The sequence below is a fragment of the Podarcis gaigeae genome, assembly GCF_964106915.1.
Source record: "Podarcis gaigeae genome assembly, chromosome: 6".
Taxonomy (NCBI): domain Eukaryota; kingdom Metazoa; phylum Chordata; class Lepidosauria; order Squamata; family Lacertidae; genus Podarcis; species Podarcis gaigeae.
In genome coordinates this window covers 47892704-48010525 of record NC_139682.1, presented here as the reverse complement: position 1 = coordinate 48010525, position 117822 = coordinate 47892704, and the positions used below count along the sequence as shown (strand labels likewise).

The 117822-nt window shown below is 42.3% G+C and overlaps 5 protein-coding genes across 7 annotated transcripts in view; 4 read left to right on the top strand and 1 right to left on the bottom strand.

Moving 5' to 3' along the window:
• The first annotated feature begins 9910 nt into the window (after nt 1-9910).
• PSMA5 (proteasome 20S subunit alpha 5) lies at nt 9911-26046 on the top strand. Its single transcript, XM_083745243.1, has 9 exons — nt 9911-10114; nt 11893-11959; nt 15219-15345; nt 16987-17054; nt 18302-18409; nt 18517-18575; nt 21200-21302; nt 21831-21917; nt 25768-26046. The coding sequence occupies exons 1-9, from the start codon at nt 10086-10088 to the stop codon at nt 25843-25845; spliced, it is 726 nt and encodes a 241-aa protein (XP_083601369.1). The 5' UTR covers nt 9911-10085; the 3' UTR covers nt 25846-26046.
• A 5581-nt stretch (nt 26047-31627) lies between these two features.
• Nucleotides 31628-81063, top strand: SORT1 (sortilin 1). Of its 2 annotated transcripts, none has more exons than XM_083745184.1 (20): nt 31628-31990; nt 56450-56509; nt 58085-58158; nt 60732-60834; nt 61743-61907; nt 63257-63330; nt 63837-63886; nt 64718-64845; nt 65568-65712; nt 66267-66422; nt 67653-67759; nt 68452-68554; nt 68780-68948; nt 70125-70315; nt 70786-70975; nt 74306-74422; nt 75060-75168; nt 75889-75995; nt 77271-77382; nt 77625-81063. In XM_083745184.1, exons 1-20 carry the CDS (start codon nt 31808-31810, stop codon nt 77637-77639), a joined length of 2358 nt encoding a protein of 785 aa, XP_083601310.1. In that variant the 5' UTR covers nt 31628-31807; the 3' UTR covers nt 77640-81063. The 2 variants fall into 2 exon arrangements, with proteins under 2 accessions (XP_083601310.1, XP_083601309.1); XM_083745183.1 differs by having other exon boundaries at nt 31720-31990; nt 64715-64845.
• Nucleotides 81064-87151: 6088 nt separating this feature from the next.
• Nucleotides 87152-88285, top strand: LOC310847477 (galanin receptor type 3-like; the record flags this gene model as incomplete). Its single annotated transcript, XM_083745288.1, has 1 exon — nt 87152-88285. One exon carries the CDS (start codon nt 87152-87154, stop codon nt 88157-88159), a length of 1008 nt encoding a protein of 335 aa, XP_083601414.1. The 3' UTR covers nt 88160-88285.
• A 5064-nt stretch (nt 88286-93349) lies between these two features.
• Nucleotides 93350-94174, top strand: LOC310847723 (allatostatin-A receptor-like; the record flags this gene model as incomplete). Its single annotated transcript, XM_083745784.1, has 1 exon — nt 93350-94174. The coding sequence occupies one exon, from the start codon at nt 93350-93352 to the stop codon at nt 94172-94174; it is 825 nt and encodes a 274-aa protein (XP_083601910.1).
• Nucleotides 94175-106062: 11888 nt separating this feature from the next.
• LOC310847411 (copine-5) overlaps nt 106063-117822 on the bottom strand; it is a 124012-nt gene continuing 112252 nt past the window's right edge. For both annotated transcript variants that reach the window (XM_083745216.1, XM_083745215.1), the window contains 7 exons: nt 115798-115844; nt 115187-115368; nt 114149-114276; nt 113656-113758; nt 110745-110802; nt 108636-108709; nt 106063-106979 (listed from right to left, as the gene is read on the bottom strand). In XM_083745216.1, coding sequence (XP_083601342.1) covers nt 106791-106979; nt 108636-108709; nt 110745-110802; nt 113656-113758; nt 114149-114276; nt 115187-115368; nt 115798-115844 — 781 coding nt within the window. In that variant the 3' untranslated portion in view covers nt 106063-106790. The remainder of the gene's footprint in view (nt 106980-108635; nt 108710-110744; nt 110803-113655; nt 113759-114148; nt 114277-115186; nt 115369-115797; nt 115845-117822) is intronic.

Below are 117822 nucleotides of genomic sequence, written 5' to 3'. Positions count from 1 at the left end.
GAGGTACTAAGCTGGTGCTGGTAGGAGCTATGGTTTGTACTCCTGTAAAAATGAAACCTTAGTTTTCCAATTGCGCTCTGAAAAGATGGGGCATCCAGCCTGGCATTGCATAAAGCCACTATTTGGCATTCAGAATACCCAGGGTGCATTTGCTGATGGATACTTATTAGATTCAGAAAACCGTGACATTTAATCTTGTTAAAGCAAGTGAGAAACAGAGGCTGCTCACAGTTGCGGGCAAAGGACATCATAAAATATCATGGTTAGTGGGATCTAGTTCTTTCTATAGCTGGCTGTACATAAATGCATGAAACAGGAAGTTGCTCTTAATCTCCTCATGGAACTTTGAAAATAGAGGACAGTTACCACTAATGAACGCGGCAGGCTTTTATACATAATTCTCATTTTGGCCTTGTTCCCACTGAAACCCCTCCATTCCCTATCATATCTGAAGGAGCAGCAGATGTGGTCAAGCTGAGACCATATTACTGTTTCAATCAAGCGCTCTCGAATCCACACATTCCCTGATCTAAAGAGGATCTATTTAGGGTAGTCACATTAGCAAGATCACTCCTGGTAAAAACACTGTTCCCTGACCAATGCACTCAGGTTTGTCTTGCTGTATGTGCTACTTACTATGGATTTCCCTGAGATACATCATTAGCATCCAACAGAAACTTAGATTGCATGTCACATTAAACCATGGCTAAAATAAACTAAAGTTTAATGTGAATGTGCTAGGTCATGCTGCTATCACAGATGTTTCAGTCTTCGACTGCTCCTCTTGACTACTTATTTTCATTATCTTGGTTTTTCCTACCATGTGCTCTCCATGCCATAGGGAAATTGCAAGACTGAGTCAGTGTGGTGTGAAGTGCATAAGACTTGGGTCAGGAAGACTTACCTTTAAATCCTTACTCATGAAACTCGCTAAGTGACATTTGGATAGTCACCACTCCCAACTTAACCTACTTCATAGGGTTGTTGTGAGGATGAAACTGGGGTGAATGTGTGTGTGTGCCATGTGTGCTGCCCTGTGCTCCTTGGAGGGAGGACAATATAGAAATCTTATATAAAGAGGGACAATCAATCATCATTCCACTCCTGCCACCATTTCGTGCCAGGAGGACAATTGATTTCATGCCCTAGTACAGAGGATTTGCACAGGTAATTTGCATATTGGACTGGTTCATATTTACCACAGTCAAGTGCTAATGCTACTGATGCCTGTCATGTAAAACACTAGCTCAGTATACATACAGTTGGGCCATGGAAGAGAACAATGATAAAGTGATTGAGGCAGATTTGAGAATTACAGCACTTTCAGAATTCAGCTCAGTAGCCCAGCTAGCAGCTTAGTACGATCACAGATATTATTCCCATTCCTACCCTAGCACCTGGACAGCAGACACAGGTACACAAAAGCCACCTAGTCAGTCTTACCCACTATGGTGAGTTGCACTGCATTTCTATTTAAATTAGAGCAATCATTTCTAAACTTCCATCTACACATAATGCTATGAGTTTGGGAGTGCCAGACCACTATAATCCCCAGATCTAGCTAGTGTTAGCATTTAATTAAGGCTTGGGGCTCTAAATTGTGTGCATTTTTAATCCCTGGATTCAGCAACTGTTAAAAGCTAGTTAAGCCAGGTTAGTTTCCCATGAAGTGATAGCCTGGGAGATGGGCCACTTAGAGAACAAAGCAGCAAAAGGACTGTGTGCCAGACAGCCAAAGGATGAGGCCCCTCTCTCAAGAGATAAAGCCAGAGCTTAAGAGTACAGAGGTAGAAGCAAAGTGAACTAGAAGCTTAAGAGTAGAGAGTTAGGCGTTGTATGACCAAGAAGCCAAGCAGCTGGCAGAGAATGATGTATGATTTCCATTTGAATCCAAAGCTGTTGTTATGGCAGAAGCGAGACCTTCTTGGAGTGTTGATGCTGTGAACCCTTCCATCATAGGCTCACATTGTATATATGTGTAAATAAACCATATATCACAGTCTCCGCTGTGCCTCATTCTTATAAGGAAACACAGACCTGGGTGAATGCCCTGGAATCTTGCACCGCTCGGAGACTGGCAGTGGTGTGCAACAGTATAAATCGGCGTTGTGCACATGTTATGCAAATTTGTGTCCTATTGTGCCCACCCTGCTTTATTCCCAATTGTTGCACTTGCCAACAATTATGCACTCACATCTTGTCCTCTCTGTCCTAAGCTGCTCATTCTGAGAGGTTACAGCGGCAGCCTCTGGTTCTGGCACTATCAAGGCACAACTGTCTCCTTGGGCTCTCACTGCTCTCCCGATTCCAGAAGGATACTCCATATTCACAGCTAGGTGTGGTGCTTCTACCACAATTCCTTCAGCATCAGAGAAGATGCAGTCAAATTATTATGACAGTGATTATTAACAATAAGCAACCATGAGCATCCTCCTCAGCCCAGCCAGACACAGAGATGCCTGACCTTTCCACACCTGAACAGCAGCTTTATTCACACAAGAATGCATGGCCAGTTTGGATTGGCACTTTTTCTCTGGATGGGACTCTGTTAGCAAACTTCACTTTGTGCAGAAATCAACATGTTCTAGTTACTTTCATGTCCGTGCTGGGAAAGGTTGCTTGTGTTTAAGTGGTCCCTGCCAATGTCAACAGATTTTCAATCAGAAGAAGCAGTTTTGTGTTAGGTCTTGCCTGTCTCCATAGCAGATGCTGGTGAAAAAATATTTTTCTCTGCTGCAGAACTGCTTTCGCCTCCAGAAATACAACAATCAAAACTATATTTAACTGTGAAAGAGTTGCTAGTTTACAGTTCTTCTGCATTACAATATCGTCTACACACACTGGAAAATTTACCAATGCCTGTTTACCTGAAGGATCAGCAACATACATAGCTAAACTTGCTTCAAAAATTCTAAAGCTTTTTACCAGTAACTAGGAATAAAAAGCAAATATGTACACCATATTATTATTGCCAGTAATAATATTTTATATGTCACAACTGCCATCCTTGGCTCCTTCAGGAGGAAGGGCAGGATATTGATTGATTGATTGGTTGATTGATTGAATGAATGTATATATGAATAAAAAGAATAAATAGCTGTTATGTGACCCTCTTTGGTAAACTTTTATCCCTTCCTTTCAGAGAAGTTGAAGATGCCTGGAAGATGTGTCTTCAAAAACTCATGACAGACGGGGCTCTAGCAAGTCTCCTTCAGACTGGTGTTTTATTGCTGGTATATTTGGCCTCATGGTCCTGACACAATCTTCTCTGGAGATCACTAATAGCCGAGTAAGATTGTCTTGCATGAAAACAGTCTTAACAGTGAGTCCATAAGTGACTGTGGAGGCCAGTTCTGGATCCACATGTCCTTCCACAGTGGGGACATAGGTTTCTGAGTGGGAGTTGATCACAGTGAGGGTTTGCCAAACGTGCCTTCCTCTTAGCTTGTTTCTCCTTTTCGATCTGAGTTTGAGCACCTTCAAAGTCCATGACACCTTTGGTAAAGGCTGTTCTCTAATTGGAGCACTCGTAGGCCAGTGTTTCCCAGTTATCAGTGCTTACACTACATTTTTTTATATTTGCCTTGAGAGTGTCCACCGGTATTTCTCTTTCTATTCTTAAGTTGGGAATAGAGTAGCTGCTTTGGAAGACGATAATAATAGTGTATTAGTGGTGGATTTCGTCTCAGTCAGTTTGTTCTGCAATGCTTTCTCAATGTTGAAGGGGCTACAGACAGACACTTTTGGCTACAAAAGTGTGGCCAAAAATAAAAACATTAGTGATATAAAAAGTTTGGGGATTTCAGCAAGAAGTTACAGGATATGTACTGAATGGAAATGAAGCACAATGATCACTCCAAAACTGTTGCGAGAGCAAACTATATTAAAAGCAGGATTGCATATGATTGGCCTGATAGCAGCACGAGCACAAATAATCATGAATGCAAAATAAAAAATGAAATCTGGAAGGGAACTCACTCCATGTGTACCCACTAGTTAGTGTGGGGTTGAGACTAGTTTTCAGGTTTGTATATGTGAGGTAGAGAGAAAACGTTTTGGGGGCGATACAGCATAGTTATCGAGAGAAAAACAGATTTGGGCAATGCGGCTGAATGGAAGAAGGATCCTTAGAGAGGCGCCAAGTGGACTGATTCTGCTGGACTACAGTAGATGCTGGTTTACAGACTATATCTGATTTTGCTTCTTTGAAAGCCACTTAGGTCCATCTTTGATGGAGAATAGTGGGGTGTAAGTTGTTAAAATAAAAATAAAATTGTATGCTGGGCTGCCAGGCCATTATTTCCCTCACTGTTTGTATTGTTATGAATTTACAGCAGTGGTGGAGGTGGGGACCAGCTCCCCATAATCTCTTCACTGAGTGAAAGATCAGAATTTGAGTGAACTCATACATTCCTGAACTTAGCAAGGACTGAGAATAACAAGAGCTAGCTTCCTCATGAGGCCAGCCTGGGATGGTGAGTTGAAACCATGGTGCTGATGGCCGGTCATTAGCTCCTCAATGGAAGTCATCAACCAGGCAGAAGCTCTACCAAGCACAGAGGGAGGTTGTCCAGATAACAAGGTTTGATGTCACCACTGGAAGAGTGGGTGTCCTTTTACAACAGAGGTTTGGAGAGCAGGGTTTTCTGAGCAGCAGGAACTGAGCAGAACTCCATGCGGGGACTGAAGGGAAATAGACATATTGGTTGGCAGGAGCAGGCTGTTGCAGGAAAACACAGGGGTGGTGCTTAGTATGCCTCTGAATCCAGTGCTGCACTGCAGGGAAGGACAAGCCTCTCTTGGGATGTAAATGCTGTGAACTCTCCCTCTGTAAAACTCAGGTGTATATACCGTATGTGTGAATACACCATATTTCTAAGACACTGTAGACTCAATTAAGTCTTGATTTGCCCATGGAAATACAACCCTGGTTAAACGAGGGCCAAGACTCCTGGAATCTTGTTCAGCCACTCAGCCCTCAGTGGATCCACCTTTTCCCTTGCCATGGTCACCACTGCTCTCTTCCTTTGGATCCAGTCTACACTGCTGTCTGGATGGAGAGGGCAAGACTGCAGTTCCTTTCTTTTACACTTATCACTGCTTACATGCTTGGAGAGGAGGAAGACATCAAAGAGGAAAATGAACAAGGCCAGAGAGCTGGCAGCGGGCTCTCTGCTGATGTATGAGCCTCAGCAGGTGCCCATTCAAGCTGACCACTTATGCCAGCCCTGAACAAAATATCATAAAAAATATAGTAACACCTAGAGTGTTCTCTCATTCAAAAGAAACTAAAACCTGTAAATGTTCTGAAATTTCTCACAGCTTAGGAAAGTGTTGTGTGTAACATAGTAAAACCGTTTCATTGCAGAACATCTTAATAAATAGGCAATTGTGAGATTGAAACAACAGTGATTACATCCCTGTCACAACCACACTCCTAGGATAGCTGTGAACCACAAACCCTTTAAACTGAACAATTTGAATTTGTGAGCCTTAGATGATATGCTGAAGATCACAGGATCTAGATTGTGCACAGGCATTAAGATTGGTATAGATTCTCAACATAGGAGCCAACTCTTAGGGGCCGAGGTTTCTCCCCCCCCCCCAATAAAATATATGAGGAGCTACCCCTTCCCCCCCAGTTGATGAGCATTGCCATTCAAATGGTGTGCATGTGCTGTGTCTTGTGTTGGATTAGTGGGATGGGTCTTACCTGTCCCCTCCAATATTTTATTCAAGTTGGCGCCCCTGATTCTCAAATATTATTTAAAGGTCAGAAAAAGTGAATCCACATACATCAGTGAGAGTCTCTTTCACTTGAGTAAATATTCTAGAGTACAGAATGTTAAGGAATCGTCCTGAAAAATAAATGTTTGAGGTTAGGTTGTGTAAAAAGGTTTCATTTTTAAAAGTACATTTGAGAATTGAGAAAGGTTTGCAGAACAGTAGCTGTGTTAAATTCATAGCAGCAAAACCTTAGGAGTCCTGCATTACTTTTATTTACTGTGGAATGAGAACAGGATAGCCATAGCATCAATTATAATGCCACCATTTTATTATTTCAATTTGCTCAATGGTGAGGACTGAACGCTTACTTCTTTATTCCCACCCCCCCCCCCAATGAGGCACAATGACAATTGCTTGCTTAATTGAACAGCAGCAACCCAAGAAGGAAATGAAAGTTGTTGCTGCTTTAATTTAGCAAGTTAAAGCAGGTGCTTGCCAGCATATTTAGCAGAATATGCTGGTTCTGTTCCCCACTGGGCTATTCCTGCTCTCTTATTTGTAAGACAAGGAAACCGTAACTTGAAAAATAATGAGGTGTGATTTATAGGGCAATCCTATCATGTCTCTATCCTGAAGCTCAATGAGACTTACGCTCAGGTACACATGTCAAGAATCACAGCCTCAAACTCACATCTTTCTAGTTACAGATAGGTAGCCGTGTTGATCTGCCATAGTCAAAACAAAATAAAAAAATAAAAAAAATCCTTCCAGTAAGGTGCTACTGGAAGGAATTTTTTAATTTTGTTTTCACATCTTTCTGCGCTCAAACATTCTGTGTAGAGAGAGAGTACAGTATATAGCTATTTCTGGGTCACTTGCTGCACTGTCTCAGAACTTGGTAGTAGGCTTAGATTGTTATTAATTTCCAGGAAATGTGGCAACCCTACCCTGACTTTACTCTAGGACTTAGTATAGGACACAGAAAGTCAGTGACATCTATCACTCCCTTTCCTAGATCTTAAGCTCTTTTTGCAAATGCAGCTAGTGTTCTAGGCATCTTCTTCATACAGTAAATTTAATGTTTGGCAGACACCCTGGACAGCACAGGGTTTTATTATAGGCTTGTATGTAATGCAACCTGAAACCCACATGTGAGCCTCCTTCTCTTGAATCGCTATTTAAGCCTTGGACTTTACACCTCCAGCATATTTCCTTATGTGATAGAACAGAGCCCTCCTTCTCTGCTCTACTTATGGCTGGCTCAGCATTCCTCCTATATTTAGGGAACATGGGCCATGAAATTAATGCTTGGCTTTAAAAATAGGATATTTTAACATTTTTTAAATGGTGGCTTGTCATTTTGAAATGTTCTTTGCAAAGACGAGCCAATTTTACTCAACAGAAGTGGTATAATATGCCTTGTTCTGGAAGGTATGCCTATCTTACCAGGGGGTCCTGTACTACAAGGAAGATTTGGATTCATTATCTGGATTCAGCTATGCGCTTGAAGATGTTGGTTTGATTTCAAGACAGTGTTATTAGCAGAAAGGGGGGTGGGTTTCAGAAAAGGTCTTGCTGTGTAACTTCAGGAAGAGAAAGGAAGGGAGTCTTTGACTGCAAACCTATACACACTTTTCAGGAGCAAGTCACATTGAGCTACCAGGTTACCATGCACCACATCAGCCTACAAAGCAGTAATTTTCAAATGGTCACTTGGGATCCCATTATGGATCAGTGGCAGATTGCCAGCTGGGCAGGTTGCCAGCAGCAGGAGTTAGAACACGATGGCACAAGAAACTCCGGGAGGAGTTCACCTTATGAGACTGAATAGATGGGTTCCACACAGAGGTAACATGCCATTTGTGAGTTCTCATGCATAGGTCACCACATACACATGGTGAAGTGTGTACACATTGGCAGCACGCTGGACTGGATGGACCTTTGGTCTGATTCAGCAGGGCTCTTCTTCCGTTCTTAACATGTAAGTCCTACTGTATTCAGCAGAGCTTATTTTTGCATGTATGTGTGCATTAAAAGAAAGTGGGTGGTGCATGAGGTACAGTACTAACAGAATAGGTATAGGAGAACTGGTATCAGGCACCGTGGGTTTTATAACCTGGACCACTAGCACCAGTTCCCTAATCCCAGCACCATTATTGTAAAAGGAAAGTGCAGGTACCAGTACCTTAGTCTTGCAAGAAGCTTCATCTGGGGATTTTTTTTTTAATGTTGAATCAGGTGACCCACAGGCTCCAATGACATCCCTTTCACCCATATTTAACTTGATGGACCTCTCCTTTTTGAGCAAGCTGTTGTGAATATTTTATCTAGAATCTCTTAGCTTAGTTCTAGAGCACTGCTGCAAAATGTAAGGCCATTGGGGGTCCATAGTGGGGGATCCCACAGCATCCTCCTTATACTAGGGGCTGACATAACCATGGCTGTGTTACCACATGCCTCAACAACACCAGCCCGCCCGCCAAGGTATCTGAAATTGGTAGGTGAAGGTAAAGGACCCTTGGATGGTTAAGTCCAGTCAAATGTGACTACAGGGTTGCAACACCCATCTCCCTTTCAGGCCAAAGAAGCCGGTGTTTGTCCACAGACAACTTTCCGGGTCATGTGGCCAGCATGACTAAACCACTTTGGGCACAATGGAACACCATGAAGGAAACCAGAACGCATGGAAACAGTGTTTACCTTCCTGCCACAGCTGTACCTTTTTATCTACTTGCACTGGCGTGCTTTCGACCTGTTAGGTTGGCAGGAGCTGAGACAGAGCAACGGGAGCTCACTCAGTCGAAGGGATTTGAACCGCCGACCTCCTAACCGGCAAGCCCAAGAGGCTCAGTGGTTTAGACTACAGTGCCACCCGCCAAGGTATGTGGTATTGACCATTTGCCATTATCAGTGGAGAAGGGGACCTGAATCAATTGAACTTTAGGTGCTGCTGTTGTAGGAGCTGTTTTGGCATGTGTGGAGATTTTGTAAGGCAAAGAGTAAGGGACTTACTTGCTGGAGAGCAGCCAGAGCATCCTCAGGTTGGGTCAAAGGATGGATGCTGATGATTGAGTGAGTGCAGTTGTCTTGCAGATACAGGATTTAACAGTCATGGTAAGGGGCATTTTAAAGTATCCGTCTACTGCTACCTTTTGCATTCTCTACCATACTCTTCAAACTCTGAGTTCTTTCAGTGAACTATGCCTGTGGCCCTGCTTCCCAACTGTAGATCCTTCAGCTTTCCCTGCTTCCCAACTGTAGATCCTTCCCAACTGTAGATCCTTCCCAACTGTAGATCCTTCAGCTTTCCCTGCTTCCCAACTGTAGATCCTTCAGCCTCACAGAGTCCTTGAATCAAGATGAATTTGAGTATGCTATTACAGCTGAGTAGATATGGGAGGGGGGGATATCCAGGGCTGGCAGACTATCATAGCTCAGTGTGACACAGTAGAGTACTGTATCTGAATAAGTAGAGCACATGGATAAAGTCCCAGTTTCACTCCTTGGCATCTTTAGCTTAAAATACATTAGGCAGCAAGGCTGGGAAACACCTCTGGCTGGGAATCTAGAGTTTTGTTTTAACGCGATTTGTATGCTATCTTTGTTTTTTGTTTTTGTTTTACTTAATTATTATTATTATTATTATTATTATTATTATTAATTTTATTTATATCCCGCCCTCCCCAGCCGAAGCCGGGCTCAGGGCGGCTAACAACAATCAAATAATCGAACAGTCAAATAATCACACATTCTAAAAATATTTCATTATAAAAATTAATTAATTTGCAAGTCGCTTTGTCACTTTTCACTGTGAAAAGCGGTGAATAAATTTAAATCAAAATCATAATAAGACTGCCTTTGTCAGTCGGATGGATGAGTTTACTTTGCCAGTTCTGGGATAGATGAGTTTATCGATGTCCCTCAGAATAAGCTTGTGCCTTATAAGCGTTGAGTAAAAACAGCATTTTCCTCGTGCACTACAGTTGCACCTTCGATCCACCGCTGCTTCTCCTTGTTCTTCGGAGATTTCCTGTGGCTGATACTGTAGAAGGAAGGGCGGGCCTGAGGTCCCTCCACAGACCATGGCAACCATTAGCCAACCAGGGCTCGGTACGAGTGTTTCTGAGACCAATAGCACGACGGCACCGCGAGAAGTTGATTGGCCGGCGAGCCGCAGCGCGTACGGCGTGACGTTCAACGCATGCGCGGGGCGACAGTGGTTTGTGAAACCGGGTGCTGTGCTGACAGGGCCGCAGCCATCCCCGGCCTAGCGTGGGGGCTCGAACTCGGACCTGCAACTTCCGTGCCCCGCGTGCGCTCAGTTCTTTTCCGGTGCAGCCGCCGCCGCCGCCGCCAACATGTTTCTCACTCGCTCGGAGTACGACAGGTGAGTGCGGGTAGGATGTGAGGGAGCGCGGCCTGCGCCTAGTCAGGGGCTGAGTCACTGCGGGGCGGCCTGTCTGCTTCAGCCTTCGGGTGCCGGCTAGAGGCGCCTTCCCTCAGGCTCCCCCCTCCCCCTGCGAGGGTCCATGGAGGGTGGGGATGCGGGTGGCCTTCGGGAGTCTCTGCTCCCCTCGAGAGACTGAAGCGCCTCGGGCCTGACTTCCAACCGAAGGGCTTGAGAACAGTCGCCTAACCCACCTCCTGCCAGAGAGGAGATCGCGGGAAGCGCCATCATCACGCTCGCTTGAAGGCAAGTCGCCTTGGAAGCGGCGTGGTCTTAAGATGATGCCGATAAACTTGGGATGCCCGCCCTTGTGCTGCTCAGTTGCAGTAGCAAGTCGCAAGTTGAGGGAAGCAACCCCGCTCTCCTCTTCTGGGCTTCCTTTTTCTGCAGCCAGGTGGGAGTGGAGGACAGACACTTATAAAGGCTAAATTGGAAAATTCTGTCCTGCAGAAGTAATGCACCGGCTACATCAGTAAGAGAATGAGTGTTACTGACTCTGCGCAGGTTTCCAATTATTTTTACTAGTAATGTAGGCTGATCACAACAAACCTCCTCTTCCTGTTGCTCCCCATCCCCTCTGCCTCCAGGTCCAGTTTGTCTTAAATATGCATTCTCAGTGATAGGCAAGCATGAGTTGTGAAGGGGCTTGTGTCCCTTAAGTTGTATGCTGTTTAGAAAAACATAAACAAAGTTAACCTTGTACTTCAATGCTGGCAAAATTCTTGATAGTTCCAATCTATAACTGACGGAACTTGTGTTGTGCAATGGTAGCCTTGTATTATCTGAACTGTTGCAGAGGCAAGGCCTCAGCAAGTTTCCTTAGTCATAGTGATGGAGTCTTCAAGCTTTTGCTTTCAGTTGCACCGATTTGACAAAGGTTATGAATGATTCATCATGCTCAATAAACTGAAACTAAACAACACTTCTGTACTTATAAGACAGTGGGCAAATTAACTTATGCAGAACGTCTCAAATTAATTTGTTGAATCTTAGGTAACATCCCACGAACAGCTAGCAAATGAACACTGCTCAGTTCCCTGTGATACTTGAGAATTACAGTATCAGAATTTTCCTTGGGTGCACACTTTACAAAATAAATTTAGTTTTAGTTCGTATTTATTTCTGACTTCAGATTCTCAAGTGCCAAATTCTGGCTTAAATCTCCCCCCCCCCCCCCGGAAAATTGGTTGCAGCTTGACAAACCTGCAAGATGAAGTTGAAAGGTACTTGTTTTTCCCTTTGGTTTTCCCCAGGTGAGGTTGGTGGCCTCTCATTTATGCAAGGTAACACAGAACATTTGTGGTTATAGAAATCACAACTCACTTTAAATGATTTATTCTGCCTTTAAAACCCACACTGGCCCTTGGTAGATTTTGCTATAGATGCACAAGCATCGTAGATTATTATTATTTGTTGGAAAACTGGAACGCTCACTTCCGGGTTTCAGTTGTTCAGGAGCTGATTTGTTTGGGAGCCAAGGCGTTCGGCTTCCAATGTACGACTGTATTTAAACACTTACACACCTGCCCACTCACTGAAAGAAGCATACCTAGTTATTGCTTCTTACAGGATATAGCACCATTTACTTCTGTTTGTAAACTTCCTGACACTTCCAAGAGTCTGACTCATTTTTTCAGTTTGTGATAGTAGGAACACTTACTTTTGAGTTACCATGCATAGGATTATGTTCTGAGTTTACTTTTTTCTTTCAATTTCAGGGGTGTGAACACTTTTTCTCCAGAAGGTAGATTATTCCAGGTGGAATATGCCATTGAAGCTATAAAGGTACAATAAGCATTTGAGTCTCTTCTGTAAATACCACCTCTCAAGTCTGTTGGTGTGATGTGAACAATGGGTTAAATTATACAGTGCATGGTCTCATGTCTTGAGCATACCCCCCTGGATGTTTTGAGATAAGAGTGCCAGGTGCACTGGGTTACCATAGCAACACCAGCAAGCTTAAATGTATGACTTGCTGATTCATTCACTCTCCCATTGGTTCAGGAAATATGCCTACATGTAGAGATGGGTATAATAGTCTCTAACATTTCTTTTATTACGGCCTTCTCCATGTTGATGTCCTGTCCTGTTAAATGATTTGTTTCTATCACTGTCTGACTCAGAATCAGTGAGAGTCAGGGAAAGAGGCTGTGGGTTTTACACAGCAGTTTTAGCTAGCATGGTGATAGTGTTAATGGATCTCTCTGTGCGCATGTATTTTGACTGCAAAGACCAGAAGAACGGTATATAGTAGATAATAGTGTTTAGCTTTGTCTTATGTCTGGTGACAATAAACACTTCGTTACTTTGAATCAATGTTAGGAATTCAGATATATAAGCTAATCATCAAATGGCACCTTAAACCTAGGTTATGGACACCATCATTTCTATACCACTTCATATTTTAAAGAAAAAATCTCAAAGCGGTTTACAACACATTAAAGCATCAAGTAAAACTATCCAGAATAAAACAAATTCAAGCTTCAAGGAAAATATTTCAGATCCTTCTCTAAGAGACATTTTGCTTTCCCCATATTTATTTATCTACTTACTTTTTATAACTGCCCCATAGCAGAAGTACTCTAGGAAGCCCGTGTGGTGTAGTGGTTTAGAGTGTTGGACTAGGACTTGGGAAATCAGGGTTCATATCCCCACTCGGTCATGAAGCTCACTGGGTTACCTTGGGCCAGGCACAGCCTCTTAACCTACCTCACAGGGTTATTGTAGGGATTAACTGCGGGGTGTGTGTAAATCATGTAGTCCTTGGGATATAAATGTAATAAATAAGCTCTTCTGCTTACCTGCTTAAGAAAGCTGGAGAGGCTAGCCAGCTGAAGATGTCAGTTGCCAACCTGGCATCCAGAGAGCTCCACATGGTTGCACTTGGACCCGCACCAGTTGCAAAATATGCCTGGCATCTGGCCAACTTCTAACACTGCTTTGAACTGTGTGAGAGGGGAGTTTTTCCATAATCAGGGACTCTGGAGGAAGCTGTTCTGCTGAAGACTCTGCTGGGGCTCCCACATACTCTGCTGATAAATCATACTGATTGAAGTGTGGTGAACTACCAACTACCAGATGGGCAGGATATAAATAATAAAGTATCATCATCATCATTATGACTTCCGCAAGTCATCAACAAAGTCTGGGTGGGTTGAATGGGGAATCTCAAAGCCGTAGCTTCGGAGTGAGGTGCAACTTTATTTGAGCAACTTTATCCAAAGCTTGTGCTGCTTGTTCAGATCATAGAAGTTTAGATGTTGCAGACTGTGAGCAGCTGTGCTTGCTTTGGGTTTGTTGTTGTGCCTAACCTGGTGTTCTTTAATTGTATTAATCTGCATTAAATTTGAATTTTTGTAAAATGTTAAACTCATTAAGACTACAATCCTATACATACTTACCTAGAAGGGAGCAGGTCTCATTTAACTGAGTGGAACTTACTTCCAAGGAGACCTGAATAGGATTGCACTATTAAGTCAAGCAATAAAGTTGATGTCTGTCTGTATACCTTAGATGACGACTTCTGTGTACAGTACACTTAAATTAAATGGGTACTTCTTTCTATCATCCTCTGCATGCAACTAAATTTTAAGAAACCAGTAATTATTGTCCCTTCTAAGAACAAACACAATCAGACTTACTTAATGTAACTAGCTATTCTGGATCCACTAGTCCTTGCAGTGATGGGCTGTATTGGGCATTGGAACCAGTACAATATATTTGTGCAGGCCTATTAGAATCAGGACACAACAGTTGTGCATTCATCATTAAGTATCCCACATTTACTCTTAAATATGCTTCCATCATTAAGAAGAGAAGCATTAAAAGATTATGGTAATGACAATTAGTGGCTTTAAGAGTCCAGCAGGGACTCCCTGTGGCCAGAGCAAGTCTTAGCTTTTGCAATCCACATGTCTTCAAACACTGTTCCCAGTTCATTTCTGCTCACTGCATTATCAGTAATCCTTGAGTGCTTCTAAGTGTGCTATTTTGCAGTTCAGACAGAGAAAATTTAACATGTAACATCAGTAGAGAGCTTATCTTAGATAAGCCACTGTTTTCTAATTAAAATGTATTTGTATAAAATATTTGCATTGCTTTGCGTCATTATAATTTTTTGCAGTAAGCTAAAGACCAGTTCACAACAATGCCCATGTTCTTTCTTTGTGTTAAGAGACATTTTTTCATACTTTGGTTTCGTAATTTAACCCATGTGCATCTGTACTTACTTTTGTGTCTATTATTGAGTTGTTATGATTGTTCCCTGTTTTATTTATTTGTTTTGTATAAATGAAATAAAAAAAATCTTTATCAAAGGGGGAAAAGCACCTCTAGATGATTTAGGCCCCAAATACCTGAAAGACCGCCTCCTTCCCCACAGATTGTCTTAGGTGTGGTTATCCATGGATAAGCTCTTGTTTGTTCCACCATTTTCAGAAGTTAGAGGGAGGGATCTGGGAGAGGACATTCTTTGCTTCAGTCTCTAAGTTGTGGAATTCCCTCTTCATAGAGGTGCACCAGGCACCTTAACCATTTATTTTCAATTGTGTGCTGAAGAAATACCCTTTTACCCTGGCCTTTGATACTTGAGATACAGTGGTACCTCAGGTTAAGAACTTAATTCATTCCAGAGGTCCGTTCTTAACCTGAAACTGTTCTTAACCTGAGACACCACTTTAGCTAATGAGGCCTCCCGCTGCCGCAGCGTGATTTCTGTTCTCATCCTGAAGCAAAGTTCTTAACCCGAGGTACTATTTCTAGGTTAGCAGAGTCTGTAACCTGAAGCGTCTGTAACCCAAGGTACCACTGTATATGTTTTAGGACCCCCTCTAGTTGTGCTTGTAATTTGTTTTAAGTATTTTTAATGCTTCATTTTATATTGTTGTAACCTGCCCTGGAACCTTTTGGTGAAGGGCAGATAATAAATTGAATAATAATACATATGTAGGTAAAACTTGTTTAAGTATATAGATCAGATACACTAAATATAAAAGGTGGTTGGTAGTACTAATCTTTTCCTCTTCCTTTCAATTTTTTTAAAAAGCTTGGTTCCACAGCGATTGGAATTCAGACAGCAGAAGGGGTTTGCTTGGCTGTGGAGAAGAGGATCACCTCTCCACTTATGGAACCCAGCAGTATTGAGAAAATTGTAGAAATAGATGCTCATATAGGTAAGGGTCACAAAATCTCACTTATTTCTACAGTAAATCATGTAGTGTGTGATGCAGCATGTACGTGAATAAAACTCTTCCTCTGCAAGTCTCTTAGTGAGAAATTATCCTGTAATGCACACTACAAAGTTATGTGCAGACTTTATTTGGTGGGGAATTAATATTTAATGGTGGCAGTCACTGGTTTTCCAGGCTCCAGGCCAGCAGGACATAGTTGCAGAAGTAGGAAGCAGCAGCTGTAACTTGCTTCTGGTTGACCTCACTAGTGAAAGTGTGTCCCCAAAATTAGAACTTGGAGGGCAGGGAATTGCAATGTAAACGCTTGATCCTGAGCCAGCTTCTGTGCTGGAAGCTCACTGATTGGATCACTAATGTTAGCCTGTCCTCTACTCAAGACAGTTTCATGCATAGGCACGCACACACCACAGTAGAAAACTAGGGTGTATTATTAAATACATTACATTTTTATACCTTCCTTTCCCTGTGTTTAATAGTAATATCTCTTCAGTATGGATTTTTCCCTAATACACCATTAACTTTTTACTCTTCACAGACAATTGCTTGTGTTTTTAATCAACTCTGAAGATGTAACACTGGTATTTTCATATTTCTAGTAGCACATGAAGGCAGTGTTAGAAACTGAGGTATGAAAGCTAGGCGCTAAATGTGCCCGTAGTTATGGGCAGAACTATGGAATGTCTAGGCACGCTTCTTAAATAGCGAGAATACAAAGCTGAAAATGAATGAACTGAAGCTAAAATATTATGTTCATTTAGTCCTTCCCCTGCCCATCCCCCCTAGCATTCTTAAGAACAGTGCTTTTTTCTGGGGGTATGCAGGGGTATGCATACCCCTAAACATTTTGTGAATCTTTGTACTTTTGTCCATGTATTGTATTTATTTCCCCCGATTTGAACCATAAAATGGTGATTATCTTGAGTCAAAATGAGAGTACTCCTAAACATGTTTTTAGAAAAATCACTGCTTAAGAGGGTCTCTTCTCTAGTCTTCAGAGAGTAGCTGGAAGTGGGGAGGCAGAAAAAGGTTCTTTCCTTCCACTCTGCATTTTTAATCTGAAATCTTAGGCACAGTATTGCGCCCAGAACTCAGAAACTGCTCACACGTATGCAATTCCCTATTGCAAAATGCTCCTAGAACAATAGGAGTTTCAAACACTGCATTAAAGTGACTAACACACTGCTCTGTACTATCTATATTTGTGAGCATTCAACTTCTCATGGACATGGGTCTGCTTTGTGTATCTGAGAAGCTAATGAGGTTTTGAAATAAAAATAAATACCACTTTGTCAGAAAGCCGAAGGATTCCACATATAGTTTGGCTTGCCATCTTAAATCTTTGCATTTGCCAGTTAAACCAGAAAAAGATGCAGTACCTATCCAGGGGCTTTGACCTTTTGGTTAGATTTCAAAGCATGAAAAAAACCAAAAATTTTTGATTGAAAATGGGAGTTGACAAAGCGTCTTTATTCAGGACAGACAAAAGAAAGTACTTCTTCACATGGTGTATAGTTAAACTACGGACTTCATAGGGATTTTAAGTTTTTTGGGAAATTGAAACTTTTTTTTTTCTTCTTGCAAATTGGATCCAAAGCTGACTAAAGTTTGTGTATCTCTTTACAGGTTGTGCAATGAGTGGTTTAATAGCTGATGCAAAGACATTAATTGACAAAGCAAGAGTTGAGACACAGGTAACATTTAAATGTTGATCCATGTTGCATCTCTCCCCTCCTCCTTTTGTTAATGTCAGTCATTTATTAGCAGAATATGGTGATAGAGTTGAATATAGAGCAACTTTAATCTCTGTCTTTATCTAAGGAATAAACAAAATTGAAGGTTAACTTTGAAAGGTTAGCATAGGGTTTTCTTGTTCTTCCTTTATCAATATATTATTTCCTGTTTACCCTGAATATTAAAAGAGTCTAAGATGTAACAGGGTAACCTATCATTGTGTTTTTGGAAGAACCTTATTTAATATGTAGAAAATACATACACTCTGAAACAATCCAACACTATTAATGCCCTCTTTGTTCTAGCCAATGAGCTCCATCATTTTGCTCAGGTGGTGGTATAAATCCTTTCTATGTAGTTAAGAAAGATTGAGGGGCCTTAATTCCCCTAACTGCATAGGAGTCACCACTCTATGAGTGACTTCTCTGTGGCTGGGATGATGTTTAAATGGTCCAACCAGAGGATGCTGTGGTTGGATCTTTATAATCTCCCAACCTGTATAGGAACTGTTTATGAAAAACAGCTCCCAGTGGCTAAAGAGATGTTTAAAAGCATCCTAAGAAAGTATGTGTTGTAAATCTTAGAATCATAGAATTTGTAGAGTTGGTGTACAGTATCTCGCCTTCGTCAGATAGTTGGGCTATATTATATATAGGTGTTCTAAGAGGAGTAACCAGTAACCAGATAGTTGGGCTATATTATACATAGGTGTTCTAAGAGGAGTGGCCCATGAATCACATTAATTCTTTCCCCAATTTCTTGTGACTCCCTAATGGCACCACAATGAAATTGGCATGTGAAACTTCTGTGTAATTCTTCCCTGGCAAGCACACTCTCACTTTGTTCTGTTTGGAGATACACATTATTGTTACTTGGGGAACAGTGCTGCCTAGAACAAAAGCCAGTATTTTAGGACTCTAGTGCATAATGAGAGAAGATGCCCCAGCATCCTGAAGTGTCTTCTCAGGATTGGGGTTAGGGACCATTTTAGGATTTTAGTTTCTGGGGGACAGCATGCTGAGCCCTTCTTAGCCAAGCTGCTTCCATAGAGTGGAGCCAATGACTTGCTAGCTCTCCAAGCAGAAGAAATTGACCATTGCTCATTGTAACAGTAAGACCCTTTATTTGATTTGTTGTAAATTTGCTCTGTGTGTGTGTGTGAAGGAAAAACTCTCATGTTACAGTTCAACCTGCTCTTTTGTCTTAGAATCACTGGTTTACATACAATGAAATCATGACTGTAGAGAGTGTGACACAGGCCGTGTCCAACTTAGCATTACAGTTTGGAGAAGAAGATGCTGATCCAGGTGCTATGGTGAGTAGGTGCTTGTGCCAGTTATATTCTGCATGTACATCTTTGGCAATTGGCTTACCCAGTTACTCAGCCATTAAAGTCTTGATCCTTCTGTGATTATGTTCCAGTCAAGGCCATTTGGCGTGGCACTACTCTTTGGAGGAGTTGATGAAAAGGGACCACAGCTGTAAGTTGCCCGTTACTTCTTTCACTCTGTTTTCTTTGTATGTTCAAGTGCAGCATGTCTACCTGTTGTGCAATTGGTAGGAAATGGGGTACCCTTCTGAAAAAGGGGGGTATCTGCCACCTTGTGAGATACCGTGTCAGTAAGTGGCAATACATTGGATTGATAATGCAAGATTATTCTGAATATTGCAGCAGCATCCTAGCCATATTATGATAGCACCTGTCATAATCACTAAAGTTTGAATAGCGGTGAAAAGCTATTAGGCAGAATAGAAACGATAAATGGCAATATTATTGATGCAGGGTTGGAGACTATTAGCCTGTAAGCTGCTTTAAATATATTTTTTCCGTCGGTGCAAACCAGCTACAATAGTGCAACCTAAATACGTCTGATGCAGTTCAGTAACTCCTTATGGTGCAATTGTGATGGACAGGCAGGATAACATGATGAATTTTGTCACAGTCAAATGTTGGCTTGGGCTACCATATGCCATTGTAGTTATGCCTTATCTATAAGGGGAAGTCTACTCCGTTCCTGTTCTCAGAGTTGCCTACGTGGCATATTGTTACACAGAATGTGACACTTGCATAAATCCTGAATGTTTGAACATGTAAACATTCAAAGTGAATAGGGGAGTATGCAAATAATCTTTTCTAAAGGACTAGCAGAGCTATTGGTAATATAATATCTGTAGTCTGCTATGACATTCCTTAGGTGGGGTTGGGAGAACATTTGTAACCAGAAACTGTATACTTCAAAGCTGCAAGCTCTTTTTAAAGCAGCAAGCCTTCCTCAGTTTTGTAGGAGAGAGAGCAGTATGAACAAGGGTTGAGAGTGTGATTAAAACAAAGGATTACGTGCACTAAAAGATAAGAGAGTTGCAATCTAAAATTGCAAAAAAATGTTTATTGAAACATTTTTCTTAATTAAATATATGGAACATGTATTCAAGATCATTTGCATATGCAAAACATTCGCAAATACTGCTAGCATTAACCTGAAATCAGAATAAATCTGCAAAATAATAATGGTCTGATTATCTTTCAGTAGTCATCTCAAGCAGACACCCCAATACCTTCTGTACTGTATTTTACTGTATCAGTCAGTTTGTCTCTTGATAATCTATTAGAATTGCAAGTAATACCTTAAATACATTCTCAGAATGGTTGCACATTTGATTCTGACTAAGACGTGAGTTTTTTGTACTCTTCTCTTCTCTTTCCCACCCATTGCCTCATTCCCCATTGTTAACATTATTTTTATGCCACTTCTTTGCCATTTGTTTTGTTTTTTTTAAAAAACAACTATTTAAAGACCATGAGTGGTTTAAAGTGCAGTCTGTTCTGTCTAATGCTATAACAGATTGAATTATTGCAAGAATATAAGTACAGTTGTCTGGAGTTTGAAGTCACCTCCATGGAATATCCATCTTCTTTCTCCCATTGAGGTGTATAACGTGAGAGACTCCATAGCCTCTTTGAAAATTTTGGTCCGCATAACTGCTCTATCAGTTCTTGTTCTGCCATTTCATGTTCTGTCCATCATTTAATTTAACTTATTTGGGAACATACATAGAGATCCTTCAGGCAATTCCTTAAACAGGCAATGACCTTTTAACATCTAATGAATCAAACTCCAGTCCTGTGAAAGCTCATACTCTTAATTTAGTTTGTGGTTTATTAGTTAAGTAAATAGTTGGTCTTTGTAGCTCCTTAAAGAATAACATGGCCCTGAACCAAAATATGCCATTTGCACGGTACCTCAGGTTGCATACGCTTCAGGTTACAGACTCTGCTAACCCAAAAATATTACCTCGGGTTAAGAACTTTGCTTCAGGATGAGAACAGAAATCGTGCAGCCGCAGCAGGAGGCCCCATTAGCTAAAGTGGCGCCTCAGGTTAAGAACAGTTTCAGGTTAAGAACGGACCTCCAGAACGAATAAAGTTCTTAACCCGAGGTACCACTGTATATGCTCTTTTGGAGGGTTCTGGGACTAGCTATTTGGAGCAGGATCAATTGCTGGAGGAGAGCCAGGAAAGGCCAGTTTCTGTGCAGAACACCACACAATGCTCCATAGATCAAAATAATCCAACTATTTTAACACTTTGGCTGCCATGCATACCCATGACTGGTTTGCATGTAACTCTAAACTATGTGCTTCTGTAAGTCTGAGCAAAACCTTGGGCTTGAGGATTCCCCTCTCCTCCTCCTGTATGGCCGAGAGGAGAAAAAACACAGAATTAAATACCATTTTTCCTAATAGCTTTTTATGTTCAAATTAGGAAGCTTGTTTTAAAATAAATCCTGTAGTTTATTAAGCAAGCCTGCTTCATAAACCATGGTTTGACTATGGTTTGTGTTGCAGTTGACTACTTTTTTTCAAGCCACAATTCCTACTTCATGCATAACAAGCCAGAAATGGGTAAATTAAATCCATTTTTCACCCCTCCTCCTTGGCCATGTCGGAGGATAGAATGCTCAAGTCTCTAGGTGCTGCCGAATCACAATAGGTCAAGTTTATAGACACCTCTTAATCCTAGAAGTATCATGGTTTACTGTGTCTCTTCTAGAAAAGTTCCTTGTCCCATTAATTTTCTACTCATCCCCCATTGCCTCTTGTGTAGGTTTCACATGGACCCTTCTGGGACGTTTGTACAGTGTGATGCAAGAGCAATTGGATCAGCTTCAGAAGGTGCACAAAGCTCTCTGCAAGAAGTTTACCACAAGGTAATAGGATGAGATCTGAAAAAAGCAGATCTTGGTTTTTTTGTCCTATAAAACACTCTTTACTGCAGTTCCCTGGTGGAAGAACAGAGGTAAAAGAGACAAGAATGACAGTTCTGCAATTGACACGTGGTCCCTAATCTTTCTGTTATGAAGGTGTAGTAAAGCAGCTGGTGCCTCCTAATGTAAATGGAACACTACATTTCTCAGTTATAAAGTTATTCTTATAGTAGTAAGTTGTGGGCAAGTATGGACAAAGATTTCTATTAATACTTCTCTAACAAAGGATTAATAGCTAATTCCATACCAGCTCTTCATTCTAAAACACTCTGTAGAGCAGTTATTCTATCCAGGCATTCATATACAATGTCATACCAAAAAGAACAGGAAAATTCTTGTGTGCCATTACAAACCTCTTTTAGCTTTTGCTAAAACAAGCAGATTGTTTGCTATATGGAGACAATCTTGGTATAGAGATTTAAAGTAGTTATGTGTGCACCAGTGCTTAACTTTCATGACTTCTCTTTACAGTCAATGACACTGAAAGAAGCAATCAAGTCATCCCTTGTCATTTTAAAACAAGTTATGGAGGAGAAACTGAATGCAACTAACATTGAGGTATGTATTTTGCTCTTTTGATAAAGGCAAGCATTTTCCACCTGTATCTACAGTATGGAAACTACAAGGCTAATAGCTGCTTCTTCATAGGGGATTCATGTCTTTGCATAAGAACATAAGAAGAGCCTGCTGGATCAGGCCAGTGGCTTGTCTAGTCCAGCATCCTGTTCTCACAGTACCCAAACAGATGCCTTTGAGATGCATCTTTAAAGATCTCATACTTATAACTGCAGCTTTGATAGTTCTGACACTCTTTAGCCTTGAAGTGAGAGTTCTTGCATCCTCTTGCCCAAATAATAGCAGCCCAAACTTCTTATCATCTTGGTGCCTTTTGAGAGGCTCTTTAGAATTGGTCACTACCTTGGTGCTTCTCTCAATTTCTATAACTGAATTTTATAGAAGCTAGAGACCATTGCTGTGGGAATGAATGCCCTGATTAAACTGTTGTGGGATTCTGGAAATTAATTTCCTGGCAGGTTTTTTGAAAGTGAAAACAGAACTCAGAGTGTTGTTGTTATATATTTTAATACCCTGCTTTTTCCCTTGAAAGGGACCTAAGGCAGCTAGTTAAAATCTTCTGTGGTGAGGACTTCTAGAAAATGTTTTATACTATCTAGGGAACATGCCTGTTTGCCATCATGCACTTTCTTTAAGAAGGAAGTTTCCTTTGCTCAGCAGTGCTTTCTTGGCACTCAAGTTTTAGATGAAATGAAAATTGTGTGACTTCCATGGTCCTTCTATAATAAGATCTGAAGCAATGTTAAATCTTTAGTGTGAGTTTTCAATAAAAGTTCAGGGAGCAAGTTTTGTGTGCACTGAGGGAAACTCGGGCTCAGAAGCAATGTACATTATTACGAGTTGCAAGATTCAGGGAAGCCTCTATGCATAGAGAGCTATGTGTGAGTGCTTCCCTTTTAGATGCCCATGCTAAGGTGTGGATGGTGGAAGCAGGGCTGTGGCAGGGAGGGGGGAAGCTATGCAACAACAGGGCGTGGGCTCAAAGGTACAGTACCTTTTTACACACTTTGCCCCTTTATGTGAGTAATGCGTGATCTGGGTCCTAAATGTCTAGTATCATGAGAGGGGGAGAAAAAGTTGTTTAGCTACACTTTGCACTTCTCTTTAAATCTCTGGTGTCCCCCTTTCGTAGTCTGCCCCTGCAATTAAAAAGCACGAAATGCTTTAAAGAATGTGCTTCTGATCACATCTAACATGGAGTGGAGGCGGGGAGACTTCTGTATTTTTAAAAGTAGTTCTGTGGACTAGAAGGAGAATAGCTCAGTGGTAGAGCATCTGCTTTGTATGCAGAAAATCCCCAGCTTGATCCTGAAATTGCCAGGTAGGGCTGGAAATGTTTCCTAGCTGAAACCCTGGAGGGCTGCTGCCAGTCAGCAGAGACGATACTGAGTTAGATGGACCAATGTTCTGAGTAGGTAATAAGGCAGCTTTTTACATTCACATTCTAATCTGCCTTCACTGAAGAAGAGAAATAGAGTTGAGTGTCGCCTTACTCTAAACTCCTGGACATCACCCAGCAGTTTTCTTTAAAAAATTAAGTGCTCGTGAACAGAATTGGGCCCTGAAGGACCCTATATCATGATTAAGAGGCTATCACTACCATATTCTGGAATATTCTGACCAACTAGGAGCAAAACCACCACAAAATCATTCTTTCAACTCACAGCTTGTTCAAGTGACTGAGAGAAGGATATCACAGTTGATAGTGTTGAAAGTTGCTGATTGTCTAGGAGTTTCAGCAGGGTCACACTCACAGTCTCTGTTTTTCAGCATAGGTCATGTACCAGAGTGATCAAGGCAGTTTCTGTTCCAAAGCTGGGCTTCAAGCCAGTTAATAATATTGGTTTCGTCCAGATGTTTTTGGAGTTGCACCACTATCACCTGCCCTCAAGAAGGGTTGTTAGAGGGTTATTTCTGTAGTATGTAAACAATGTACTGTACTGTAAAAAGTAAAGAAAGTCACACCTTTCTGCAGTCATACAATTTTATAATTCATTCTAAAAATGAGCCTAACATGTTTCTTCATAGAGTTACTGAGATAATGTGCTTCGAAGTGCTTCACATACAGTATTCATATTAGGCAGTGGTGGCATTGTTGAAAAGCTGAGAGATGCAACAGACTTAAGCTTGTGCAATGGGACTTCCTCCTCCTCTTTCCTGTAGCCCCCTATGCACCACCAATATGTTGCAGAGGGTTGGGGGACCCTCTGGAGAAGATTTGAGGGACATGAAGTAGAGGTCCCATTCAGAACACAACTCGATGCAGACAGCATTGAATACAAACCTTTTGACAACATGGAAAACCATACTAAGAGCCTACCTGATTTGTTTGCATGTATATATATATTTAAAAAGAGCCAAGCTCCTTGAGCCATCTCTTGACTATGCTTCAGTTCATACATTTTGAAGAGTCTGCACTGCCTTTGTGTGCTGGAGATTACTGCCATCTCCTTTACAATGGGGATGATGGTTAGTGCAAACCAGGCCCTGGAAATGCCCAGTAGCATGGAAATTCAGTTCATATGACTCTTCCCACCCCCTTTTTAAGGGGTGGAATTACAAACACTGGATTCAAGTGCTTTGGAGAAATGGGTTGCACAATAAAAGCCAGTACTATTTTTCTAGAGGTGCCAGAACTATTTTTCTAGAGGTGCCAGAACTCACCATGAACACCTCCCATACTCTCTTAGAATGGCACCTGAGAGGTGCTGGAACTCAGTTCTGGCAAGTTCCAGCTAAAAAAAAAGCCCTGATAAGAGCTATCATGCTCATTTTGATAAAGGAGCAGCTGAATCCAAGCATGTTCAGTAGAGGCTTCTTGGTTTTGCCTCTACTACAGAGAAATAAAGTACATTAGAAGTTTCACATACCCTGTCTCCCTGAAAATAAGGTAGTATCTTATAATAATAACAATAATAATAATTTATTATTTGTACCCCGCCCATCTGGTTGGGTTTCCCCAGCCACTCTGGGCGGCTTCCAATAAAGATAAAAGATACACTGAAATGTCACATATTAAAAACTTCCCTGAACAGGGCTGCCTTCAGATGTCTTCTGAATGTCAGGTAGATGTTTATCGCTTTGACATCTGATGGGAGGGCATTCCACAGGGCGGGCGCCACTACCGAGAAGGCCCTCTGCCTGGTTCCCTGTAACTTGGCCTCTCGCAGTGAGGGAACCGCCAGAAGGCCCTCGGAGCTGGACCTCAGTGTCTGGGCAGAACGATGGGGGAGGAGACGCTCCTTCAGATATACTGGACCGTGGCCGTTTAGGGCTTTAAAGGTCAGCACCAACACTTTGAATTGTGCTTAACTTATATTAAGTTTTGCTCCCAAAGATGCGCTAGGTCTTATTTTCAGGGGATGTACTATTTTTCCATGAAGAAGAATACAGTACACATTTATTGTCTAATTGTGAGTCAGCCAGACTCCGTCAGGGCAGAGCGAGCAGTAGGTGGCGGCACAGGCTCTCTGATTTAAAGAGACCTTGCACTGCCTGAACAGCTTCAGCTGCGCTGCGGCCAATCAGGGAGCTGTGCGGCAGAGCCCTCCGCTACGGTCCAGAGGAGTCAGATGCCTTACGGTAGCTTCGGGGGCGGCCTTATGTTCGGGGGATGCCTTATATTACAGCGAGAGGCAAAACTGGAAGGAGGTCTTATTTTGGGGGGGATGTCTTACTTTCGGGGAAACAGGGTAGCTGTTCAGGAATCTGGTACGTGTTCGATTGGAACAGTCCATGAGCCAAAAGAGTTCAGTGATCTGTCTGCTGTGTCTTGTGCTATGTCTTCTTAATGTACATAAGCATATGTAACCTTTCCCCCTTGTCCTTGCAGCTTGCAACAGTGCAGCCTGGGAAGAAGTTCCACATGTACACAAAAGAAGAACTTGAAGATGTCATCAAAGATATTTGATGAGGGAGAGAACCTCTCCAAATGCCTCATTCCCTGATCACAGCAAACTGATTCTTCAGTTTTTTTCCAGTGCCCGTAACTTTATTTCAGCAGCAAGTATGCCTGCTCTTAAACAAAGGCTCAAAATATTTTTTACAGTTTCTGTACATATAAAAGATCTTCAGTAAGAGGAAACTAGAATAAATCATTTTGTTACTCTTATGTCAATTCTTCTATAATAAAAGTTCTGGGGTTGGAGGAATGGTTCAAACTGGAAACGTTGCGACAACAAGAGAGTGGAAGTACAACATCCCAATGAAAATTCAGGGCTGCCTTCTCTGGTGCCTGTTACTACAGTAGTATTTCAGAATGTGACTCTTAACTTCAGTTGACTGCTTATTCAGTTCATTAAAAAAAAAACCTAAATCCCCTCCCCTCCTGACAACAGTGACAAACATCACTGATACAGTATGCTGTGGGGAAACATTTTAGACCCCCAAATCCCTTTTTCATATTGCAAGATTGCACCTGAGTAAGTAGCACAGTTAAAATACTAACTTTCTGGGCATTTATACTGTTCACTACAGTTAAGATTACTGTATAGTACTTCACTTACGTTGGGCAATTTTCTGTTACCTTTCTAATCTAACATTACTGTGCTGAGCTGTCTTCCTTTTCTGGGCAGCATTTATCAAACTCCCAGACATGTAGCCTTCAAAATCCACTTCTGGAGCTCCATTTCTAGACATTCAAATGGCATAGCTCCCTCGTGTGGGAACACATGTTCTTAATGAGTCAACAGAATTTAGCCGCTAGTGAATTGATCTAGTCTTGCACCTTGTATCTTCCTATGGGAGAGGATATGCTTCTATCCTAGATAAGAACTGAATTGTCAGACAAATAGGCCTGCCGATTTCATTTTTTAAAGTTTTCGTTTAATAAACTATCTGGTCTGACTTGCTTTTTAGATATTTGATATTGTGGCCAACTGGCTTTATTTTCACTTTAGAACAGGAGTGCGTGGTAACTTTGTGCCATGCCCTTGTTCATTTCTTTTTGTTGTTCTAATGCATATCAGCAAGGCTAGAGTAATCTAAGCTGCTGTGATAACAAACAATGCAATATCAAACAGGTTGGGTAAAATGGGAAATTGTAGGATTACTCATTCAGGAAAGTTAAGAATTGTCTGTCTCATTTAACAGCTTGGCAGACAATATTTGCCTAGCAGTCATCGGTACTTACAAAAATATTTTGGCAGTAATGAGACCTGTAATTGCATCCTAAACACAGTATTGCAAAGATTAACACAGAAATGATTGTGTGTGCCTTTAGTGGCTATACTTTGGCTGAGCAGAAGTTAATGGTCTTAATGAGCAATGAGCAGAAAAAGGACAGGCCTATGCTGGGCTAGGTAATGACCTGCATAGCAGGTGGCTAGTCTGTTTGTGCCTTCTGCTTATCTATAAGAATGGATACATCACAGGATAAGCTTGAATGGGTGCATTTTAAAGCCTGTTTGGAATATAGAACTATTGTTTTTCATCTAGCGTTTGCTCTGTGCAAAAAGGAAAACCTTCCCTGGCACTAAAGACAAAGGCTTTTTATATTCTGCTTTAGGCGCTGTTGCTGGTACCAGAGACCATGTGATCATACCATGATTTCTCTCTAACCAAAAAGCAAGACTTTGTTCTCATCGGTCTTTCTATGACCGGAAGTGATTCAATTTTTGCCTACTACAGTCAGATCTTGAAAAGTGTGTCTCCTTAGCCCATGAGAGACTCTGAAAATAAATAATCTGTAATGTAGCTGTAGGTATGCCTGCCTGCACATTTCAAATGCAAACTAACATGGGCAAATAAGGTATGAGGAGGCTCACTAATTTTTGAAACAATTATTTTGTCCTTGGTCCAAGGTCAAATACTGGACTCTTTAACTGATCTAAATCACATTTTTTATGTGTACAAGATGCTGAACTTTTCCATGGTGCTTTATTTCCTCATTTTCCTGGGTCAGCTATTGGTTGCCTACAGGACAACATGTACTACTTCCATATCTGCAGGATCTGTTTCACTATATGCTCCAATACACATGGAACATGCTATTTTCTTGAGGGTTTATTGTACCTGCTTTCTATTTTGACAATTTTTAGATACATCATATTAGGTGTCCATAGCTGATGCTGACCAAACCAAAACACCTGTGCCAAATTGTGCTTTCTATAGTGTATAGTTTAATTTGGTTGCTTGTACAGATGCATTTATTCTGTCGCCATAGGTTAAAGCAAATACATCTGTTCAGTTAGCGACATTATTTGATCATCAGCTGATTTTTGCATCAGCTGTTGTCGAGAGGTACCAAAATACTTTGGATGTATTGAATTTTATTAGAATATATATATATCTATCCAATTTTGTGCCCTTGTGCATCCACCATAAGTATTACAAGGTAACGTTGCCAAAATTGCACACTTTTAGTCCTTATGATCTTAGATACTGTACTAAGGATCTGTATTTCAAAGTGACTATCCTACAAAATATAAAGTATGAAAAGTGGCCATTCTAAATAGTGATCTGTGGATACAACCAGTCAACCCCAACTTGGTCCATTAAACTCTGTGGCTCACAATATATAGTAACTGGGATGCTCCATGTCTGGGTGCAACCAAGCAGTCTCTGAACTGTAATTTCATGCATTGTCATCTTTAGAAGGTTGACAGGTATTTTCAAAGAGAATTGTAATCTTTATTCTTCATTCTTTTTCAGTCTTGTTTTTCTGGTGATACTGTTACAGGAACATTTTAAAAGCCTTATTTTAAAACCCTCATTTTAAAAAATCCATTTCCTGATTTCCTAAGAGTTCTGGAATATTATTACTACTGCTGCTGCTACATAGGTGGTATCTAGCTAAACAGTTCTGCTAGAGCAAGCACTTTTGGCTTCCTTCTCCCTCAGTAGCCCCTAAATCTGTTCTAGGAGGTTGGGGGGGGTGAACCCACAAGAGAAGTGCTACTGGAACTGTTTAGTAGGATATTGCCCTATGTAATTAATATTTCCTTTGCAACTCAAGGTTCTCCAAGGTGACTTTACTTAATGCAATATAGTACAGTGGCATTGCAACTGTAGTTTTTCCTAACTTTTCCTCCCCCTCCCCCCCCCCCGCCAGACTGCCTCCAGTGAGCTGTTGAGTAAAGGCAGTTTGTTCCTGGTTGTGTGCTTCTTTCTCCATCCACCTCCCCACCCTAGGACTCCAGATGCAGCAGCTGTACTATCTGGTACATTATATAATTGTGTATTTCTTTTCTGGGGCAAGTGATCAAAATCCTCAGAAGATTACCATCCTATAGCGTGGCCACTCGCAACCCTGATAGGTTTGGAGATTTGGTGGCAAAGTTCTGAATTGTCCAAATTATTTGTCTCTATTGTTGACATTCAGAATATACAACTGTTTTCTTTGGTTAATTTCCACTCTTTTTTGTCCATAATGCTATGTAATACTTTATGTGAAATAACTATACACTATTTCAGCAACTTGTGGTTCTTGCATGTAGGTTTCAACTCTTCCCCCTCTCCCATGAATTCATGTTGCAATGCTTCTGTTATGTGATGGTTTCCTGTTCATACTCTGAAGCCTTTACTTTCTAGCTATAACACTTGTTAACCCATTGCTTGCTAGGAGGGCTGCAGTGTTCCTGGGTCTTCAGTTGTGTAAAAGAAAGGAGGGTCAAAGTAAAGTCTGTAGATGCTCCATCTGGCTATCCAACTACTTAGCAGCACTCTACTTCCATTCCTGCAAACAAGAGTAGACCTAGTAGATGAAGGTTCAATGAAGGCATCTCATGAAGTCTGTGCCTTGGTTTCCTCTGTGACTTGGATTAAGGATACCTTACTGTCCAGCCCATTAAAAATAGTATTTGGGAATGCAAGGATTTATCATTTCTGATAACTATCATTAAGTGCTCAGTTTCTAACATCTTCGTTTGTATGTAACCTTAAAACTTCATTTTGCCTTTAGTTTGAATTATATATGGTGATACATGATCCAGCCAAAATAAGCTTTGTTCAGTTTGAAGGAAGATTTAATTAAGTACGTACTTTTCCATTGTTATTAATGGAGTTGGAATGTACTTAACTGTGTTTACCTGAGTGAGGTGTGTTGGCAGTTTACCAATACCATTGTCCTAAAGATCAGGCTTTAATTATGTGGAGTCACTACTTATACATTTTGAACTTGGTTGCAGAAAATACATATATACTGCATCATCTGTGAAGGGCATCTGTGTCATGAACCATTGCTTTTCTTTAAAGTACTCATAACTAGGTGTCTGCCTGCCCTGATACTTTTGTGATGGCTATTTTGATGTATCTGCATTTTTGTTAGTAGGACACATTATACCTTCCTCTTCATAAGAAAAAAGCCTTCAGTACTGTGAGAGCAGTATAAGGAACATCATGTGCATGTTTGTGTTGCTCGTTAGCAAAATGCCATAATTGCCGGCTCTATGGCAATGAGGAGTGAAGAGAGAATAAATATTTAATGTATCCTTTGCTCTGTTCCAATACTAGGGCTTCACGCATTTAGTCAAGCCATTTCTATCATTGAAAAAAGGAAAATGAGGGAGAAAGGGTGTTCAAAATGTTCTGTCTGTGCTTTTTTGACTCTGGGATTATGCTTTAACCATACTGCTGAGACAATGAAGTAAAACAAGCATCATGGAGGAATAAAGAACTTGGATCCTGGATGCACCAAGATAGAATATACTAACTCTCAGAGCAGCAACCCATGTTAACCTACTGTGGAAAAAAATATACTAAAATGCTTGTGGCACTCTAAAAACTCTAAAGACACACTCTAAAAGCACAATCTATCCACTTCAGTCAATGGGATTTACTCCTCAGTAAATGGGTGTAGGTTTTAAGCCCATGTCTTGCAGTACTGTACATTTTAGGCATATTGGGAAGGATCTAAATACCATTTCTCTTGGTATGCTTTTGTTTTTCTTTGGAATATCCTTTAACACTCAAAAGGGTGGAAGAGAAAGTCATTCAAAAATGACAAAATCTAAGTGACAGACCTGACCTTTTCTTTTTCTGTAATTTGACCCTTGCTTTTTCGCTTGCTGTTTTCACTTGAGTCTTCAACAGAAACCAAACGAAAGAGAATGGCCATAAAAATTGCCTGACTCAGAGATCCAAACTGATAAGGCAGTAGGACTTTGTGCATATCTTTTAGGAAGGCCAGCAGGTGTCCAGAAGGCGAGGTGATTTAACTGCAGAAGAGGATTTCAAATCCAGAATGGCTCACAGCCTTGCCCCCCAATGAATCCTTCCCCAAAGGACTAGTTGCTTGCCCATATAAGTGGGCAAATGTAACAAATACCAGTATGTGAAAATTAGAAAAAAAAAGTCTCCCTATCTTGGTCTTAATCTCCATCCCAAACGCTCCGAGCCACTCCAAGAATCTCTAGGACGAAAGCAGCATCGAATTTCCGCCAATTAAAAAAAAAGCCTTAGTGCCACCCTCTTCTAACCAATCGGAGCACAGCAGCGAGGAGGCTAAGATTACTCCTAGGAGCTGTAAGGGGAAACGCTGGTAGGCAGCTAGCCAATGGGCAAGGTGCTCTCCAAAGTGGGGTGATGCTGCCCAGCTAGAGAATTAGGAGGAGGAGCCTGGTGTTAGGAGGTAGCCAATGGCCACAGGGGGGTGGGGGCAGGGTTGGCTGCTGCGCCGCAATTGGCAGCCCTGTAAACCACTTAGAAAATAGAGGCTGGGGTCGCTGCACGAATGGCAGAGGAGCTGTCAGAAGAGGCTGTCTGCTGTCTGAAAGGGAGATAAGAGTGCCACCTCCCGCAGCCAATGGCTTCGGCATACCTGAGCGGCGCAGCCCAATCGAGGCTTTGGTGGGCGGGGCGGCGGGGGTGAGCCGCCTCCGTGCTCTGAGGAGAGACTTCTGTGTTGGAGGTTGTTGTCGGCGGCGGCGGCAGAGATGGAGCCGTCGGGGTGGATGCGCGCCGGGATCCTCCTGCTGTTGGCGGCCCCGCTCTACGGCCGCGAGCTCCGCTTCGGAGCGGGAGCGCCGCCGCGGGTTCGGCGGGCCGAATCCGAGGGAGTGTGCGGCCCGCGAGACGGCGGCTTTGATTTGGAGGTGCTGGGCAACAGCACCCACCAGGTGAGGAGAGAGGGAGCGGCGAAGGTGGCGAAGGCGGACGCGGGTGCGGGGGGGGGGGTTCGCTCTGGCCGATGAGGGGGGAGGCAGGTGAGGGACGCGGGCTGAAGCTTGACGCAGGTGCAGGGAGGGAGACGCACCTGAGGCAGCGTCAGCCTTGGCCTCGCCTCGGCGCCCCAGAACTCTCACAGTCGGCGCCTCTGAACATGTGCAGAGTGCGTTTCGCTGACAGCCACGTAAGATACGGCAGCAGCAGGCAGCAGTTTTTCAGCGTGGGTCAACAACGTTGCTCAAAAGGACGGTTGAGCCCAGCCACCTCTCTCTGAGGAAGCAGGCAGCATTAAGAAGCTGGAGTGTGTCTGTTTGTGTTGGTGTGGTGTGATGCAGCTCATATGTGGAGAGGAGGAGAGAGAGAGCCACACCTGTAGAAGTGAGAGTGTAGAATGGCCAGGTAGTTGTGTAAGGACGAGAGGGACTGGTGCATAGGTATAGTGAAGCAGGACAGATGGAGAAAGGATACAAAAGGAATGGGTGGACTCTACACTTTCCCCAAATCAAATGAGGAACCTCAGGACTGCTTTGAGGCTTTAAAATGTAGCAGAAGCTGATCAATGGCCTCCTCTGCCTCATTTGGTTTGGTCCTGAGAGCATTTCCCCCCACATTTGTGGGACCTTCATAGCTGAGAATCATTGACATTCACAGACTAAAGGCTAGTTTACAACACTGCACACAGCCACTGCGTTTTGTGTTAAAAGCTGATGTGTGCTGTGTTCAGTATATGGGGCTGACATTCATGTGACCACCTGCAGTTGCATGGCAGGAAGTTTCTAGAGTTTGACACCAACTCATTCCCCCAAAGCTCGCTGCTATACACGTGAACAAGCCCTAAATTGGTGTGTTTAGATGGTGGAACTTTTTCTGAAGGGGGTTCAACTTCAGTTGGCTCTGCAGCAAATATTCATTGGCCGCCCTGCAAAAATCTGCCTCTGATAGTTTTGTAGTCTGTTGCACAAGGATTCCCTTCAGAATAAACAAGTTCTGCTTGATAGTCTGCATTTAGTGACTACATAAATCAGGGCATACTGGTGCATAAACAGTTCACCTGAATCTACCAGGTATAGACTTAGCGTACAATTTTACCAGTATTTACTGTGCTAACTTAAAAGCTGCTGAAAGTGGATTTAGGGTTGACATGGCAAAATCCCTTTGAATTGTTAGTTGAGCTTATGCTGAAACACTCATACAACTGCTTCACTGAGTGATGAGTATTACATAACTCTTGTTGTAGCAATTGGCTTGTGAATTGCCCCTGACTAGGAGGAAGAATGATGTAGGAGATGGATGTTAACCAAATAATACGGCTTTGTTGCCTGACTCCTAAGTATGAGTAATATGGCTGGGGTTGTTCCCTGTTATATCAACCTGCCCAAATTGGCCTCTGTAATAGCTGGATGGAACAGAAATGTGTGCTCCCTTGTCATGTGTCTCAAAAAGGGAGTATTACTGTACTTTACTAATCCCTACCAGCCAGCTGCTCTCAGAGAAAGTTTATTGATGGTATGAGTGGCAATTAACTCAAACCAATTTCCTCATTTTTAGCCAATCATTTCTTACTGCAACATCCTTAGAATCTTCAAGTTAACTTTACAGCCTTTTTGTTAAGAAAGAAAGAAGTTACTGGTTATTCCTCCCCCTTGATCTCATTACTTTCTTAACTATGCATCACCATTTATTTTCCTTGCCTGACTAGGCATTTCTTAAAACTGAATTCTGAAAAAAAAAGTTTCTGCTTCCTTTCTCTTTTTCCTGCTTTACATTTTCTTCTGCTTGGTAGGTCTACTATTTCTTATATCCCTCAAGCTTGTTATTTTGGTGTTGCATTGGAGTCTTAATTTCTCTCCCAGTACTCACTCAGCTGCTAAATTTCATGGTGTTTATCTTGGTTATATTTATAACATTCACAATTATCTCTGTCTTGTTGCAACCAATAATTTTGTGTTCACTCTTGTTATCTCTTTAATAAGTTGCAACACCTATTGCTTAGGCCTCTTCTCTCAAATCTTTCTTTTGTTAAACTCACAATAATTTTATTGTTGTTGTGACCATGTTACTCATTTTATCTCCATTAATTTTGCTTTTTCTCCCTACTGCCGTGTTTTTTTCCGCTTTTCTCTTGACCTCTGTTAAACCAAAATTATATTCTGTTAAACCAAAATTATATCCTCCCAGTTCCATGCATTCTCATTTGCTGCTCCCTACCATTGGAACTTTTTTTAAAAAAAACTGGATGTTTGCCTAGCTCCTTCTGTTGGTGTGTTTAAAAACAAAATAAGTTGAGTATTTGCTGTGTCATTTAACTAATCATGCACATCTTTCTTTCCTCTCCATTCCCCTTGCCTTACTTAAATGGTAAGCCTCTTGTATAAACACTAAGTGATAAATAGTAGCACAATACAGTAGTAGATTACATGCCTTATAGCCTCTTGTTTTTGTGCCCCATAATGTGTTTTGGAGCCAATAAATTCATTGCTTTAACAGGGTTCTCAAAGGGGGTAGGATAAACTTTTTATAAAATGTTGAACCTAAATATTATCCTCCTAGGGTTGGACCTAAATATTATCCTCCTGTAAATTAAACCAATTAGATCTAGTCCTGCCGTCTGGGGAAGTAACAAACTCTTCCATGCCCTCTTCCATGTGACAGCCCTTCAGTGAGTCTGAAGGGTGCTGTCATGTCTTCTTTGTCTTCTCTTCTCTAAACTAAACATGCCTAGTTCCTTCGACTAGGGTTGCCATATTTAAAAAAGTAAAAACCAGGACACTCCCAAATTGTTGAGCTTGTTTTTAGGAAACCACCAAAATTGTGGTGTTTTTAGACAAACTTTTTTTAGACAAATGCCAAATTGTGATCTGGGACATTTCGGAAATCCCCCCTGGACGTCATTTCCAACTTTGAAATCTCAGAAATGTCTGGGAAAATCCGGTTGTAGGGCAGCCCTACTTCAACCTTAACTAACAGGACTTGTTTTCTTTATTCTGCTCACTGTCTTTGTTTCCCTGTTCTGAGTCCATTTTAGTTTGTTTACATTCTTCCTGAGGGGTGTTGCCCACGTTGTGGTCTCAAATTTCAGCAGCACCCTGTGCAACACCAAAAATTGGTGCTCCCCCCACCCTTTGCACTCCATTCTAAATCATAGTTGCAGCTTCCCCTGTGGCACCCCTGAAGCTCTATGCTCAGTGTGACTGAATTGGTCGTGCTCCCGTAAATCCGCCTCTGGTGTCCAGAACCATACACTGTGTTCAGAAGGAGGTCTGACTACCGCAGAATAAGGTGGAAGAGTACAAAGTGCCAAACCCTCCCTCCCTTTCCACCCCACAATCTCCAGCAAACTTTTTTACTTCTCATGAAGCAAGTTTTAAGTCATTACATATGCCTTGAGTGTTCATCCCTCTTTCTTCAATTAACCTGCTTGGCTATAAACTGATGATTATGCTGATGATTGTGGTGAATTGTAATTCCTTCAGAGACTTTAATCTGGGTGGATCAGGAAGAACACTCCAATCACAGAAAATAGGGAGAGTTTCATAAGCTCATCAGACAAGCAGGAGTTTTGTTGTAGTAATCTGCTGGGGGAGCTGGATAAGTTTTACCCCTCTTCTCATGTTCTGTTCCTGATCACAATGACAATGCACATTTCTTTCTCAGTGGATTTCTCATAGCTTAGCTTTTCAACTGAAATGTATTGCTCCTAAGAGGGGAAAGGGCCATATTTCCTTTCCCTGAGACATAGATAACAGCTGCTATGCTGTTTATATACTGTAGTTCTAAATAATATTGCATGAATGAGCTAAAACTCTGGTAGAAGCAGTAAACTACTATATCACAGGGCGAATGTAATGATACCATGAAATAAAGATTAAGAGGATGCTGCTGGATTTGGTGAACCTGAAAATCTTATCTGCCCTGATCATTTCCTGTTAGCAATGTTTAAATCCCTGTTATAGTCTTCCCCACGTAGCAGTTTATGCTGTATTTCCCCTCAACATTTGATACTGTTTGTAAAATGAAGATAAAAAATGTGTCAATTTGAGAAGAGTGCCCAACACCAACTGTTCTCTGCTTTTCTAATATAATTGGGTGTTGTCATTTTGCTACTCCACCCTGCATCCCACCCCCCACCTACCACACAGGACTGTCTTGCTTATGGTTTGTTATATTGCCATATTTGCATAAGTACATGTACAATTATCTTAACTCACCACAGGTCTAGTGCTACAGTTTGTCAGCATGAGAATCCTATAAGCAGGAAGACACTGATTAATTGAATGAATAAACAATTTAAACAACGCATAAAACCTAAAAGTACTGTTGATTATTTAAAACATAAAAGAAAATCTGATTATTCCAACTCAGCACCCATTTACCAAGTGGGATGAGAGGAATGCCAATATATAGTTATTTTATAGATTTTTATGGTTACTTGCTTGCATTTTTATTTATTTTGCATTCATCATCTGGCCATTTTACAGAGCAAAATGTTTCTAAAGTATTTGAAAATCATACTAATGCACATTATCAGAGCATTAAGGTCTATCTAAAACAGCTGGTCTATATATAATCCAAAATTGTAGAAATAATGTTCAGTTTTTCTCCAAGACACTTTCTGAGAGACACTATAGGTTCTCATTCTATGCATTCACAGCTGATTTGAAATAGGAAGAATTCAAAACAAACAAAACTTCTGTTTCATACTTCTTCATGGCCAAGGCACCAAGAAGCCCTCACTGTTTATTTCTCTTTTTAAATAGAATGGAGAAGACAAGGAAGTGGGAATGGTACAAGCAGATGCTTATTTGTGCTGCATTAGATCTTGTCTGCTGAGAATGCATTCAAAATGCATTTTTTACAATGAGCTGGCTGTTTGTTTCCTGAACCTGCCATGTACACAGAAAGATCCCAGGATTTATTTATTTAAATACACTTCTTGCCCTCTTGGGTACTTAGGTTTAGGATAGTTTACATTTTAAAAATGTTTCTCAGTTGATACAAATTCTCCTGAAACCTCATGGTGCAATGTGAAATTCAGTAGCCAATAGTAGCTTTCACCTACTTCTGTTCCTTTCAGCCACTCTCCCCCAGGATTAAACCTCCATTCTCCAGTTATGTCTTCCCTAGCTCTCATATCTCTTGTGCCAAAATGTAACAAACAGGAATGAATTGAGTGTTCAATGTTAACTTAATATCTTCTGTCTTCAGTAGAACTTTGCAAGGTGGAGACTAGTACCGGTATTTGTTATCTAATGTACATCAACTTGAAATTCTTGAATGTTGATTAAACCAATCTTTTTGAGAATCTTAGCTGAAGAAATAAGTTATTCACTTCTAGTCCACAAAGCTTTTTTCCCTTTTAGTACAAAGCTTCTGTGAGGCTTGGTTCTATAATAAACAAGTGTCATAAGAATTTGGTGTCTCAGCACAAGAAATAATGTGTACTGTAATTGTTTTCTTTTGGTGTCTGTTTTGTCATCACTGTGATAGAATAGATGGTGCCTGTTGGAGACTAGAGAGCCATTCTTTGCTCTGATACTTTCCTTTTGGGCTTTTGCACATTTTGCACATGCAAAAGCTGATTTCATCTTCAGCCCTCTGGCTCCAGTTTTGGATCAAGTGTATTCTTCATATCTCTGGGGACCTTCACTCATACAGGTGCATACAGTTGAAACTCTCATTACCATAAGAACTTTTACGTACAGGAGAGATTTCATTATACTCCTCCTTTAGTGGCTTTAGCGCATATATGTGGAGTTTTGGTTTTTTGATCCCCCCACCCCCAAAAGCCTCTATTGATTGGGATCCGATTTAGTGTTTTACGTCACTTACATTCATTCACCAAAATTCAAAAACAATCTTATGAACTAGATAAATGGCTTTTCCAGTAGCCAAATATATTTGGACGGAAATATTTGACTAGGGGAAACATGCAAAAAAGTGCACTTAAAGTGGCTTAAATGTTAAATGTAAAGGGACCCCTGACCATTAGGTCCAGTCGTGACCAACTCTGGGGTTGTGGCACTCATCTCGCTTTATTGGCCAAGGGAGCCGGCGTACAGCTTCCGGGTCATGTGGCCAGCATGACTAAGCCGCTTCTGGCGAACCAGAGCAGTGCACGGAAACGCCGTTTACCTTCCCGCTGGAGCAGTACCTATTTATCTACTTGCACTTTGATGTGCTTTTGAACTGCTAGGTTGGCAGGAGCAGGGACCGAGCAATGGGAGCTCACCCCGTCGCGGGGATTCGAACCGCCGACCTTCTGATTGGCAAGTCCTAGGATCTGTGGTTTAACCCACAGTGCCACCCGTTATGTTCCATAAATTCAACATTTAGCTAGGAAATTACTTTTACAGCCATACCTCGGCATACAAACGTTGCGGGTTGCGCGTTTTCGGGTTGGGGACCGCGCCGAACCCAGAAGTACTGGAACAGGTTACTTCTGGGTTTCAATGCTCATGCATGCGCAGAAGCACAAAATGATGTCACACGCATGCGCAGAAGCGCCAAATCGCATCACACGCGTGTGCAGATGTAGCACTGCAGGCTGTGAACGTGCCTCCTGCACAGATCACGTTTGCAACCCGAGGTATGACTGTATTTGAAATACTTGTAAGATAAGACAAAGCAATTCAATAACATACTTTTACCTTGTTTAAATTTTGTTTTTCATATCAGTTTTGACTGCTTTCATTGAACGTGCTATTATATTTATTTCCTTGGTATAAATAATCCAATTACATCTGTAAAAATCTATCTAGTTTGACTGGTATTGTATTAATTAGTTTATGAAGCAGTTGCATTTTTAAATAAAAAAATTATATTGGAAAAATGTAGCAGAGGACTTTATATAGCGTAGTGTCTGTCCAAGAAGAGTGTTGAGTGTGCCAAATGCTGCTGTTCCTTCAAAGATATCCTTTCCCAGGTCAACGTTGTGATTATTCTTAAATCCTGTATTTCTACTTGGGTACAAAACATGCCTCTTTCTCAATAAAACTTCCTAGGTACTGACCTCCCCCGCCCCACTGCAACATGTATACATGCACAGTAAAAAAAAAAAAGTCCAACTAAAGGTTAGGCCACTCTAATACCTAATCCTGCAAACCTTTGATGGTTGGTCTTATACAATAGCTCTTACAATGTTCTGCTTTCTGAAAGTTAACTTAAGAAAAGTTGCTTATCACATATATAGAAGGTCCTGTGATGTTTAGAGCACATGTTTGGCGCAATAACTTAAGTCTAATTCTCACTGATATAATCTAGAATGAACCTTCTGGTATGCTTATAAGGAGAATCCCTGTTAATTCCCTTGTTGCAAGCAGCTCATTTTATTTTGCAATGTGGCGTGATTATTCAAATATGATTACAAGTCTCTACTAATAATAATTTCACTTTGTTGTGAATGCTATATGTAAAGATTGCTTATAACCTCAGATGCTGACAGTGGGTGATATCCAAATAAAATGTACTCAGAGGAGCCCCATTAAAATCAAGAGTTGGGGCTTATCCACACTTACCTTTTGCCCTGTTCTTTCCAGGAAGAGGTCTGTGCTTAAATGCTCTTATGTCTAAGCATCCCCATCCCCTGGCAAGCTTTCAGTGCAAAAACCCGCTCTTTAAAGCTCAATCGGTGCAAGAATCAATTCAGGTTTTCCGTGGATTAACATTTGCTCCAGTTGATCTTTAAAGAGTGAGTTTTCATGGGGAAAGCTCTAGAGTAAAAAAAGGATGCTTGGACACAGAGCTTTAAATTGTGGACTGTGCCTGGAAAGAGCAGAGGGAAAGTAAGTGAGGATAAGCTGGCTTTCACCCAGTGTATTGTATGGGGACATACAAAAGAATCAGCTTTGATCTGTGGTAGGGAGCCAATTCCTTCAACATAAAATGTTTCCATTGGCTATTTTGCTGTGTGTTAGTAAAACCAACTACAATTTCCTTTTTTACATAAGTGTTTTTCTGAATGATGTGAAGGATGCTTCAAGTGCATGTACTAAACTATTGTTAAGTCTTGTTGACAATAGTGGAGAAGGAATCAATTTTTCATGCTCATTCTTTGCTGGATTGGGATGTAGACATAATAGGACGGTTCTATAGAAATACACCATTTTGTTACATAGTATGTGACCCTAAAGCTATTTTTAATAAAAGCCATAGTCAAACTTGAACAACTTACCTGTATTTTTAGATCCCTGATTAGTCATACCATACTATGAAGCTGAAGTTGGTTTAATAACTGAACAGGAAAGTAGAGTATAGATTCTAGTGTAAGTTATACCAAAAGTTGTGCATTAATGTTTCCTATTTGTGTGACTTCACAGTGAACTAACCTCATGTTGCCACTTCAGTTGCCATTTTCAGTCATGTTGGGTTGCTGTTGTGCCCCATCTTGACTTTCTCTATATTACCTGTGCTTTTGTTTTTTTCATAATCCAGAAAGATGGTGGTATCTGGTCAGCATGTTCTCCACATAATTTTCTGTGGCTTTTTGTGTTAAAAAAGAGTATTCTTTTTGTGGGGAAGGTATGAGTTTTGTTCCACTGCCACATATTGTTGTAAACGTGAAAAGATCAGAAGCAAAATTGGGATTGTAATGCATAACTAATGGCTCTTCCAATGGAGTGGAATGGAAAAAGATATTGACAAAAGCCAGTTGACATCCCTTTTAACCTCTGAGAGCCCATCTATTATAGACAGGGTTGGCATGTCACAGTAAGTTGTACTGTGGCTTCTTGAAATTACATGGACTCCTGGAGAGGAGCTCACAGCTGATTTGATTGTCCCTGCTCCTTTTTACTGCAGCTCTGCACTTAGCTAAAACTCAGTACATAACGCTAGGGTTTTGTTTTGTTTAGTCTTGGCATGTTGCTAAAACTCTCTAGGTAACCATGAACTCTCACCAAGGTTTGTTCTTTGCTTACTGTTTCACATGAAGCAGCCCATAACAAAGGAGCAGTAGTTGATCAACCTGCTTTTGCACACAGTCTCAACAAAATACTGCTTGATTTTTGCTATTTGCCTAGTATATCTTCACCAGATTCTGTAGAGAGAGGTACTCCACTTGCTTTTTTTAAAAAAAATGAAGTGAGATGCAAAGCTGTTGGTGATTTGTGTAGACCTGTCCTGAAATATTCCCTGCTTCGTCAGTGGCAAATGACATTTCACAAATGCAACTAGCAACACTTGCTGTATCATAGTATAGTGAACATCTGGTGCAGAGGCAACTAATAAGAATTGAGTCCTAGTGTTGAAGCTTCCAGTTTTGGGAAATACCTACTTCAGTATAGAAAATGTTTTAGAACCTTGTAAGAACTACCGTTTATGGTCACTGATACAAAAGCTGCTTAGGACAGTGCTATGTGCCATGACTCCTGTGAAAAGTGCCAGTATTTCATGCAGCAAATGTAACCAGTGTGAAAGCAATACAGTGGACGCTCGGGTTGCGAACGTGATCCATGTGGGAAGCACGTTTGCAACCCCCTCAGCATTCACAACCCGTCATTTATGCGCATGCACGGGTCGCGATTCGGCACTTCTGCGCATGTGCAAAGCGTGATTTAGTGCTTCTGCACATGCGCAAAGCATGATTTAGTGCTTCTGCGCATGCGCAAGCGCCGAAACCCAGAACTAACCCATTCCGGTACTTCCGGGTTTGGCGTGGTTCGCAACCTGAAATCGCACAACCCAAAGCACCTGTAGCCCAAGGTATGACTGTGCATCCATAATGTACTCAGTGCAAGACATGCACTCTGTCAGTCACACATGTGCACATGCCTTGAAAGTCGGATTAAAACAGCCTTCCCAGGTGCATTTTGATCCCCATACTTAACAGCATGGGACATTTATACTGTCAGCTCACATAACATTTGTGTTGATGCTGCTGGCAAAAGTGTTTGGTTTTAAAACTGCATTATGTACGAGTATCTAAAAGGAAATAACATTTCCCCTCCTATCCAACGGGTTGCATATATATATGCAGGGGCTTTCATTTTTTCCTGTAAAATGGAATTGCACACATCATACTATGGACACTACTCTTGTTCATAGAAGAGAATAAGAAAATCATGTAGTTCATGCCATTCTGTGCATTACTGCATTAGATTCTAATGATTAGAGCAACATCCTTGTCCCATATTTGAAAAGCAAAACAATACATGGAAAACACAAGAAAATGAGAAGTAGTCCATATGGCAATGCGACATACCGGTATATCTAAGAGAGAGATACTTGGGAATGCTGTGTGCTTAAATATGTAAAGCAACCTTGGTTTTCCTAGAAATCGTTTTGCAATCATATCCAATCTAACCTTGGTTTCAAAACAATTGTAAGTCATGATGGCTTCACCTTTAATAAGATGGGCAGTGTCCATGGATTCTGGCTCAGTTTGTTGGACAGACCGGTTTTTCAGGGTTTGAACAAGTTTCTGGGAGTGCTGAACTTCCTTGCAATTAAATAGCTATCCAATGTGCTGTAGAAGAAACAGGGCAGCAGTGTATGTTACCAAACACTTGGAGAAACACATATTTGCCAAGATCATTATGGTAATATTGGGGGGTTCTCCCCACTCCACCCCCACCTCAGCCACCACGCTGAACTTACTTCTGGCCCTGGACTTGGCTGTAGCACAGAAACCAAGAAGAAGCATTGGGTGAGGAAGGTTTAACCATTTTCCTTGTTTCCATGTTAACATTAGAAGGCAAATGCAGGGTTGGGGATTCCATTATTGCCTCTCAAGGTGTAGTTATGCTCGCAGTTGACTAAATGAAAAGATAGACTAGCTTTGTCTAAAATAATTTCATTTTCTTCTGCTGGTCTGGGGAAGAAACTATAGCTGAACATATCTTGGTCACTAAATATTTGCAGTAGAAGGAGAGAAGATTGTTCTTTGTGGTCTCTGTGGAGTCCCATGTATGGGTTCTGTGCTTATACCCAGCCAAAGTCTAGGACTTTCTAGAGCAGGGCTGGGAACTTGTGGCCGTTCAGATGTTGTTGGACTGCAACTCGTTCCTGACTGTTGGCTAGGTTGGCTGGGGCTAATGGGAGTTGGAGTCCAACATCATCTGGAGGGCTACAGGTTCCTTATCCTTGCTCTACGGCTAGATGATTAATATTTTTGGTGGGAGGCCTGCACTCTGGGCATATTCTCAGGAGGACCATGACCCTTGCATTCCCATTCAGTTCCTCCATGGCTGCAGCAGATTAAACTTTCTTTTTCCCCCCCAGGAGGAAAGTTAAAATCTAGATTCCTTTCTCTTTTCTCTTGTTCAGTCTACAATGAGTTTCATTTTGTTTCTTTTGGTGATTCCCTGTGCTTGTTCGTGTTTCCGTTAGTGTTGACAGGAGTCTTATGATACAGTGATCTCTCTCTCTCAATGAATATTTTATTGATAGAATGCTCTATTTGTAGCAGTAGTTCCTTCATTTGGACACTACTGCTGCCACCTTTGCATTAATGAGTGGCACGTTGTGACACCTTCCCTCTTTGTCAAAAGTTCACAAGGCAGACACACAGACAGGTCCGTCTTGGCTTTCTATGACCTTCTGGTAGCCGATTCTTGTAATGAATTCTGAGGCTCAAGTTATCAGGGCTCCACTGTGACATAACTCTGCTGCATCTCAATCCTTTCACTCTTGCCACTGCCAGCGGGTGGTGCGACTGGACCTAATGGTCAGGGGGTACCTTTACCTTTACTGACATCTGAATCTGCCTTGGTGGACTGTTGCAAGTGCTGTGGTGGTTTCCTCTAGTGAAATTAAGACACTGTCCAGTGTGGCAGTTGGCATACACTCTACAACAAGTGTGCCTCTGGTCTTACTTAGTGCTGACTGGTTTGGTATCAACATTTCTCCCAAACCTTGTTGTGGAGACAGTTGCTCCGATGCTTTGACTTGACTCATCAGGTGTGGAAGTCCAAGTGCATACCTTGGTAAAGATATTGGCCTAGGAATTCACCTTGAAGGAACTTTCCCCATTGCTGGACAAGTACATTGACACAAGTACATTGGAATGAATGGCCAATGATAAGTTGTCATATTTGTCACTGAAAGCATGACTGAAAAATAAAAGAAGAAGAAGGGCAAGGGAAGTAGGGGATTATCTCAGAACCAGCATCTCTAGAGATGGTTTCTACTCAGTCTTCTGCTGTGTTCAGGCTATTACTATCTCAGATCTTAAAGAAGCTCCAGTACATGTCTCCACTGAGGGTGAAGTTCAGGATCAAACCCTTCCTGAATGGAGGATTCACTCACTTTGACAGTTCCACCATCATTCCTGGTTCTGTGATTACTACTCTCTGCAGCATAGCTGTTCCTACAGGGTTTTTGTCCTTCCCCCGACTGAGGAAGTCCTCACATGCTTCCTGGTCTTGCTTCTAGTACAGATTGCTGCCACTTTGATCCCTGGTTGTCCCTGGGATCCTATAGTCAGGAAACATTCTCATTATTCGTCCTGTGATCTCTGTTGTCCTTCAGTACCATAGAAAATTTTTGGAGTCATAGTGTATACTATGGATTATGAACTATGCCATTACGTGTCCACCTTTAACTGGGGACTACTTTCCACATTGATCACATGACCTTCAAAGTTACTCTCACCTCATTTGAGGCATTGGAAGTGATGCTGGCAAACATTTGATATGAAGGGTTTGGGCGAAAGAATCTGGTCAAGGATATCTTGCTGATCTATTCTAACACTATTGGCCTTTTAGATGAAGGTTCTTTCCTATAGGAATAGGAACTTTACTAGTGCTTTTAGCACTTTACTAGTGCTATCTGTATTACCAAACAATGTTCTTGCCTTCCTCCATGTTATGGATGGGAGTGGGACTAACTGTTGGGAGGTTGCAGGGCTGAAAATTTAATTGTAGGAGTTCTGGCTATGAGCACTGGGGAACGTGGACTCATCTAAAGAAGGGAAAAGGAATAAAAGTAAAACAGTTTAAATAACTGACCGGATAATAAAAATGTTCTGAGTAGATAAATATATTAGAAGCTGGTTTGTAGTGATGTTATAGGCACCATTTACTCCATCACTTTGCATTAGCATCTTTACCGCAACTCCAGCAACCCTAATCTCTCCCCGCTGCATGCAAGCAGTATAGGGTACTTTGTTTCAGTAGAGCTGAAGAGGAATTCCTCCACTAGTCCTTGCTAGACGAGTATTATCTTTGTTGGGTCTAAAACAGGCTCCATGATTTTACAATATGCTCTAGTGTCCCTGAAACATTGTGAAGCTGAGCTGCTAATGGCCCTGCTTTGTGAATGTTGTGGTGATTGGCAAAATAAAGTGCTAAGTTGTGATTTTCCTTTCTCACTGAATGTTAACTGAGTTATCCGCAGTATGTGTAAAGAATCCATGACAACAATATTCTTTAAATGTTTGTTTTGTTGTAGATCTTCCATTCTGTAGCTACTCTTCTAAAGACATTACTACTGTATTTTATTTTGGACATATTTCACAACATTTATATACTGTTTGATTGTAAACCTCAAAATGGTTTACATAAAAACTTGCTGGGCTCTCTTGTATAGGTAATCCTTCACTGTGGTTGCAGTGATCTGGAGGCAGTATTTATGTCTCTCAGCACCTATAATGTACCTTTTACTGCAGTATCTGATTTGAATTAGTATTCGAACTTGTAAATAATGCAAGACTTCTGTTCTAATTTTTGGTTCCGTTGTTTTCGCTTGTGAATTACCACTTGATCACTGATCTTCATGTGGAAATGTGAGGAACTGAGACATTAGTCCTGCCTATAGTGGGAGAGAAATGAATCTTTCATAATTATGGAGCACAGTAGCATTACTGCTGTCACTTGACTGTTCAGCACACTATCTGCTCTTGTAAGTACCACAATGGGTGATGTGATTAAAATACAGCTTAATTCCCAGAGTATATAACCTCATAAATTAGTGTTGCTAAGGAGGGGCAATAATATTATAAAACCAGATGAGAGTATTGGCTTTATGCAATGGAATTAAAACAATTTCCCCACTGTATTCGTAATTGCTGTTGTTATTTATTGAGTTTATATACTGCCCGATACCTGGAGGTCTCAGGGTGGTTTATTATTGAGAAGTAGCAGGCAGAATTAGCATAAGAGCAACAAAGCAAAGTTTTACTTAAATTCAATTTAATTTGAGATGTTCTAGTTCTGTCTTTTTTTTAAACTTAAAAATGTTAAATTTCGTAATAAGACCATTTCCCCCACACGTCCACAACCTGGGCAAATTAGCACTGAGCAAGTCATTAATAGCTATTAGATAAGGATTAGACAAGATCATGGCCAACCAGATACCTGTGAGGAAACCCACAAGCAGGAAACCCCCAAGGCCTGCAGAAAACTCTCCTACTAGATGCAGAGGTTTAGCATGCTCCATTGCTGATAAAGATTCAGATCCTGGATATGTGACTATTAGGTGCAAACATGGGGTTGTTAATAAATAGTTATCCTTTATTAGGCATAGCAAACCACACATTATCAAACAGACACCGTATACAAATTGTGCAAAATACGAGCTCAACATAACAAGGTTTGTCCCGGTCAGATCTTTAACTCCAGAGAAAATCAATTTGCATAAATAATACAGTACAGCACTACCTCCCCTACTTTAAAGACATCTCCACTCCTTAGGAATGTTGAGCAAAGAGCAATGATAAACACAACCCCAATTAACTCCATAGTAGAGGAAACTAAAGAAATAACAAACAGCATTCAAGATTTGATGCGTGACCTGAACAAGCCTAGGGCAATCCCCCATGAACCTGCTAACGTGGGCAACAGGAATACAAACAATGATAGGTCTGGGAAAGAGGAGATACTGGCCTTTCTACAGGAGGAATCCCCGGTAAGAGACTCACCCAACCAAGAAAGGTGTTTGCAGACCAAGGGACTGGATCCAACTATATGCCGAATCAACATGATACTATAGATAATCCACCCACACCTCTATCCATAGAACAGACTTTGCCCACAGTTATGGAGGAGGAGCAAGCATGATCAGAAACTACACAGATGTCTGGGGGACTGTTTGAACTCAATCAGAAGATGCACATTGGAAAGCTGGTCACCCCAGCGCTGAGCTGCGTTTGCCCCCAGCCGAGGACCAACCAGAAACCTTCCCAATAGATAACATGGGGTTGTTTCAATACCTCATTTTCAAGTGATGGCATCCAGCATAGTTCCCCTGATCTAATCACTCTTTTGTTTATATTCCTCCAAGAAAATATGTTGATAGAACTTCATTGGAAAACCAGATAGTGTAGTTGCCCTCACTCAGTGGTGTAGTGTGGGTTGTCAGCACCCAGGGCAAGGCAAGTAATTTGTGCCCCCAACCCGTGGATTTGCGCCCCCTAACCCTAACCCCCAGATGTTGCGCCCGGTGTGACCTACCCCCCCTGCACCCCCCACGCTACGCCACTGCCCTCACTGTTTGTTTGTCCTTCTTGGCTTCTTCAGTGGAGCAGCCAACATTGTTGAGCTTTTGTTAGGAGATCGCCCCCTAAAGTTTTTGGGGCAGGCTTTGGTTTGGAGGGCAATGGAAGTACTTTCAATGCTTTTCTATAATTTTTGCCCCCCTTGGCTACGTCCATGATCACACATCATTTAATTACAATAATAGGATACATATAATGGAAGACACTTTTTTATAGACATTGTTTTCAGTATTTGAATATTGGGATGTTTACTATGTCCTTTCTTCTTACTGTACACCCACAGAAATGCATATTTCCATAGTCTCTCCTTGCCTGTCTCTTGGTTGTGTGATGGAGAGCAGATTACTCTCAAAGTGGTAGTGATTATTTACCTTGACAGCAAAGTAATATGTTGGAAGCTAGTTGGTGGTGGACTGGACAAAGTATTAAAACTGCCAGTACTGTTAGGAACCATCTTTGAGGGAAAATTAGTTCCTGTGTGGAATGTCTTTTAACCTTTTAATAAAAATTTTGGTGCATTTTTGCACATCAATGTACTCCACATTGTTATTTATCAGTAACTGAAAAACAAATAGTTAAAAATAAAATTCAGTATGATTAATAATAAATTATTAACAATATATTCTATTATATATATGCTTTATAGGGGTCATTAAAGACATCTTCTAATCCAAATTAAATATATTAAGTAATAAAAAGTATGTGGGCTTGATAATAAATAGAATAACTACTTTCCTATATCATGAATAAATGCAACCTATTCTCTTCTGTGGGATTTCTAATTCTTTCTTTAACATAGAGTTACCAAGTTCCAGCAGTATAACATCTGCAAACCTTTCACTAGCTTTAGTGCTTAAAGTTAATTTTATTATGCTTAATTGTTTCCCAAGTTTCATTAACAGACCCATCTTACTAGGTCTCCAAGTGCTTTACATGACTTTGCCTCTATGTGGAGTGTTTTCATGAGTGTGGTGAGGCAACAGCACAATCTATACCGTGGATATTCTCCAAGTCTTGATTGAAAATAGCCTTTGAGGCAGACAGTGAGATGTAAATTGTGCTTAATGTATTTTCCCACTTGCTGGCTTTCGGAAAAACATGGTCAGAAGCCTGCTGAATCGGTTACTAGAACTGGAGACTCCTGGATCACTTAAGTGTCTGGAATTGCCAATACCACTAAACTGAAAGCTCTTTGGGATACAAATTGTAAAAAAATAAATAAAGGTGCTGTGATTTCAGCTGACATCCATCTTGTTTGGGAACATATGGATTTGACAGCTCTTGAAAATATAATTGGGGAGACCTCACATGTCCTTAACTGCCCAGTTGATTTCTTGCGTATCAAACTTAGGTCAGAAGCTTCCCTAATTTGTTTTTGAATGTTGCCAACAGGACTGACAGAACCATCTGCCTTCCATTTAATTAATTAATTAAATTTGTATACCGCCCTATATCTTTAGATCTCAGGGCGGCTCACAACACGAAATTGTTCATGGCACAACACTCCTGATAACATACCTGTAGGGTCAGATAATATCTGTTAGGAAAGTCAGCGAGTGCTCTGAGATGTGATTGATCCACTGTTGCCCCTCTGTAATTACGTCTGGCAGGAGCTAGTTTTTCCAGATTTGTGGGGATAATTTGCCACTGGTCGCCTCCAGACTGTATTTTGTGGGTGATTCAGTCACATACCAGATTTGCTCAGTTAAAGTAGACTAAAGTGCATTAACACAACAAACCCACTTTAAAGAAAACTGAACTTTTTGTGATAAGGAGAGTGACAGAAAAAGGATAATGATCAATTAATGAGAAGTCATATTACCGCTGCACAAACAAATCAGGGTGAAGTCTCATCATATACTGAATTCCATATAGCCTCCACACAAACAAATCAGAATGAATATTCAATAAGGTACAGACACTATATAAAAGGTATAGGCAAACTCCGGCCCTCCAGATGTTTGGGACTACAATTCCCATCATCCCTAGCTAACAGAACCAGTGGTCAGGGATGATGGGAATTGTAGTCCTAAACATCTGGAAGGCTGGAGTTTGCCTATGCCTGCTATATAACTTCTCTGTGCAAGTTTTGTGCAAGCAAATCAGGATAAATTTTCAATAAACAGGTCATATGGAAATGACCATTGTTACCTATAAGTAATAGATTAGCATCCTAATTTATTATTGGAAATTTTTGATTGAAGCATAGTGCAGAAATATTTTGAGTAACTGATACAAGAACTCAGTTTTCCTGTACTGACATGTTTAATTTTTGAATTTTTGAAGGGTAGATTAGTAAAAATATGGGAGGAAAAGAAACAGCCCTTTTAAATTGAAGTATTACATTCCAAGTGTTTAACTTGAATGTTTTGATTGACAAGCAATTCTCAGTTTGTCTGAAGGCAACTAGCCATTATAGCAAAGGCTAAGATCCCAGATTATTTGGACTGTAAACTGGTGATGGACATTAAGTGTGAAAATATTGTTGAGTGATACGGAAAGGGGGGGGGCATGTCTTCTTTACCTTCTTCTTCGCTACAATATATCCATTTATTCCAATTGTCAATGTCAAAAGGGACTAAAATCTATAAAATTCATAGAAAATCAGCGTGCCAGTTTGCTCAATTACTCTAGGACTCCATCACACCTCCCCTGTCCAGCATAATCCCTCAAGCAAGGTGTCAAGACCCTAATCCTTTCAAATTGCTCTGATCAGCCTTTCCTCCAGACAATGTCAGGTGGCAGACTATGCATATTTGGGACTATTGTTTTCTCATCCCCAGGAAGTGTTTATCTGTGCATATCTCCAGCTCTGCATATTCCCCCCTCCCTCCTCCTTATGTTAATCCGGTGTAGCTCTGCATATTCCCCCCTCCCTCCTCCATATGTTAATCTGTGTAACCCAACCTCCCTTTAATATATTCATGATGTAATCTGTGTAACCAAACCTCTCTTTAATGTATTCATGACGTGTTTTGCACTGTATTCTGGGACATGGAGGGAGTTTCAAAAACTCATGTCACCCCTTTCTCACTGTTCAATCTCGCCTTGAACCTGTTGCGCAATAAACTTGGATCTTCTGCAGTTTGCTCCTGTCTCCGGCTGAGCTCATTTTCCTCCGCAGGGACCCACGGACTTAGTCCGATGAGCTGGGTGGCAGAGCAGCCTCGCACCCAGATTTTTGCCGTAACATTGAGTAACATTGGTATTGTTTCTGACATCAAAGGAGACACACACTGCAAATGCTGCTTATGAACGTGTCTAATTTATTGTGCAATTAATAAACATCCATTTTATCTTTATTCTTCTTTCTTGTTCCATTTCTTTCACCGAAAGCGCTTTCCTAGTTTTCCTGTGCTGCTGATTCTTAATTTTAACTCGGTCAGTAGTTTGACACTTCTCAGCATCGCTAAACATATCTCTGAACCAGATATGGTTTCGAATCATTAAAGTGCATTGACATTGCCCCTTCTGTGTCTTTACTGAAGGAGCAGTTTGTACACAAATAGTTCTTAGCAACCTCTCCCTTCTTCAGACTAGTTACTAATTACAGCCATGTTTCCATAGCTAAGAAGGGTAATTTAACCCCCTAGCATCTAATGATCAGTTTCTCAGTCAGTTCTGCTTTCATAGCTGATACAGTTTCTTTGCTTACCTCTTTCTTTTATTGCTGTTTGTGCGTAGCATATTACAGGATGCAGTTTTTGGTAACCTTGCTCTGTACCTTGAAAGTAAAATAATTTCAGCAAGGAAGTCTGGCACATATCTGGCCTTGGCCATACAAAGCTGACTCTGATTCACATGCTTTGTTTTGGGAAGTTTCCAGCCTTGCTGAAACTTGTTTGTGCCTCTTCTACCTCACTGTGTGGAGAAAGTGATGGCTGAATTGCTGTCCGACGTAGAGATATGAAGACTTGGTGAAAAACAAGGGAGGAATGGTTTTCTCTGCTCCTCCACCATCAGGCCAAAAATAGGACTAATGTTGCAAACAACATTCTGAAAGAGATGCTGGTTGAAATAATTTGGAAATAAGTGGTTTGGAATTATGGGTTGTTTCCAAAGGTTTCTTTCCTTCAGAGAGAGAATAAACTGCAAATCTCCTTTGGGAGAAAGGGTAGGAAAGAAATTAAGGGTTGAACCCAACTTAAGTCATGCTCATAGTAGATCCATTGAAATCATTAAGGTAAAGGTAAAGGTACCCCTGCCCGTACAGGCCAGTCTTGACAGACTCTGGGGTTGTGCGCCCATCTCACTCAAGAGGCCAGGGGCCAGCGCTGTCCGGAGACACTTCCGGGTCACGTGGCCAGCGTGACAAAGCTGCATCTGGCGAGCCAGAGCCGCACACGGAAACGCCGTTTACCTTCCCGCTGGTAAGCGGTCCCTTTTTATCTACTTGCACCCGGAGGTGCTTTCGAACTGCTAGGTTGGCAGGCGCTGGGACCGAGCAGCGGGAGCGCACCCCGCCGCAGGGATTCGAACCGCCGACCTTTCGATCGGCAAGTCCTAGGCGCTGAGGCTTTAACCCACAGCGCCACCTGCGTCCCTATTGAAATCATTACAAACTGCTAACTTAGGTCCATTGATTTTAATGGGTCTACTCTGAATTTGACATAGTTGGTTTCCACCACAAATAAATATAATATATATTTGGACCCAAAATTCAAAGATAGCAAATAACATTGCTACTGTGTGACCAAAGTAGAAAACATATGCTTTGTTCAATTAGTAAACTGATACTTGCATATTGCGGTAAGCCATAGTCTGAAACAAACTAGGATTTACTATGAATGAGCAATGTGCTAGTACACGTTGCTTAAGTCACACACCCTCTTCCCTCCTCCTTTCTTTACCAACCCAGAAAGAAAGAAACTGTGTTGCATGTGGATCATGTGATCTGCTTAGTGCTACATGTGAATCAGGACTGTTGGTTTGTTTCCACACAAACCACAAGAGAAATTCAAGGCTTGTTTGTTTATTCTATGGCTTTCCATTATGGTTGAAAATGATCATTATCTCTCCAGCATCCCAGTTTGTCTGCAGAAAAATGGGGGTTAATATTGGATCTCCAGGGACATGCATCCAAGTGAAGTTGTTCCTTTGTCCTTGTCATAAAGGGAAAGTGTATGGTTAAACCTCCTACTCAGTTGTCACTTCTCTTTGAAATAAAACACCACAACAACTCTATGAGCTGAGGTACTGCATCACGTTGTACTTCTCCAACATGCATATTAATATCTAAGTTGTAAAATACCATTTAGAAAATATTCTAGTATCTCCCTACTGACCTTTGATTTGGTACAGAAAAGAATAAACAGCACAAGCCTTGTAGATGCCAATTCTTATATTAAAATAATTGCTTGTGAAAGTAATGGTGCAGGTTTTTTTGAAGTCTCAGTGTTGCTTGCTATCACACAGACAATATATTCCACCAGTTTATCCATTGCCACTGTTCCAAGGCTTTAAACAGAATTCTCTCAATACTGAAGGATTAGGATCTTTCCAGTTCATAGTGATGGATAACTTAGCAGCTGCTATTAAATTCAAAACTAATGCTGTCCCTGAAGTTCAGAATATTTCAGATATCTCAATATTTAACAGGTTGCAATGCAAGCTATTACTTGACTCCCAGTTTTATTTGTGTAAAACTTGAGGATGTGACCCTAGGGAAAGCATTTTTGAAAACACACTGTGGTCTGCAGTAGTTATTGTCCTTTCTCTTTTCCCCTGAGAACCAACAATTGCAACTGGATTCTTGAACACAATAGCTCATCTTGTTTGCTTTCTAATCAATGTGACCTGGAAAAGCAGCATTTCTAGCACACATATTTTTTCATGATATGTTTTTGGCTGCTTTCACAGATCTGCACTGATATTGGAAGATTTTTAAGGTTAGCTCTAGTATATAATCCTAGTAATGCAGTTGGTAAGGCAGGGCTTGGTTGGCCAGCCTTCTATTTTCTAGTTTACAGCAGTGTCTGCAGCCTGGCTAGCTTTGCAGACACCTTTTAACTGAATAACTGTCTAAAGAAATGCCTGAAGCAGCTGATATTATAGTGATATTCTGTTATATTTTACTCCAAGAAGACCCATTCATCTTAAATAGAACCCAATAAGGCAGACATGTATGTACAAAATATTTTTTTAATGTGATCCCACTGATATCCCAAGATGAAATTGTGCAGGTAGCTCTTAGAAATATTAAATAATCAATACAAATTATTGAAAAATTGTAATCATATTCATATTTAATCCTTTGGAAAAAAAATGTAACTTAATATTAAAATTTAGAGTAAGTCCATCATGTGACATATTGTATTAAAGTCCATGAAGTTCTGAAGAAATTAGTGTTTTTAGTTTTGACACCTCTCAGTCGTGGGCTGAGCTGTTAAGTTTTTTGTGTAGTCCAGCAAGGCCAAAATTGTCACATTTTTGAAATTTCAAACCCTCATAAATAAAAAAAAAACAGTATGAGATAAAAATGTAAAATTTTAGATTTAAACTTACGGTAATTTTAATCATTCAACAAGTGTACAAAATATTAAGAAAATTGGATGACATGAGGTAAAAAGGTTGGATCACTGGAAATGGAAAGACCCTCAACATTTTGGGTTCCAGGTGCTTGCTGAGCTGTGAACAAAGCACTGTGGCATTCACAGTACTGCAGGAAACTTTGAGCTTAATTTGAGGTGGCCTTTAAAATTCTAAGGTGAGGCCATTTATGAAGATCTATTTTGCACTGTATTGCTTTCTGTGTTAACATTTGACACACATTGTGGTTGGTGTATCTCTTTGCAACCATAAACGTCTCCTGTGCTATTGTAATAACCTTACAGTGCAAGATTAATTCTGATTGAGACCCTATTAAGCAGGTGTTGGTACAGGTTTCAATGGAGGTCAATGGTATAGGAACTTGGGCTTGAAGTACATGTTACATTATTATTATTAATTAAATTTGTATACTGCTTTATACCTGCAGGTCTCAGGGTGGTTCACAAAATAAAATTACAATATAAAAACACAAAATACACAATCAAAATATAAACAGAAACAACCAAATAATCCACCAACACATAAAAATAGTTTTATTATTTTATTAAAAAGCACAATTAAAAAGCAGTTTTTAAAATGTAAACGCAGTTCTGTGATTTCTTTCATCTGTGTTTAGTGACATTTTATATATACATATATAAGGCTGTATCTGAGTAGAAAAGTGAGATGCCTAACTACTGTTCACTTCAAAATTGCCCACTCCAAGCTGCTTTCCCCCCCAGAGGAGTGGGGAAGGGAAACTATGGGACTATTTCCCTTTTTGTCCTCTGCCTGAAAAAAGTAGTTTGGGAGAGGTGATTTCAAACTAAGAAAGGACAAGTGTTAAGCAGCACACCTTTCATGTGCTCAGACTGGCAGGCTCCTTTAGTTTTAAAAGCAAACAAACCATGGAGGAAAGAATCTGAACTTGGCATACCATGATGCTTGAGCCTTGGCTACATCATGACAGAATAATGCTGTTTGCTTTTGTACATGTGTCAAAGGTGCTTCATTAGTAAGTTCTGTTGAATCTTTCATCTATTCTCCATTGTTGTTGTTATTTTAAACTGGAGTAATTTTTTAATTGCTGTGAAGGAAGCCTTAATTTAAATGTGTCATTCACCTACATTTAAGCAAAATCAAAATTTTGCAAAGTCAAAGAATAATACATGTGTGAAAAGAAATGACATTCTATTTTAGGGTAACTTATGCCTAATTAATGCCCTTCCACTGCATGGATATTTATGATTTGCTGGAGGCTCTAGGTGTCCAACAGAACTATAAGATGGAAGAAGGGTGTTCAAGCTTTTAAATGGCCCCAGGGTCTTGTCCAGGAGCTGTCAAGACTCTTTGGTGTGGTGTGACTCTGAACTCAGTCTTCTGGTCTAGCAGTGGCATACAGATAGCATAGAATAAATAATCATGCTAGGCACCTTGAGTAGGACAATGAGCCATTATGTGTTTTATATATGTAAACCACCATGTGATCTTTGGATGAAGGGCAGTACAGAAATTTAATAAATAAAATAATATTAATAATACAGTGGTAACTCGGGTTACATACGCTTCAGGTTACAGACTCCGCTAATCCAGAAATAGTACCTCGGGTTAAGAACTTTGCTTCAGGATGAGAACAGAAATTGTGCTCCGGTAGCACAGCGGCGGCGGGAGGTCCCATTAGCTAAAGTGGTGCTTCAGGTTAAGAATGGACCTCCGGAATGAATTAAGTACTTAACCCAAGGTACCACTGTAATAGAAGAGTAACCAAAGTGATCAAAAGCTCCTGGTGGTAACATACTCAGGGATTTCCAAGAATTACATGGACTGGTTTGAGGAAGTCTCTACAAAACCATGAGGCTAGTGCTGCTTCCAGTTTCTCTCCTACGCTGATAGCTACACCTTCATGGGTTACAGAGACCAAAACTATATACAGTACTATATTCTGCACCTCTTTCTTATTGCTTGACATGTCAGCTTGAGGGATTTTATTATGAACAGGATTTTGGGAAGAGTCCCTGCATGAACTCTCTTCCCCAGTTCTATGGAGTCAGCAAAAATCCAGTGATATCCTGAGTAAAAGGACTGAAGATCCATATGGCAATATATTAAATGCCAGCAAGACATATCTAGGAGAGCTTATTTTGGGTCATTTCCTTATGAGAATTTCATCCACTCAAACCCTTGCATAGGAAATTAAATCTAAACCATAGTAGTACAGAGATGCTGTTGGATCAGCTTCTGGGTTGTATGCTGTGTTCCCGGAAGCTCTGTAAGCTATTATTTTTCACATAGGGCACATATGAGGCAATGTGATTATAAAGATCCTAAATTTGTGTCCAGGAACTGCTTGTTACCATGATTAGAGTGAAGGGGAAATTGGGAGAGACTGTTTCCTTTCTGGCACTGGATGGAAGACTACAAGACTGAATTATATTTCTAATTGCTTTTACAGCGTGTCTTCAATGATCTCAGTGGCTCAGTGACTCTATCCTGGATTGGTGACAGCACTGGGGTAAGTAATACAGATAGGTTGAATGGATTTTTAAATATTAATTTCCAAAGGAACAAAAGCACAACACGTGAAATAATAATTCCTCCAAGTGCATGACTCAGGACTCTCAATAATGGGAGTTTTACTTTAATCTTGCCACTTGGAAAAGTAGGGTCGTTCCTGTTTGAGGGGTCATGAATAATGATCCTCTTCAGATGTAGGTGTTGCAAGCCATTTGGGTTCTTCTTTTAGCTATTACCTTCCTACTCATGGCCAAGGAAGAAGGGACACAGTGTAGGTGTTGTGTATATTGGATGACTCACTCTGGATTTGGTAAGAAGTGTCTAACTGCCCATCCAGACTTGAGGTGAGAATTGCTTCAATACTGAAGTCTTCCTGAGGAGGAGGAGGAGGAAGTACTCACCACCTCTTTCTTCACATCCGGCACAGAGAAATGCATCTCTCTTTGAAAGTGTAAGCAACAACCAATGTTCCAGGCACACTGAAGAATTGCACTATATAGATATTGTTGGGTTCTGCTTCCCATTTCTCCCTCTGCTGCATCCTGTTGCATGGCTGATACCAGGTGTCAGTTGAGGGAGAAGGAAGCCTAATAGAACTAATATCTCAGCTGAACTGCCGGAGTGGTCCAGCTGTCCATCTCTTAAAACTCACCCCTGCCTCCATTTTTTTAAAAAAGTAAACTATTTATCAGCAAACTTCCTCTTCTGGTTAGAGTTTAGCTGTTTCTGCTTCTTGCCTAATGGCTAACCGTGCAATGCCAGTCATGGCTACTCAGAAGTATTTCCTGTTGAATTCATTGGGGCTTAATTCCAGGTAAATGGGGTTAGGATGGCAGCCTTAGAGAAACTCGATAAGAGTAAGATAAAATTGGATTCGGAATCCAATTTTATGACAATGTGTGATAATTCCAAAATGCAATATGATGTGCCCTAACTTACCAGGTTTACTAGGCTGCTGATATACAAAGGGATTATGGTACAATTTTGGGCTAAAGTAACATCTTTTATTGTTCTGTAGAGATTAGCTATTTTATATTGTTCTGAGAGATTAGCTATTAACTAAGAAACCTGTGTCAGGCCAATTATGTATACCAGAGATTAAGCGAGTTTTTCTCTCTTAGGGAAAAAACACCTTGACACTTCAAGCTAGGATGTCAAAGCACGGGTGACTTTGTTAAGAAGTAGCTTTTCTAAAATGTCATCAAACAGAATAAAAGAAGTTGCAAAGATAAGACATAGCATTAAAAAAAATAAATGCAAAATGAATTCTAGTGAATGTTGGTGTATTCAGCTGACCTTTATAAACCCCTCCACACAAGTTTATAATGTTTCTGAAACATTTTTTAAAAACGTGTTGTGAATTGTACTTGTGATGAAATATGCATGACAGCAACCCAACATGACAAAATAAACCCAATTAAAATCATAAACTTGTGTTAGCTCAGCCATGTATGTACCCCCAAATATGTGAATTTGTCCTTATTGGGATGTGATGGTTACCTGGCTTTTAGACAGTGTGTGTGCTGGTGGTTGTTCTCAGACTATTGTTGCTAACAGGTTTCTCTCTTTCCAGGTTATTCTTGTATTGACCACATTTCAGATACCTCTGGTAATCATGAGTTTTGGACAGTCTAAGCTCTACAGAAGGTGAGAGCATTGTGTTGTGAATGTCTATGAACTGAAATACACATTGTAATGAAGCCAAGAGCTTGCTGCCGATTCTTATATATGAGGATTTGTGAGCAGCCTCACATTGCCTATGTACAGTGGTTAGGGACAGAGCTTCTAAACTAGTGATAGGTCACCCTCTTTACAAAGCCAGTGATGAATAGCAGGTTGAATAAGTGGGCAGTGTTGCATCCTGAGGTCTACCCTGTCTTGGGAGAGTCAAACTTTCTGACATGTAAAGAGGCACAAGCTGACCAAAAGCCCAGCAGCAATCATTGAGGGATTTGCTGGTTTAATAATAAGTCATATACTAAGTGGTGTATTCTTTGTCAGAGGCAGTTACCTCTGCCTTTTAAACAATGGATATGCTACTTTATTATCTAGCTTGCCTTAAGGGACTGTAAGTAAGCCATCCCCCTTCTGCCTGCCTGTTGGAAATCCTACAGGTGTAAGCTCCTTACTGACTGCTGCTACTGGTGTCAAGAAGCTTGAGAGGGTTTGAAAAGCTCACCTCTATTATCTTTCCCCATGCTTCCTGCTAGGATAGAGCTTGTGTGAACCACAGACCAAACTGCACTTTCTTTAGGTGTGGTTCCTTGCCAGACAGAAGCCAGACAGATCTTTCCTTCCTTGTTTCTTTGGTGCGGCTGAGCTTCTCTTTTTTAGCGGCTGGAGAAAATCAGTTGCACCACAGACAGCAAGTCTTAAGAGCAATTCCCTTTGGCTAGGAGTAGCATCTGCTAAGAGTGGTGTGCAGTGGTGGCACCCTTTTTCCCAGGCCCATTGGGAAAAGTAAAGGGCAGCTGAGAAGTTCAGGCACTCACCAAATTTTGCTGCCCATTTTGGCAGCTGGAATAGGCTTACAAGTGACCCTGCTTAAAAATGGCTCACATATGCAAAGTGTGACAAATTTAAAACGCCAGGTATCCTGAGAAAGAGAACTGGGAAAGACTCTAGCCTTTGTTATTAGTTTAGAAAAGGTTTAGGCACTCTTTGCCATGTGCAGTTCTCTAACTTGAGGCTTCTGAAAGTGTAGGGATAGCATGGCTGGGTAGAGTTAGTCTTGCAAGAGGCCAAGACTTCTTATGGGAGTCTTGGCTGGTTACATGTGGAACTTGTAGGGTTAGTTTGTACATTACGGCTACAATATAGAGCAAGGAGCTTCACACTGAACAAGTCCCTCCCTTGGAATATTTACCCGGCCCTGCCTTTGTTTTCTTGTGGATGCCAGGCGAAGTCCATCCTGCCCTCTTGGGTGTTCCCCAGCACATGGTTACTTTCACTAGTGTTTCCTCCTTTTAGACTGAATGCTCTTTTGTGGATTTTTAGTAACTGGCTGTCGATAAACAAGCAACTTTCTCTGCTGAGGGGCTTCCCTTTAATAAATGATCACCCTTGCACCTCCATTGATTCCCTGGCTTTGAAGCTGGAAGTGCTTTACGTCACTACCTCAGACGTGTTCCTGTTTTAACTCTCTTACAAGTTGCCAGAGAGCTGTAAGCATGGGCAGTTAGCCCTGGGGAGATGGTTTACAAACCAAAGTTCAAGGAGGAAGTGCAGGTGTCCATTTTGAGTTGTATTAAAACATTCAATATAAAGTGAATAGGAAAAGTAATAGGTTACCTTAAAAATACAGAGCATAAGCAGCAATGTTCTAGCTAATTAAAGACTGAGTACCTTTTTCCAGCTTCAGCTAGTACGCTAGGTATTGCTGTTCTGGGACAGGGATAGCTTGGCCACAGTGGTGCATGATTTGGTAACCTCTGGACTGCACTGTTGCAGTGCACTGCATGTGGGCCTACCCCAGAGGTTGGTTTGGAAATTGCAGCTAGTGCAGCCCAGCTTTTGGGTAGAACAGCTCTGCACTAGTGTATTACAACAGTGCTGAAAGCCCTGTACTGGCCACCAGTACATTTTCCAGCTAGTGTACATAGCCTTAAATGGCCTAGTACCAGGTTACTTTAAGAACTGCCTTGTGCACCAGCCAGATCAATGTGATCATCTGAAGAAGCTGTCCTGCCTGTTTCACAGGTATCCTGTATTAGTTTTTACATGTTCAGATGTTGCTACTATGGTAGGGTTGCCATACATCTGGAAGATCCCAGACATACCTGGAACACTGCAGGCGGAAGCAGGGTCCAGGCAGAAAATCCGGGGTATGACAACCCATACCAGCATTGTTGTTTTTGCGATTTCCCCGGAGCTCAACAATTTTTGTGCCTAGATTTTTACTTTATGAAATATGGCAAGCCCACAGTATGGTACTATGGTCCTGGTGTTTGGATGAAAAATTCTTTAAAAATCTCAACAACTTTGCGAGTGTCAGAAACTTTACTACAAACATAGGCTCACCACATTATTGAAACAAAGGTTACGAGGGCTGTTAAGTGACCTCCACAGGGTGACCATAAAATGGTTTGGTTCCTTCTATCATTTTTTTGGTGTGTTCTATTGTTTTAAGAGGCCTCCAGACACAAATGGCTGCATCTGCAAAACTATCCTGTACTGAGGAGCTTTTACACTTACAATGTCTTTTTTTTTTTGCACTGTAGTGAAGACTATGGGAAAACTTTCATAGACATTACGGATCTCATTAACAACACTTTCATCCGGACAGAATTTGGAATGGCCATTGGACCAGAAAATTCAGGGAAGGTAGGATGTGGGCTTTGTTCCTATTTCTCCAGCTGCTTAACAAGTTTACAGTGTTGCACAATATAGCCTAGTTGTCCATATCATATTATATCTCTGAAGTACAGATTTCTGCTACAAAATCTCTACCTACCTACCTATCCAACCTACTCGCCACTGACTTGCTATATGACCTTGAGAAATAGCATCCTGCTTGATGCTTCCTGGTTGTGTGTTGGAGCCATTACCTGCTTTTTCCAGTTTACCTGATTGTAGATTAAATCAAACCGTTACAGTACCTACGCAATCACGCAGTGTTCTAGGCATGGCTGTGTGATTTTCACAAAGTCTCGTCCTCAGAGCAGCTCAGTTTCCTTGGCAGAACATTCTGTAGTGTGCTGTACAAAGTTTGATCCTAAAGCAGGTTGCATAAGACATATTTCTAATAGTCAAATGATTGGTGGTGGTTTATAGGGTTTCTACTACTTTTTCTGGACTTGTTAGTTTGCTGCCAAAACAGAAATAATGTTTACACCAACATTATTGGTTTTATTCAGGTCATCACTGTTTCCTTTGGTCTTTATGGGTTTGGTTTATTCCCACATGTCTTCCAGATGGATGTGAGAAAAAATGTTACATCCTTTTAGATTGTCTTAAAAAAATTAATGGAGTTCAGCTAAGCACTCATATCCTAGTGAAGCAGTCCCTTTGCACTAATTTGCATAGCAAACTTGCAGAAGGAGCATAAGCACAAGAAACACTAAGGGTTAGTGAGGATTTCTGTTCTCCCACACAGTTGGGATTTTTATTCTGGTTTCTGCCAACTTCAAAACTGCAGAGTTTCAAATAGCTTCAGGTGACTTCTTTATTTGTGATAAACTAGAAGCACAGATATGTTGAGAAGGGACACTGATCTTTATTTTTCTGACTAGGTGATACTGACGGGGGACAGACCTAGACCATACCATACAGGAAGAATATTTCGATCATCTGATTTTGCTAAGAACTTCCAGTTGACAGATATTCCTTTCCATCCTTCAACTCAAATAATTTATCACCCTCAGAATTCTGATCTGTTGTTGGCCCTCAGTATTGAGGTAAGGATTTGGGAAGAATAGAGCTGTTGGTTCACTTATTCACTGGTATAATTTAGGCACTGAATCTAGGCTCCAAGAAGCCATTTATGGCTCCTTCAGACATCCTTTTTATTATGCATTCATGATGATTTGGACTTACGATGGTATTGGGGCTGTTATTCCTGATCCCACTTTCAATACTGTTTAAACCTGAAAAAGTTCTAGAGTGGGTACACTGCTTCATTTTCAGCTTATCCCATAATGTCCTGTTGAAATCCTTGTAACCTTTCATACCGCAAATGTTTTGCTTTAGTTTTTGTTCTGCTTTTATGGTACTGTAGTACTGCTCCAAACAGCAATAATGGCGTAATAGCATTGCAGAACAACTAATAAAGTGGAATGATGGATGGTCCAGTATCAATCCACCACAATTATTGCATCAGTGACATGTTGCAGAATTCACCCACTAAAAAGCTCCAGTCCGGAGAGACTCTTAAAGTATGTTTGGGTGGGTGGGCAGGAGGGCTTGGCTCTTGTATGACCCCTTGTGGTAATAATTGGCAGCGTCATAGTTCCTGTCTCATCAATACAGCAGTTGTATGGTCATAGTTACTGCTTTGCCCTAAGTGCTGTGTTACATAATGAAAGTGTGGGGTATATTTTAAATGAAACTCATTGCATTGGCTGCATGAAGTTCTTTTCTAACAGGACTATGAGATTCTGTATATAGGTGAATCAAGCTGCTTTAAGAGATACAGTCTGACTCAGTGGCAGAACTGAAGTATGGAAGCATCAGCTGGTCAAGAAAATGTGTCCATTCTGTTACTGCCTTCTGTTGTGTTTCTGGCCCCAATTCAAAGTGTTGATAATGAACTTTAAAGTCCTAAATGATTTGACACTAGGATGTTTAAAATATTGTCCTCTCCCATATGAGCTTTCCTGCCCTTAAAATCTGTTATGGAGGTTCTCTTTCATGTCTCACCAACATCTGAGTTGTGCTTGGCTATACACAACTGCGCCTTCTCTGTGGGCTCACCAACACTTCAGTTACTCTCTAAAGGGGAGTCACATCTTGACCCTTCTCTGATGGTGTTCCACTGCTGTGCAAGGATGTATTTTCCAGCAAAAAATTGATCTACCAAATTGCTAATCTTATTCTCTGTGATATGTTAGATATGTTTGCTCTGCTGCCTCTTTTCTCTGCCTTACTGATTATTTTGCATTTTATTTTTTAATATGTTAGTTGGATTGTAAACCACCTTGAGCATTTTCAATGGAAATCTGGGCTAAAATATTTTTTAATGAATATTTTTAGCTCAGACTTGAAAATGCTAAGCAGATGATGAATAATCCTTTTTTAATGTTTTCAGGGCAGCCTGTGGGTATCTAAGACCTTTGGTGAGAAATGGAAAGAAATACACAAAGATGTTTGCCTGGCCAAATGGTGAGCAGCTGAAAAACAAACATGTTCCCCAGGGAGAGTTAGTAGTTTAATGTTCTCTTGATTACACTAGAGCTGGCTGCTTGCAAAAACAGAAAGATAACTCTCTTTGGGATGAAATTCTCTTGGTCCCCAATAGCCTTTCTTGTGGTCATGTTTGTACTGTATGCTTTTTTTAAAAAAAGTTGCTGTAATGCCTTCTGCATACACTGAGGTTTGCACTACTTGAACACTTAGCATATGCAGAAAGAGCTCTATATAAAGGGGCAACTTGGTAGCTGTGTGTTAAATTTTCCAGCTTGGGATCATTTTCACCTTCAGGGTACCAGGGCTGTTTGGAGAGTAGATCCAATAGCTTGGCAGTAGAGCACCTGCCTTCTGTATCGAGGGTCCCAGATTTCATCCCTGACTTTTCCAGTTAAGTGGCTCTCTGTGCCAGTTGTTGAATTAGCTAGCTTCTTTGCTCTCAGGACTTTGCTCTCAGTGTCCTTCCCCTTGACTTTTTCCAGGGGCTCTGGCATGACCATTTTCTTCACCACATTCCTGAATGGCTCTTGTAGTAAGTATTCCCAAGTACAGCAAGTAATAATGATACATGTTAGTTGTTTAACAACTCACTTGCGGACAGTCCATTTCTGAAGATGGCTTCAAGTGCTGGTTCTCACCCTTTTTAAACAGCTTGGGAACACAGTGTGTAACGGACACCACTTCTCTCACTGAGCATGCTTAAATAACACAATCTTCACCAGAGGCCCTAATCTAAGCTGGATGGCTTTAATCAGTTATTTTTACTGATTCTTCTGATGGTGTTGCTCAAATTTTGGGTTATGTTGGGTTATGTTGAGTTTTATTTTGTATTTTGATACTGTGCTTTATTATTATTATTATTATTATGAGCCATCCTTGGAGTTCTGCTAAACCGAAGAGCAGCATACCTATGTGTTAAACAAGATTAGCACTGTGCTGGCTAGCCAGCACCTCAAATGGACCTAGCATCGCCCTGCTTTAATGAATAAGGCCTTTGAAGCTGTTTTTTTTTTCATTTGCTCTACAGCACCTTTCATACATACTTGAAAAGGGCACCATATGTTGAAGCAGTTGCAGAGTCCAGCCCCTAAGGCCTACCCCCTGCATGATTGACCACAGATGCCTGCAAAAGAGTAGCCTATGCAATTAGACTTTTTTTTTGCTGCACGTTTCCAGGCTCATTGACATTTCAGGGACATTGGGGGTGGGGTTAGGGATGGGAAACTACAGGCTCATGGGGCAGTGGTGTGGCCTTGCAACCCCTTCAATGGATGAAATCTCTTTGCTGTGTGTATTTCATGAAGAGTGCTTCTCTATCTCTCTAATCGGGACAATGTTCATATACTTCCTCTTTCACAAGAAGCTGATCTTGGGTTACTTGAGCTGAAAAGGACCAAAGACTTTGGGAAGACATTCAAGACTATAGGAAGCAAAATCTACTCCTTTGGTCTTGGAGGACGCTTCCTCTTTGCATCTGTGATGACAGAAAAGGTAGGAAATTCACTGTTCTCTTTTTCTGTTTCCATAGGTCCCAGGAGTTTAGTTTACAGTGGGTCCCACCCCTCTATGATAGAAAGCAAAGGAACCACTGTTTGTAGAATGTTGATGTATATTAGTTCATTTTTAATGCAAGTGGCTTTTTCTAGTCTGAGGGCCATTTTCATCCTTGGCCAACCCTCCAGCTGTAGAAGTGGCCAGAAGTGGCTGACTGATCAGGCATCCAGGCCAAGGTTTAGCACCACTGATTTTTCAGTTTAAAAATTTGGGCAAGGTTCATGTAATCAGCCCTGTCAGCAGAAACCCTGTGCAAGAACTTCTACTTGCGCAACGGAGCTTCCCTGCCTCCACTCCTGTGCCCCCCAAAATTTGCTTGGTGGGATGTCAGGATAAACCCTCAAACAGTGCAGAAATGGCAACCTGGGATGCCTGTACAGATGGAACGACTGGAAGAGCTTGATGTTAAATTCCACTCAGTGATTTCACTCCTTAATAAAGATAACAGTTCACTATGCAGTGAGGAAGTGCCCCTACAGCTCCCATCCCAAGATATAGTATCAGCTCGATAAATAAGGGAGGGGATTCCTTATTTAGTATACTATCAAGATTACGTAGTGTGAATTTCTGGTATCCGTCATGGAATAACCTCCTATATAAACACCAATAGTATCTAGGATGTGGTAGTAATTCAACAACACTATCATTGCCTTCACTAGGGCACTACAAGACGAATCCATGTGTCACTGGATCATGGAGAAACCTGGAACATGGCACAACTTCCTTCAGTTGGACAAGAGCAGTTTTACTCTATCTTGGCAGCTAATGATGACATGGTGTTCATGCATGTAGATGAGCCTGGAGGTGAGAGAAGACAGTTTGGTGTGGTGTATACTTAAAAATCTTAAAAAGTTCTGGATTTCAACATGCATTTGATGTGGGTTGCAAAACTTCGTATGGTTCATGAAGAGAACCAGCTCTTAAAATGTGAAGATGAACAGTATAGCATATAGGCACCTAAGGTTAATCCTTGAAATAACATATATGCGCTCATAATGAAAAAGCATTTGAATCATACAGTTGGTAAAGAGACTGCCAGATCATCCCTTAGGGAAGGACAGTTGTAGTTGCGTCCACACACTTGAAATCCTGGTGTCTCCCCGCTGTTCTCACTCTTGTTCTGTCAAGAACCCTGTGGCCCTGTTCATTTGTTTCATATAGTCCTCACTTATTTCCCAATCCAGTTTATTGTAATAGTTTTAGGCAGCTTTGAAATTGACATAAGGATAGGTCTACCAGCTTTCTAGGCCTGGTAATCTCAAATTAATGGTGATGTTGATAATACTGAGATGAGAGCCCCATTCCTTAGGGACTCTTTGGAAGGACCCCCTCCCTGCAACCTGTTGTTTTTCTTGCAGATACTGGGTATGGGACAATTTATACCTCTGATGACCAAGGCATCATATATTCGAAGTCCCTAGAAAGGCATCTATATACCACCACAGGGGGAGAGACGGACTTCACCAATGTGACCTCCTTGCGAGGCATCTACATCACTAGTGTGCTCTCAGAGGGTAAGTACTCAATTTCTGCATGGCGTCATGGGGACATGGATTCTAGATTGGCTGTAATTGAAGATTGAGGAATCTGTTAGGAAAGTAGCTGAAACTTTTCAGTGAGATGGAATTGAGGCATTTCTGGGAGATCCATTTGGCAGATCCATAATGCTTATGTTTGCTAATTTGTTTGAAATAGCTTGTTTTGAAGCTAGGTTTTCTCATAGGTGCTTTGTTTCATAGGAAACAATCATGTTACTGTCTTAGTTTGTCGAGGACAAGTTCACTTGTCTTGCAGTACTGGTCTCTTCTGCTTTTACGAAGTTAATAGGAATAATCAACATTGATCTGTTCCTGTGCTTACTATGTCTGTTAATACCCATCCTGTAAAGCAGGGACGGGAGACCTGTGCTTCTTCATATAGTCAGTTCTTATTATTCCCAGCAAGCATGGTCAAGAGACAGGGATGATGGGAGTTGTAGTCCAGCAACATCTGGAGAGCCACAGGTTTCCCATGTATACCAGAGAGTTACTTAGTTTCAGCCCAGGTTGAATCTCTTTAGACAGTCTGAGTGAAGTAAGGAAGCCAAACTGTTAAACTGTGTTGTAAGGTTGACAGTTCCTATAGATGGGAATCAGGAGTGCCTTATTTGAAGCAGAAAGATGACACATCTGCACAGGGGCTGGAGCTTTAATATCAAGCTGTGAATACTGGAAAGGTTGTCCCTGAAATAATGGCTGATGGCCTGACATTGAACTCAGCCGGTGTGCAGCAGGAGCCAACCCAATGAGTCTCAACAGCGCAGTGTGGGACTAGGTTTGCAGTCTTACTCAGTTTTCAAAGTTTGGTCCTCCTTTGCAAGATGTCTTGTCTTTTTGAATGCTTGGAATGTTGCTTCATGGCATGGGAATAAAAGAAAGCATTCATTTTTTTAATTATAGCAGGTGGCATTCAACCTTTGCATCCCATTAGTGAAAGCATTTCCACTTGTGCCACAGGGCTCTTCCCCCCCCCCCCACCTTCAGCACTTACTCCACACCCTCCCCAAATATAATCTAGATGGTTGGGGAAACCCATGGAACAGATTTAGGGAGCGTATGGGAGGAGGAGAGGGGGATAATGTTCCATTTCACAATAAAATCCTTGCACCGATGGAATGTGAGGCTTAGCACTGCATTGGGTTTTAAGAGTAAGTATGTTGTATAGAATTTATTGCACAAATACTGACATTTTCTCCTCTCAATCAGATAATTCCATTCAATCGGTGATTACCTTTGATCAAGGAGGGGAGTGGGTGCACTTGAGGAAACCTGAAAATGCCAAATGTGACTCAACTGCCAAAAATAAGGAAAAGGTTTGTATGTTTATATATTGGATGTAGGATAATATTGTCAGGCCAAGTTATAGTTCTAAGTTACTTGTTTGGAAGTTGGTTCTACTGAAAACTATGTAAAAAAATTTACAAGGTGTAAATTGAGTGTATGACTGAAGTGCAAGATTAGGGTGTGGTGGTACAGGGTGTGCAAAATCATAGTTAGAGACCAAATTTATAGGTCTTCAAATAGCATTAAACATATTAAAGTTGCTGTAGCCTTTGTAAATATTCATTAGGAAATTGGCTTACCAATAGTTGTATTATCTCATGCTGCGTGGTTAGAGCATCTAACTTACAATAAAGATAAAAATAAAGCACATTTTTAGGGATGTTTTGCAAGAGGAGTGGAATGCTCAACAAACTATGCAACAGAAAACAGTTTGTAATTCTGCCTGATTTAAAACAACAACAACAGAAGGGAACAGGATTACGTGTGGAAGAAGCTGCCTTGGTCCATGTGCTATTCAAAACACAGTGTGTCAGCTAATAAAGCTTGGGAGCTTGGGTTCAGTTTGCCTTGGATTTGCACCAGTAAAGGTTCTCCTTTGTGGCAATTCTGTTGAAATTCAAGGTGTTTTTTTTTTGTTTTGTTTTGCTTTTAATAAGACCAAATATGTTAATGCTTCACCATTTTGCCTCCTTTTCTTATTGGGGTTGTCTTACATTTACAGTGCAGCCTTCACATCCATGCATCTTACAGCATCTCCCAGAAGCTGAATGTACCAATGGCTCCTCTGTCTGAGCCCAATGCTGTTGGAATTGTCATTGCTCACGGTAATGAATTATCCTTATACACGTATAATGCAATGTAAGATAATTGGCAAAGGATGAGGCTTTACTTGCAATTGTCTTCTGGTTTCTGTATTTTACAGATCTGTTTTTTTCCTTCTTCCGCCACTAAGGGTGGGTGAACTTAGGAATGAATACAAGTGGTGGACCTTCATGAGAGAACTGTAGTGTACTCATATCCATTGTATTGGCAATGGCCTTGTGTTGCAGGAAGTGTTGGGGATGCCATTTCAATAATAAACCCAGATGTTTACATTTCGGATGATGGCGGCTACACCTGGGCACGGATGCTTGAAGGACCCCATCACTATGCCATCCTGGATTCTGGGGGCATCATTGTGGCTGTTGAGCAAACGGATCATCCTATCAATGTGATTAAGTATGCAGGAACTTAATTTTGTTAATACTTCTATGGTGGGAGGACATGAGAAGTTCAGTGCCCACTTCCTCACTGTTATGTCACTTGGAACCATCCCTATAGAACAGTGTTACTCAAACTTGGGGGCCCAGCTGTTTGTTGGACTACAACTCCCACCATCCCTAGCTAGTAGGACCAGTGGCCAGGGATGCTGGGAAGTCCAACAACAGCTAGGGACCCAAATCTATGAAACACTGCTGTAGAATGATGTAAAGGAAGAAACTGGGTTGCTCTCAATTTAGAACGTTTGAAAGGAATGAGGCTATCCTAACCACGAAGCTGTTGCTTGAGAGGAGTGATTTCAGAAGAACCACTAATTTCTATCCCTATTGACAAGCTCTCGTCCAGAACAGGCAGACATAAATATGTTTGGAATTCCAGCTAGGATAAAAGCAACAGACAGTCCCAGTGCACTTCTCCATTGCAAATCACCTTTTCCTGGGCACTCATTTGCAAAGAAGTCAGTCATATAATTGTAGACTTGGAAGGCACACCAAAGGTCATCTAGTCCAACCCCATACAATGCAGGAATCACAGTTAAAGCATCTCTGACAGATGACCCTCCAGCCTCTGTGTCAAAACCTCCAATGAAGGAGAGTCCACCACTTTCCGAGGGAATCATAGCTCTTAACAGCAGGCATTTCTTCCTAATGTTTAGTCAGAATCTCCTTTCTTGTAATTTGAATCCATTGGTTCAGGTCCCAAGGCCCTCTGAAGTAGGAGAAAAAAAGCTTGTTCCCTCTTCCATGTGACAGCCCTTCAGATATTCAAACATGGCTATCATGCCACCCTCTCAGTCTCCTCTTTTCCAAGTTAAACACACCCAACTCCCTAAACCATTGCTCATCAGCTTTGGTTTCCAGCCCCTTGATCATCTTGGTCTCCCTCTGAACACATTCCAGCTTGTCAATATCCTCCTTAAATTGTGGTGCCCAGAAACGGACACAGTACAGCGGAACCCAAGGTTCTGATATGCAAGTGGCAAGTAAGCATGTAGTTTAGTCTAATATTCCTGTCACCTGTCTTGCATCCCCAGTATTTGAGAGTGGCTGCCTTAAGCTTTGTTAGGATTTCTGTCAGTCTAAATTAACCACAGTGATAATGCCAAACCTCCATTCCTAATCTTATCTGTTTCAGGTTCTCCACAGACGAAGGGCAGTGCTGGCACAACTATGTTTTCAGTAAGGATCCTATGACGTTTACTGGCCTGGCATCAGAACCAGGAGCAAAATCGATGAATGTTAGCATCTGGGGATTTACAGAGAGCTTCCTGTCTCGTCAGTGGATCTCGTATACTATTGACTTTAATGATCTTCTCAACAGGGAGTGTGAGTAATCTCTTCCTTTATAACAAATAAGAATGTTAGCCAGCTGCCTGTCTTCAAATTGTCTTGACTGTATCTGTGAATTTAAAAAATGTGATGCAACTAGAGCAGGGGTCAGCAATCTTTTTCAGCAGGGGGCCAGTCCACTGTCCCTCAGACCTTGTGGGGGGCCAGACTATATATTTTTTTGGGGGGGGGGAATTAACAAATTCCTATGCCCCACAAATAACCCAGAGATGCATCTAAATAAAAGCACACATTCTGCTCATGTAAAAACACACTGATTCCCGGACATCCGCAGGCCGGATTTAGAAGGTGATTGGGCTGGATCCGGCCCCTGCAGCTCCCCTTAATTCCAGAGAGTACGTGCCCCAGTTCTGTGGCTGATTGTACCACAGAATTCTACAGAAAAGCCCACAGAATTTTAGTAGTTTTTGGCTGTCTCAGGAATCTGGTCATTATTCCCTCCTTAGGTATGGAGAAGGACTACACAAAGTGGTTGGCTCACTCCAGCAATCCCAATGACCCTGCAGATGGATGCATATTGGGCTACAAGGAGGAATACCTGCGCCTTCGCAAGTCATCTTTCTGTCAGAATGGCCGAGACTACGTTGTGACCAAGCAACCATCTGTCTGCACTTGCACATTAGGTGACTTCCTCTGGTATGTTTGGAGAGTTCCTCCCATAATCTATTTCCATGGCTGTGTTTTTTTCTGTTCTGAAATGGCCTGGGGAGTGACCATACTCCCACCCTGCCACCTTTGAGCTTCACTGAAATATTAAATCAGACTCTGCAGTTCATTTTCTGAAATAGTGAAATGGGGAAACTGTGGCCCTCCACATGTTGGGCTGCAGCTCTAATTAGCCCAGCCAGCATGATTAGTGGGATCTGCAGCCTAGCAACATCTAGAGGGCCACAGGTTCCCCATTCCTGACATATGTAGAATTGTGGTTTTATGACTCTATAGGGGTGAGGTTTTTCAAGGAGGCAGTCAAGTGATTAAACATTGATTAAATATGGTGAAACCTGGGGATTCTCAGAAGAAATGCCACATTTTGCAATCCAGATTCCATTATCAGTATAACAAGATGTGCAGGTTAATGTTGGTCTATTTTCTGTGGCTGAAGGAGCATGCAAGATTTTAAGCAGGCAGATCTTTCACAAACAGATGTCATGCAGATGCACATATCTACGCCATTTATTTGAGACAAAAGTGGCAGAAATCCTCTTCACTAAAAGAAATCATGCAAACTCATTGTTTGTTCAGATCCAAAATGTGGCTTTGGCAGGATCTGAAGTTCTCGGACAGGAACTGGGGTGTTGGGAGAGGGGCAGACAATAAACATATCCTACACTTGGGCTGTGTACACACCATACATTTAAAGCACATGACTTCCCCCTGAGAATCCTGGTGACTGTGATTTACCATTCACAGAGCTGCAGTTTCCAGCACCCATAACAAACTACAACTCCCAGGATTCTTTAGGGGAAGTCATGTCCTTTAAATGTATGGTGTGCACACAGCTTTAGACCATGAGAAGTTCCTACTGAGACTTCCTGTGGTTCAGGGTCTTAAGCAGATGCTGCTTGCTTGTTTATTCTTTTCCTTGTAGTCTCAGGCTGGGAACTTGATCATGAAAATAAGCTGCATGTCAATGGCTTCTCGTTTAAGCCGCTAGGTTTTGCAGTAAATAGTCACGTCTGATGTTCAGCTTTGCTTGTGTGTGCTGCTTTAAAAAGGCCCTCACAATAACTTCTGTGGGGAGCATTCAGCTGTGGAAAAATGAACAACGAAAAGGGTGGAGTGTAATTTAAGAAGACGGAAAATAGTTCAGACACTAGGGAGCAGAACTGTGTTGCTGGTAGCTTGTTCTACTGGACTCTAGCATGTACTGGCTCATTCTGATGACCTGTTTAACTGAGCATTCATCCTGATTTCTTTGCACAGATATAATGCTGCACAACATCAGCATTTCACACTTTCCAGTGCATTTTCCCATCCCTTTTGTTACCAGAAAAATCCCAGGGTGTTTTGGCAGGGTGGGTGGGGATTGTAAGCAGGTTTGTTGTGCAAGAGTGCCAAATTCACTTTAACTGCACAAACTGAATTTGCTGGTATATGATTAATTCATACCTGAAAATAACGAGACTGAACATGGCCTTTGCATCCCTTAAACTTGCAGAGCCATAGTCCAGAGTACACAAATTACTGCAATAAATGTGTGTCTTGAACAGTGCTGGACTTAAACCTGAATGGCTTCTTTTTTAAAACCACTCAAGGGGGCAGTGTATGTGTGAACTGAGCATGCCTTCAAAAAGAGCAAGGTGGGAATAAGCAGATATTTCCACTACCGCCACCTTATGAGATGGCTAAAGCATCTTGCTTTTCTCTTGAAATGTTGTATAAACAAAAGCACCACACTCACAGCAACATGGACCTCATTTTGGTTTCCAGCTTGGCAGGACTTCCTGGAACACCCAAGCTTTAAGAAGCTGTTTTTAAAAGCTGAAATTTTGTGCACACTTGCAGCCATGGAAAGCTTTCTGTATGCTGGCTTACATCCCAGCAGTACTTCCTGGTATACCCATATGGCTGCTGACATCACATAGTTATGTGGGTGTTCCAGGATGTTTTGTTGAAATGGAAGCCAGTGTAAGTTCTGAACTACTTCAAGTGAGCTCAGTGAGGAAAAAGAGGGTTCCTTAGCCACCTCATATGGTTGAATAAGACAAGCAATGCACACACACAAATTTCTACAAATGTAGCAGTGATGAAAGGTGCAGAAAACAGCTCCCCAGTTTGCAAAGGGGCAAATGACCTTGCAAAATTGGAGGACAAGTTTTAGCCTAGCACTGGTTTTTGAGTGCTGGGGAAATGGAGAGATCAATCTGGATTTCTCACAATAGATTTTGAGGCTGTACAAAACCAGTAACAACATTGATGTCAATCTGGTTGTGGGGTTGTTTTAGAGGGCCCTAGAAGGAATCAGTACCCAATATCTCTATCATCTTCTCCCACCTGCTGTTGCTTTTTGAATATTTAAAAAACATTTTCATTCACAGCCAGTTTATCAAGCAGCACTGAAATGGGTTTCTGTTCTAATTTTTCAGTTTGCATGGGTTCATTGTTGACACTGAATCTGCTTTCCATTCAGGGCCACATTCATTGCCATGGATACGTGTGCTGCATATTAGCAAATTAGATTGCTAATGCTTGGTAGGAAATAATTCAGGGTTGGCGAACTTGTAGCCTGCCATTTTTGGTGACCCACAACCTTTTTTTTTTCTTCTGGCACCTCTTTTTATTTTTTTTTGAAAAGCTCCACATCTCCCTCTGGTGCAGTGCCTTTGTTAGGAGCTCCTATAAGAAGGAAACAGAAAAGTCTTCTAAAGCCTTTTCCCTTTCTTCTAATGTCTTCTAGCATGGGAACCATTTATCCCTATGGTGCAGTGTCATTCAGAGTTAAGACCTTGAAGACATTTTTCTTTTCCTTGCTATTACAGCTCTAGGGTAGGAGGAAAGCCCCCAAGCTAGCAGTGGGAAGAAAAAACACAGGGAATTCTCCCCTCTGCAGCACCAACTTAATCAGCATTTGTCTTCTTGTTTGTTTGGTGTGTGTGTGTGTGTGTTGGCTATACCCACTTCAACCACACTCACTGCTGGCATGTGGCTCTTGGCAGTATGGCTAACCCTCAATGCATCTATTGGGCTGAAATGTATTTGCCACCCCTGAAGAAACTGGATGCTTCATCATAGGGTAGTTTCTCCTCCTGAATATTCTGTCAGTATAATGGGCCAGTGATACAACTAGGGATGTGAAGTATTATCACCAAATTCCCGAATAACCATTAAAAATGTATAATTCTAGTTTGAACAACCACATACTAGGTCTTTTAGTTGCAGCAATAATGAGGTGATGCATGAGTTGATACTCATACTGTGCGTGGGTTGTTAATGTCTGTCTTCCTACTCTTGGGATTTGTGATGCAGTGATTTTGGCTACTACCGTCCAGAAAACCATTCCAAGTGTGTGGAGCAGCCAGAGCTGAAGGGGCATGACCTAGAATTTTGTCTATATGGGAAGCGAGAGCGGCTAAAGACCAGCGGGTAATTTTCTATGATTATAATAGATGGAGGAGATGGCTTGGTCCTGTGTGTACTTGTTTTTATAAAACAGATATATGTAGTCTACTGGGAAGAGGACTATATTCTGATGCCCTGCAAATATGCTGTAAAATTATTCTCTTCCTTTCTCTGAACACGCTGTGTTTCTGAAACAGTAAGAATCTCCCTTAGAATCAAAATATGCCCCTTGCTGTTGCGACCATGGCACTATATCTCCCAGTAGAAGATGTAGTATAGCCATCTGTAATACATTTAAGGTGATTCATTCTGTATTCTGTATTGGGTGGGGAGATAGTTCTCAAGATAGAACTATCTTGGCTTGTAAATTCTGTGGACCAGAAGCAGCTGAAATAATTTAGCATGCCATGCTTGCATTTATTGTTTGAGAATTCTGGACTTTCATGTCATGTGACTTCCATGTTTTCTTGGAGGCCACTGCAGCCCTATAGACCTGACATGCATACCTCTCTAGGTGCTCAGCCCTGAAAGAAACCATGTTCTTGACTTCCCACTGATGCTTGGAAATGAAGGGGTTAGCTAATTTAGGTGGCTTGGAGAGCTGTCACTAATAAAAGAAGCTTCGCAATAATAGATTAATGAGACTCTTGTTGAATTTCAGATATCGGAAGATCCCAGGAGACAAATGTGTTGGTGGGGAAAATCCCATTCGTGAAGAGACTGATCTGAAGAAAAAATGCACTAGCAACTACTTGAACTCAAGTCAGCTGGTGAGTTTTTAAAAGTGCAGAAAGAACTGTAGTGGGCAAAGCGATAGAGGAAGGGTGGGCAACCTTTTTCTCCTTTCAAGGGCCATATTTCCTTGGGTTATTCTGTGTGAGGCCACATGCTGGCAGGGGAAAGCCACTGGTGAGTGGAATCACCCCTTTTTTCTCTCTGAACCCCCTTCTCTTTTTCCTCCCCAGTGTACTAGAGTGACAGATCACTCTTGTCAGAGGCCTGCAGTGATGGCATGCAGGGGGTCAATTGAAATTGGGCTGGGGGCTGCATATAGTTCAAAGGCTGCCGGCTGCCTATATATATGAGAGGGAGAAAGAGAGTAATCTAACCAATGTAAAAAGAGTGCTTGAAAAACAGCCCATTTGTAGTTAATATTTGAGAAGCAGTTTTTCTTAAAATGCTTTGCCAATATTAACCTTGACTCTGTTCAAGCAGTAAAATGAATGAGCTTTCCAAATTTGCTGCTGAAGCTGCGGTGCGGTTTGGCATTCTGAACCAAGTAGTCAAATTTCACCCTTTCCAAAATCAGCTGTTTCATTCTCTCTCCCCAAATCTTTATAATCCTCCTGTGATCCATGCAGGGCAAGAGAGTAAGTTCTTGAGGTATGGAGAATAAGCTAGGAGAATCATTATAGAAATGACTTGGTAATTGAAGTGATCTAATAATTTGTCATAAAATCTTGATGCATCTCTCTCTTTTCTTTCTACAGTCTACTTCCTCCAACTCCACTCCAGTCATCCTGGCTGTAATAGGCTTGATGCTTATGACTGCTGTAGCTGGAGTAGTCATCATTAAGAAATACGTTTGTGGAGGAAGGTGAGCCTTGGGAAGGGATTGGCAAGATCATTCTTACTTTTAACTAATATTCAGTTATTTTTATGCTGCCTTTCAGTGCCAGAGACTCTCCCACCACAGAATTAAGAGCATGAAACCAATTCAAAACAGGAAAACAGTAGCCATGTAACATAACACATACATAAAACAGCAGGAGTTGTAACTATAAAACCACCAACCTTATTCAGTTAAAAGCAGATTGGGATAGTGAAGTCAGTAAGGCCCATTTAAAACAAGCCAGAGAGGCTTCTGTGGGAAGGAGTTCCACAGGGACAGGGCCATCCTGAAAGGTGCTCTTTTGTTTGTCGACCTGATAGATCTTAGTGGTAGGTCTTTGTGGCTGGTCTTGGAGCCCAAACAGAAGTGTAAGCAATTGTTCAAATTACCAGATCCCAAATGCTTTAGGACTTTAAAACTAACAACGAGTGCTTTAGATTGGACCTGAAAATACATTGGCAACCACTGAAGTTAGTACAGATAAGGCTTTATATCAGACTACAACTGTTTATGGGGGCCAAGCAGTCTCCACCAGTTGGCACTTCTAAATTGTCTTTAAAAGCAGACCCACGTACAGCACATTATAACCCAATCTGATGTAACCAGGGCATGAATAACCATAGTCAGATCCACTTTCTTCACAAAGGAAGGAATGTCACTGGCAAATTGACCACAGCCCATAAGGAGTGCCTGACAACTGATGTCATGGGTACCTCCATAAACTGCTCTGAGTCCAGGAGAACCCCCAAACTGCAAACATGATCATGGCAACCCTGGTCACAACATTCCTAGATCAGCAGGCTTGCCTGCCCACAGTACCTCTGTCTTGCCTGATTTGAGCTTCCCATAGACATCTAGTTGGCTACTGTGAGAAGAGGATGCTGAACTAGACTCTTATATTCTTGCCTTCATCCCTCATCCATCTCAATACCTGTTCCACAACTTTGCTAGGAGAGATAAAACTACATGCCAGCTGCATGCCTACGACACTTTAGCTCAAAATGACAGATGGATCCATGTAGCACTGTTGCACTGCCAGGTTTTGTTTTTTTTTTAAAAAAATCCTATATAGGTTCTAAAGTTACCCAATGTTTATTGGCTTAGACCAGATAAAACAGCCAGAGATATGGTGTCTCAGCAGCAACCCATATAAAGTTCTTCCAAAAGTCTCTGGACATTATATTCACTTCTGTTCGAAGAATGTTGATGCTACTGCCATAGGGCCAAGTTCATTTCATGTGTGTTTGTCATGCCCCCTAGGTTTCTGGTTCACCGATACTCTGTCCTGCAGCAGCATGCGGAAGCTAACGGCTTTGATGGAATTGACACACCAGATGCCAATAAAACGGGCTACCATGATGATTCTGATGAGGCAAGTGATTGTAACTGATGTGTATGTGCGCACACCATGCATCTTTCTGAGCAGTACATGTTGGGTTAGAAAGATAAATTTGAACCCCAAGCATGTGATTTTTGGCTTATGTCACTTTGAAAAAGAAACAGCTGTATATCTCTGGGGGGCTAAGTGGGTTGTATTCGCCACAGCAAAACCACAAAGAATAATGATCATCAAATGTTAACAAGAAGTATTATCTTCCCCTCTTTTCTTCCCAGGACCTTCTGGAATAGTGATATTGCAGATCTAACTAGAATTGGATTCACATGGATTTAGATGCTGCTACAGAAGGGCACGAATGCAGACGGTTCATTTTACTTCTAATTTGAATGCCTTTTCCGTATCCAAGGGATTCTGTGTTCCTACTGCTTCCATCAAACTGTCTAAAACCAAGAAGGCTGCAAGAACTGCTTTGGGTGGGTGGGTGTAGAAGGGGGAGATACTGCAGCTCTGAATAAGGAAGAAGGGAAACCTTTTTTATAAAAAAAAATGTAACTTTGTTTTAATCAGATTTCTTTTTCCAACTCTTAAAGGAAAACTAAATAGGAATGTGAAAGCAACATTTCGTTAAATATTAGCATTACTAGGTACAACATACCTTGCTACTAGGAGAAGGCTCCAAATCCCTGGGTGGGGGACATGTTCCACTCCAACACTGTGATGACACTGCTTTGAAGCTGTTGCAGTGTGAGCAGCACTTCTCCTAGCAAGCAGGGCAATGAGATGCTATGGCAGGGACTGAGAAAGCTAACCAGCATCCCGGGGCTGTGTGCCAAAACAGGGTTGCTTTTCGTTTTCACTGAAATGTAATCAACTGAGCAGGTGTGTGCCGTGCAAAGCAGAGATTATTCCAAGGCTAGAAGCAACTCTGTGGCTCTCCGATTCCAAGGAACTAAACTGTGAAATCGGCATGTGTGTTGCCATAAATCTAAAAAGCAAAAGCATGGGGGTGGGGGTGGGGGTAAATTTATCAACTGTAAGACTACGTATACAGATATTTCAGAAATATGACTTGTTCAGAATGTTATGAAGGAACAGAAATTGTTTGCTTTAAATCAGGTTCTTGAAGGAAAGTTTTGTTGCGCTACCAGCAGCAGCATGATGTATTGTTTCTAATTTTCATTATATTTTTAGATTATACGTAGATCAGTGGTTGCTACACATGCACCGCTTTGCTACTATGTTTTTCTGACTTCTGTTCAGCAACACAGTTTGACTGTTATGTGCCATGTGGAATCAGAACTATTTCTCAATATTTTTTGGGTTCACAGAGGGTATTGTGAATTGAACCTGGAGAAGGTAGTAAGTTAAGTTTCTTGAACTCAGTAGCTAAAAGTTGGCCTGTTGGGATGTGAATTGGCGGCGGAGGCATCCCACTCCAGTAGCTATTATAGTAAGAACCAAGGGATTCTTACTATAGGGAATCCATAGAAACACAAAGTATTGAGCCAGTGCGTGGCATAGGTAATATTCGGCTTCTGTTGCTTTGAAGGGACTGAGATGCTTGGAGAGACATGTTTGAACTTGAAAGACCTTCATAACATTCAGTAATGTATTTTCTTGAATTTGGTCCCCAGTGGTACTTTTTACACTTATCTTAGGACTTTGTTCTATTCCAGCATAGGTGAGTGATTAGTCACAATTTGTCCACACTTCCTGCTGCATTTCCCCAGGGAAAACCACTCTTTTGTGCTTGATCGCAACAAATGGCAATTCGGGTTGGGTTGCAATTTGTTAAGATCTATTGTTAAAGAGCAGTTTTCCCTGGAGGAAAGCAGCAGGACAAGAGGAAGTGTGGATAAGCCCCTAGACAAAATATGATTCCCCACTCACCTGTGTTGGGAGCGTGGCAGGGTCTGAATACCTTCCACATACCACCTGTACCCTTAATCTTGCTATGAACGCCTATACTGGAACTTGCCCCACTCTGCTTTTATTCCCCAAGTGTTCCTGCTGGTGAGGCAGCACTAACAGGAAGGTCTCACTGGAGGTTTCAGGCTGATGTTGCCTTTGCTCCCTTGTGGTGCTAGGGCATGCATCCAGACACGAGGAGCCCTGGGACACATAGCATATTTTCCCCAGGGTCTCTGGTGTGTGTGATGCTTAAGGACCACCTTCCCCTTACCCAGCCCCAGTACTTCCCTAAGATTATCAGAGGAAAACTTGCTGGTAATGCTGCAACCTGCTGAGTGTCATCCAGCGACAGTCTGGAAGTGGTCCTTCTCCACAGTGGCATCTACCCTCTGAATGCCACACTCCGCAATTTTTCAGGAGGCACTGACTGTTGGATATTTCCACCATTAATCAGTTTAACTTGCCTTTCTTCAAAGAAGCAGGATTTGTTAGATATTCGGTGGCTATCAATTATGCCCTAGTGGTTAGGACATGTTGCTAAAGTCACAGAGCTTTCCACCCCTCTTTTTGGTAATAATGAGAGTCAGAAACATGAAATAAAGTGTCTGTCCTGGATTTGTTTTTCCCACAGTTACTTTGGCTTTACTGTGCTTTTTTATTGGGCCCTTACTTCCTCCCTTACATCACTGCATCATTTGATTATATCTCAGGGTGTTATTGTCTTCCTTGGTATAAAATTATTTTGTCCCTTGCAGAAGGTACCAACAAGGAACACATGGCAAGGAGGAACATTTGTCCCTGGAAGACACTTGTAGCTTATTCCACTTCTTGTTTATTCTCACTCCATTTAAACCTGGTACAGAAGCACACTTGCATGTAAATAAGAGTGCTGTTTACAGTCAATATTAAACTCGCAGTAACTCAACCAGGAACTGAAGGGGGCTCAATAGCCTTGTGTCTGACAGCTGCTCCAAAACCCCTGCTCTTAACATATTTGAACTTCTTGTGTACATCTGTTCTGTGCAGAGCCAGGTTCAAATCGCTTTACTATCCATGTGATGTGGCTGAAACTCTTTTAAGTGCTGGGCTGGGATTGTGATGGAAAGCCTGTAATGTAGCTGGTGATGACCTTTTCCATTTCACTGAGAACATAATCTGACTACTTACTCTTGCTATTATATGTCCTATTTTTTATGTTTATTAAAGCATCTCTGGAAGGGTGGTTAGGTAAGGGAGTTCATTACTGGGCATGACCTGTTCCATTGCTCCATTTCTGTTGATTCCCCTCTCATAAGACACTCTACATTGTGGCACATTGGCTTATAAAGTGAGAGCATTCAAGGAACTAGAAACCTCAATAAACTAACCAGGTCCTTGTTACTGTCACACATTTGCTGCCGTACACAACAGTAGCCTTGTCCTCCATAGTGTTGAGTATGTAGGTAACACTGCATCTTCGTCACTGCTCTAAGGGTGCTGCCTAAGTGACAAAGCAGTCCTGGAAATGTTGCCATTGCATGAGCTTTGAAGTATCATTCTCTCCCTGATGTGTCTGTAAGGCAGACCAGACCAGACCATGTGCATAATGGCTGTAAAATATAACATAACAAAAAGCCATAGCTAACACACTCCTCTACACACAATTTCTTAAGATGTACAGTCTGAGGCAAGGTGCAGAAGAAAAATAAAGGAGCCATGTATAGAGTTTGTAAATAAGCCTGGCTATATTATAAATTTGTACTGGTATTTTTCTGTATATTTGCAATATTTGGGTTAGAAATAAAGACAAAAATTGGGCTTTTATGTGGTCTGCCTTTACTCTTGTGAGTGTGAAACCTTGCTGAAACCTGATCATAAGGAGCAACGTACATCATTTAGCCATTTAGCCTGTATACCTGAAGGAGCGTCTCCACCCCCATCGTTCAGCCCGGACACTGAGATCCAGCACCGAGGGCCTTCTGGCGGTTCCCTCATTGCGAGAAGTGAGGCTACAGGGAACCAGACAGAGGGCCTTCTCAGTAGTGGCGCCCGCCCTGTGGAACGCCCTCCCATCAGATGTCAAAGAGATAAAGAATTACCTGACGTTCAGAAGACATCTTAAGGCAGCCCTGTTCAGGGAAGTTTTTAATATGTAATGCTGTACGGTTTTTAACACTGATTGGGAGCCGCCCAGAGTGGCTGGGGAAAACTCAGCCAGATGGGCGGGGTATAAATAATAAATTATTATTATTATTATTATTATTATTATTATTATTATTATTATTATTTTTCAGGGCTGCTGCTCAGCACTGAGCAACTTAAGAGCCTGCTGGATCAGGCCAATGGCTCATCAAATCCAAAGTGGCCAACAAGATGACTCTGGGAAACTCTCAAGCAGAAGTGGAATAGTTTCCAGCAACGTTTTCAAAAGAATTTCTCCCTCTGACTGGAGGCAGAGCACAACCATCATGACTTGTAGCCACTGATAGCCTTAACCTCTATGAGTTTTTCTGACTCTTTTAAAGACTTTCGCTACCTCCTGTGGGAGTGAGTTCCATAGGTTAATCTTATCCTGAGATAAACATAAGAAGTAAAGGTGTAGTTTTGTCTCTAGGACTGGCCTGTTCATGTGGCAGACTAAAGCAGCTGCCTTGGGTGGCAGAATCCAAGGAGCGGCACTGCTGTGGGCATCCTACCCTCCCCCAAAGAAGCGGCTGCGGTGGGTTCTGGCAAGATCTCGAAGGAGCACTGCAGGTACCCCACCTAGCCACCGCTGCTACTGCAGAATTGAGATGTGGCGGGTTTGGGGTTCCAGTGAGATCTCACAAACAGCCCTGTGAAATCTTGCCGGAACATGTAAGTCACTGTGCAACCCCAGTAAGCAAGGCTGCAATGGGGTTGCGTGTGCAGGCTGGTCTTTCCCTTTTTCGTCTCCGACAATAACATGGGATAGGCAACCCCTGTCTGTCTATGGCTTCTAGCACTGCCTTTCCTGCCCTGGATATGGATGGGAAAAGAAGAGGCAACAAGAAGACTGTCTTGCCATCTTATGCCTGGCTGTCCTTCACTTGCACAGCTACCCTGTTGGAGATATTGCAGTTCTCTTTCCCATGCGAACAGCCTGCAGTGTTTCATCTACATTACAATTTCCCAGATAGTTCTAGAGGTTGGAAGGTGTGTGTGTGTGTATTTGACCATTGAGCCCAGGGTATATCTCTAGGGTGCGCTTGTGAACCTTGCAGAGTTTCATTTTCCCTTACTCTACAACCTGTTTTAGTAAGATGATCTGCCATGAAATTATTTCCTTGGATGTAAAGTAAAAGCTGCTGCTGACCATTTCAATGGCAAAACTTTGGAATCTGTAGACTCTTCCACAGTAAGGGCTGACAACATCGACTCAAAGCTTAGTTCCGTGTTTTCCTACACAGATAGGAGGGCTAAGAAAAGACTGGTACTTTCTCTCCCTCTGCCCCAGACACCCACTTCTGACACCCAGCACAGGCACCTGTGAATTCCTGGCATCAGATGCACCTTAAGGGTGTGGCATGCCCTTCATTTACTTCAAGACCCTAACCTATTTCTGCAGTAGCACAGCAGTTGTTTGTATGTCCTGTGCTAAGAATGTGTTTGCTGGTATACAGAGTATTAAGAATGAATCAGAAAGTGGCAAATGAAGAACTGGGGACCTGGGCTGCTGCTTTTCAATACAAAGAGAAGCAGTGGAGAAAGGGTGACACATCTTGGGGATATTTTTAAGCTCCCCCCCCCCCCAGTCAGGGTTCTTAGAGGTGTGCATGCCACAAATCAAGTTGGGGACTTCTGTACGTGGGGAAGATTTTTAATTCCTTCCGCAGCTGCTACTTTTTCTTTGCAAGTTAGGCCTCCCCAAGGATTCCAGACCCATATTTGCTGCTTAATGTCTTATCTCATTCTGAGGATCAAGCCACACAACCACTCGGCAGTCCCCACTTTTTATGTCCTGTTTTTGTTATATTCTTGGCTCTGATTTTTCTTATCTCTCTGGTGTTCTTCCTCGCCACCTCCCCCCTCATCTTCATTTTGTGCTGTATGTACAAAATAGATATTTTTTGTGTGCCTGAAACTTAGACCTAATTTTTATTTATATTTATATCTGCCTGCCTATTATCTGTCTGTCTGTGTATCTAAACTAAACTATGTATCTGTCTGTCTATGTATCTAAACTATATAGCACACACACACACCCTGCCTGGATAGTTTGTTTGAAACAAACTTGCACACTTCACTAGGAGAGTGAAGTTAGCATAACAAGTTTACCTTTGCTCAGAGCATGCCATGTGCGGGGGGGGGGGGGGAGCAAAAGGTGTGAGCCTTGAAGACATCTACTCTGAAACAAAAACAGGCAGCAAGACCTTCATTAGCATCTCTCCAGTGGTTGGAACATGCTGGGTCATGTCACGAGTTGCTTTCCACCTGCCAGCCCTCCAAGACATCTTTTGACTAATAATGTCAAAAACTGTGTGACTTGAAATATAATACAGAAATAGATCTACTTGAAAAATGGAAGAGTAATTTGAGAACGTCTCCTTTAAAATCTTGTGGCCCATGTGGGGTCAAGACTTGGGGACCCATCACAAGCATTCACATAATCCTTTGACTGCACATGCACTGTAAATGTTTGATAGGCAAACATTTAAACAGAATACAGCTGGCCAGTGCTATTTTTCTTGAAAAAGAGGTGCTGGAACTCACCGTGAACACCTCCCTTGTTAATGGCAATGGCGTCCACCTGAGAGGTGCCAGAACTGAGTTCTGGCAAGTTCTGGCTGAAAAAAAGCCCTGCAGCTGGCCCATATTAAGGGGAGGGGAAAGGATCAAGTGGCTTTTTGCAATGCCTCTTCCATCCTCTAACTCACTCTTCTATTGCAACACTGCAAGTTTGCTTCCTGCAATCTGCCTGTTGTTTTCCGCTTTAAAAGGATGCCCTTTTCAGAGTTTCTTTTTATTCTAAAGGACAGAATATGGCACCAAAAGAATGAATGGGAAATTGCTCATGTGTACTGCAATGGATATGAGATAAGTCACACAGCCCTACCAATGACCTTTTCCATAAGGAAAAAAGAAGTATACCCCCAAGTATAGCACCTCTTTTTGGCACACACACTCCCCCTCACTTTAAAAGTGGACACTGTTGAATTAACAAATGCCAGATCCAAACTATAAGGGTGAGCTCATTGGCTACACGGGATCAAGTGTGACTAAACCATTTGGGGGACTCTAATCCCCAAATCCACATTGCCACTTGTTTTTCCAGTACTTGCTTGTATTGTGAGTTCTTCTATGTAATCACTGCATTTCTGTACTATCCTGTACTAAGTTCTTCTATACAAAGAACTAATGGCAGCTTGCATGTGGTTATTCCATCAACTACATGTATGAAAAAATATACATACCTGAAGATACTTGGCTCTGAATTTAATATTTTTTTCAGCTACTCCCCCCATTCCTAGATGCCTTTAAATGCTTGGTGAAGGTGCATGTCTGCTCAGCAGAAGCCCCTGAACCCTCGCCCTTTTATCAATCTGTTCCCAAAGGGATAGTCCCTAAACTAATTCTAATAGTAATAGTTCACTTTCAACAAGTTAAGTTTTGCCAGCAGAGATGGAGGGGTAGAATGGCTTACTCCATCCTAGGTTGATTTCTGCTCCAATATGATGTGACAAATGATTCTCTCTGACTGAGCTGGCTGCCTTTGGTGCTCAGATGAAAGAGTGCTGATAGGCAGGTCTTCTTTAGTGGCAGCATCAGTAAGAGAGCATCCGAACCACTTGGGGTGTGTGTGTTTGTGTACCTAAGTCTGCAGAGGTTCTGAAAAGAGACGAAGACAAGGCAAAAGGAAAATGCTCCCGACTCCAGCGTAATTTACACATCCATTTGCTTTGTTCTCTAAGTGGTATCCAGTTCAGACATCAGCAGTGAGGTATGATCCTTTGCTTCCTCAGATCCTCTCATTGTTAAATCCTTAGTTTTAAAGTTACCCTTCCGGATTGTTGAATTTGTCCCTCCATCCTAAACATGTTAAACGGTAGAGATCTTAGAACAGAGTCTTGTTCAGATGTGTTGTTCACACTGGGCCATTTCATATGTGTCCTACAGAGGATGCATTTCTTTGTGGGAAAGAAAGAAGATGATCTCAACATGCTATTGGTGACACAGAAATGAATCTGATAATTTTAAAAATCTGTTGGATTTGAAAATCTGTTGGACAGAGATTGGGTCCAGGTTCTTGCACTTTCAAAGTATGATGATGCAGGAGTCTGTTTTTGAAGGGGAGGGCAGTTATAATATTCTGAGCATTTTATATACCAGTATTTATTTTTCACATTTCTATAGAATCCAGTAATGAAAGTTCTTTGCACACTTTACAATAAATTACAAAGATCCCAGTGAAACCCCCTGTTCTGTATCTTACTATGTGGATCAAAATTCAAGTAAAGACTGTTTGTATGGAGGCTCAGTTGTGAAACTAAATTCTATTCTGAGAACTAGCCTTACAAGCTTCAGGCATAGCAAATAGCTCCTCTGTCCCCAGAATACACAATCCTGGTATGTTTTGTTGAACCTGTATCTAGACTTCTTCTTATGATTCTTTCCTGCAAGACCCACATGATTCTTCATTTCACTTTTCATGTAAATTCTTTATGGGTGTATTTCCATGGAGGAAAGCACTTATACTGGGTCACTGCTAGCAATGCAGGTGTCTGGTGATCTAAAAGAGACTTGAGTAAGAGCTCATTTATCCATGTTTGTTATTCCGGCCCCTAAGCCAGACCATGGGGTGTGAATCCTAGTGCACTTTTCACTGCAGGATATACATGGAAGTAGGCGTGCACCATAGCCCTCCTAGGACACTGTCCTTTTCACAATCATAAACTCTGGGTTGTAATTAAAGCTGCTGTTTTACTTGTGCGATGGAAATAGCATCTTTCTGTACACACACAAAGTAATACAAAACAACCATGAGATGACAACAACAACAACAACAACCCAAGAAAACCAATTAAATTTTACATGGGGGTGCTTTTTTGTCCTTGCCAATGTAACAGGATGGAGTAAAACATTTCCAGCAAAAACTGATCCACTGAAGTGGGCATATGTGCCGAGACAGAATTTTCTGATTGAAAACAAATAAAAAAGCCTATGGAAAAATAAACACCATGCAATCTATTGATTTATTTTGGTCACTGTAGTCCTTTTTTGTTGTTGTTTTTTCTTTGTCCCATCTAATGTTAACGTATTGAGATTAAAAATGCTCAGTGCCTTGTTCAAAGACAAAGGAAGCAAACTTAAATGCCCTTCTGACAAAGAGAAACCCCGGGAGAAGCCCATTTGCTTGGGGGGTGTGTGTGCTGTGGTTAGCTGTGCATGCTGCATGCCTTGTATATTGCAGTGAGTGCCTCCCTATGTGTCAAAGACACACAATACACATAACTTTGAAGGAGACAGACTGGAAGTGTGTGTGTGTGTGTGTGTGTGTGTGTGTGTGTGTGTGTGTATCCCTTTGGTCAAGACTCCCACCATAAATTTGAACTCTGCTGAGCACTTTAAATAAGGAACACTGGGCAGAGATGAAGTACAAATGGAAAGACTCCTTTGGCACACACTGACATTCAAATAATTCATGCAGACTTTCTTTCTTCTTCCTGTGCAAGCCGTAAGTAGAAAGTCAGGTGTCTCCTCTCACCTTCCTTGCCCCTTCCTCATTCTTAATAGTGCAGATTGCTTTGAACAAGACTATCATTTCCATGATTACCCAAATGCTGCATTTCAGAGTGCATTGAAAGTCATATCTTTGTTTCCAGGGAACAGAAGAAAGACTGGCAGACTGCTAGAAAATTCTATGGCACAGACTAAATAAGTAACTGATGCTACCATGGACTCCAATTCCAGTGCAGGGAATGTCACCAGCTCTGGCTTGAGCGACCTTTTCCTCCTTTATAGCAAGAACGTGTTTGCTGTCCTCTATGTCCTCTTCTTCCTCCTGGGCATGCCTGGAAATGGCTTGCTGCTCTGGATCCTTTTCCGAGGTCTCCAAAGAAAGAGTGGCAGCCACATCTCACGCCTGACGGAGCCCCTCTTCCTCAACATTGTGGTCCTGGACCTCCTCTTCCTCCTCTACAATGCCCCTGTGATGTTTGGCAACATCCTTTTCAGGGACTGGCGCCTGGGCCGCCTGCTGTGCGTCACCAACCACAGCTTCTCCATGTGGGTCTCCTTTGCTGCCTTCTACAGCATGCTGGCCACCGCGCTGCTTCGCTATACGGCGATCCTCCACCCCATGAGAGTGATGCCCATCTCCCAAAAGCAGATAGTTATCGCTTGCGGGCTCATCTGGGTGACCTGCCTTATATTCTCCACTCCGCTCTGGATTAATTATGAGATCATTCACGTGGAGGGGCAGACGTATTGTGTGAACCAAATGGCAAGGAAGGAAGTTAATCTTTACCTGCAGTTCCTGGGAGGGGTGGGCTTCCTGCCTCCCACATTGCTGATGGTTTTCTGCTACTTGAGGATCATCTGTACCCTCAAGGTTAGGAGGGGGCTTTCTATGCACACAGCCTCCAGCCTGCAAGTGAACTGGCGAGCTTCAGTGATGGCTTTGGTCACCATGGTGACCCTGGTGGTCATGTGGCTCCCCTATTGGCTGGTGATTTTCTTTATCAAATATGACCAGTTGCTAACCACAGCCCCTATGTACTTGGCTTATCACCTGACTTCTCTCCTGGCCTTTGCCAACCGCTGCATTAACCCCATGATCTGCTTTTGCCTTTCTTTCCAGTTCCAGGCCAGGCTGAGGAACCTCTTTAGGAGGGTAGGAAAGGGAATTCGTCAAGTAGGTCCTATCCATTTGGGTAAGATAGAAGTGTTAGGTAGCACCTGACTAAGGTGTACAGTACGCTTTGCTAAAGTTGTGTGGAACAAGAATTTATTATTTCCTGTCCTGTAGCCTGCCTGAGGGATCCCTTATGTCAGCACTGGAGGGCCACCGATTCCCTGTCCCTGCTTTATGTGACATACACAGAGCCCATAAGGAGAAAATCATATGTGGGAACTTAATTAGTTGCACTCATTTAAAATATCTGAATCTACTTCTAGAAAAAAAAATGGTAACCCCAGGAGAACTTTAGTTTATGTTAAATCCTGTCTAGGGGCTTCATTTCCTAAAATGCCTTATGAAAAGGCATTTTTGATGTTGCATTATTGATTCACATTATTGATCAGTTCCTTTCTGCCAATAACATATTGTAACTATAACTTGAAGCTGATACTCAGCTCGTATCCATGCAGAGAAGGGCTGCCGTCTGTTTGGACTACCAAAAGACACCTTTGAATTGGTGATTTCTGACTTGTTTGTGCCATTAATTGGACACAGATTCATTCCCAAGGAATACTGCATGTTCGTTTACCTGAAATGGTTCTAGTTGCAGCAACAGACAGGGGTCACTGGAGAGAACATTAATTGTGCTGAAGCTTCCGGGCTGGGAATTAAGAGTCCCTGAAATAACCTTTAATATTTGAGCTGAGAAATCTATTGACTTGTAGAATAGGCTAATGAGGTCTCGGTGAGAAACAAGAGTGTGGTTCATTTTTCCTCTACCATTAACAGCCAAATTATCCTATACAGCATAATTACCTGATGCTCCCTAATGTGAAGAAGATATAGCTCTTTTTCTTCCAACACCAAGCTTCTCTTAAAACTTATCATTATTCTTTTTTCCATTGCCTTTATATCCCACCTTTTTCTTCGCACAGAACAAGGTGGCATACATGGTTGTCCCCAGGGCTTTTTTCAGTTCCGACACCCCTCAGGTGGGTGCCATTGCCATTATACAAAGGAGGCATTTATGGTGAGTTCTGGCACCTCTTTTTCTAGAAAAAAAACCACTGGTTCTCCCCAAACTCACTGAATCCTGTGAGGTAGGTTAGGCTCAGAGACTGTAACTGGCCCAAGGTCAACCAGTGAGTTTCATGGCTGAGTGGGGATTAGAACCCTGGTCTCCAAGGTCCTAGTCCAACACTCTAACAACCACACCACACCACATTGTCTCTCTTCTGCACTATATGCCAGAATATGGCATATCCTATGACAATTCAACAATGATTGTCTTCTTGGTGTTACGGAGAAATTAAAAATGCCAGTACCCTATTCAATACAATACAAAGTAAAAAGGTAAAGGTACCCCTGCCCGTACGGGCCAGTCTTGCCAGACTCTAGGGTTGTGCGCTCATCTCACTCTATAGGCCGGGAGCCAGCGCTGTCCGCAGACACTTCCGGGTCACATGGCCAGCGTGACAAGCTGCATCTGGCGAGCCAGCACAGCACACGGAACGCCGTTTACCTTCCCGCTGGTAAGCGGTCCCTATTTATCTACTTGCACCCGGGGGTGCTTTCAAACTGCTAGGTTGGCAGGCGCTGGGACCGAACGACGGGAGCGCACCCCGCCGCGGGGATTCGAACCGCCGACCATACGATCGGCAAGTCCTAGGCGCTGAGGTTTTACCCACAGAGCCACCCGCGTCCCTTACAATACAAAGTATCAAATGGTTATACCTTCTATCCAAGCCTTCCTCAACCTGGTGCCCTCCAGATTTTGTTGGACTACAGTTCCCATCATCTCTAACCATTGGACATGATGGGTGGAGCTGTAGTTCAACAACATCTGGAGGGCACCAGTTTGGGGAAGGCTGTTATGCTATAATGGATTTCATGTATAGGCAGAGCTTGGAAAGAAATTGCTTGTGTGTGGGTAGACTACAACTTTGCATTTCAAACCTGTCATTGCTTCTAGCTATGAACTCTGGGTACCTTGATTCTGTAAGGGCATAACAGGCATTTAAGGAAGATGATCGGCATCCTCACAAAGCAACAATCTGCACAATTATTTTTACAATTCTTCTGTTAAAAATTCCAGACAAATGCAGTAGTAAATACATCAATGAGAACTAACTAATCAGACTCTGAACTAACACAAAAGTCCTACAAAGGTTGCTAACCAATTCTATATTTCTCACAAAAAAATGGGGGAAAGGGAATCATGTTTTTAAAACATATTTCTGCTTGCTGTCTCTTAGGCAGACATGTTTCGATTGCATTCTTATACACACTTAACCAGGGAGTAATCCCCACTGAACTCGGTGAGACTTACTTTTGAGAAGACTGCCATAGAAGTTCTTCAGCTTGGAGCGTAGAGCTGGTGTGGGCAGGAGCCAAACTCAACACAACTGGAATTGCTGTTCATGGGACAAGTGAATAGCCATTTCTTTTCAGTGAGCTTCCCTGGAGAGAGGAACAACCCCTCTTCGTAAGATTTCATGCTGAAGTTTGTGGAAGAAACCCCTCAAAGGACTACATTTCCCAGCACCCTTAACTTCTTAAGTTCCCAGGATTCTTTGGGAGAAGCCGTGACTGCTAACGTGGTATAAGAGTTATTTTAATATATGGTGTGTGTTGCAACCAAAAACTCTCTGATCATCACTTGACCCAAAAATTGTGTCTACAGAGGAGTAGTACAAGGGGCTGTCAAACCCATTAAAGATATTTATATCTGATTATCTGCCTAGCTCTGTGCAATTATTTATCCAATGATGTATCATGTTCACATATCACAACATTGAATAAAAATGCTCTTTTGGAAGAGTCTTCAGTGGAATCGACAGTTTCTGTGAAGTATGAGGACTTTGAAAATCAAAGGCTGCAATCAAAGGAAGGGATAAGTTAATGTTTTCAGTTGCTTCCTGAAGCAAGGCAGCACTCCCACACTCTTTTGGTTTGCAAATTTAGCTAGTGGTTACTGCAACAAGTGAAATAGTCACTGCTGTAGTCTCCCAGTCAGTCTCTGAGTCCTCCTACCCAGGACCAGCTCATGACATTTTGCTGCCTGAAGCACAGGACAGTATTTATTTATTTTTATATCTCACCTTCCCTGTTTTAGCTTCACAACAACCCTGCAAGGCTGGTTAGGGTAAGAGATACTGACTTGTCCAAGGTCACCCAAGTGATATTCCTGGTTAAGTGGGCCCTTGAAACCTGGTTTCCCAGCTCCTAGTCCGAAACTCTCTAACCACTACACCTGGCACTTCTCTCAATCCCATGTACAACAGCTACCCAGATCACCAGGTTTTTGTGTTTTTTACTTCAAAACTAGTAACAGGAAAGCATCCTCCATTGCATCTGAGGGCAGAAGGCTAGGTTAGGGGACACAAAGCAGGCTGCATGGTACACACAGATCGGTCTGTTACCCCTTCTGCCTAATGGTAGGGTCGGCCTTGCTTACCTAACATTGACAAAGCTGAGAGATGTGTATGCCTCTTTCACAGTGTAAGTACAAGATCATGAAGCACTCTTCCACATGCCTGGGATGTGGCTTCCACATTCCTTTATTTGAGCACTGTATTGTTATTCAAGATCTCCTTAAAGCAGGTTCAGTTCCTAGGTAACTTGTTTAGAGAGTACTCAGGTTAATTGCTATGATTCACTCACAATGTAAAAAATTGTGTTTCTGGGCGTTAGGGATGCCCTATTGTCAAGTGCTCTACTCTTAGGGTTTGGGGGGGGGGGACAAGAGTGCCCTGAGGGAACAAGAGTGCCCACAGGTGACATGTTAGTAACCCTTGTGTCCTCTAGATGTTATTGGACTGCAACTCCCATCATTCCTGACCATTGGACATGTAGGCTGGGGCTGATGGAAGTTGTAGTGCAACACCATGTGGCGAACATTGACTACACTAGGGTCTACCTAGACCATTTCCACCACCCAGGAAGACCAGGGATAGTCACAGAACATGCAAACATATACTGTGGGTAAAGAGAAGTACAGGAGACCTACGCTTATCTCCTGAACGTGGGTTTGTCTTGGCTGTAGCTTTAATATCCACCTCCCTTGCAGACCATACCGGAGAGATATCTAAGGACCATGCATCTTCATGGGGGATAGATTTCTGTGTATTGCCAGAGAGCTTAAAATATCTTCTTTGTTTCCCTCCCTCTTTACCCATAGATCACCCACATGCTGCGACATGTGAATATTGTGTCTCTGTTCTGCAAGCCCCGCCTCCTTCTCCACTATGACTACAAGGGAGGGGGAGAGAGAACACATCTTATCCCCACAAGCCAGGCAAAGTAATATAAGTCACCATCTGCTGGGGACAGATATGGGGAATTGCAGAACTGATCTCTATCTCAACCCAGCTGCAATGATTTACAAGTGAATTGGTGCCCTCTCTGATGTCTGTCCATAAAACACAATGGCTTGGTAAGCTTTCACCCTTTAGCAATTGCAGCTGAATACTGTACCTAGAGCCTTGTTAAATGAACTGGGAGGAACATTTTACTCAAGGGGAAAGCTGTTTCCTTTTGCTTTGTGGTGGTAGTGGGGAGGGATTGATCTTTTGGTTCGGCAGTGACTGGTGTCAAAGCTAACCTTCTGCTGTCCCTTTGCAGTGCAAACCATGGGTTAAGCTGGTGAGTGGAGACATGTGGTGACCCTTATGATCACAATGGATTGTAGGAGATGTGCCCTTATGCTGGCTCATGTTTGGAAGGAAGTCTCTACCTTCTCCACACTCCCAACGCTTCTTCTGAGATGCTCAGATTCAGTGGAGTATGGGGATGCTGACCCATTCAGGGGCATGAATGGAAAGCAGTGCTTGAACAGAGACTCATAGACTTGTAAGAGCACTTCATCTCATACAACTGCCTGCTCGGTGCAGAATCTAAAACATACATCTGAAATCCTATCATTTTTGTTATTATTGCTGTGATTTGTGTTTAATGCATTAATATGGCAAATTTTAATATACATATACCCATTACTCAGGGGCCAGGACAATGATATGTTGTTGTTGTTGTTGTTGTTGTAGATTCATATTTTCTCAGTTTCATCCTCACACTGAAATAATGGAGCTCACAACAACCAGCGAAGATTTCTTTCATGCTTCCAACAAGACTTTCAACGCCTCTTCTCATGGGACAGACGACAGCTTTGGTGGCCTGACAGTGACACAGCTGAGATACATATTTGCTTCTTTCTGTGGCCTCATCTTGTTGGTTGGCTTTGCTGGCAACCTCTTCATGCTGCTGGTCCTGATTGAGGGCTTCAGGAGCAGCAGGAGCACCAACTCCATCTCTGCCATGACCAACACTCTCATGGTCAACATCACCATCTCTGACCTGATCTTCCTCCTCTACAATGTCACCATGCTGCTGCTCACATTTGTCTATGAGGACTGGGAGATGGGCTTGGCTGTGTGTGTCAGCAGCCAGAGCTTTTCCATGTGGACCATGTTCTGCAGCTTCTATAGCATGGTGGTCACCTCCATCCTGAGATACCTGGCAGTTGTTCATCCCACCTGCTCCTTCCCAGCAAATTGGCTCCAGAGGTTTCTTCTCTGCATGGTCATGTGGCTCATGGGCTTCACTGTGTCTGTCCCCAACTGGATACACCAAGGAGTCGTCGTGCTTGAAGATGCTCGATACTGTACACTTTTGATGACGCCGAGGCAAACATACCTGTATTTTGTTCTCTTTGGTGGGGTTGCCTTCTTCCCCTTTGTGCTTCTCTTGGTCCTGTGCTATTCCAGAATCGTCCATTCCCTCTGGTTCAGGAAGATGGTGGTGGTCCACTCATCCTCAAGCATTCGGCTCAACAGGAAAGCAACCGTCATGATCCTGACCGTATTGGCAGTTTTCATCCTGATGTGGATACCATGCTCAGTGGTGATATACCTCTCGGCCACCCACAGCCTCCCACAAACTCCTGCAGGATTTGTAGCCTCCGGCTTATCTAGCATTCTGGCTTATTCGAACTGCTCCGTAAGCCCCCTCATTTGCTTTTCCCTTTCTGATCAGTTTCAGGCTAGCCTGAAAAAGTTGCTTTGCCGACGAGGTCCCAGGTAACCCCAGGACCACGGGCAGAGTTGATTGGACCCAAATAACTATGTCAACAGTCTCTAAGAGGGAGCTAGAGGCAAACTTAGGCTACTCAATCAGACCAAGCACTTTGTCATTTAAAAACAAAACAAAACACCAATGTGGACTCACTGTGCTTTGAAGAACAATACTGATGACCTGCATTATATGCTACTCTGTAGAACAGGTATAAGAACGCTAATTGCAAATAATAGAATTGCAGAGTTGGAAGGGACCCAATGGCTTATTTGTGCAACCCCTTGCAATGCAGGAATCACAGCTCTGGAATCCATGACTGATGGCCATCCAACCTCTGCTTAAAAACCTCCAAGGAAGAAGAGGTTGTCTTTTCCACTGCTGAACAGCTCTTGCCATCAGAAAGTGCTTCCTAATGTTTAGTCAGAATCTCCCATATAATCTTGCTTAGCTTTATCCTCCATTATAATAGATCTGTAAAAACAACCAATAACAAACAAATAGCATAACGTTTCATTATTACGGGACAGCCATACCGTTTGGTCCCTTAATAGGAATCGGCAGCAATCCACTGAGTCACCTGTTCGTGAGTCTCTACTGAAAGACCCACAGGGCTTTTGTGTGCTATCAGGGGTTCTCCCTGGGGCTGAAAAACATGGTGCTGAGTCAGTCTCTGTCAAGTAGATGTCGCTGTTGCGTTTTTAAAATTCCTTCGCGAGCTCATTGCTGTAAATGGAAAACAGTTATGGAAATGCAGAGGAAGTCCAAGCACAAAGCAGCACTTTCACTGTAGATTTATTTTATTTTATCGCACCTCTTTCCAGTAGCTTTTCATCTTTTCCTGCTTTTAAATGGGCACAGGGCTGCTAGCATTTAAATATATAAATCCCCAGCCATGTTTTCCTTCCTTTCCGAAGCAGTGCTTTTTGCAACCTGCCCCAGGGGCTGCCTCAATACTCCTAATCACCAAGAGAATCTAATAATGAAGGAATAACTACAAAGCAATTTCTCCAGCAAGTTGAATTGTTCTGATCCAATCCCCATTGTTCGGCGTAAATAATAAATCAGAACGCCACAAAGCAGAGCAGCAGAGGGGCCATTCTTAAGAAATGCTGCAGGAATCTGCTTGACGTAAGCAAGCGGCATGCCAACATGATTTTGATTGACTTTTCATCATTTCCCATCTCGCTTTGGAAGGAAAGGAAAGGCACATTTGCGCATTCAGTGATGCTTCTTGCACCACTCAGAACATAAGAGCCAAAGAGCTGTGACAATACTCTGCTGATATCATTTACTACCAGATTTAGCAAGATCAGAGTGGGTGGTGGCAGTGGTTGGATTGCTGTACCTCCAACACTTCTCAGATGAAAATAAGGATGTTTCTCACGCGCTGCGACTGACCCTCCTCAACCCCCAATTTTTGGTCCTCCCCTCCTGCAGAAGGGCAAGTGCCACCACCAATGGGTCACAGCACACATGCCGTCCACTGTCCTGAGAAAACCCCTTAATCCTTATTTGATTTTATTCTTTGGCAGATTTATAAAAAGAAAAGCACACATCAGTATTTTATATATATATATAGAAAGGGTCAAGATTAGATGCAGATGCACAAAGCATAAAAAAAAGGACTGGGTGAAAAGCCATTGGAACCTGCATTCCGGAAGTGGGTGTGGCCAGTCTCAAAAATAAGCATACTGGTGAGGGAGGAGGTGTGGCCTAGCTTGGCATCTGCTTCCACTGTCAGACTGCCAAGACTGCTGCCTGTTCTTCAGATGTGTCTTGGGCAGCCTGCATGTTCCCCTCTTCAGCTGGGAGATGGAGAATGAGGTCAGAAAAATGTGACCCATCCTAGCATGTCCAGAGATTTAATCTCTTTACATTAGATTTCTATGAAATAAGGACCCACCTTGTTCTGGGATTGTAAATACTGTTTTTTTAGCATTGTTTATAATGGTTGGGACCTCAGGATGAAGGGACGCTGCACCACTGTTGCTTCTTCTATGCTCAGGGAAGAGATATCTGTTTCCTGGGACTTGGAGGACATCCAGCTGAAGAGAAGAGTTTCTCCAAGCTACAATTCCTAATCAGCTCTCTTGGTTGTGGGCTCCTCTGTTAAGGACCACCATGTAGGTTGACTTTTAAAAAATCATCATCATCATTACTATCGTATTAATCTTTACGCCTTTGAAAGCTGAGGATGGAACCAGCTTTATATAATCACAGTTGGTGAGATTAAGGCTGCAAACCTACACACACTTTACTTGGGAGCCTGCCTCGCTGAAGTCAGTGGGGTTTGCTTTCAGCCACACATCCACTTCACCTTGATTTTTAATGTTTCTCTTTATAGTGAAAGGCTTCAGCTCTGCCAGCCTTCTGTTGATCTACAATTTCAATGGGAACCAAACCTGGAAGAAGATGCCTGCAACATGTTGCTTAAGGCAAGGAAATCCTCGTTCTGTGAATCCATTCTAAGTGGTCCTTCACTACTAAGGGTCAACTATTTTCCTGGCACTTGGTTAAAGGCTGGGCTCTACTGAACTCTCTGATTTAGTTTTCTTCTGCAAGAGCTACTTACACAGCACTCCCTGAATTTTGGAGAAGTGGACTGCTTTTCTGGTGACGCCCAGATGCACTAAGCTCCCCATGGAACCCCGTGGATTGGGACCAATTAAAGGGTCATGATGTTTCCAGCAGATCATACTTGATCTGGCACATAATGACATTATGCTGTGGTTGGAAGCAATACTTGATCTTTCTGAATGCTCATTAAATAAATCATGCAAGACCTGAAATATTAAGCCCCTATTAGTATGTGTTTAGGAATCCCCAGTTCTCTACTGGGAGAAGAACAGTGGATGGTATTTTGAATGCCAAGAAAAGGACTTTGCTTCAGATATTAGCTGACAATGATTGCCCTTATCGATTGTTTCCTATCCTTTCCATGCTCCCATGGGCTGCAGGAGCTCAGCATCTTCCCTCCCAGTACTATAATGGGGTGTACACTTCTTATGGCATGAATTAGCATTCTGCAAAGACAGAACAGAGAGAAAAATAGATGACTTTTTATGCACGACAAGGAACAGTATTTGGAATACAACACTTTGCCAGCAGCCACAGGCCTTTTGAATGTTAATTACACATTTGCCTGTGTGAATTCAATATAGTGTCAGTTGTCTTAGGCATGCCACACTAATCACAAAAACCACCGATGGCTTTCAATTTCATAGTGAAAGACCCCAAAGCATTTAAATGCTTAGCTACAGTGTACAAACAAATTTGGTGCATCAATTTTTAAAGCAGTATGGTTCCACCATGTTAACTTTGCTTGGGGGTGGATGTCCAAAGCATTTCTATTACCTCACCCTTTTCAGTTTATGAACCACTCTAAGTATCCATACTAGGATGATTCCTCTCCACATATTTGCAGGTTATATCCCCACTGTTTGTCTGCATATGAAAAAGAATTCACCTATTGGTCAATTTTTGAAAATCAGTATGCTTATCACGAATAAGCATATATGAGCTGGAACAACTGACTAGCCTCACAACAGACATTTGGATTGTCTTCTGATGAATAAAGGAATCAAGTTTTAAAATTATTTTGAGCGCTTATGTTGCAACTTCTGTTTTCAGTTTGATAATTAGCACACTAAGGAGCTGTGGTATTGTTGCATGTCATCCATGGGCATAGCCAGGATTTTTGTTGGGAGTTGGGCAGAACCTCAGTTTGCTATGCATTTTTAGTGATTTTTATTGATTGGGGCGGTAGCTGCCCCTCCCTGCCCCCCCCCCTTGGCTACACCCATGACGCCACCTCAATCTCTGATCTGTTCGAGTTTCCAAGGGCCCTAGGCACTTACCCAGGGTTCAGGTTTCCTCTGGAATAAGGGAGCGGTGATATCTTTATGATACATGATTTATTTGCACATACAACCTGAGCCTATGATGGAGCATGAAGGTCTTGCTTCCCCCATAGCTACAGCTTTGGATTCCAGCAGAAATCAGGCATGGCTGTCTCCCTCTGCTTTCCCAGCTTCCTGATTCTAGCTTCTAGCTTCCAGCTCAATTCTCCCCTCTCAACTCTGGCTTTTTTTCTTTTTAAACTAACTACCAGTGAATCAAGGGAGGGGACCCCATCCATTTGGTATCTGGCACAGAGCCACCTCCTTTGTTCCCTCAATGGTCTAGGCTATTGCCTCAATAGGAAGCAAGCTTAGCTATTCCAGGAATTTGAATCCTTGTTTAAAATTTGGCACTTTCCGGACCCAGAACGTAGAAGGGTCTCAGCATACAACCTACTTCCCTCCCCAAACTCATAACTGCATTATGCAATTAAAAGGAGATGAGGACTTGAAAGGGTTTTTATTGTACTTTGCACACTTGGACTGACATGTGTACAATTTCACAGGCTGTTTCTGTAGTGAATGATAACAGAATCTGAAGTTTTTGTGACGATCAGATTTTTATAGCAAAGCTTCTCCCCCTTTTTTGTGTCTTCTATCTTCTCCACATTTTCTTTAGTCTTGAGAACTCTGCCAAAAGCAAGTTCTTGTAGGAAATTATTCTGGAATGCAATGAATTTGAAATTTAGATACCAAGGCTGCAATCCTAAGCACACAATCCTAAGTCCCAGTAGGATCTATTTCTGAGTAGACCTTCATAGGATATTCATACTCAATGAAATCTGAGTAGGAAGGAGCTGGGACTGCTACATCTGTCTAAATCACGCCAGTAGTCCCTACCCCTTCTTGTGGTTCTTGTAAAAATGCTGCTAAGGGTTTTTTGATTTTAGGATTTTGATTCAAGATCTGCTTGAATGCACTTCTGTAATGATGTAGCCTGTACTTGCTTTTTGTAACCTTTATGTAGCTTAGTGAGTTTAATGAGTGCATGTATTTTGTAGCAATTACTGCTAAGTTACAAGTTGTGTGGGTATATATATATATATATATATGCAGGTTTTGGTGTCCTCGGGTGTCTTCCCGTGTAAAAGTTGGGGTGTCTAGGCGACGTTTCGACGAGGTCTCACTCGTCATCTTCAGGCTGGTGCTTTCGGCTTCTTGTTACTGGAACAGAGCGGGATCTCAATGTTTGAGTTCCTATAAATACTGTAGAGGGGGTGTGGTGTCTAGCCTCCAATGTTCTGGGCAGAGAGGAAGTTCCCAGGCTAGTGTGCCTTTTCTTCTTTTGTTCCTTAATTACTTGAGAGATACCTTGAGTGATTTCTTGAGTGATATCCTGAGTACCACTTAGGTGGGTCATTAGGTGTGGATTAGTTGCTAAAGTCTTTGTGTCTTGACCTCTTGAACTTTGTGAAGAGTTTTCCTGAGAAGATGGCTGTATTGCACTTAGTTGTGCTTTGGCTTGGCTTCGTGTATAGGGGCGAGCTGTGGTTTTGTGGCTTGTGTCAGCCAGATCTGTGTAGGGATTGCAGGGGGGTGCAGCATCCGGAGGTGCCACCATGGATTGGCTACTGGATGGTGTCAGTAATTCATCTGTGGAGAGGGTCTGGGTTTGGGTCTGGTGTGGTTGATTGGTGTTGGCGTTCTGTGTGCCTCTGGATCTGGTGTCAGTTTTTGTGGGGAGGGCTAATTTCCAGATGTCTGGCAAGCGGGATGTGTCGTCACGCTTGTTCATGTTGTGAGGGTGTTTCTCTATCTCGATGGCTTCCATGATTATTCTCTTGTGGTGATGTTCCGTGTTAAAGAGCAATTTGGAATCTGCAAAATTAATTTCGTGTCCTGTTTCTTTCATGTGTTGGAAAAGAGAGGAAGTTTTTTCTTCTTTTTTGACGGCATTCTTGTGTTCTGCGATACGTGCATTTATTCGTCTGTTTGTTTGTCCAATGTACGTGGCTGGGCAGACTTTGCAGGGTATTTCATAGATCCCTTGGTTTTCCAACTGGATTTTATCCTTGGGGTTTCTGAGGATATTGGCTATTTTTTGGTTGGTGCAAAAGGCTGTTTTGATATTGTGTTTATGGAGGATTTTGCTAATTTTATCTGTAGTGCCCTTGATATAAGGAAGGAGGGCCATGCCATTGTTTTCTTCTGTGTCTTGGTTTTTGGGGGGTGTTTCCTTTTGGATTAGCTTCGTAATCCTGTTTTGCTGGTATCCATTGGCAATTAACACATTTGAGAGATTCTGTAACTCAGTTGTCAAGTGGTCTTTGTCAGCCAGGCGTTTGGTTCTGGAGATGAGAGTCTTGGCTACGGAGTTTATTTGTGCAGGGTGGTGGTGTGATTGTGCATGTAAGTAGCGGTTGGTGTGTGTTTTTTTCTGGTAGATAGTGTGTCCTAGGGAGCCATCAGGTTTTTTGTAGATTAGGACGTCAAGGAAGGGAAGTTGGTTGTTGGCTTCTATTTCCATAGTGAATTGTATTTTGGGGTGTAAGTTGTTGAGATGTGTGAGGAAGCTATCCAGTTTTTCCTTCCCGTGTGGCCAAATTACAAAGGTGTCGTCAACATATCTGAGCCAAAGTTTGGGTTTGTGTTCTGACTTGTCTAAAGCATTGGTTTCAAAGTGTTCCATGTACAGGTTTGCGATGATCGGTGAGAGGGGTGATCCCATCATGGAAGCCATCGAGATAGAGAAACACCCTCACAACATGAACAAGCGTGACGACACATCCCGCTTGCCAGACATCTGGAAATTAGCCCTCCCCACAAAAACTGACACCAGATCCAGAGGCACACAGAACGCCAACACCAATCAACCACACCAGACCCAAACCCAGACCCTCTCCACAGATGAATTACTGACACCATCCAGTAGCCAATCCATGGTGGCACCTCCGGATGCTGCACCCCCCTGCAATCCCTACACAGATCTGGCTGACACAAGCCACAAAACCACAGCTCGCCCCTATACACGAAGCCAAGCCAAAGCACAACTAAGTGCAATACAGCCATCTTCTCAGGAAAACTCTTCACAAAGTTCAAGAGGTCAAGACACAAAGACTTTAGCAACTAATCCACACCTAATGACCCACCTAAGTGGTACTCAGGATATCACTCAAGAAATCACTCAAGGTATCTCTCAAGTAATTAAGGAACAAAAGAAGAAAAGGCACACTAGCCTGGGAACTTCCTCTCTGCCCAGAACATTGGAGGCTAGACACCACACCCCCTCTACAGTATTTATAGGAACTCAAACATTGAGATCCCGCTCTGTTCCAGTAACAAGAAGCCGAAAGCACCAGCCTGAAGATGACGAGTGAGACCTCGTCGAAACGTCGCCTAGACACCCCAACTTTTACACGGGAAGACACCCGAGGACACCAAAACCTGCATTCCTGTACCCGTGAAAATCTACGAAAGCAAATATATATATATATATATATATGCACGATGACGAGTGAGACCTCGTCGAAACGTCGCCTAGACACCCCAACTTTTACACGGGAAGACACCCGAGGACACCAAAACCTGCATTCCTGTACCCGTGAAAATCTACGAAAGCATATATATATATATATATATATATATAATACAACCCAGTCACTCACATAGGGAAAGAGAATACAATGTTTCATCGGTAAAGATTTTGTTTCTAAAAGTTTCCATTACTTTATTCCTTTTTCAGCATATATGTAACAACATTACAGTCTACATTTCTCCGTCCTGAGAGTGATTCCCACCCCCCCTAGGTTGTCCTCCTAATTTAGGGACATCAGATAATAGCCTGAATAAATCATTTGTGCCACGAGATAAAAGCTCACACAGTGCTTTAATAAAAGGAATCATTTATTTCAGTTTAAGGCAGTCCAATAGGAACTATATTACATCAGACATTCAATGCAGGAAACGGTAGCATAAAAGAGAGAAAGGCCATTGCCATGCAAATAAAAAACAGTCATGAAGGGAGGAGGGGAAATGGAACATGCTGGGTGGCTGTAAGAAACTCCAGAAGCCAGAAAAAATTTGGATTTGGGAATAGACTGTACATACAACAGGCTTCAAACTAGGTCACCTGGAGAATTCCTGCTGTTTCCACCACCTATGACCTAGTCAATGGGCCTGGGATTCAACAGGTATGCCCAACCCACTACCTGATCTTTAAATGTGTTTGTGTCCAAGATGTTCGCCAGCCCCTTCCATCCGTAGGGACACATTTGCATGCTGTATATACATCGTGCCGATCCACTCATATAAACTTGGGAACAGGGCAGTTTCAGCGCCATGCTTCACCCAACGGGTGGGCAGAGATATGGTGCACAAATCCATAGCTTATGTAGCACTTCCCCAGTCACTCTTGGGATGATGTGACAATTTACAGACAGATGGGGTACAAATTAGCACAGGCAAACACTGCTCAGTGGTACCTCTGCTCCTGCAGAACTAGACAGCATATTAGATGTGCCTCCCACTGTCTCCTGTATGGAGGCTTCTGCTTCTGGGGTAAATGTATTAATACTGCTAAGACAAAAGAGGCAGAGAAACAGTATTCTCACTCGCTTACTTCTTTTGGAAATTGGAAGACAATACGCTCTTCGAGGTTGCAGTTTCAGAGTATAATCCACATCCCAAAGCAAAGGCAATGGCAAAGGTCCCATTGATCATCCCCAGTTCAGGATTGCCCCGAGTCTGTGCTATTCATCATGTGGGAAAAGTAATTTAATACAGCAACACCATCCCCAAAACTGATAATTTCTGGTTGAGTTATAGGTGATGCTGACCCTGCATCAGCACAGGATCTGTCCCAGAGAGGGAGACTAAGTGTCACTTACTATCAACTGGCAAAACTGAAGTTCCTCAAAGACCAACAGAAATCCACCACTGAGCTCTGGTGAATATTATAAAACTTGCTGGCTGACTAGCTCTGTAACAGTTTACGAGCCAAGCCAGCCAACCAAGACTTCATCTTAAAAGTAGCTATAAGTGACCACTTAGACAGAATCCAATGTAGCTAAAGTGGTGAAGAAGAAGACGACAACTTTGTAGGGGTTGTATTCAGCTAAGTTTTACTCAGGCTAAACCCACTGAGGTCAATGGACCTAAGTTTGTCATGTTCATTAATTTCAATGGGCCTACTATGCATAGGACTATCATTGAGTACAACCCTAAGCCCCATGAAGTGCTTAAGGTGCCCTGAAGGTAAACAATGAATCATACATAAAATTATCCTTCCATTCCAGTCACCAAACCTTCCTGAATCTTGTCCCAATTTTGCCTGATAGTTAGAAAGGTGGGTTAGAGAGCCACTTGGAGGAAATACTATACTATACAGCACCTTGGTTTTTAAAAGTGTACTGCAGGATCCCATTGACGTGTCCGTTTAGAGTGGAAATTTTCCCCTTATTTCACTTGGAATATTTTCAACATATGAGCCTAGGTTTGGCAAGGCCTGGACCAGGCCCAGTCATTGACCAGCTGTCCAGAGTCTTGTTGACTTATATTGTGTAGTCAGCTGTTAGTCTAGGACATAGGGAATATAAAATTTAAGGATCTCAAATAAGCAATGTGCTTCCTTTCACATCATGCTACCGCCAGCATTTATCTATCCTCAATAAGAAGAATAATTTGGAAAGTGCTTAGCAAGTGCCTAGTATACTCCCCAACAACTTTTTAAATAGGCAGGGGAGAGTACTAGCTAGGCTACTTCTAAGTGCATCTTTCATCATTATTCCAGTTAACAAAAGAGCTGTCCAGCCCCAGAGCAGATCCGATCCCTAATAGCTAAGAAAGGTTTGGGGATCTGGCTCTCTGTGAGGTAAGACATCCCTGGAACACCACAAGTAACCAGCTAAAGGGGGGGGGGGAGGAGGAAAAGCAGTTTGGGATTTTACAAATGCATGAAACCCGTGGTTAAAAACCTTGCCAAATAAGGATTGAAACTTGAAAATGGAAGCTGGAGCATATTTTTGTTGGCCTACGTAAAAAAAGTCCTTCGAATCCTTAAGAGCTTCAGCTTAATAAACAAGAACAGCTCAGTCAGTAGAGCAGGAGGCTCTTAATCTCAGGTCTGTGGGTTTGAGCCCCACATTGGGCAAAAGATTCCTGCATTGCAGGGGGTTGGACCAGATGACCCCTGGGGTCCCTTCGAAGTCTACAGTTCTATGATTCAGCAGTTAGCCCTGGAAGCAGGATCTCACTGGCCATCAATCTTCTTCCCCAGCACCTTTCTTTCTCCAGGAGCGGGGAACCAGGGGGCCTCTAAATGGCCAGTGGTGAAGCACGATGGTAGCTGTAGTCCAACAACATCTGGAGGGCCACAGGTTCCCCATTTCTGCCCTGGAGACTCATGAATAGCTTCCAGGAGCTCCTTACCTAGATCACATAGGGGTGATCTAGTACCCTTGGGAATCAGTGCTGCTCTGGAAGGTAGATATGTGAGAGAGAATGAAATACCCTGGTAGTACGGTTGGTTAGTGATTGGGGTAAGGGAACTGGATCTGGAATACTGAGAGACAATACAGGTGAAGGAGTGGTAAATAAGGAGGAAGTGGCAAAGGGCAATATGCCAGCAATACGCTGATGACACACAGCTCTACTTCTCTTTGACGTTTGCAGGTGGGGCAGTTGATGGGCTGGACTAATGGCTTGCCTTTGTGTGCTTCTTCCATGTGTGGCAACACGAGAACCAGCCTTCTCTGCAGTGGCTCCCCGTTTATGGAACGCTCTCCCCAGGGAGGTTCTCCTGGCACCTTCATCATATACTTTAGGGCACCAGGCAAAAACATTTCTCGTCAACCAGACCTTTGGCTGATTAGTATTCTACAGCTTTTTAAATGTGTCTGTGGGAAAGGGGGAGCGTTATTTTGTTTTTGTTTTAATTATTTACTTGTATTTTTATTCTGCGACCTGCCCTGAGATCTTGTGGTGAAGGGAGGTATACAAATTTAATAAATAAATAAATGAAATACAAACAAACAAACAACCAAATAAATAAATGGGTGAGGGCTTCATCCATGAGTGAATCAAAATCAGAAAAGGGCACTTGTCTATAATTTCTGGTTTTAAAAGGGATACAATTGAAAGATCTGCTTGGCTTAATGAGAGGTACTTTTAAATTCAGCTAAGTTGCCCTGAGTTGAGGACAGGGATATAAATGGAAATAAATATGTACATAAACAATTTTTTTAACAAACACAAAACCCCGCTAACCTTTCCAGGGGCTTTCCAGGGAAGAGTTTGGAAAATTCTAGGAGTCTGAGTATGGTTTTGTGTCAGAGCACAGCAGGAGACCTTGTGGTCCTCCAGATCATGTTGGAATCCAATTCCTGTCAGCCCCAGTCAGCATGGTTAGGGATGATGGGAGATGAGACCAGCAACATCTGGTAGGTCACCACTGCTTTAGAACAGCCTCCCCCAAATTGCTGCCTGCCAGATGTTTTGAGTTACAAGCCTCATTGGGCGCTGCCTGGAGCTGATGGGAATTGCAGCTCAAAACATCTGGAGAGCGCCAGGTGGGGAGAGCAGCTTTCAGAGTTATATGCAACTTTTCTGATCCATGCCAAGCTGGAGTTTTTATATAGCAGGTCCAGGTTCTGCAAAGGCTGAAATGAAGAAAGGACATACCAAAGTGCAACACAGGAGCTATGCCCATTCCTACATAACCCTGGGAAGTAACTTTTCCTGTCACTCTATGAACACACTCTATGAAGCCCAAACTTCAAGATCATCCTGACTGAGGATAACACTTGTAAGTTATCACTCTGATGGGCAGAAGTGCGAAGTGGTCAAAAATAAGGCCCATTTATTCTCTGTCTCTCTCTCTCTCTCTCTCTCTCTCTCTCTCTCTCTCTCTCTCTCACATGCCCTGCACAATAATACCTTTTCAGATATCAAATCTAGACAGCAATTTGCTGAAAACCAGGGGTTAAAAAATGCAAAAGGGACTTAACAGAGTCACAAAAACCAAACAAGCAAGGGAACAAACAATCCAGGCCTGCACAAATATTTGTCAAAGTAGATTTACAAAGAATAAGGGGGTGGGGGTGGGAATTAAGCAATTTAGGGACTGGATGCAGTACAAAGTACAGCAGCAACACCAGCAGCATTAAGAGACGACATCACACAGTCACTTGATCACAATATTCAGCCTGCCAGGTCAATCCATAAGCTGAGCCATTACAAAGCGAGGAAGAAGTGTCAGAAGACTTGATGTGGCAGCTGGACTATACATGGGCTTAAAAAAGAAGAAGACCCCAAATCATTCAGCTGTAAGGGGTGGGGCAAGGGAAGATGCATGGAAAAAAGGGCTGCTTCATCACACAAACCATAGAGAAATGAATGATCTGTGCCTCCTTATGAGGCCTACCAAGACAGGCTGGACTTCTCTCACCACGGTGATCTCCCCAAATAGGAAACGAGGAAACTTGCCAACAACAGGGCTTGTCCTTTAACAAAATGAAATTAAATTAAAACCCTTATTTCCCCCCAGGTTTCACGGCTGGTCCGTCCTTCCAACGATGCACATTGGTGTGCCGGAATGGCAGCAATAAACCAGCTCTCAGAGAGGATTATTATTATTATTTTGCAGAAAAGAGTACACTGTAGATTTTCATTTTGTGGTGTGATCACTGCCCAGATGTCAGTCTGCCCGCAGAAAGTTGAGAGCTGATCCAAGAGAGTGACCTGTGTTTTGTAGGCACCTGTCCTCAAGTGCTGCTTTCCTCTCCTGGCATTCAGATTTCTGTCTGAAGGGTGTGGCCTGTGGGGGTGTACGGAGGTGGAGCTGGGTTGGGTTTGATGCCGCGTCCCTTCATGTAGGAGATGAACTGGTCGGGAATCTCAGCAAGAACATCCTTAGCCAGCCGAGCCATACTCAGGACGTGGTTTCCTGTGCGGTCAATGTAATCTCGGAATGGGACAAACTGGGAGAGAGAACAGTATATTGAAGGCATGAAAGGCAAATCATTCAAAAGGCAATCTATAGCCTTACAACAGAGACTTCCCTGATCCAGGAAGGCTGGACCGCATTAGTATAGAAAGATCACAGGTGGCAAAACCTGAGCAGTTCGCCAGGCAGAGATCACGCCAAAACCTCCCCAGCTTTGCAATGGAATTTGCTGCTCTCTGGTAAGTTAAACTCTTTTGATAGGCTATGCCTTTTAATTGTTACTCACCTCAAATCTTCAGGATGGGGTGGGCTACAGAATTAAATACATATTAGAAAATATAGGAAGTTGCCTTGTATCTTTTTTAAAAAACCCCCACATACGTTTATTTGATTTTACAAAAGTAAAGTTATAACAATACCAAATAGATCATCATATTTAGAGATTTCTCTGAATCTCCAGACTTCCATGGGTCCTACTGTCAACATTTTCAAGTGCATATTATTTCACATCTCTCTCTATATATATTGTCCATAGTGTTTGTTACATTATAAGTGTTATTAAAATCCTGCTAATGTTTTCATCTGCTTACAATGGTCTCCTAAATAGACTATAATTTCCCCCCATTCTTTCTTGAATGGGAATTTTTTGTCTTCTTGGTTTCTGAGCTTTCTGGTCGGCTTTGCCATTTCAGCATAGTCCAACAGGAAGTTGTCTTGTATCAAGACACACTATTATTGCATCTGGGCCGGTCTAAGCTGACTGGCAGCAGCTCTCTGGAGTATGTACCTGAGAGGTCTTTCATGGCACCTTGCTATCCTATCATCCTTTTAACTGAAGATGCCAAATATTGAGCCTGGCACATTCTGCATGTGAGGATGTGCCCTGTCACTGAGCTGTTGCCCTGGCAATAGTTCTCACCCATCCCTGACAGCCTTGTTTTCTTTCTTCTACTCAGGTGCACATTCAGAGTGATGCAAGACAACTGGAGTTAGGGAACCATGTAACTCAGAGAACCCTGTCTTGGCACATTCAGTTCAGTGCGGATCAGAAATGGTTTGCCTGGTGCAGTGGAACCATTATACTAGCTTGCCAGCAGGTGGGTTGCTCTTGCTTACTAGGATGGGCAGGGAAGTCAGTGCAGTGCAAAGATGCCAGACTGGCTCTGCTAGTGTGTTCACACCACACCAACCTCACCCTCCCAGCAAGCAATAGAGACCCACCTTGCTGGTAGTGGTGACTGGTGTCCCATTAGGACTCATGAGCCAGAAGGTAGGGGAGTGCAACAGTAGGTGCAGCCAGAGCCAACTTGCCCTGGTTTTGTCCTAGTTTTCCACCTCCTGGCTGAGTTCTGGCAACCCTGAGACTAAGGAGGAAGCTGGCAGACAGTGCCACCCCCTGGGTTGGTTGTAAGCAGGCATGCAGGCATGCAGGTGGGGGTGGGCTGAGGGCAGGTTCAGGGTTGGTGGGGCAGCTTCCTTCCACTGGACAGGTCTCCACTGCCTGCCAGGAAAGCAGAGTAGCAGCTGCTGTTGGGTCTCCTGACACCCTGAAAGTGAGATGAAAACCCCCACACTGACTAACACAAGTCAGCTTTAAAGCACGGAGGCTCTTCAGCTCTTGCCTTTTCTGCAACAAGACTGGCACACAAGGCAGATTGTGGTTTATTTTTTAAAAAATTAAAAAACATACCTGGACAATGTCACGTTCTGCAATCTTTCCACGGGACGAGATTCGAATGTCATCTCCATCCAGCTCCACCATGGCTGTCCATTGTGGGGAGGGATGAATGGAAGGAAGGAAGGAAGGAAGGAAGGAAGGAAGGAAGGAAGGAAGGAAGGAAAGAAGGAGGGTTAATCATACATAGCATGAGTAAGGGTGCAAAGGAGTAAAAGAATGCAGGAGGCCCACAAAACTCCTCTATGCCATGACTGATAAGCTGTTCCATTATCTGAAAAAGGCAATTTGAGCAAAGAGCTCCACTGTCTTCTTTCAGAGAGTCAAGCAGGAAAACCACCTTCAATTTTCATTTCACATATTCTAATTTGCTCTACTGATGGCCCTATCAATGTCTGTTTCTCATTGCTCACTGCAAGATATAATTAATCTTTTATATTTTAACTGTTGATTTCACTATACAGCTTTTCAGCCTTTTTTTGCATCGGGGACTGTCAAATCTGAGGCATGGAATTTGAAATTGGTGGCATAAACACATATATGAGAAAGGTTAGCTGTTGCTTTGCAGCACTTTCTGCATACAACAGTACCTTGGTTGCCAAATGCCTTGGAACTTGTACGTTTCGGCTCCCCAATGATTGAAAAATGGAAGTGAATGTTCTGGTTTTCGAATGATTTTTGGAAGCCAAATGTCCAGTGTGGCTTCCACAGCTTCTGATTGGCTGCAGGACGCTCCTGCAGCCAATCAGAAGCCGAGCTTTGGTTTCCGAATGCTTTGGAAGTTGAACGGACTTACAGAATGGATTTCGTTAAACTTCCAAGGTAAGACTGAATATCACACTGGGCTAATCATGCATCATTCAATGCCTATGGGAATATTTGCAAATCTATAGTGACTATAGGGCTGTGGACAGCTCCCCCTATCTGCCCCTTGTCATGGATGCAGGGGTCCCGAATCAGGGTCACCTGCTCTGAGCTAACCTGGGGACCACCTATAGCACTAAAGTAGTTTTGGGGAGGGGCTTCCCCCCCAAGTAAACATTCAGCCAGGAGCAGGGGGTGGGGTGGGAAGGAAATGTTGCTCTATGTCCCCCTGACCATGAGCAGTGGAGTTAATTCTTCTGGCTCTTCTTTGCACCCAAAGCAGCTCCCTTCTTCTTTTCAAGTGGCTTTTCTGCATGAACATTGCTTGCAAAGGAGCACCAGGCAGGGGCGTAGCAAGGGTGGGTGCGGTAGGTGTGGCCCACCCCAGGTGCCCCCACTGGTTGTGTGTGACAAAATGGCAGGCGGCACTCACATGAGTCTCAGGCACCTCAGGCTCCACAATGTCCGCCTGCTGCCTCCCTCCCAGCTGTAGGGTGCCCCTGTCCCGTCCTTCCCTAAGCGCGCTGCATGCTCCATCCCTACTAAGGGTGCTGCGCCCCCCGTCCCTACTAAGGGTGCCGTGCCCACTGCCCCTCTGGCCGATTCACCCTGCCTCTGAGTGCGCTGCCCCAGGTGCCCGAGAGGCTTCCTCTGCCGCTGGCACCATGCCCACTTACCCTCTGCAGGTAGAGATGCAGTTGGGCCTAAAGGGGGTTGGCAGGCACTGTCATTCCCCCATGCAGAGCAAAATGTGCCACACAGCACTATGCAAGCACCACACCAAGGCTTGCAAAGCACCGTGCCTTTGCCTGCATGGCTTGATTCCAAACCAAGTGGGCAAAATTGGATTAACTGATGTCAGGTGACTGACAGGTGGGTGGCCCCACTCACCAGTCAAACTCAGCCAGATGGGAGAGAGAAGGATCTGGTTGGATGATATCAATGCATTATTTACAATATATGTTTTTCTGCTTTCTGAGAATGGCTAATCCAGTGTCATCGATGGTATGCAAAGCTGCAGTAGGTGGGTGATACCAGAGTTGCCATGGGTGTTTCTATCAGCACTGCTATATTGGTGCCTATTGCTGGACATGGTGCTGTTGGTTTTGCTGCTGGCTAAGCACAGATTGCAACTATCTCATACTGGCCTTAACCCCTGGGACAGCAGCTGCCATTGTAGCAGGAGCATAGGATTCAACCTTTCAGCCAAAGCATTTGAAAGTCATCATATTTCATGACTGTTTGCACAAAAGTTCTTACCGTCAAATTCAGCCTGTCCAACTCCTACAATGATTATGGACATAGGAAGCTTGGCAGCCTAAGAGTCAACAGGAAAGAAGGAAGGAAGATGTGTGTGGCAGAGGGTTGGGGTTGAGATGGGAAGGAGAGGAAGAGAGAAAACAAGAGCATGAATTCAAAACAGAAACCTGCAAAGTGATGTGTCAGAAATCAGGGCATAGATTGTGTGGGGCCGAGATGGGATGGGGAGTCTGTTGCAAGACTGTAACTCCCATCACCTCCAGGCAGCACAGCCAGTGGTCAGGGATGCAACAACATCTGAGAAGTCCCAGATTCCCTACCCCTGGGCTAGCTTTAGCACTGCTTGGTTATGAATATTTGCATTAAAGGTAAATAATATTGGGAAGTGGGAACAGAGCAGCTGTTGCTTGCCTTTGACACAGAAATATAAGAAAGCTAGAACCAAAGCAGGTCCTAATTATAAGTGGAAGACTATGGTGATCTAGGCCTTTTAAAGACATATGTGTAATAATTTTGTAGTTATTCATTTGTATCAGGCAAGGGAACCTTTGGCCCTAAAGATGCTGCTGAGCTAGAACTTCCATCAGTCCAAGCAAGCATGGCCAATGGCCAAGAATGTGGGGAGTTGTAGTTCAGTGACGTCTGGAGGGGAAAAGGTTTTCCCACATCTGATTTATATAATGACTGGTGGAATTTCAAATGCCCAATGACATGTTCACATGTGGAACTTGAGTAGTGGGGTGTCCAGCCAGCCATGGCAGTGCAACTCTTAGCCATATCAGCACATTGAGAATATGATCCTCATGTGTGATTCACAAAAATCAGTTTTTGTGATAACTGTGACATTAACATATGAGGGTGCTGGAGGTGAAATAGTTAAACAGGTTACCCAATCAGAACCCGGGAGGTGGAGTCAGAGGGACTATAAAACCAGCTCTGGGAGGGGCGAAGGGGAGAGTTTGTTGGAATGGGAGTGAATTGGGATAGAGTCTGTGGGGAGGTTGAGTTAGTGTAGCAAAATAAGCTGAGTCAGGAACAGTTAGGAGCTGGGAAGACAAGTAAAATCTGAGAGGTGGTTTAGTGAGTGAGAGCAGGCAGCAGAAGTTATAGGTCTGGATAGGCACCCAATGATTGTAATTGAGACCATTTATGAAACCAAACACTTGTTAAACTGCAATAAATAGAAGTTTATGTTCCAATTTAACCCTGATTGGACTCAGTATTGTACCAGGTAGGGCCTGGGTAGTGGCAGTGAGAAATAAAGTGGTGGCACAGGGATCAATAGACGGTGAAACGTCCTGTGACCCTGTGTGATCGCCACAATAACTACACCAGGGGGAGCAGAACTTGGACTTTCCCCCCGTTCCCCATATTCCGTATGAACAATGAAGAGAGATTTGTCTTTTTAAATGCATTGCTAAGTTTGCTGCTGGTTGTAATGGCATATTTGGCATACCCCCACTCCTTTGCAGCATATTTGTATATTTAACTCTGATCACACTTTATACGTGCAGACTTTGGACCTTTTAAAAAGCACAAAATGCCACTTCATCCTTATATGGGTAGCAAAATATTTTGAGAATATTGCCATGGGGGAGATGGGGCGGGAGCCAATTCACACTCCACGGTGCTAAACTAACATAGTCATGGAATCAGAATTAACCCATTGTCACAACTGATTTATCAAGGAACTGCTGCTTCCATAGAAAAAGGGAGCAGATTCACCCAATTTATTTAGCCGCCTCTTCCAATTTTAATAGGCTAAGCCCTTCTGTTTGCTTATAGAAACAACCCTTTCTGAGACCTCTCCCTGACCCTAATGCTCTCCTGCTTGCTAATGGGCTTTGCCATTGTGTTATTTAAAGAAATCACAGTTATACGCTTTGTGCTTTCCATTCTGCTTGCCTGCCAAACACCTTCAGGAACTCTTTTGTTGTTGTTGTTGTTGTTGTTAACACACACACTCTCTGTCTTTTTATCCAATTATCAAGCTTCCTCCTCTTCCCCATCAGCAATCACTGATTGTATTTAGCTGTTAAACACACAGGCGGTGTAATCATCAGTGTGTTCTTTGCTGGGGCTGATCTCTGGCCGGGCTGGAACACTTTAATAATGAGCACCCCTCATCCACAACACAGCACATGGAAGTGTCAAAATGGCTGCATGGGTAGGAGGAGATAAAAGGAAAATTACCCAAAGAAGTGATTGGATGCTTAAAGCAATTATGGTGCAAATAGGACGCTGCTGTGAGTTCATGTGGTCCAGCTGATACCCAAAGTTGCCTGGGAGGCTTGAGTTCAAAGCCTGCCTGAGCAATGGGCAAATTAGCCTTGGGCAAGTCATTTTCTCTCACCCTTAATCTTTCATCAGCTGTTTTGATCAGGCAGGAGATAACAGAGGATGGCACACAGTGGTTAAAAGAGTGAGTTGGGAAGACCCAAGCTTTAAGCTTGCTGCTAGATTTGGTTATCCTCACCTTTAAAATGGGGGTCTACTTTATAGGTTTTTTTGTGCAGGGGTTACTAATTAAGTTAAGCACTATGCGAGTTCTAAATCTAATTAGAAGTGCTGTATCAGTCATGTTGTTAACATGAGGGCAGAAAATGGCTACAATGTAAAGAAGTAACAGCATTTTTTTAAAAAAATACTATTTAGTGCTCCTATGTGGAGTTCCTGTGAGGCTAGTGAATGTTTGACCTTTTTGCAGTGGGAAAACGGATCTGTGCTGTGGCTACATCTCTCCCCCCCCCCCCCCCCGTGGCTTGAAATAAATTCCAGGATCTTAACTCTCTAGCATATTACATTGCCTACCTGAAACTATTTTACTCCCCATCCTGGCAGGTGCAGTTACACTTTTGTTTGTTGGCAGATCTTAACTCCTGGGACAACACCCCCAACCTGTGCTACTCACGTTGACAATAGCTTCTTTTGTCTGGGCCATGTCCGATATCACACCATCAGTGATGATGAGCAAAACGAAATACTGGGAACCATCCTGCACAGCTGCAGCGTACCTGAGTTTTGGGAGGAGATCATGAGAATTTAGGAACAGAGGCAGGAGTGTTGTCAGGGTAGTCTGAATTCTGAACTAAACACTCCACATTCTGAAAGACATATGGTCTTGTAGTAAGGTTAAAGCTTACTGGGAAATCATATATAATGAATTGAAAAGGATGTTTAAAATAGCATGGGTATGAAGTAAGGAGAATTTTACCAACCCACATTTTCATTAGGCTATGCTGGTTATCTCGCTTCATGGTTTGTAAGAAGCTACCAGAATGTCATCAGCCATCCAAATATGCCCATAAGAATAGGAGTTGCATTCTCAGTACCTGCAGGTCATTTCCAACCACACCTAGCATTTGTCATGCTTTGTGACGATACCTTGAACTGATGAGACATACCTAGCCACGTGGTTAACCACCGGTGCAAAGTTAGTTGGACCATAGAGCTGGACGGTCTTGAGGCTCTGGTGATAGGCTTCAAGGATACCTTCTATTCCACTACAATGAGGATTGTCAACATTGCCATTCTGCAGGAGAGAAAGGGAGAGACAATTAGGGTGAAATTTCCCCAGGCAGAGTGGCTGAATCCTTGCCCTTTTGGGATTCCCCACCCCAGCGGCGGAGCTAGCCGCTCAGGCACCTGGAGCGGCGCACATACTGTGCACCCGGGGGTGGGGCAATCCACCCATGGGATGGGGCGATCTGCCCACGGGGCTGGGTGATCCACCCGGGGGGCGATTGGCGGGGCAGTGATATGCCGGGGGGGGGATTTTGTCACCCCCCTGGGATGACACCCGGGGTGGACTGCCCCCACTGCCCCCTTTCTCCGCCACTGTCCACCGCATTCTCAGTGTTCGGCTCAGCTGGTGGATGCCCATCAGCAGAGATAAATACACTGGCTAGAGGAACTGCTAGCTAAGGGAGTGCAATAAATGTCACCAATCAGATATTACGCTGATGCAAAGGGAGCTGCCTCTTGGGATTTAGAGGGGCAGCAACAGCAAATGAAAATGATGACCCTTCTTTGTATCTGAAGCTCATGTCAACTTTTCAAAGAGAGACAAAGAAACCAGCCCCAAACTTATCTAAGTCAGTCCCAGGACTCTCAGATGTTCCTTGCCAGGTCAGCCTTCAAGGATGAGACCATCACATGAGAAAGCAAAGGTGTATAGTGCAAACCTATTCATGTTTGCTCAGGAGTAAGTCCTACTATGTTTAATGAGGCTTGCTCCCAAGCAAATGTGTATAGGATTTTAGTCTAAAAGATTTAAGGATTCTGCTATTGGTGAAAAGTTCATGCTGAAGGAGAACATGAGGATTTTCCCTTCATCAGGGAATGTTGGCAGATGGGTCCCGTTTGCCTGCCACTGGATTCAATTTGGGGCAAAGTATAAGAAGGTGTTTCTGAGTGCTGATTCCAAGGAAGGTTGTCAGTACCAAGGGGAACTCATGAGACACACGCCCATCCGGAGGAATTTTGGCTCCAAACCCAAGTGCTGGGAACATTTTGTCACTGTCATAGTCCTGGATTATCTCGCCAACAGCCTTCAGTGCCATTGCATAGGCATTGAGCTGGTATGGATTCATGTAGTGAAGGGAAGTAGACTGAGAGGGATTCCCTGCCAAAGCGAGAGAGAGAGAGAGAGAGAGAGAGAATGAATAGTTGTTGCTTCACTGTCTGGTAGGCTGTAGTGTGGCATTCATGAGGTCTGCATGCGGTCTTAGGAACAGAGGAAGCTCCTAAGGTGTATCCCACCTTCCAAGGTTGAAGATACAATACACCTACTCAGAGGTAAACTGCAGCAAAAGTGATATAACTTATTTCTGACTAGGCACATATGGTATTATGCCTCTAGGCTACAGTCCTACGCAGATGTAAAATTGAACACAATGAACACTTTTGAGAAAACATGCTGTAGATTGCACTGTAGATTTAACAACTTCAATAAATACGTGCATCTCCAAAAAGAATGATTTAAACATTGGGAAATCAAGTGAACAAAAACTTAACAGCAGCTCTGCGAGACATCTGCTGTAAAAAAACTTACCATTGGAAGCTGTGAAGTCAATGGCCACTGTGAAATTGATCTGCGTCCTGAAAAAATGTCACATCACATTACTTAGTCACATTGATAAATCTATAAGCATTTTGATTAGCTCAGAACCTTTGAGTGGAATGACCAACCCAAGTGAATGTCTAGAACACCACTTGTCCATCTCTTTCCTGGCTCCTTTATCTTTCCATCTGTCTCCCACAAACCTTGCATTTTGTAATCATTCAGAGTTGGATTCAGTTTTTGAATCTCTCTCTTTAGAGTTGAGAGAAGATGCAAAAAGACGGGTTATGCTGTCATGTGCCTTCTATACACACTTGGCCACTGCAATTGGCAGATACTTTGTGAGCAACCAATGTTTCTATATTATTTATTTTATTCACGGATTCCACCTAATACCTCACACTGTCAGGTTGGGAGGGGGGGGGCTCCTGAAGGCAACCAGGACAAAGTTCTTTATTAAAACAACAAAACAGTTCAAAAGTAAAATCACAAGGTTTTTAACCAACTAAGTTCCACTCAGAGAAGACTCCCTGGAATGAATATACCAAAGTTAGTATTGCCCATCAATATAAATGGGTCTACTCTGAGCAGAACTAATACTGGATTCAACCTACATAACAGGCACACACAACAGATAGTGGCACCATATTCCTTGGGATCTTCAACAGCCTATGTAGACAATGTTTAGCTTTTTGCACAGTACTGGAGAGCAAAGCCCACTGGACGTAGTGAGGGCTTACTTCTGAGTAAACATACACAAGACTGGGTGTTAAAAGAGTTCCTGCATGTTGGTACAGATTCCTGAGAAGAAACATGTTTGACACTGCCATGTGGTGTCAAACATGTTTCTTCTCAGGAATATGTGCCAACATGTGGTTTCTCTCAAATATATGTGAGAGCAGCAGGCTCTTGCCTTTGGAAATGTGTCATCACCACAAAACATTATTATAACAGTATCATTATAGGGATGGGGGTACTGAACCATCCATCCTCTTCCTATTCCTCCTAACCCTCCCATCCTCAGTTTTTTCCATAGCTGGGTTAATTTATAATATTGGAGCCTAGCTAGAGCTAGATAGTGGGGAGAAAGGCTATGGGAAGGAATGCAGCAGGCAAAGAAAGTGAGCATCCACTTATTGGCACCTGGGGGATTCATCCAGCACCCCCCCATAACTACATCTGCTTGGGATTGCTCCCTAGTCCTGTGACCTTACTACTGTTCAGGTTGAAAAACAGAAGTCTGTTTCTTCATGCATAATCCCATCTTTCCAGGGGGGAACAGAGGAGCTAATCGCATGGCAAGCTGTTCTCCACACTTTCATTTTATCAGTTCAGCAGAAGTCAAATAGGAATTTTTAAGATATGGAGCCTCGATTCTTCTAGGCCACCCAGAGTAAGAGGATTGCACATTTCTCGGCTGCTTCCCTTTCTCCCAACTGCAACAGCTCCAAGTCCAAGAAACTTCTGAAGCTGTGAGTAAAGCTACCATTGCTGGACAGTTTTTGGCTAATCAGGCCAATTTGACCAAATCTTGCTATCTATTCAGCTGGCATTATAACACACATTTTATACCCCAAATGATAGACTACAAAACCATAATCAGGCAAACTGGGCTGCCTGAGTTCTCGTTGACTTGACCAAGGTTAAACAAAACTGAACTCTCCAAGTCCTCTGCTGGAGCCACTGGACCTTGGCTAGAGTGCCGTTGCTCTTGACATATGAGAAGGGAGGGTTGGTAAAATACCCCCAATTAATACACAGACCAAACGTGCTGCTTTTCATTGCAGGATGTCAGTAGGCTGAGAGGCTCCCTTGTAACATCTTCCTTTTAATTCAATGATTCCCCAGAGCCTATTTGAAAACTAGGGCATGAATGTAGTACGCACCACAGCCCAGCCACTTTATCTTCTTCAGAGGCAGAGCATAATGCTGAAAAAGATGAAATTCTTCTTTTCCGGGTGATGGCTCACTGTTAAGGAACCTGTAGCCCAAATTCTCACACATCAACATGGTTCT

What these genes read in the sequence shown, in the direction of transcription:
- PSMA5 (XM_083745243.1), top strand. Translation starts at nt 10,086, where the DNA reads ATGTTTCTCACTCGCTCGGAGTACGACAG. An exon ending in ATGCTGATCCAGGTGCTATG is followed by an intron (nt 18,410 to 18,516) that starts GTGAGTAGGTGC and finishes ATTATGTTCCAG; the next exon opens with TCAAGGCCATTTGGCGTGGC. An exon ending in TGCAAGAAGTTTACCACAAG is followed by an intron (nt 21,303 to 21,830) that starts GTAATAGGATGA and finishes TTCTCTTTACAG; the next exon opens with TCAATGACACTGAAAGAAGC.
- SORT1 (XM_083745183.1), top strand. Translation starts at nt 31,808, where the DNA reads ATGGAGCCGTCGGGGTGGATGCGCGCCGGGATCCTCCTGCTGTTGGCG. An exon ending in ATTCCTGAATGGCTCTTGTA is followed by an intron (nt 63,887 to 64,714) that starts GTAAGTATTCCC and finishes CTCTTTCACAAG; the next exon opens with AAGCTGATCTTGGGTTACTT. An exon ending in CACTAGTGTGCTCTCAGAGG is followed by an intron (nt 66,423 to 67,652) that starts GTAAGTACTCAA and finishes CCTCTCAATCAG; the next exon opens with ATAATTCCATTCAATCGGTG.